This window comes from Bombina bombina, chromosome 6, assembly GCF_027579735.1.
Source record: "Bombina bombina isolate aBomBom1 chromosome 6, aBomBom1.pri, whole genome shotgun sequence".
In the NCBI taxonomy this organism is placed as follows: Eukaryota; Metazoa; Chordata; class Amphibia; order Anura; family Bombinatoridae; genus Bombina; species Bombina bombina.
In genome coordinates, this window is record NC_069504.1 from 175,438,574 (window position 1) to 175,582,752 (window position 144,179).

Genomic DNA, 144,179 nt, shown 5'->3' on the forward strand with positions numbered 1-144,179 from the left:
AAGCTCTATGTTAGGCTCTTAGTCATTGTCTTTTATTGTGTATACTGGGATTGGCAGTCCCTGATGAATCGGTGCCCCAAGTGGATGGGTACTGTCTCCATTGATTAGCATTTAAAAACTTTTAGCAGTAAATGCGATTGCGTTTGCACAATCGTATTTATTTTCAACTTGTAATATGAACACACATTACCGCTCAATGCTACCCATAAAAAATATGGGGAGCAAAAATTACCATGAGTTCACGCAAACAAATTTGCGGTAATTTTAACAGTGTGCCACTTGTAATATGGATTTGAGAGGAAAAAAACACAACAATCTCACAATTACATTTACATTCCTCGCGCTAACAATAGTGCTTCACTTGTAATCTGGCCCATAGTTGTTGGAAAGCAATAACTATAACCAGAACACATAGGAAACACACTTACAACAGTGATATGTAAATTATTGTCAGTTATTTGTATAGCGCCTCAAAATCCTGTAAATGTCTGTAAGTGTAAAATATCACGTCTATTTGATTATGGAAAGTCCCACCGGATAGAACAAAAGGTGTCTCTAGGGGCTGACTGCAGATGTTCTTGATGCGTATTTGGAATTTCTCACCTATACCTCAGCCCAGCATGCAGAATAATCTGTTGCCCTCCTGAAAAATCTCAACTTATGGAGGCCCATTTATCAAGTTCCATACAGAGCTTGTGGACCCGTGTTTCTGGAGAGTCTAAAGACCGCTGCTCCATAACCCTGTCCGCCTGCTCTGATGAGGCGGACAGCAATCGCCACAATTCAACCCGATCGAGTACGACCAGGTTGATTGATACATCCCTGCTGGCGGCCGATTGGCTGCGAGTCTGCAGGGGGCGGCGTTGCACCAGCAGCTCTTGTGAGCTGCTGGTGCAATGCTGAATACAGAGAGCGTATTGCTCTCCGCATTCAGCGAGGTCTTGCGGACCTGATCTGCACTGTTGGATCAGGTCCGCAAATAGGCCTCAGAGATGTAGCTCGCTATTTAAAAGCGGACAAATTCATTTTCTTTTTCTTTTTCTTTAATTTATCTTTAACAGTTTTCAAGTTTTCTTATGTGTCTGTTAGATTTGACTGCTTTAGGGCTAGATTACAAGTGGCGCGCTAACTGTAGCGAGCGTGAAAGCAATATCGGGTGTTTTCACATTTTTGTGCATGACAGAAATAACGTGCATATTATGAGTTGAAAGTAAATGCGTTCGCTTGAGCACAATCAAATTTAACATTCGTTGGGTTGCAATGACTTCAGTGCTCTGGTTAACTGTTATGCAAGACAAAAAAGCTGCACAAAACACATCAAAATACATTTAACAGTACAGTTGCACTCATATTATTACGGTCTAAAAAAAATATTTAAAAATAATGCATTAAAAAGTTATAAGGGCTGAAAGATATGAGGTCTTAGCTGTTGGAAAAAAAGAAGGCAGACAAAAGGCTTTAACATAGAGATACATATACAGTATATACATTTCTAAATATGAATATGCGTGTATATATAGGTTAATATGTGTGTACATATGTATTTAATTATTTTTATGTTTATTTATGTATTTATAGACATATACACATATAAATATAGACATGTAAAAATGTACATTGAAGTCCTTTTAGCCAAGTAGCTGAAAACAGGAAAAATCATATTAATGCAATATTCATATTTAATAAAGTGTTTAACTGTTTATCTGATAGATTACAAGTGTTGGGGTACGGCTATACAGCTGAAAAATTGGCCATTGTGCATGGAATGGCCTGTAACGCATATTACGAGTCGCGGCGGTATAGCCGCAAGCATTTTAGCCTGTAACACAACATCCATTATGCACTCAAAAAAATTAGTGTTACAGGTTGTGTGGTCCAGCTAAAATGCTTATGTTATAACCTATACCGACATGATCCATTCCACGATCACAAAACTCATAACTAAATGTTACAAAGTACACTAACACCCAGAAATTACCTATTAACCCCTAAACCGCCGCCCTCCCGCATCGCAAAAACTATATTAAACTTATTAACCCCTAATCTTTAACCCACATTGCGACTATTAAATAAACCTATTAACCCCTAATCTGCCGCCCCCGACATTGCCAACACTAAATAAACATATTAACCCCTAAACTGCCGGCCCCCCACATCACCATAATCTGCCAGTACTTAAGATGGTGGTGACAATTATGAGATGGGGGAGGGAAGAGAGCTATTTGAGAGGGGTCAGGGAGGGATAAGGTGGTGGGATGTGTCAGGTGGGAAGCTGATCTCTACACTAAAGCTAAAATTAACCCTACAAGCTACCTAATTAACCCATTCACTGCTGGGCATAATACAAGTGGGGTGCACAGCGGAAGTTAGCAGCCTTCTAATTACCAAAAATCAATGCCAAAGCTATATATGTCTGCTATTTCTGAACAAAGCGGGTCCCAGAGAAGCATTTACAACCATTTGTGCCATAATTGCACAATCTGTTTTTAAATAATTTCAGTGCAAAACCTAAAGTTAGTGAAAAGGTTAACGATTTTTTTTTTATTTGATCACATTTGGCGGTGAAATGGTGGCATGAAATATACCAAAATGGACCTAGATCAATATTTTGGGTTGTCTACTATGAAAAAAATATATACATGTGAAGGGTTATTCAGGGATTCCTGACAGATATCAATGTTACAATGAAACTATTGCTAATTTTGAAAAAAAAAAATGGTTTGGAAATAGCAAAGTACTACTTGTACTTATTGCCCTATAACTAGTTAAATAAGCAAAGAACGTAAACATTGGGTATTTCTAAACTCAGGACAAAATTTAGAAACTATTTAGCATGGGTGTTTTTTGGTGGTCGTAGATGTGTAACAGATTTTGGGGGTCATAGTCAATTTTTTCATTATTTTTTATATTTTTTTATAGTAAATTATTATATGTGATAAAAATAATGGTATCTTTAGAAATTCCATTTAATGGTGAGAAAAACTGTATATAATGTGTGTGAGTATAGTAAATGAATAAGAGGAAAATTACAACTAAACACAAACACCACAGAAATGCAAAAATAGCCTTAGTTCATAATGGTAAGAAAATTTAAAAATGGTCTGGTCACCAAGGGGTTTATACCTTAGACTTGATTTATGTGGTCAATCATAGGCCACATGTTGTAGTCATAATGGGTCCCATGAGAAAGGAATAATATATAATGGTATTTGTGCCCTACTAATTTAGGACAAACACATATATTATAGCTTTCTGGATGTGTCCCAGAAGTATAATTAGAATAAGATCATGGCAGTCAGTGCCAGTAAGTTATAAGAAAAAATGCAATTTATTAACAATAGTGAACCACAAAAGAAAAACATAAGAATATGCAATTAGCAACAATAAGGTCAAAATGTTTGCTCCCGCTCACACGCTAACTTCACAAGAAGTAATCTTTTTGTGTGCGTCAGGTAGCGCTTGTATTACAAGTCAATAAAAGCAAAAACAGTGGGAAAAATATATCTATACATACATATATATATATATATAGGAATATCAATTTATAAATACTTAGAAGATATTCCCCATGAGAAGAATATAGTGAAATATTTACAGTACTTACACAGTTAAATACGTTATTAAATATGAATATTGCATAAATATGCCTTTACATGTTTTCATATACTGTTGACTGCAAAGGGCTCCAATACTTCTATATGTGTCTATATATGTACACATATGTATTTATATGTGTATATATGTCTGTGAATACATATGTACATACATACACAAACACACACACACATATATATATATATATATATATATATATATACTGTATATATATACTGTATTTATATACATATACATATTTAGACATGCCCTTTGCATGCCTTTTTTTTTTTTGTAACACCTGAGACCTCATATGTTTGAGCCTTAATAACTTTTTTGTGCAATATTTTTTTTTAAATAATATTTATTAGATAGTGTAACCTTACTTTTAAATGTATTTTTGATGTGTTTTGTGCAACAGTTAACCAGAGAATTGAGGTTTTGATATCCTGACCCATGTTAATTTAAATCATGCTCAAGCGATCGTACTTTTTTAACTTGTAATATGAGTACTACATTCGATGCACGCAAATAGCCGCAATAAAACCGATATCGATTGTGTGAAATTCTTAGTGTGCCACTCGTAATCTGGCCCTAAGTCAGTTGTGCAGTGTTGTCACCAAGGAGGGGTGGCAGAGGGGCACTCTACCCCCTACATAATCGCTGGACTCCCTGTGTGCCTCCCAACTGTAATAGGACTCAGTTGAAAAATTTGTGCAGAGGAATTGTGTTGCTGGTAATGTTGGTATCACATGTGGGTAGCCTGAACACAACAACTCATTGTTAAAATTTACTATTTTAGTAACACTGATTATCACCTGTCGTATATTCAGTTATATATTTTTCATTATATTTTATTAGGTTAGGCTAACTGAAAGAGGATGTGGTTAGGTTTGTACCACCTCTGTGACAGTTTGAAGATGGTATGGCCAACAGTGAAGTTTGTGCTGTGAGGAAGGAATTGACTCATTCAGGCTGTGCTGAAGGATCTCCCCTTAATTATTCCACCAGAACCACAAGTTATCAGGTATATTTTTTATCCATAGCTTAGTACTTTATTACTTATTAAAGTTGCCTTTTGCACTTTCACCCTAATTAAATAATGACATTGTTTCACTTAGAAACAAAAACAAGTCTAGCTTACTATAGGACATATAGTACCACTGAATTTCAGGGCACAAACCTGATGTAACTTTTCTTTTTTTACATTATTCACTTATATCTCCAATATATTTAAAAGTGCAAGAAACACAATTTTCTTCTTTCAGGATTCAGACAAAGCATACAATTTTAAACAACTTACCCATTGACTTCTATCTTGTAATTTGCTTTGTGCACATATATAACCTTTCTCATTTGCTCACCTGATCTGTAGAGTTAGTAGAGTTGCCAACCCTTCCGTATTTCCCAGATTCTCCCTTATTTTCATTATTATTTTCCCTTTCTCCAGGATCCCATTTTATGCCCCTCTTTGGTCCTAAATCTCTGTACATGCTGTGAGTTCAGGGCATAGAGTGACAGGTAGGAGGCCAGGGACGCAAACATATATGTATATAAAATTATGCAACTGTGCACTGGTATTACAAATTAGCCTCAATGTGTATGCAACCTTGTGTTCGTATTGCATGGAAGCAGTGAGCTCACAAAAGCGCGCTTCCATAGGCCCTAATGGAATCCTTGTTCTCATACCGTGAGACACAGCATGAGAACCTAGTGCAGTAGGGGGTAAGTCGCACAGCGATGGGAAGCAAATGTTAAATATATACACATATTAACACACACATATATATATATATATATATATATATATATATATATATATATATATGTATATAAGCATATACTTATATATTTACAGGGAACATACAGTTCCCCATAGACCACAATGTAAAGGCACTTTCAGTGCCATTTTTTTTCTAATACCTCACACCCCCATATTTTAACCCCTAAAAACCGCTTTGTACAGTTGTTTTTTATTTAAAAAAAAAATGCAAACATTTTTTATAAATAAAAAACTACGAGATTTTTAAATTTGGGGGATATTTAGAAAAATTAACCAGAGATCTGGGTAATTTTCTGAGCGCTAATTGCTACCAGACACCAAGATTACAAGTTGTGCGCTAAACCCAGTGCGTAAATAACGCTAAATGATTGATTATATATTTCCTACCTGTTTTATGTTAAAATTAATATTGTTTTTGTATTTTTTGTACCCTATTGTATCAATGCAGGACATACTTAAAAACGAGAGAAATCTCAATGTATCCTTCCTGGTAAAATATATTATAAATAAATAAATATTTAGCGGTATCGCACTTTCCATTCAAGTTACAGAAAAACCTTCTTGTGCTGTGCGTTACGGTGCATTAAGCTCTATACCGCACAAAAGCCAAGGCCTGACTTGACGTGCTTGTGCACATTTTCCCCATAGACATTAATGGAGAGAAAGTGTTAGAAAAAAACTATCACCTGCGATTGCGGAATGGCGGTCGCTATAACGCAATCCTAATTGATGTCTATAAAAACAAGAAGGTTATGTAAAAACCTAACACCCTAGTCTAAATACCCCTAATCCACCGCCCCCGACATCGTCAACATTAATTACAATTATTAACCCCTATTCCGCAGTCCACCAGCATCGCTAACACCTAAAGTTATTAACACCTAAACCGCCGACCCCCCCACATTGCCAACACTACAAAAAACCTATTAAGACCTAAACCGCTGACCCCCTCACATCGCAATGACAAAACTAAACCTATTAACCCCTAAACTGCCAACACCCCACATCGCAACACACTAAATTAAACTTTTAACCCCTAAACCTAACACCCACTTTAAATAAAAGCTACAATATCACTAACTTTAAATAAAAATAACTTACCTGTGAAATTAAAAAAAACTTAGCTTAAACAATAAATAAACCTAATATAACTATTTTTAAAAAATAAAATAAACGGAAAATAAAAAACCTAATTTAGAAAATTAAAAAAAACTAACATTACAAAAAACACACTAAAATTATGAAAAATAAAAAAAAATCTAAGATTACCAAAAATAATAAACAAAATTATCCAAAATAATACAAATTAAACCTAATCTAATATCCTTATTAAAATAAAAAAGCCACCCCAAAATAAACCCCCTAATCTAACAATAAACTACCAATAGCCCTTAAAATGGCCTTTTGTAGGGCTTTTGCCCTGAAGCAATCAACTCTTTTACATAAAAAATTACAAAGTACCCCCTAACAGTAAAACCCACCACCCAACCAGCCCCCCAAAATAAAAAACCCAAGTCGAAAAAAAAACAAGCTAACCATTGACCCTAAAGGGGCATTTGTATGCCCCTTTGTATGAATATGAACCAATCAGCTCTTTTGGTGTCCATAAAATAATTAAAAAAGCCCTAATCTATTTAAACCTCCCCCCCCCCCAAAGAAACCTAACACTAATCCCAAAAAATGTACTCACAGTTCCTGAAGTCCGGACATCCATCTTTATCCAGGCGGAGACAAGTCTTTATCCAGGCGGCGACATCTTCATCCATCACGGGACCGTCTTCTATCATCTTCCTGAAGGTGCGGAGCATTCTTCCCTGATGCGCGGATCCAGAGCGGTGGTCCTCTTCAGCGGTGGTGGTCTTCAGCGGCGTGGATGCTGCTTTTCATGCGATCTCCGCTGCACACTGAAGATTGAATGCAAGGTACCCCTTTTATATTTGGGGTACCTTGCATTCCTATTAACTGAAATATTCAAATCAGCCAATAGGATGAGAGTTGCTTAAATCCTATTGGCTTATTTGAACAGTCAAGTTTATTGTAACTTTATGAACAGGTAAGTTTTATTGTAACTTTAATTAAAGTTAGGAGTGTTAGGTTTAGATGTTAACAGTTTATTTTAGTGTGTTGCGATGTGAGTGGCGATGGTTTAGGGGTTAATAGGTTTAGATTAGTATTTGTGATGTAGGGGCCTGCGGTTTAGGGGTTAATATGTTTATTGTAGTGTTGGAGATGTGGGGGGTTGGTGGTTTAGGGGTTAATACTTTAATTTAGTGTTGGCGATGTGGGTGGGTGGCGGATTAGGGGTTAATAGGTTTATTATAGTATTTGCAATGTGGGGGTGGTGGTTTAGGGGTTAATAGGTAGTTTATGGGTGTTAGTTTACTTTGGAACATTTATGTTATGAGTTTTGGGAAATATTTTTGTTTCCCAAAATCCATAACTACAGGTCTTTGATCGCGGAATGGATCATGGCGATATATCTATCTATCTATTGGGTACTTATAGAGCACAAACTAATCACCAGTAAGGGTCTCAAGGCAAAAGGGAAAGAAGATAGGAAGAAGGGGGGAGGGGATGGGTGTTCAGTCGAAGTGCCAGGATTTGAGGTTCTTTCTGAACTTTGTAAGGGAGGTGGTATGTCTGAGGTGCAGCGGGATGGTGTTCCATGTCTTTGCTGCCATGTGGGAGAAGGATCTTCTGCCGCTTTGGATTTGCTGATGCAGGGGATGACTGCGAGTGCTTGGTCGGCCGTTCGGAGTTTACATTATAACACTAGCATAATAGCCTGGCCGAACAACTTGTAATACGGGTGACCTGAAAATTCTACACTTAAAAGCCATTTTTTGAGTGCAGAATGGAGAGTTGGGGTATATGCTAAAACGCTAGCGGTATAGCCGTACCACAAAAGTTGTAATTTTGCCCAATGTTATTAATATTTCTCATTCCAATGTTCTTTACATACAGTACAATGTTATTTTTATTTAAATATATATATATATATATATATATATATATACCAATAAATCTATTTCTATATATATATATATATATATATATATGTATATTTTATATTAACATTATTACATATATATAGAAATATATATTCAATAATAGAAATTACATTTTTTACTATGTGAAAAAAATAGGAATGTTAAATATGCGTGACAGGCATCAGGGTTCACACTTTAGGTCTAACGCTCAGTCGGGAAAGCACACATGAAAAAACCCAAAGCGTGTTACGCATATTTAACATTCTATTCACAAAGGCCTAGATTTAGAGTTTGGCATTAGCCGTGAAAACCAGCGTTAGAGGCTCCTAACGCTGGTTTTAGGCTACCGCCGGTATTTGGAGTCACTCAAAATAGGGTCTAACGCTCACTTTCCAGCCGCGAATTTTCCATACCGCAGATCCCCTTACGTAAATTGCGTATCCTATCTTTTCAATGGGATTTTTCTAACTCCGGTATTTAGAGTCGTCTCTGAAGTGAGCGTTAGACATCTAATGACAAAACTCCTGCCGCAGGAAAAAAGTCAGTAGTTAAGAGCTTTCTGGGCTAACGCCGGTTTCTAAAGATCTTAACTACTGTACTCTAAAGTACACTAAAACCCATAAACTACCTATGTACCCCTAAACCGAGGTCCCCCCACATCGCCGACACTCTAAAAAAATTTTTTAACCCCTAATCTGCCGACCGCCACCTACGTTATCCTTATGTACCCCTAATCTGCTGCCCCTAACACCGCCGACCCCTATATTATATTTATTAACCCCTAATCTGCCCCCCACAACGTCCCCTCCACCTGCCTACACTTATTAACTCCTAATCTGCCGACCGGACCTGAGCGCTACTATAATAAAGTTATTAACCCCTAATCCGCCTCACTAACCCTATCATAAATAGAATTAACCCCTAATCTGCCCTCCCTAACATCGCCGACACCTAACTTAAATTATTAACCCCTAATCTGCCGACCGAATCTCGCCGCTATTCTAATAAATGTATTAACCCCTAAAGCTAAGTCTAACCCTAATACTAACACCCCCCTAAGTTAAATATAATTTAAATCTAACGAAATTAATTAACTCTTATTAAATAAATTATTCCTATTTAAAGCTAAATACTTACCTGTAAAATAAATCCTAATATAGCTACAATATAAATTATAATTATATTATAGCTATTTTAGGATTAATATTTATTTTACAGGTAACTTTGTATTTATTTTAACCAGGTACAATAGCTATTAAATAGTTAAGAACTATTTAATAGCTAAAATAGTTAAAATAATTACAAATTTACCTGTAAAAGAAATCCTAACCTAAGTAACAAATAAACCTAACACTAGACTATCAATAAATTAATTAAATAAACTACCTACAATTACCTACAATTAACCTAACACTACACTATCAATAAATTAATTAAATACAATTGCTACAAAGAAATACAATTAAATAAACTAGCTAAAGTACAAAAAATAAAAAAGAACTAAGTTACAAAAAATAAAAAATTATTTACAAACATAAGAAAAATATTACAACAATTTTAAACTAATTACACCTACTCTAAGCCCCCTAATGAAATAACAAAGCCCCCCAAAATAAAAAAAATGCCCTACCCTATTCTAAATTACTAAAGTTCAAAGCTCTTTTACCTTACCAGCCCTGAACAGGGCCCTTTGCGGGGCATGCCCCAAGAAATTCATCTCTTTTGCCTGTAAAAAAAAATACAATACCCCCCCCCAACATTACAACCCACCACCCACATACCCCTAATCTAACCCAAACCCCCCTTAAATAAACCTAACACTAAGCCCCTGAAGATCATCCTACCTTGTCTTCACCATACCAGGTTCACCGATCGGTCCAGAAGAGCTCCTCCGATGTCCTGATCCAAGCCCAAGCGGGGGGCTGAAGAGGTCCATGATCCGGCTGAAGTCTTCATCCAAGCGGGCCAGAAGAGGTCTTCCATCCGATTGAAGTCTTCATCCAAGCGGCATCCATCCGGAGCGAAGCGGCAGCATCCTGAAGACCTCCACCGCGGAACATCCATCCTGGCCGATGACTGAACGACGAATGACGGTTCCTTTAAATGACGTCATCCAAGATGGCGTCCCTCGAATTCCGATTGGCTGATAGGATTCTATCAGCCAATCGGAATTAAGGTAGGAATATTCTGATTGGCTGATGGAATCAGCCAATCAGAATCAAGTTCAATCTGATTGGCTGATCCGATCAGCCAATCAGATTGAGCTCGCATTCTATTGGCTGTTCCGATCAGCCAATAGAATGCAAGCTCAATCTGATTGGCTGATTGGATCAGCCAATCGGATTGAACTTGATTCTGATTGGCTGATTCCATCAGCCAATCAGAATATTCCTACCTTAATTCCGATTGGCTGATAGAATCCTATCAGCCAATCGGAATTCGAGGGACGCCATCTTGGATGACGTCATTTAAAGGAACCGTCATTCGTCGTTCAGTCGTCGGCCAGGATGGATGTTCCGCGGTGGAGGTCTTCAGGATGCTGCCGCTTCGCTCCGGATGGATGCCGCTTGGATGAAGACTTCAATCGGATGGAAGACCTCTTCTGGCCCGCTTGGATGAAGACTTCAGCCGGATCATGGACCTCTTCAGCCCCCCGCTTGGGCTTGGATCAGGACATCGGAGGAGCTCTTCTGGACCGATCGGTGAACCTGGTATGGTGAAGACAAGGTAGGATGATCTTCAGGGGCTTAGTGTTAGGTTTATTTAAGGGGGGTTTGGGTTAGATTAGGGGTATGTGGGTGGTGGGATGTAATGTTGGGGGGGTATTGTATGTTTTTTTTTACAGGCAAAAGAGCTGAATTTCTTGGGGCATGCCCCGCAAAGGGCCCTGTTCAGGGCTGGTAAGGTAAAAGAGCTTTGAACTTTAGTAATTTAGAATAGGGTAGGGCATTTTTTTTATTTTGGGGGGCTTTGTTATTTTATTAGGGGGCTTAGAGTAGGTGTAATTAGTTTAAAATTGTTGTAATATTTTTCTTATGTTTGTAAATAATTTTTTATTTTTTGTAACTTAGTTCTTTTTTATTTTTTGTACTTTAGCTAGTTTATTTAATTGTATTTCTTTGTAGCAATTGTATTTAATTAATTTATTGATAGTGTAGTGTTAGGTTAATTGTAGGTAATTGTAGGTAGTTTATTTAATTAATTTATTGATAGTCTAGTGTTAGGTTTATTTGTAATTTCGGTTAGGATTTCTTTTACAGGTAAATTTGTAATTATTTTAACTATTTTAGCTATTAAATAGTTCTTAACTATTTAATAGCTATTGTACCTGGTTAAAATAAATACAAAGTTACCTGTAAAATAAATATAAATCCTAAAATAGCTATAATATAATTATAATTTATATTGTAGCTATATTAGGATTTATTTTACAGGTAAGTATTTAGCTTTAAATTGGAATAATTTATTTAATAAGAGTTAATTAATTTCGTTAGATTTAAATTATATTTAACTTAGGGGGGTGTTAGTATTAGGGTTAGACTTAGCTTTAGGGGTTAATACATTTATTAGAATAGCGGCGAGATTCGGTCGGCAGATTAGGGGTTAATAATTGAAGTTAGGTGTCGGCGATGTTAGGGAGGGCAGATTAGGGGTTAATACTATTTATGATAGGGTTAGTGAGGCAGATTAGGGGTTAATAACTTTATTATAGTAGCGCTCAGGTCCGGTCGGCAGATTAGGGGTTAATAAGTGTAGGCAGGTGGAGGCGACGTTGTGGGGGGCAGATTAGGGGTTAATAAATATAATATAGGGGTCGGCGGTGTTAGGGGCAGCAGATTAGGGGTACATAGGGATAATGTAAGTAGCGGCGGTTTACGGAGCGGAAGATTAGGGGTTAATAAGTGTAAGGTTAGGGGTTTTTAGACTCGGGGTACATGTTAGAGTGTTAAGTGCAGACGTAGGAAGGGTTACCGCAAAGCAAACAATGGGGCTGCGTTAGGAGCTGAACGCGGCTTTTTTGCAGGTGTTTGGTTTTTTTTCAGCTCAAACAGCCCCATTGTTGCCTATGGGGGAATCGTGCACGAGCACGTTTTTGAGGCTGGCCGCGTCCGTAAGCAACTCTGGTATCGAGAGTTGAAGCTGCGTTAAAAATGCTCTACGCTCCTTTTTTGGAGCCTAACGCATCCTTTATGTGGACTCTCGATACCAGAGTTATTTTTATGGTGCGGCCAGAAAAAAGCCGGCGTTAGTTTTTTGGGTCGTTACCGACAAAACTCCAAATCTAGGCCATAGAAAGTTAGAAACATATTTTCTAACTTGTAATCTAGCCCCATGTATGTCAAGCTTAGTGTTAACATACCCTGTTTCACAAATATAGAATCTAGAGTTTGATTATACCTGTCGATGCTGTTTTTCTTTTTACAGTTTTGCATATTTTTTATTATACTCAAATTATCTGATGCAAGGTTTTTCGTCACCTCTCCTGTACTTCAAGGACAAAGCAAAGGCTGCAAATCAGGAATCACAGACTCATTTTCGGGTACAGATGTGATAAGTTGCTATACTTTGTATTTCACTTAGAATTCACAAGTCTACCTTGCAAATGTGGAAGGTAAGCCCTAATGCTCAGGTAGCTTTTACAGTGTCTCAAGAGGTTCCTATTTTCCTTATGACTATCTCAGAGGTACTTTGTTTCCTTCCTCTATAACATTTATTAATCCTTTTACTTTGCCTTCTTTGGTTTCAAAGGTCACAACAGCACACACCTGGGGCAGGACACGTGTGGGAGTTCTTGAGGGATGCAAGGAGTTTGGTTTCATACGGAGGCAAGGTTACCACTTAACATTCTGGAACTCCAAGCATTTCTTAGAGCTCCTCAGACCATGCTCCTTTTTCAGCCAAGAGCCATCTTCATTTCTGATCAGACATTATTTCAGCGGTTGCTTTAATCAACTGTCAAGGGAAGAATCACATCTCCCTCATCATGCAAGAAGTGTCTCTTTTCCTGTTCTGAATATGAATCAACTTCAAATTCAAGGATGGAACAATTGGAAACCAGACTACTTTAATCTGTTCAGTCAAGAGAATGGGTCCTTAATCAAGACATATTCGACCATTTTATTCTAAATTGGGTTCTACCATGGATAGATCTAATGGTGTAGTAGCTGAATCACAGCTTCAAGCATATTGTGCCAGATATAGAGACTTCAGTTTTTTTTATGATAGATGTCTTAATTTGTCTCTTAATATTTCATTTAGTATTCCTGTTTTCCCAATTCGTTCTTCTTTCAAGAGTCATTGCAAAAATCAAACAGGATTCAGATTCAGTAATTATCAAAGCTCTGGTTTGGGCTGCAGAACTTGGTATGTGAACCTAATTCAGATGGCTTCTCTTCCTACTTAGACCCTACCCCTATGGAAGGATGTTCTGTCTCAAGGACCTCAGTTTCATCCAGATCTCAATTTGCTAAATTTGACAGTGTGAAGGTTAAATGCTTAGACCTCAAGAACAGGGGTTTCTCTGACTCAGATATCTATACTTTGCTTCATGCAAGTTAGCTGGTTAAGCATCTCAAAGCTTACTTTATTTGGTGTTCTTCTTTTGAGTTTTTTTTTTTTAAATCCTTTAAAATTCCCATCATACTTAAGTTCCTTCATGATGGACTAAATAAGCGTCTATTGGCTAGTTCTCTAAAGGGTCAGATACCTGCATTAAAGGGACAGTCTACAATATAATTTTTTTTTTAAAAATACCCAATTAAGGTAGAAAAAATCCTATTGACTGATGCAATCAGCCAATAGAATTGAAGTTCAATCCTATTGGCTGATCCAATCAGCCAATAGGATTGAGCTTGCATTATATTGGCTGTTCCAATCAGCCAATAGAATGCAAGATCAATCCTATTGGCTGATTGGATCAGCCAATAGGATTTTTTCTACCTTAATTTTGATAAGCTGATAGAATTCTATCAGCCAATTGGAATCTAAGGGACGCTATCTTGGATGACGTCAATTAAAGGAACCTTCATTCATCAGGTAGTCGTCAGCAGAAGAGGATGCTCTGCGTCGGATGTCTTGAAGATGGACCCGCTCCACGCCGGAAGGATGAAGATAGAAGATGCAGTCTGGATGAAGATTTCTGCCATCTGGAGGACCACTTCTGCCCACCTTGGGTGAAGACTTCTGCCCGTCTGGAGGACCACTTCGCCCGGCTTGGATGAAGTCGTCTCCCAGTAAGTCGATCTTCAGGGGGTTAGTGTTAGGTTTTTTTTAAGGGTGTATTGGGTGGGTTTTATTTTTAGGTTAGGGCTTTGGGCCTGCAAAAGAGCTAACTGCCCTTTTAAGGGCAATGCCCATCCAAATGCCCTTTTCAGGGCAATGGGGAGCTTAGGTTTTTTAGATAGTATTTTATTTGGGGGGGTTGGTTGTGTGGGTGGTGGGTTTTACTGTTGGAATTCTAGCGTATTTGCGGTTGACGGCTTGATAAATAGGCCCCCTAGTCTAAACTTTGGGCCAGATTACAACTGGTGTGCTATCATTAGAGCAAGAAGCATAAAGGTGATCGTGAGATTGTGGTGTTCTTTACTCACAAACCCCTATTACAAGGGACATGCTGTTAAAATGATTGCAAAGGGAATAAGGAGAGAGAGGAGGGAGGATAGAGTAAAGCTTTGTTGTGCACTACAAAATCACTTTGGTACATTTTTTTCTTTTTTGTGGGTTAATGGATAAATTTTTCACGCAGGTGAAAAAAAATTCACCCATAATGCCTGCTAAACTTAAGGATAAAAAACATAAGGTAGCGAACTTAAGTTCAGACTCTATTGTAGAAACTATGGTTAACTCCCTTGATACTTAATCATTGGTAACTCAACTGAGTCAGGTGTTTACCCCCCAATTTGAATCTATAAAAAAAGATCTTTCAAGTATTGTTTCCAGGCTAGATTCTCTTTCAGGAGACGTCAAACAATTTGCATCTAGGATGTCAGAGGCAGAGACGAGGATCTCTGACTTAGAGGATCAGGTTAATATACAAGAGAGTACATTCTCTAGTCAGGAATCCAAAATACATAACTTACAAGTCCGGTTAGAGGAATTAGAAGATCGATCTAGGCGTAACAATATTCGCCTAGTTGGTCTTCCTGAAATATCTGAGTATGATAATCTATTAAATTTTACATCTATACTTCTACCACAAATGCTAGGGTTCCCCCCTCACCAACTTCTACTTTCAATTGAGAGAGTCCACAGAGTAGGCCCAAGGAAAACTAATGAGGATGGAACAACTAGAAGTAGGATTTGTATTTTTAAGCTCCTCAAATTCCAAGAAAAGATTGAGATGCTTAAATTGTATAAGAAATTTGATATCTTTACTATAACAAATAAAAAAATCCTGTTATTTTAAGACTTTTCAAATGAGACAAACATGAAAAGAAAGAGCATGGCGCCATACTGTACACAAATGATAAATAAGGGAATAAATGCACGCATGTTATACCTAGTGATGTTGCGAATATTTCGCCGGCGAATAGTTCCCGGCAAACATAACATGTTCGCATTCGCTGCGGCGGGCGAACATATGCGATTCGCAATGATTTCGTCATCTTTGAGTAAACGTTGACCCTGTATCTCACAGTCTGCAGACACATTCCAGACAATCAGCAGCAGACCCTCCCTCCAAAACCCTCCCAGCTCCAGGACAGCAGCCATTTTAGATTCATTCGGAAGCTGCATTGTTAGTGAGAGGAGGGATAGTGTAGCTGCTGGTGATTTAATAGGGAAATTGATAGCTAGGCCAGTGTATTCAGTGTCCGCTACAGTCCTGAAGGACTCATCTGATCTCTGCTGTAAGGACAGCACCCCAAAAAGCCCTTTTTAGGGCTAGAACATAATTTTTGTATTATTATTTTTTTTTCCCTGTGTAATCTAATTGCAGTTGCCTGCCTGCCAAGCCACTTGCCCAGTGCCACCACTCATATCTGGTGTAACAGTAGTGTAAATTTAAAAAAAAAAAAACTTTTTTGACTGTGAAACATCAGCCTGCTAGTGTAATCTAATTGCAGTTGCCTGCCTGCCAGTGTGTGTGCCAGGCCCACTTGCCCAGTGCCACCACTCATATCTGGTGTAACAGTAGTGTAAATTTAAACAAAAAAACTTTTTTGACTGTGAAACATCAGTCTGCTTGTGTAATCTAATTGCAGTTGCCTGCCTGCTAGCATGTGTGCCAGGCCCACTTGCCCAGTGCCACCACTCATATCTGCTGTAACAGTAGTGTAAATTTAAAAAAAAAAAAAACTTTTTTGACTGGGAAACATCAGTCTGCTAGTGTAATCTAATTGCAGTTGCCTGCCTGCCAGCGTGTCTGTCAGGCCCACTTGCCCAGTGCCACCACTCATATATGGTGTAACAGTAGTGTAAATTTAAAAAAAAAAAAACTTTTTTGACTGTAAAACATGTCTGCTTGTGTAATCTAATTGCAGTTGCCTGCCTGTCAGAGTGTGTGTGCGAGGCCCACTTGCCCAGTGCCACCACTCATATCTGGTGTAACAGTAGTGTAAATTTAAAAAAAAAAAACTTTTTTGACTGTGAAACATCAGTCTGCTAGTGTAATCTAATTGAAGTTGCCTGCCTGCCAGCGTGTGTGCCAGGCTCACAGCGTATACTGTGCCCACTTGCCCAGTGCCACCACTCATATCTGGTGTAACAGTAGTGTAAATTTAAAAAAAAAACTTTTTTGACTGTGAAACAGTCTGCTTGTGTAATCTAATTGCAGTTGCCTGCCTGCCAGTGTGTGTGCCAGGCTCACAGCGTATACTGTGCCCACTTGCCCAGTGCCACCACTCATATCTTGTTTAATTGTAGTGTAAGTGTACATTTAAAAAAACAAAAAACTTTTTGGACTGTGAAACATCAGTCTGCTTTTTTGCGTCAGGCTCACAGCGTATACTGTGCCCACTTGCCCAGTGGCACCACTAATATCTTGTTTAATAGTAGTGTAAGTGTACATTTAAAAAAAAAAAAAAAACTTTTTGGACTGTGAAACATCAGTCTGCTTTTTTGGGTCAGGCTCACAGCGTATACTGTGCCCACTTGCCCAGTGGCACCACTCATATCTTGTTTAATAGTAGGGTAAGTGTACATTTAAAAAAATAAAAACTTTTTGGACTGTGAAACATCAGTCTGCTTTTTTGTGTCAGGCTCACAGCGTATACTGTGCCCACTTGCCCAGTGGCACCACTCATATCTTGTTTAATAGTAGTGTAAGTGTTCATTTAAAAAAAAATGACAGGCAGAGGCAGGCCACCCCGCAGGTGCCGTCGTGGTCGTGGTGCTGTGATTCCCTTTGGCCCTAGAATAATGCCCAGTGTTCAGAGGCCACGTACCATGAACTCGAAAAGTTCTGAGGACATAGTTGACTTTTTAACACAGGACATCCAATCTTCTATAGCTTCCGCTCCAAACCTTGAAGCACCATCCTCCTTCAGCTTATCTTCGGACAGCACCTCTCAAGTTACCACTCGCTCGCCTGCCGCCACCACCAACACTAGCACAACAGCCGCTTCACTTGATCTGTCAGAGGAGTTATTTACACATCAGTTGGAAGAAATGATTGATGCACAACCATTATTGCCAGAGGATGTAGATAACAGGGATATGTCTCAGTCAGGCAGCATTACACACATGGACGTACGGTGTGATGATGATGTTGTACCCGCTGCAGGAGTTTGGTCTGTCACTGTGAAGCGGGCGTAACCCTTACACTACCTGATCAATACAACATCATACCTGATGTTTTAAAGCACGTTATTCCAAACAATTTAGGAATGTTAGGTGATTTATGCCTTTTATGGATTAAAACCAGACTCTGCATCAACTATGTAATTTTCCATGGGAGTTTTGCCATGGATCCCCCTCCGGCACGCCACAGTCCAGGTGTTAATCCCCTTGAAACAAATTTCCCATCACTATTGTGGCCAGAAAGAGTCCCTGTGGGTTTTAAAATTCGCCTGCCCATTGAAGTCAATGGGAGTTCGCCCGGTTCACCGGTTTGCGAACTTTTGAGGGAGTTCGCGTACCTAAATTTTGAGGTTCGCGGCATCACTAGTTATATCCAGCTAGAATTATAGTGGAAAAGGATGGTAATAGATCAGCTTTGAATACTGATGATGAGGCAAAATAGATATTTGTCTGAAAATTTTTAACTGAGTCAGAATATGTCTTTTCTTTAAATATTCAAAATATTTTGAGCGCAGATGAGCGATATGGGTTCCTTAGGGGAAAAGCAATGCAAAATTGTGTGTATAGACCTTAGGACACTTGTGCCTATTATAATCAAGGTTGTTGAATACCATGTTCGCATATTGTTTGTATATATGGTTTTTTTTGTGTTTGTTTGTTTGTTTTTTTCGGTCGGCCCCCTCTCCTCTCTCTCCCTTTATCTCTCCAGTTTAGGAGTTGTCCCCACGTTCAAATGTTAGCCTAAACCCATTTCGATGTCAATCAATAAGTGGAAACTAAATATCTTGCCCTGGAACATTGTTGGAGTTACTTCACCAAAAAAACGTAAACTAATAATCAAAAAATTAGGTGAACAGGACCCGAGTTTGGTCTTTTTACAGGAAACAGACCTAAAAGCTTCAAAAATTCCCAAATTGAGATCTAGATGGGTGGGTGAGATATTAGGGACCCCGTGTTGTGGTAGGAAGTCAGGTGTTGCAATACTACTTAATAAAAATCTATCTTATAAAATAATACATGTTGAATTAGACCCTGATGCTAGATATATTATTTTACCAATAAAAATTAATTAAATACATTTTGTTTTTTGTAATATATACGCACCGAATATGTTTTGCAAATCTTTTTGGGAGAGATTAAAAGTTAAATTGTTCCCTTTCCTTTCAGATAATCTCATTAGGTGGAGATTTCAATTTGTCCCTATGCCCAGAATTAGAAAGATTCTCAAAGAAAAATCTAAAAGTTCACAAGCTCAAAATAATTGATATTTGGAGGATGCATAAGCCAGATAGTCGCTCTTTTACTTGTGAGTCAAAAACTTATCGAACATTCTCTAGAATTGACTTTTTACTAGTGGCAGAATCACTATCTCTTCAGAGAATAGCATCCAAAATAAGCGATATTGCAATTTCGGATCATGCGATTGTTTCATTGTCTCTCCATATTTTTCCTAGATCGCAAGAAAATAAGCAAGTCATTATATTTCCCAGATTTATGTATAAAAACATCAGGTTTGTACGATGGTTCAAACAAAGATGGAAAGACTACTGCACACATAATATATCTTATCTTAATAAAATAGAGACATTTTGGGAGGCATCTAAAACAGTCTTAAGGGGAGAGATAAAAGCATATATGTGCAAGAAGAAAAAGAAAGATAAGCTTAGAGAGATGCAACTTGCGAATCAAATTAAAAACACCTATAGAAAATACATTAATGATACAAGTCAGGCAAATTGGGAATACTATTTCAGGGCAAGGCAGGAAAGAGACATATTTTTAAAACAGAAATCCAATGAAGAGGAGAAGAAGTTAAGTTTGCATTTTAGAGGCCACTACGGGAGTTATGCTAAATATCTGGCTAAATTAGTTAAAAATAGAAAAAAGAATAACTATATATTAGCTATTAAAGAGGGAGGTCAAAGATAAACAGACCCCTCAGATATAAGTAAAATCTTCCACTCATATTATCAGAACTTTTTATTCAGACGTGCAATAATAAGGTTAATCAAAAAAAAATGTGGGCACAAATTAAGACACCGTCAGTCTCTGTAGAGCTTCTTAATATGCTCAATGCCCCAATTACTGGAGACCAGATTGGAAAAGCTATAGAAAAGGCTACATTGAATAAGGCAGTAGGCCCTGACTGACTACCTGCAGAATATTTTAAAATTCTTGCTGATGAAGTGAAACCAACTCTTGAAAAACTTTTTAATAGCTATTTCTCAGCAGGCAATTTATCTTCTGCCTATTTCTCAGCCACTAACATTTCACCACTAATCCTTAAAAAAGATAAAAATCCAGAAGATGTGGTATCATATAGACCTATATCAGTCCTTAATATAGATTATAAACTTTTAACCTCCATTATTGCAGCTAGATTTATGAGATGTCTGGAAAATCTTATTCACAGTGATCAGACAGGTTTCATGGCCTCTAGGACCTTATCAAAAAATATGAGGAAAATTATAAAATTTTTGGATTATATGTGGAATAGAGAAAGAAATAAGAGAAACCTATTCAAACATGACACAGCACTTTTAACGCTTGATGCCGAAAAGGCTTTTGATTCCATAGAATGAGAATATTTACTAACAACCTTAGAGAGGTTTGGATTTAAAAACCAATTTGTTCATTTCATACGTAACCTTTATAATAGCCCAATTTCCTTCCTTTTGGTTAATGGGACTTTAACATTGTGTATAATACTAAAAAAAAGGTACAAGAAAGGGTTGTCCCTTGTCACCATTACTTTTTAATTTAGCGTTAGAACCCCTGGCCATATGGCTAAGAGACAAACAAGAAGGAATTACCTTAGGTGAGCATACTATTAAAATACTGTTACATGCAGATGATCTGTTAATTTGTTTATATAATACAGTTCAAGTTATACCAACAATTTTTGAGTGTTTAAATATTTTTGGCTCTTTTGCGGGTTATAAGGTAAACTATAACAAAAGCGAATTGATGTGGAAAGATAAATTCAGACATAGGCCTCTAGTTTTCAAGCTCCGTAATTTGCTTGCATTCGCCGGCCCAATACTCCCGCCTAAGCTCGCCTCACATCGCCACCGGGGACCTGAATACACTCGCAAAAATTATTAAAAAAGCTGTCCAAAAGCCGAGCACCAAGTAGGGGGCGATGAGCAGCGGACTGTGATAGTTATCACACATCGATCTTGCTGCTCTTCGGCTTTTCTACAGCTTTATTAATAACCCTGTTACTAAGCACTCACACTATACTATACTGTTCTACCCCTATACCGGCGTCCCCGGAGCCCCCCGCAACTAAATAAAGTTATTAACCCCTAAACCACCGCTCCTAGACCCTGCCGCAACTATAATAAATATATTAACCCCTAAACCGCCGCTCCCAGGCCCCGCCGCAACTATAATAAATGTATTAACCCCTAAACCACCGCTTATATACCTATTAACCCCTTTCCTGCCCCCCTATACCGCCGCCACCCATAATACATTTATTAACCCCTATCCTGTGGATCCCGGACCTCGCCGCAACTAAATAAATTGTTTAACCCCTAAACCGCCGCTCCCAGACCCCGCCGCCACCTATATTAAACTTATTAACCCCTAATCTGCCCCCCTACACCGTCGCCACCTATATTAAATTAATTAACCCCTATCCTGCCCCCCTATACCGCCGCAACCTATAATAAAATTATTAACCCCTAAACCTTAGTATAACCCTAACACGCCCCTAACTTAAATATTAATTAAATAAATTTAAAAAAAAATTACTATTATTAACTAAATTAATCCTATTTAAAACTAAATACTTACCTTTAAAATAAACCCTAATATAGCTACAATCTAACTAATAATTATATTGTAGCTATTTTAGGATTTATTTTTATTTTACAGGCAAATTTCAATTTACTTTAACTAGGTACAATAGCTATTAAATAGTTATTAACTATTTAATAGCTACCTAGTTAAAATAAATACAAATTTACCTGTAAAATAAAAACTAACCTAATTTACAATTACACCTAACACTACACTATCATTAACTAAATTATTCCTATTTAAAACTAAATACTTACCTGTAAAATAAACCCTAATATAGCTACAATGTAATTAATAATTACATTGTAGCTATTTTAGGATTTTAATTTATTTTACAGGTAACTTTGTATTTATTTTAACTAGGTAGAATAGTTATTAAATAGTTATTAACTATTTAATAACTACCTAGCTAAAAGAAATACAAATGTAATACTTTAGTTTTGTATATGCTGGTTCCATCACAACACGGAAAGATATATGCAAAAACAATACATAAGGTACATAAGATGCGACCTTCTCTCAAGCCGCTTGTGCGAGAGAGCGTCATCAAAAGTCTTTTAGTGTCCATGTCGTCATAGAGTACAGCATTATTTTCTATTTTTGAAACAAATAAAACTAAAAAAAAAAAAAACATTAACATAATATAACAATTCTCAAAACGTGGAGCAGGAGACATCCTCTTGTTGAGCCCTCCACTCCAGGGAAGGGGTAACAGGCGAGGGAGGGGAGGGCAGGGGTGGGGGACCCTCACCCCAGCACAGGCAACACATGAGAGGTGTGGAAGTTTTGCAAGGTCTGCGTAGGGTCAGATTACTGGGCTAGAAGTGGGGTGGAGGTGATACGATCATACAGTGGGCATGGAAGGGGCTGGACACCAGTTGCCACGAAGATTTTATTCCATCATAAATAGGGAGTTATGGAAAGGATATAGAATCCTATCTCTTACTTGTGGAGATAAACAAAGAAGGTAGGGTTCCCATTTATGAATAAAAGCTTTGATTCTCCTCTCCAGATCTCCCTGTACATCTGCCTGCTCTAAAAGTACCTGTCTATGTATAGTGTGTAATAATTTCTGAAAGGGAGGAGCTCTATCGGACACCCAATATTGCAGAATTAACTTCCTGGTAAGGAGTATCACAGAATAAAGGAATTTCTGGCGCCCTGGTGCAACCTCAAAATCATGCACAAAAATAATGTTGGATGGAGTGAAGTCAACCCTCTCAGTCAACACCTTCTGGAGCCAATACTTTAGTTTGCCCCACAATTTAGTGAGTCTGGGGCAATCCCAGGTGAGGTGTATAAGGTCTGGGGAGTCAAAGGAGCATTTAGGGCATTTATCTACTGCCTGCGGGACCATTTTAGCTCTTATTTTTGGAAGAATATATGCCTGGTGAAGTAGTTTGGTGTGGGCTTCTCTCGAGTATGCAGAGAGAGTGGCCATACGAACTTTTGAGAAACTTTCTGTCAAGTCTGGTAGGGTAATTGAGATGTTTCTTGTCTCCTGCCATTTGTTATATATTGTCTGTAGGGTCGGTTGCTCTAGGTATGCTGCTAATTCATTATAAATGTTGGTGATGGAGTGTGAGCCCTGTTGTGCAGAACGGAACAGTTTATCTATGACGGAGTTTGTGTTTGTAAGTTGGTTAGATGTGATGAGAGATTGAACATAGTGTTAGGTGGGATACCGTAGGTTTCCTTTAAACTTTGAAACGAGTGGACCTGGAGTGTGAAATTGTTTAGCACTTGTGTAATGGAAGTCAGTCCCAAGGTTTGCCAAACGTGGAAGGCTCTGGTAGTGTAGCCCGGGATAAACTCAGGGTTTCCTTGCAAAGGTAAATATTTAGACACCCTCTGGTTTATTTTCCAAAATCTACACATCTTGTTCCATGCCCTTAATGGGTCGTGAAACAGTATGCTTTGAGAGATGTGGGAGGGAAGGGACGCCAGCTTAGCGTGTGGCAGATAAGCCACATTGAGAGGTGCGATAATGTCAAATTCTACAGCAGGGGTAAGGTAGTCAGATCTGGTGAGCCACCCCATAACCAACTTGGCTAGCGTTGCCCAGTTATATCACAGGATGTTCGGGAATTGGAGGCCTCCCGCATCTAGTGACATTGACAGTTTGGATTTGCTAATCCTATTTTTCTTCTGGTTCCAAACAAAGGAAGCAAAAGCAGAAGAGATGGTTTGTGTATCCCTGTTATGGAGTAATAAAGGAAGCATCTGCAATGGATATAGGATTTTTGGCAGAATAATCATTTTGAGTAGGTGGATTCTACCCTCTCCAACTTCTAATAAGATCTTGTGATTTAGCTATGGCTTTGGGGATGTTAAGGTGGTATATACGTGTGGGATCTACATGCAAGTGTATGCCTAAATATTTAAACGAGCCAGATGTGATATGTAGGTTTGTGTCTTTAAGCAAGGTGTTTTTGCTATTTTGAAGCCATGTCACCTCTGATTTATCGACGTTTATCTTGTAGCCGGTAAATCTGCCGAATTGTGACATAATTTCTAGTACTCTAGGTATATTAAGGGCTGGGTTACCTATATAGAGCAACAAGTCATCAGCAAAGAGAGCTAAATGTAGAAGTTGTGTGTGGACCTGTAGGCCAGGACAGTGCTGCCTTATGTAGCAAGCAAAAGGTTTGATGGCTAGGTCGAAGAGGAGTGGGGACAGCGGGCAGCCTTGCCTAGTTCCTCTTCTTAGTGGGAAGGAAGGGGATAGATTGTTGTTTACTATAATGGACGCCGATTGCGCATTATATAGTCTTTGTATTATTTAAAAAAACTGACCCTGAACACCAAATTTCGTCAGAGCGGTGTATAGGTGATCCCATTCTACTCTGTCAAACGCTTTCTCAGCGTCTACCGCGAGAAAGCAAGCATCCGGCAACGGGGTACCAGCTGGGAACCTCTGGGCACGGTGGTAGTGGTCAATAACTGCAAGGGTTTTCCTCAAGTTGACTACTGAGGAGCGATGCTTAGCAAACCCTGTTTGATCTGGGTGGACCAGGTGGGGTAAGACCTCTGCCAATCGATCAGCCAATATCTTGGTTAGCAATTTATAGTCTCCATTTAATAAGGAGATCGGCCTGTAGGAGGAGGGTATAGTAGGGTCCCTATCAGGCTTGGGGATAACGCAAATATTTGCATCTGAGAACCTGGAGTCGGGGGTTGATGCCCCTGAGAGATAGTCAGAGAATAGTGTCGCCAACATAAGGGATATCTCAGGAGATAGAATTTTGTAGTATTCCGCGGGGAGACCGTCAGGTCCCGCCGCTTTACCAAGTTTAATGCGTTTAATAGTGTTCGTTATTTCCTGTTGCTGGATGGGGGCGTTTAGGGTGGACAGCTGGTCGGGCGTTAGGGTAGGAACAGTTATATTGCTCCAAAACGAGCGTTTGTCTGGTTTTGAGATCTCTTGCTTGCTATATAGGTTGGTGTAAAAGGAGACAAACTCCTGCATAATTGCAGGGGTGTCCGTACAGAGCCCCCCTTCTGTAGCCAACGCTGGAATATAGGATTTGGGTGTAACCACTTTGACCATATTGGCCATGGTTTTACCAGCCTTATTCCCATACCTATAGAATTTTCCTTGCCTGTGTACCGCATATGTGTTATCCACCATCTGAATGTGCGTGTCCCTCTCCTGTTTGAGATCATAATAGTGCTGTCTAGTGTGGCGCGTGGGATGAGACAGGTAAGAGTTGTACGCTTCTGTGAGGTTTGTTAGCATCTGATCAGTCATCTTTTTGGCCTTAAGTCTGTGGTGTGTCGTATAGGCCGTAATTCTCCCTCTCAAGACAGCTTTTGATGTGTGCCAAAAGAGGTCTGGGTTATTTTGGTGTTGCGCATTATCCGTACTATAGTCTATCCAATAAGAGCGCAGTTGCTGACGGAAATCGGCGTTATTGTAAAGGTAAGAAGGAAATCTCCATGTCTTCGGTAAGCTGTGTGGGGGGGCAAAGTCTAGTAGCAGCCTAATGGGTGCGTGATCTGAGATAGTGACAGGGTATATCGTAGTATGGGGAATATGTGGTGTGAGAGCAGGATCTGTCAGGAAATAGTCAATCCTAGACATTGTGTGATGCGTTTTAGATATGCAAGTATAGTCTTTTTCTGTAGGGTTACGTAGCCTCCATAAGTCCACCAGTCCTAAGTCTTCCCTAAGCCTCCTAGTGATTTTTGCTTCAGTTTTTTGTCTGCGAGATGTGGTACATAGGATCGGGAGGGCTGGGGGTTCTACAAATCTGTCAATCGGTACGAGTTGTGTCATGTTAAAGTCCCCCCCCATGATAATTGGAAGCCCACTCCTCTTTGCTAGCTTAAGTTTTAGCTGGTGCCAGAACTGGGGTGAAAGTGCATTTGGGCCATAGACGTTACAGAGAAGGTACGTCTTGGTTGCTATACACAGGTTAGTAAGTATGTAGCGGCCTTTGGTGTCTAGGTATGTGTCACTGAAAGTTAAACTAAGTCCATTCCTGACCAAGATAGCCACCCCTCTCTTCCTTCCTTCCGTGGGTGTGTTTATGACCTGCCCCACCCATCTAATCTTGAGTTTAGCATGCTCTTCCTGGGTTAATCGAGTCTCTTGTAAAAGAGCTATATCAGTATGTATTGAGTTTAAGAAATGTAATATTTTGCTGCGTTTAGCGGGAGAGGTGATTCCTCCAACATTCCATGAAACTATGTTACACCGTAATGCCATAAAATAGGTGAGGAAAGATAAATTTGCCTGGCCATGTTTTGGTTTCCTAAAAAGGGGACTGTTGGTTTGGAAACATGTGTTTGTTCTGTATAATGGGGGGTCAATTTAGCAATATTCATAGTAGCCTGTGCCAAGGTGCGGTACTCACAGTTAGGAGCAGGAGGAAGAGGCCCAAGGATCAGTCTACATAGCCGCCAATTCTCAGGCTGTCGCTGGGGTAGAGGTTCCCTGGAGTGGAGGTGTAGTTGCTGCTGAGGGTATAAAAACACTGGCATTAGCAGAGCATATGGTAACATCTTCAAAAAAAAAACCACACAAACAGTACATTCCAATGGTGCCCATCAGCATAATGTTCCTATGGGAGTGGTAAACTGTAGTAAGTATGTTTTGAGGTACTTAGTTGTAACGGTGTAGAGATGTATGACTATCCAGTGCAACCAGGTATCTAGTGGTATATGTGGTGATGGGGGTAATCTGGGACATAAAGGTTTGAGCGTGTGTGTCAAGATAGTCGGGTAACTTCTGTTGTTCCCTGATGGGTATGAGTTACTGAAGGGGGGCAGTTTAAGGCTTCCAAAAGGGTAACCCAAAAAGGTGGAGAATAGTAAAGGTAAGAAGTAGCAGGTGTGTTCGGTCAGGTGAGTCAAACCCCAAATGCCTATGGGAATGTGTCCCACCCTCCCCAGTGCCCTGAGTAACCTCCCGGTAATGCGGATATAGAAGAAGTTGTGCATCTATTGTCCCTATAGTCAGGCATGCGGAAAATTGGAGCACCTCAACATCAAGGGAATACAGGCAGGGAGGGGGTATTATTGCGTGGCATGTGGCCCTAGCGGTCAAGTTAAGATCTAGAAGGACCTGTACAGATGTAATGGACAATATATGTGTGTCTAGCTGTACCAATGTGTGTCCACTATTGCAGGTGCACAGAGGGAAGTCTTTTCCTGGCGTAGGTGCCAGTGAGCGAAAAGACAAGTGCGGTCCTTTCTCTGAACCCAAAACAATAACATATATTTGTAAAGACAGCAAAATACAAAGAACAGTAATTCTTGCCATACCACACAGTGGTACAGCACAACATTCAATATAGCCGGCTGCAATAATAAAGGGCAAAAGAAAAAACTTTCCATAACTTATAACTTTGGTCACCCAGCACAAAAGACTAAAGATGACAAGAGTCCTCTTCAGCTCCAATGCTAGATGGGATAAACAGTAGGTCAGGGACCAATGGAGCCGATCAGCTTTCAAGGGGTCTGTATCCATGGTTTCTCCAGGACAGACAAGTTCCCCATATCTCCGTCTCTCCATGAGGAGACCAAAGAAGAAGGGGGAAAAGGAAAGAAGCATAGTGTTCGACTCTCTGTCGTCAACGTGGTGCATCTTGGCTATCTTTGTCTAGATATAGTTGTAGTTCCTGCGGAGTACGAAAATATTTAGGCCCAGCAGGTGTCTGCAACCTCAGCCTTGCCGGGTATAGCAACATGGCTTGTTTTCCTTCTTTATGCAAGCGGGAGCAGAGTGGAGCAAAATCCCTACGCAACTTAGTCACCTCAGCAGAGAAGTCCTGGAAATTAGCAACCGTTTCCCTTCAAAAACTAGATCCCCAGAGTGGGCTCGGTATGCTCTCAGCAGGGCAAGTTTTTCTTGGTAATTAAGGCATTTGAAAATTATTTGCCTCGGATGGGAGTTGAGGGTCTCCAGGCCTTTATCTGGCCTTTATCAGGCCTTTATCTGGGCCTAGACGGTGCGCCCGTTCAACATCTAGGGGCAAGTGGTCTGCATTCATCTTTAGCAGTTTAGGGAGAGTTAAAGCAGTGAATTCCAATAGCTCTTTGTTCTTTATTGTTTCCGGGACCCCCACCACCCTAAGGTTGTTTCTTCGGCTGCGGTTTTCAAGGTCGTCAACCTTCTCTTGAAGTGCCTGGTTTTGGCGTTGAAGTTGTCTTACTGCGGTAGAAGTGGATGTTTGTCTGTCTTCCACATCCGATATGCGTTGTTCAGCATGAGTGAGTCTGGTGGAAAATTGGCGTACTTCACTAGTGAGAGTATCGACCCCCGCCTGGAGGGATTCCATTTTAGGTAGGAAGAATGATTTAAGTTCTTGAAGTAGGGCAGCCGAATCTGTGGTGATCCCTTGAGAGGACCTAGGGGAAGGTTGGGGTTCCATGGGTTGATCTGTTGCCTGTTTTTTCTTTTCCGAATACTTGCCCCTAGAGGCCATTTTCCCTGTCGACGATTGAGGAACAGGTGTAAAATATTGGTCAAGCTTCATACAAAATCTTCACTAGTCCCTTTCAGTGTTGTTGGTAATTATTTGTCTCCCAGACTGCGGAGTAGGACTTAATGTGGTGTTACAGCTATTTGGGTCGCCTGGATGACAGTGTCTGTGGGCAGAAGAGTAGAGCCAGATATCAAAAGATGTAAGACTTCTAGTGTGCAGGACCTCTTGTTTTCCCTTTTTTTTTTTTACTACTTTTGTTCCCTGCCTTTTCCTCTGAGAGTGTGCAGTTAGTACATCCGTGTTCTAACTGAATAGTAAAGATGAGCCAGATGTTGTAACCCTTAGTGTCCCTTAGGTGGCAGTGTAAGACAAGGTTTCAAGAGTTGTAAGAACAGCACCAAACACATAAAGTTTTCACATAAAGTTTTCACCATGCATTCCTTTTCTTTCTAGAGATATTTCAATGAATGAATGTCCAATTTAAACAAGGGCTGATGTAGGAGCCCTTCACACTTCTTAGTCCGTTGGGGTTTAGGTGTACAGTCACCTCCAACAAGGTTGATGCGTGTGGGGAACGTGCTGGCAGCAAATATAGGCTTTTTTTAGGAGCTTAGTATGCGGAGCTCTGTATGTGTGCTGCCAGTCCGTTACTCCGCCCACCGGAAGTCCAAAAGAAATACAAATTTACCTGTAAAATAAATCCTAACCTAAGTTACAATTAAACCTAACAGTACACTATCATTAAATTAATTAACTACAAATACCTACAATTAAATACAATTAAATAAACTACAGTACAGTACAAAAAATAAAAAAACTAAGTTACAAAAAAAAAATATTACAAGATTTTTAAGCTAATTACACATAATCTAAGCCCCCAAATAAAATAACAAAGCCCCTTAAAATAAAAAAAATGCCCTACCCTATTCTAAATTACAAAAGTTAACTCTATTACCAGCCCTTAAAAGGGCCTTTTGCAGGGCATGCCCCAAAGTAATCAGCTCTTTTGCCTGTAAAAAAAAAATACAACCCCCCAACATTAAAACCCACCACCCACATACCCCTACTCTAACCCACCCAAACCCCCCTTAAAAAAACCTAACACTAACCCCCTAAAGATCTCCCTACCTTGAGTCGTCTTCAGCTAGCCGGCCACCGATGGAACAGAAGAGGACATCCGGAGCGGCCGACGTCATCATCCAAGGGGCGCTGAAGAGGTCTTCCTTCCGATAGAAGTCTTCATCCATGCGGCGTCTTCAATCTTCATCCATCCGGAGCGGAGCCTTCTTCAAACGAGCCGACGCAGAGCCATCCTCTTCCAATGATGCCTACCCGATGAATGGATATTCCTTTAAGTGATGTCATCCAAGATGGAGTCCCTCGAATTCCGATTGGCTGATAGGATTCTATCAGCCAATCGGAATTAAGGTAGGAAAAATCTGATTGGCTGATGCAATCAGTCAATCAGATTGAAGTTCAATCCGATTGGCTGATCCAATCAGCCAATCAGATTGAGCTCCCATTCTATTAGCTGTTCCTACCTTTATTCCGATTGGCTGATAGAATCCTATCAGTCAATCGGAATTCAAGGGACGCCATCTTGGATGACGTCACTTAAAGGAATATCCATTCGTCAGGTAGTTGTCGTTGGAAGAGGGTGGCTCCACGTCGGCTCATTTGAAGAAGGCTCCGCTCCACTCCGGATGGATGAAGATTGAAGACGCCGCATGGATGAAGACTTCTATTGGATGGAAGACCTCTTCAGCACCCCTTGGATGATGACTTCGGCAGCTCCGGATGTCCTCTTCTGTTCCATCGGTGGCCGGCTGGCTGAAGACGACTCAAGGTAGAGAGATCTTCAGGGGGTTAGTGTTAGGTTTTTTTAAGGGGGGTTTGGGTGAGTTAGAGTAGGGGTATGTGGGTGGTGGGTTTTAATGTTGGGGGGGGAGTTGTATTTGTTTTTAAAGGCAAAAGAGCTGATTACTTTGGGGCATGCCCCGCAAAAAGCCCTTTTAAGCTGGTAATTGAGCTGTTGACTTTTGTAATTTACAATAGGGTAGGGCATTTTTTTATTTTGGGGAGCTTTGTTATTTTATTAGGGGACTTAGATTAGGTGTAATTAGCTTAAAATCTTGTAATATTCTTTTATTTTTTGTAACTTAGTTTTTTTAATTTTTTGTAACTTATTTTTTTTATTTTTTTGTGCTTTAGTTAGTTTATTTAATTGTATTTAATTGTAGGTATTTGTAGTTAATTAATTTCATTTATTTAATGATAGTGTACTGTTAGGTTTAATTGTAACTTATGTTAGGATTTATTTTACAGGTAATTTTGTATTTATTTTAATTAGGTAGTTATTAAATAGTTAATAACTATTTAATAACTATTCTACCTAGTTAAAATAAATACAAAGTTACTGCATTCTATTGGCTGATTGGATCAGCCAATAGGATGAAAGCTCAATCCTATTGGCTAATTGCAACAGCCAATAGGATTTTTCAACCTTAATTCCGATTGGCTAATATAATTCTATCAGCCAATCGGAATCTAAGGGACGCCATCTTGGATGACATCATTTAAAGGAACCTTCATTCGTCGGTAGTCGTCAGAAGGAAGAGGATGCTCCGCGTCGGATGTCTTGAAGATGGAGCCGCTTCACGCTGGATGGATGAAGATAGAAGATGCCATCTGGGTGAAGACTTCTGCAGGCTTGGATTTAGACTTCGGTCCCTTCATTGAGGACTTCTCCCGGCTTCTTGGAGGATGGATGTCGGATCTTCAAAACTGTAAGTAAATCTTCTGGGGTTAGTGTTAGGATTTTTTTAAGGGTTTATTGGGTGGGTTTTAGTTTTAGATTAGGACTTGGGCCTGCAATAGACCTAAATGCCCTTTTAAGGGCAATGCCCATCCAAATGCCCTTTTCAGGGCAATGGGGAGCTTAGGTTTTTTTTAGATTATCTTTTTATTTGGGGGGTTTGGTTTTGTGGGTGGTGGGATTTACTGTTGGGAGGTTATTTGTATTTATTTTACAGGTAAAAGAGCTGATCACTTTGGGGCAATGCCCCGCAAAAGGCCTTTTTAAGGGCTATTTGTAGTTTATTGTAGGCTAGGGTTTTTTTATTTTGGGGGGCTTTTTTATTTTCATAGGGCCCTTAGATTAGGTGTAATTAGTTTAAAGCTTTGATAATTTCTTTTTTATTTTTTGTAACTTAGGGGCCTAGTTATCAAGCCGTCAACCTCAAATACGCTGGAATTCCGCATCGTATTTGTGGCGAGGCTGATACGCCTTAGTTATCAAAGGCTCGAGACCGGCAAAAGTAGAATTTTGTGACGTAAGCATCGATCCGCCGGACTCAGTCCGACACAGATCGATTCTTACGTCACTCAAGATGTTCCGCACACAAGTGCGGCACATTCTCACTACTTTTGCTAGTTATCAAAAAACTAGCAGGTACGCTCGGCACTTTTACGACCCTGGAGGCGGCGGATCCCATAGGAATCAATGGGAGTCTGACCATAGCGAAAGTACAAGTTCGCTGCTGACAGACATCCCATTGATTTCTATGGGAGCTGTCTACACCTAACACCCTAACATTTACCCCGAGTCTAAACACCACTAATCTGTCCCCCCCTACACCGCCGCAACTAAATAAAGTTATTACCCCCTAAACCGCCGCTCCCAGAGCCCACCGCAAGCTACTCTATACATATTAACCCCTAAACCGCCGCTCCCGGAGCCCACCGCAACTATAATAAATGTATTAACCCCTAATCTGCCCCCCCTACACCGTCGCCACCTATAATAAATTTATTAACCCCTATCCTGCCCCCCCTACACCGTCGCCACCTATAATAAATTTATTAACCCCTAATCTGCCCCCCCCTACACCGTCGCCACCTATAATAAATTTATTAACCCCTAATCTGCCCCCCCTACACCGTCGCCACCTATAATAAATTTATTAACCCCTATCCTGCCCCCCACTACGCCGCCGCCACTGTAATAAAATTATTAACCCCTAAACCTAAGTCTAACCCTAACCCTAACGCCCCCCTAACTTAAATATTAATTAAATAAATCTAAATAAATTAACTCTTATTAACTAAATGAATCCTGTTTAAAACTAAATACTTACCTTTAAAATAAACCCTAATATAGCTACAATATAAATAATAATTATATTCTAGCTATCTTAGGATTTATATTTATTTTACAGGTACCTTTCAATTTATTTTAACTAGGTACAATAGCTATTAAATAGTTATTAACTATTTAATAGCTTACCTAGCTAAAATAAAGAGAAATGTACCTGTAAAATAAATCCTAACTTAAGTTACAATTAAACCTAATACTACACTATCATTAAATTAATTAAATAAACTACCTACAAATAACTACAATTAAATACAATTACATAAACTAACTAAAGTACAAAAAATAAAAAAAGCTAAGTTACAAAAAATAAAAAAAAAAGTTACAAACATGTTAAAAATATTACAACAATTTTAAGGTACTTACACCTAATCTAAGCCCCCTAATAAAATAACAAACCCCCCAAAATAAAAAAATACCCTACCCTATTCTAAATTAAATAAATTTCAAAGCTCTTTTACCTTACCAGCCCTTAAAAGGGCCATTTGTGGGGGCATGCCCCAAAGAAAACAGCTCTTTTGCCTGTAAAAGAAAAATACAACCCCCCCAACATTAAAACCCACCACCCACATACCCCTAATCTAACCCAAACCCCCCTTACAAAAACCTAACACTAATCCCCTGAAGATCATCCTACCTTTAGTTGTCTTCACTCAGCCGAGCCACCGATGGAACTGAAGAGGACATCCGGAGCGGAAGAAGTTAATCCTCCAAGCGGCGCTGAAGAAATCTTCCATCCGATGAAGTCATCATCCAGGCGGCGCTGAAGAAAAGTCTTCGATCCGGCCGATGTCATCTTCAAAGAGGCGCTGAAGAGGTCTTCTATCCGGGCGAAGTCATCTTCCAAGCCGGGTCTTGAATCTTCCTTCCCCCGACGCGGAACCACCTTCTTCACCGACGGACTACGACGAATGATGGCTCCTTTAAGGGACGTCATCCAAGATGGCGTCCCCTCAATTCCGATTAGCTGATAGGATTCTATCAGCCAATCGGAATTAAGGTAGGAAAATTCTGATTGGCGGATGGAATCAGCCAATCAGATTCAAGTTCAATCCGATTGGCTGATCCAATAAGCCAATCAGATTGAGCTCGCATTCTATTGGCTGATCGGAACAGCCAATAGAATGCGAGCTCAATCTGATTGGCTGATTCCATCAGCCAATCAGATTTTTCCTACCTTAATTCCGTGTGGCTGATAGAATCCTATCAGCCAATCGGAATTGAGGGGACGCCATCTTGGATGACGTCCCTTAAAGGAGCCGTCATTCGTCATAGTCCGTCGGTGAAGAAGGTGGTTCCGCGTCGGCGGAAGGAAGATTCAAGACCCAGCTTGGAAGATGACTTCGCCCGGATAGAAGACCTCTTCAGCGCCTCTTTGAAGATGACATGGGCCGGATCGAAGACTTTTCTTCAGCGCCGCCTGGATGATGACTTCATCGGATGGAAGATTTCTTCAGCGCCGCTTGGAGGATTCACTTCTTCCGCTCCGGATGTCCTCTTCAGTTCCATCTGTGGCTCGGCTGAGTGAAGACAACTAAAGGTAGGATGATCTTCAGGGGATTAGTGTTAGGTTTTTGTAAGGGGGTTTGGGTTAGATTAGGGGTATGTGGGTGGTGGGTTTTAATGTTGGGGGGGGTTGTATTTTTCTTTTACAGGCAAAAGAGCTGTTTTCTTTGGGGCATGCCCCCACAAATGGCCCTTTTAAGGGCTGGTAAGGTAAAAGAGCTTTGAAATTTATTTAATTTAGAATAGGGTAGGGCATTTTTTTATTTTGGGGGGGTTTGTTATTTTATTAGGGGGCTTAGATTAGGTGTAAGTAGCTTAAAATTGTTGTAATATTTTTAACATGTTTGTAACTTATTTTTTTATTTTTTGTAACTTAGCTTTTTTTATTTTTTGTACTTTAGTTAGTTTATGTAATTGTATTTAATTGTAGTTATTTGTAGGTAGTTTATTTAATTAATTTAATGATAGTGTAGTATTAGGTTTAATTGTAACTTAGGTTAGGATTTATTTTACAGGTAATTTTGTATTTCTTTTAGCTAGGTAGTTATTAAATAGTTAATAACTATTTAATAACTATTCTAACTAGCTAAAATAAATACAAAGTTACCTGTAAAATAAATATAAATCCTAAGATAGCTACAATATAATTATTAATTATATTGTAGCTATCTTAGGGTTTATTTTACAGGTAAGTATTTATTTTTAAATAGGAATAATTTATTAAAGTATAGTGTAGTGTTAGGTGTAATTATAACTTAGGTTAGGATTTATTTTACAGGTAAATTTCTCTTTATTTTAGCTAGGTAGCTATTAAATAGTTAATAACTATTTAATAGCTATTGTACCTGGTTAAAATAAATTGAAAGGTACCTGTAAAATAAAAATAAATCCTAAGATAGCTAGAATATAATTATTATTTATATTGTAGCTCTATTAGGGTTTATTTTAAAGGTAAGTATTCAGTTTTAAATAGGATTCATTTAGTTAATAAGAGTTAATTTATTTAGATTTATTTAATTAATATTTAAGTTAGGGGGGCGTTAGGGTTAGGGTTAGACTTAGGTTTAGGGGTTAATCATTTTATTACAGTGGCGGCGGTGTAGTGGGGGGCAGGATAGGGGTTAATAAATTTATTATAGGTGGCGATGGTGTAGGGGGGGCAGGATAGGGGTTAATAGGTTTAATATAGGTTGCGGCGGGTTCAGGGAGCGGCGGTTTAGGGGTTAAACTATTTATTTAGTTGCAGAGAGGTGCGGGATCAGCAGGATAGGGGTTAATAATTTTATAATAGAGGGCGACGGTGTAGGGGGGGCAGGATAGGGGTTACTAGGTATACTGTAGGTGGCAGCGGTGTCCGGGAGCGGCGGTTTAGGGGTTAATACATTTATAAGAGTTGCGGCAGGGTCTAGGAGCGGCGGTTTAGGGTTTAATACATTTATAAGAGTTGCGGCGGGGTCTAGGAGCGGCGGTTTAGGGGTTAATACATTTATAAGAGTTGCGGCGGGGTCTAGGAGCAGCAGTTTAGGGGTTAGTAACTTTATTGAGTTGCGGGAGGCTCCGGGGGCGCCAGTATAGGGGGTAGAACAGTGTAGTTTAGTGTGAGTGCTTAGTGACAGGCTAGCAATAAAGCTGGGAAAAAGCCGAAGGGCAGCGAGATCGGATGAGTGATAACTCTCACAGTCCGCTGCTCATCACCTCGCGGATTTTTGACAGCTTTATTTGATAACTTAGGCGTATTTTTTCAGGTCCGCGGCGGCGATGTGAGGCGAGCTTAGGTGGGCGTATTGGGCCGGCGAAGCCAGAAAAGTAGACGGCTTGATAACTACCCCCCTTAGTGTTTATTTTTTGTGTAACTTAGTGTTTGTTATTTTTTGTAACTTAGTTAGTTTTTTGTAACTTTGTAATTTTTTAGGGTAGATTTAAATTATTTGAGTAGGGTTAGGTGTTTAAATATATAATATAGTTAATTTAATTTGTAGTTTAATGTAATTTTAGTATAAAAGTTAGGTTAGATTAATTATTATTTTAATATAGTTTAATGTAATTTTAGTTTAAAAGTTAGGTTAGATTAATTATTAGTTTAATATAGTTTAATGTAATTTTATTATAATAGAATAGGTTAATAAATAGTTTAATATAGTTTAATTTAAATCTAAAGGTAAGTTTAAATTTATTATAAGATAGGAATGAGTTAATATTTAATATAAAGTTAGCGGGTTGTTAGGTTTAGGAGTTAATAGTTTCATTTAGTTTATGGCGATGTGGGGGGCTGGCAGTTTAGGGATTAATACATTTATTTAGTTGCGGTGGGCTCCAGGAGTGGCGGGAAAGGGGTTAATAACATAATGTAGGTGGCGGCGATGTCAGGGCGGCAGATTAGGGGTTAATAAGTATAATGTAGATGGCAGCGGTTTAGGGGGTGGCAGATTAGGGGTTAATAAGTATAATGTAGGTGGTGGCAGTGTAGGGGGTGGCAGATTTGGGGTGTTTAGACTCGGGGTACATGTTAGGGTGTTAGGTGTAAACGTAACTTTTATTCTCCCATAGGAATCAATGAGATATCGGGCAGCAGTGAACATAAGCTTTCGCTGCTTTCAGATACGCTGGGCCGGAATAGTGGTGAGCGTACCTGGTAGTTATTTGATAAGTAGCAAAAGTAGTCAGATAGTGCCGAATTTGCATTCGGAACATCTGTAGTGACGTAAGTATCGATCTGTGTCGGACTGAGACCGGCGGATCGTATGTTACGTCACAAAATTCTACTTTTGCCAGTCTGTAGCCTTTGATAAATAAGGCGAATCAGGCTTGCCACAATTACGCTGCGGAATTCCAGCATATTTGCGGTTGACATCTTGATAAATAGGCCCCTATATGTCCTTATTCATTCTATACATACATAATTTCCTCTCCACCTTATAAACCCTCAGTGAACACACCCACCTGAATACAATTATCAATCACATCTAGCATCTGTAGAAATCCGTATACGTTTTTCAATATAGCGAGTGTTCACTGATTACATATTACATTATCAAAACTAACACACATATATTGGAGAAATCATCACATATCAAATATCAAGACCAATTTATAAAATGACTAATTTATAAAAAAAAATACTGAAAGGTCATAATCCTTATACTTTCCCATTGGTATTAGAGAATTAAAATGGAAAATCCAAAAGGATTCACTCTGTTTAAGATATTGCTCTCTATCATCCCCCATCTAAAAGGAGAAACATGTTCTATTATCTGGAACCTTAGTTGGCTGACTCCATGTTTTGCTTGCATAAAATGAGTAGCTACTGGGGATTTTACATTTTTTCTTCTAATACTAGACTTGTGCTCGGTTATCCTATCCCTCTCCCTACGGGTCATCTCTCCAATGTAAATAAGCCCACATGGGCATTTAATCAGATGAATAGCGTAATTGGTATTACATGTAAAAAAATATTTTATCCAAAATTTATGACCTGTCTGAGGATGTACAAAAACTGGTCCCTTTATCATACTGTTACAATTTCAGCAACCCAAGCAGGGATAACAGCCCACATTTTTTCAGACGTATAGTGCTACCTATTCTGCTTGGCTGAGCCAATGTCAAGTGTAACCAAAGTATCTCTCAAATTGATCTCTCTTTTGTAGGCGGGCATAGGAAAATTCTGAAACTCCAATATATTGGAATTACAGCTCAACATATTGGAAAATTCAATTAATTATACATAGAGACAAAAACTAGCCTCTCATTTTTCTTCTCTTTTAGTCTTGTTTTTTTGTGGGGTTCAAGCAAAGTTTCTCTTGGAATGTCTAGATTATTTTTTTATCTCTTTTTCAATTAATTCTCCACTATGTCCCCTTTCCAAAAATGGATTACCCATCTCCCTGAGTCTTTCTTTGCTTTTTTTGTCATCTGAAACTATGCGGCGTACCAGCATAAGCTGATTCTTGGGTAGGGAATTCTTAAGGTCTGAGGATGGGCACTATTGGCCAATAACAAATCATTCCTATCTGTGCACTTTTTGTAAAGATCCACTTTAATTCTTCCATTTTCGTTGACCACCAAAGTATCCAAAAAGTATCCAAAAAGGCCAAACTTTCCTCATGATGGACCAAACTAAATTTAATCTTGAATGTAGCACCATTTAATGAATCTACAAATTGCAATAGAGACTTCCTTAGGGTACTGCATGTGGATAAAGCCAGTAATTGCTATGAAAAATCAGTAAAAAAAACAGGTTGCATATGAACTGCACTTCACAACATTAGCAGAGTACTATTGTGTACTATTGTGTCAAAAGAATCCCAAGGGGGTTGAGAATGGGTGCAAGGCCAACATTAATGTTAACAAATACAGAATATTGTCGAAAATTTGAGCTAATATTAAATAAGTGCTTATTCAACCTCATTGTGCTTACTATTAACTATCTGTAGAAGGAACTGGATCTACATTGATCTGAAATAAGCCGGTTGTAGTCTGAATTAAAAGCAGCGCTTTCAATTGATGAGATGGATAAGTATATGCCATCTGTTAATACCCAAAATGCAGAATTATGTAAAGTGTTGAAAGAACACAAAAGGTCCAAATTTATCCTTGATGAGGAAGACTACTCATCGGGCCGGGTATACCACTGGAAGTTTGACCTACAGAATAGGTCAGGAGGTAGTACTTCTGGACCAAGATGGTGGTGACATCAAAAGCCGAAAAAGGATAACGCTCCTTCCAACACTTCAAGTGACTCGGCAGGGGACTCGGATGGAATAGCGGCAAAAGACACCCCCTCGGAGGAAGGAAGCACAGACACAGATGGAGGAGCAACAATACACAATACACGGCAGGAGGGAGGCATGACTAGCTGAAAGAAGTAAGAAACATAACTACAGCAAGCGAGGTGAGAGTGTCTGAGAAAGAGATAAAGGGTGATGTGGTGATTAGCATCTCTAATCACAACTAAAGGTTTTGGGTAAGGGTTTGTCATTCTGCCCTCAAAACAAATGTGACCTTTTTAAACTAGATCAAAAACTGCATTGTTTCTTTAAAAATTAAATTGAAGGGGGGCGGAGCTTGGCCACACAGGGAGATGGCCGACTAGATTCATAGCTCCTAGGCCCCACTACCTAGAATAAATAAATGTAGACCATCAAAACTACAAATATAGCCTACTTAAAACGTTAAAGATACGGCCAAAACAAAACAACAAAAGCTGTTGAAGGAGGGACCTGAAAAACATCAATTACCCCCTAGAAGTGTACTGACACGCTGAAGCACCGGAGCGACGCATGGCGGTATAGAGAGCAGCTGAGGAGAACATCTGTGACCAGAGAGAAGTGGCGCGTACTTACGCCGTTAACGCTATGAGACCAGCCATCAACCCGCCAAGACTCACCGGGCACATCATATGAAAGGGGACATGAGTAAGAGTGGCAACACTCGAAACGTCGCATTTTATGTCTGTAACTTAAACAGAAAATAAAGAATATTTGATACAATAGTGCTGTGGACAAGACTATTTATATCATTGATATTGGGGGACCCTGGCAGAGCCCCTGTCTTCATGAGCATTATTCTCTGGTTTTTTGCTGTACTACACTATTTGCATTGATATGAAAGGGGAGAGAGAGCGGAGCGGAACACAAAGAGTGAGAGGCCGCAAGTACTAGCCCTAATTGATCAGCGCCAACGCGCGCAACAGTTCTCGGCTCATACATAGAGAGGGGGGAAAAATAAAAAAAATAAAAAGAATAAAAGACTCAGCTCTGCAACAAACACGGCAGGGAGATACTGAGCAACAAATTATATATAAAAGGCATACCAAGGGAACATTAGATATCAAAAGGTATACACTGTGAACATAAGCAGCAAAAGTTAAATAAAAACAAAAACACAGACTGTGAATGTGAACAGGCCCTTGGTTAACTGACTGGAAAGATAGACAGCACTAAAGACAGAAGGCACAGACTGTACATAAAAATAAAAGCTGGCAACTAATAAAAAGCTAAAGCCAGTAAGCAGAGGGTTAAGTGGCCCTAAGAGAGATTAAAAGAACAGGAAGAACACACAATAGATATAATACCCCCAAAAATAGAAAATAGAGCTAAGTACTGCATACAAACAACAAAACAAACAATAGGCAGAGCCTGATACATTATAATCACATATGAGGGACATGCCAGGGCGCAGAATCAACAGGCCTGACTCACACGGCAAGAATAAGCCAATTCAGCAATATTTAAAGTTACAGGAACCAGCCAGTACCACACAGAAAATGGACACTGCAAAAAGCTCAGAGCAACCAGAAAAGCACCTACCCCAAGCCACATCAAATGCCCCCCACCTGCTGACTAAAGATGACATTAACTCATTATGTACAAAATAAGATATCAAAGAGATAATGGGTGAAGTAAAATCATGGTTTGGAGAGCTGAAAAAAGATATAACAAAAGTGAACAACAGAGTCTCAGCGCTAGAAGAATTCCACAATACTACAAGCAACGATGTTCATCATATATCAAAACTGGTATATGACCAACAAGAAACAATTCATCACTTACTGGATAAAGTAGAGGATTTGGACAATAGGGGCAGGCGCAACAACTTGCGCATACGCGGCATTCCTGAATCAGTACTACCATCTGCTATAGAGGGGTGCCTGCAAGATCTGTTTCGCACAATAAAAGGAGAAAATAGCGCACAAGACGTAAAAATTGAAAGAGCGCATAGAGCATTAAGAGCAAAACCACCGCCCAAGGCACCGCCTAGGGACATAATCCTAAAACTGCAAAATTACAAAGATAAAGAAGATATACTTCGCCATGCAAGACAGAAGCAGAAGCAGAAGATAATGCACGCCGGAAACCCCATTCAGGTCTTTGCAGACCTGAGTCCTACAACGCTACAAAAGAGGAGAGAGCTGCAGTTCATCACATCAGTCCTGAGGGAACAAAACATACCATACAGGTGGGGCTTCCCAGTCAGCATAATAGCCACGAGAGGAGGCACTACTGCAGTATTCAAGAATTTAGACGACCTGTCACACTTCAGCGAGACCCTAAAGATTAAAATCCCAGACCCAGAAGAGGGTCAACATACCATAGGATTACCACGAGCACTAAGGAACACCCAGGAAACCCCACAAGGGGGTGTCGCAAGCGCATGCACTGATAAAGACTCTTGAGACGCAGTCAACAAAGATATTTGACTCCTTCAACAGAGAGGCTATATTGACTGGACAGAACATTAAGCAGAAATAACAGGTCGTATGTTAAGATTGTATAACTCAAAGACATTATAGTATACAGGGAGTGCAGAATTATTAGGCAAGTTGTATTTTTGAGGATTAATTTTATTATTGAACAACAACCATGTTCTCAATGAACCCAAAAAACTCATTAATATCAAAGCTGAATAGTTTTGGAAGTAGTTTTTAGTTTGTTTTTAGTTATAGCTATTTTAGGGGGATATCTGTGTGTGCAGGTGACTATTATTGTGCATAATTATTAGGCAACTTAACAAAAAACAAATATATACCCATTTCAATTATTTATTTTTACCAGTGAAACCAATATAACATCTCAACATTCACAAATATACATTTTCTGACATTCAAAAACAAAACAAAAACAAATCAGTGACCAATATAGCCACCTTTCTTTGCAAGGACACTCAAAAGCATGCCATCCATGGATTCTGTCAGTGTTTTGATCTGTTCACCATCAACATTGCGTGCAGCAGCAACCACAGCCTCCCAGACACTGTTCAGAGAGGTGTACTGTTTTCCCTCCTTGTAAATCTCACATTTGATGATGGACCACAGGTTCTCAATGGGGTTCAGATCAGGTGAACAAGGAGGCCATGTCATTAGATTTTCTTCTTTTATACCCTTTCTTGCCAGCCACGCTGTGGAGTACTTGGACGCGTGTGATGGAGCATTGTCCTGCATGAAAATCATGTTTTTCTTGAAGGATACAGACTTCTTCCTGTACCACTGCTTGAAGAAGGTGTCTTCCAGAAACTGGCAGTAGGACTGGGAGTTGAGCTTGACTCCATCCTCAACCCGAAAAGGCCCCACAAGCTCATCTTTGATGATACCAGCCCAAACCAGTACTCCACCTCCACCTTGCTGGCGTTTGAGTTGGACTGGAGCTCTCTGCCGTTTACCAATCCAGCCACGGGCCCATCCATCTGTCCCATCAAGACTCACTCTCATTTCATCAGTCCATAAAACCTTAGAAAAATCAGTCTTGAGATATTTCTTGGCCCAGTCTTGACGTTTCAGCTTGTGTGCTTGTTGATGTCATTAGACCACACCCCTTCTCATTACAGAGATGCACATCACCTAATATGCTTAATTGGTAGTAGGCTTTCGAGCCTATACAGCTTGGAGTAAGACAACATGCATAAAGAGGATGATGTGGTCAAAATACTCATTTGCCTAATAATTCTACACTCCCTGTAAGTATGGTAGTGGGGATACTACCCTTTGAATAGAATTAATTGTTACAATAGTTAAAACTAACAACTATTAGTTAGTTGACTTATAGTAATAGTAAGTAGTACTACTAAAAGCTGTTTAGACATTAAAAATACTTGTTTTCTACAGATTGTTATTTGTTAGAACATATATTTGTTTGCATGAAACTTTACCGCTTCTTACATTTGTATATTAACATTTTGATTGCAGTTATACAACTAGCTAGTATTGTCGCTTTGGGCAGAAACACGCTCCATCAATACCACCGACATAAGGGGGACACCACCACAATGGCAACTAATACACACAACCTAATTTTTACCACAGTTAACGTCAGGGGACTGAACAGCCCAGAAAAATGGTCAATAGTCTTCAGAGACTTGTATAAAACAATGAGCGACGTTATATATATTCAGGAGACGCATTTTAGAAAGGGCCGGGAACCGAAGAGATTGTCACAAGTTCAGAACTGCATACCTAGCTTCAGGAAACACTAAAAAGGGAGGGGTGGGAATCCTCTTCAAAAACTCACTTCAGTTCCAAGCTACACACATAGAGAGAGACAGGGGAGGGAGATACCTAATCATAGTAGGCCTACTTTTCAATAAACCAGTGACATTTGTCAATGTGTACTTACCAAATAAAGACCAACATCATGCATTTAAAACTGTTTTCCGTACACTACTGGTACAAGCTAAGGGCACCATGTTCATAGGAGGGGACTTTAATCTGCCACTGGACCCCAAAATAGATACATCTACGGGTACCACCAGCACCTCCAAAAGAGTGATTAGAGCTGTGAACAACAACATACAACACTTAAGACTCCACGATGTGTGGAGAACACTCAATCCTGCCTTAAAGGATTACACATTCTTTTCTCACCCGCATAGCACATACTCGAGAATAGATTACATTCTCACAGACCAAATAGGACTAACTATGGTCACAGACACCAAAATTTTACAGATTACGTGGTCAGATCATGCACCAGTGCAGTGTGAGGTAGAATGGCCGGACATCCCACATAGACCGTACATTTGGAGGCTAGACGAATATATGCTAGAAAACCCTATAAATAAAGAGACAGTGGGCACAGCTATACGCAACTATTTCAGAGAAAATAATACTGAAGGAATTGACCCAGCCAACCTATGGGAAGCGCATAAATGCGTGATACGGGGGGAATTGTTAGAACTTAAGGCTAGGGACAAATGAGATAAAAGGCAATATCTAAACTCCACGTTAGCAAAACTGGGCTATTGGGAGAAAAAGCATAAGCTGGACCCTAGGGATACCTCCACCCTGACCTCGCTAACAAAAATCAGACAATCACTTACAAAATATCTTACAAAAGAGCTTCAGATCAAATCGGCTCTTCTGAAACAGAAGTATTTGGAGACGCAGGATAAACCAGGAACGTCACTAGCCAGAGCCCTAAAGAGGAAGCAGTTAAACACACATATACATATCATGTCAGACAAACAGGGACAGATTTGCAAAGACAGTAAGAGCATAGCTGAGGTGTTCCGGCAGTATTACGCAACACTATAGAACATATAAGACAAGGCAGAGCCTCAGGATATAGAGACATATTTAGCCGAGCTTGACCTCTCTACAATAGACAAAGAGGAAGCAGACAGATTAGACCTTCCCATTTCTATAGATGAAATATTAAAAGCCATACAGACAATGCCGAGCGGGAAAAGCCCAGGTCCAGATGGTCTTAGTATGAAGTACTACAAGAAATATGCAGATCAACTAGCGATACCCTTGGCAAACTTATATAACTCACTCACACATAAAACAGGCTTCACTGTAAACATGCTAGAGGCCCACATAACGGTTCTACCGAAACCGGGAAAGGACCCAGATAGACCAGAACACTTTCGCCCGATATCACTACTGAATTCAGACATCAAAATATTCGCTAAAATACTAGCCACTAGAATAAACAAATACCTGCCTAAATTGATCAACACAGACCAAGTAGGATTTGTACCGGGTAGAGAGGCACGGGATAATACCTTAAAAGCCCTGCAGATCATTTCATATGTGAAAGCAAATAATATCCCGATGGCCATAGTCTCCACAGATGCCGAAAAGACATTCGATAGGGTAAATTGGCAATTTTTAAAAGCAATCCTACAGAAAATGAAATTCGGCTCCAAATTTATAACTCAAATCTTCTCATTATACTCACAACCCACAGCCAAAATAAAAGTAAACGGTATCCTATCAGATAAGTTTCGCATAGGGAACGGCACAAGGCAGGGATGTCCGCTTTCCCCATTGCTCTTTGCCCTAACTATTGAAGCTCTGGCGCAAAAAGATAAGAAAACATATGCAGATAGGTGGGGTCACAGTGGGAGGTGTGGAATACAAATTAGCATTATACGCAGATGATGTCCTGCTTATGTTGACAGATGTAGAAAATTCCTTACCAAGAGCACTAGAACGTTTTCGGGAATTCGGGCAGGTGTCCAATTTTCTAGTAAATACAGCTAAATCAGAAATAATGAATGTGTCATGTAATGAGGAAACATTAAGTCAGTTGGCCCACGAATGCCCCTTAAAGAGACAAAAAGTAAAATTAAAATATCTGGGTATATACTTAGCGGTAGACACAAAAACAGTTTTTCAAGCAAATTACAAAAAGTTTGTGGAAGAATTATCAGCAGATTTATCCAGGTGGAAGAATAAATCAATTTCGTGGATAGGCCGAATCAATGTAATCAAAATGAATGCTCTCCCCAGGATACTGTACTTACTACAGACAACACCCATACACCTCCTGCCTACATACATGTGTAAGATACAGTCGCTAATGGAACAATTCATATGGCAGGGTATAAGACCACGGATAGCGAAACAAACAATGTACTTACCAAGAGACAGGGGAGGCCTAGGGGTCCCTAACATACAGACATACAAGATAGCTATAGCTCTACACAGGCTAATGGACTGGAGTACAAATAATTTACACAAACAGTGGGTACAAATGGACAGACACATATTACATTTAAACAATGCAGGGTTGGCAGCCTGGACTCCCCAGAAACAAAGGCCAGAGATGATTCAAAAATATCCTATTATGACGGAATTTTTTGCGACATGGGACAGACTAATTGCCACCTCTACAAACATATCCGGGATGCATTCCCCGATGCTTCCTATATGTAACAACAAAACTTTACCTTGGAGTCACAAAGACACATACACAGAGACAGGCATACACATTAAACATAAGGTCATAGCAATGTTATATCAAAACAACAGGATGAGGCCATTGGAAGACATCATGGAAAAAAATCCAGAAACAGGTCTGAACTGGTACTCTTACAAACAACTGAGACACTTTGTCGACACACACCCATGCAGACAACAACTAATTAGACATCTCACACCATATGAGAGTTTGTGCTGCCAGAATAATACACCTAGGCACGCAATATCTATACTATATAAACAACTGTTGGTGGCGGACGACTCCCAATTACCAACCTACACGAAGGCGAGGGAGTCAGAGTTAGGCATTAGCATCACACTAAAAGACTGGCGTAAAGCCTTTCTAACAACCAAAAAGTCATCCATATCTACGAGGGTACTTGAATCAAACTACAAATTTCTAACAAGATGGTACCTAACCCCCAGCAGACTAAATAAGATTTATAAGACAACAAGTAAAATGTGCTGGAGGGGATGCGGTGAGGTAGGGACTCCCACACATATATGCTGGAAATGTGATAGGTTAGATACATTCTGGGTAGAGATAATTAAACAAATGACGGATATAGTAGGGAAACAGATCCCCAATGACCCGTTGATTCTCTTTTACATGGCACTTCCCAAACTGACTGATACTGTAACAAAATCATTGTTGATACTACTTATTAATAGTGCTAAAATATTGATTCCAAGGCACTGGAAATCGGCTACAGTGCCCACGGAAGCAGAATGGAGAGCCCAGGTAGAACACTAATTAACAATGGAAAGATACCACCATCTCAAAGTGGGCACAGTGGATACACATGAACTAATGGTGACGAAATGGAAACAACATGTCCATATTGTTAAGTGAGGGTAGGAATGTAGTAGCCTTTTGAAACATGAAATATTTACATTGATGCCATTGTTAAACCCAAATAGGGGACATAAGAGAGGTCAACGGGGAATTATTAGGAGCTTGACAAAACGATGATTGATTAATGTCAACATCCCCTAAGGTTTCTTGGAATGCCTAAGGCCAAGTAAAGACTTTGTGGAACTAATAATAGCTAGAACCAGATTATACGTTGAATGATTGTATGATGATGTTGTATCACAATGTACGCATTCAAAATTTATTGTCAAAACCTTTTTTTTGTTTCAATAAAGCTTTATTTTGAAAAAAAAAAAAAAGAAATTAAATTGAAATCTTTCTTTTCCCTTAGGAGTGATGAAAATAATGTGTTGGTATGTAATCAATCACAAGAAATGTCTTATACTGGTGGCTTATTAAACGTACATTGCAATTGAAAGTAAAGAAAAAGTTTATTATGATAACTTTTATGTCTCTAGTTTACTTTGACATTTACAAATTATGTTAAATAGATACTAACACAGGAGTTAATTTTAGGCAGAAAGTTTCCAATTTCTCCAGGGAGGAAAGGGATAATTTGTCAAAAATTAAAAACAATAAACAGATTGTGATAAAATCGTCCGATAATGGCGGAGACACAGTAGTTCAGAGCAAGAAATATTATGTTTCTGAGATTAATTGCCAACTTTCTGATAGAGATATTTACCAGTTTATTATGTGTAATCCTGTTTTTGATATACAAAAAGAGATCAGTTCCTGTATTAACATAGCAGTTAAGAAAGCTATCATTGGGTTGGAAGAAAAAGATTTTTTGAATAATGAATATCCAAGAACACCAGTTATATACATTGCCTAAGGTGCATAAAAACCTTCAAGAAACCCCTGGCTGCCCAATTGTAGCGGGTGTTGACTGTGTGTTCTTGAATATTTCAGTATATCTAGACTGTATACTCAGGAGATTTGTGTTGGAGTCCCAATCATATATCAAAGATACAGGGGATTTTTTAAATAAGAAATTTCTGTTCCTGTGGATAAATATATTTTGTTCAGTTTGGATGTCTCCAGTCTCTACACCTCCATCAGTCATGATAGGGGTGTGGGGGCTGTAAACAAGATAATTTCTAACTCTATTCTATATAATGGTGATGAAAGAGAATTTATATACAGATTATCAGATATAATATTGCGGTGCAATTATTTTTTATTTCAGGACCAATTCTTCCTGCAGAGACAGGGTATGGCTATGGACTCCAATGTCGCCCCGACATATGCCAATATCTTTATAAATATATATGTGAAGAAAAAATAAATGGTGTATGATAAGGAATTACTCAAGCGATATGGCGCCACATGGTACCGCTATATCGATGACGTGTTCGTCATATGGATGGGTGACAATGGGAGCCTATTGCAATTTGTAGATTCATTAAATGGGGCTACATTCAAGATTTAATTTAGTTTGGTCCATAGTGAGAAAAGTTTGGCCTTTTTGGATACTTTGATGGTCAAAGAAAATGGAAGAATTAAAGTGGATCTTTACAAAAAGAGCACTGATAGGAATGATTTGTTATTGGCCAATAGTGCCCATCCTCAGTCCTTGAAGGATTCCCTACCCAAGAGTCAGATTATGCAGGTACGCCGCATAGTGTCAGATGCAGGTAAAGACTCAGGTAGATGGGTAATCTCTTTTTGGAGAGGGGATATAGTGGAGAATTAATTGAAAAAGAGATAAAAAAACACTCTAGACATTCCAAGAGTAAATTTTCTTAAACCCAACAAAAAAACAAGACTAAAGGAGAAGAAAAATGAGATTCTAGTTTTTGTCTCTAGGTATAATGAATTAAGTTTTCAAATTCAAAAGATTATTCATAGACATTGGTATATATTAAAGAACTGTAATCCCAATATATTGGAGTTTCAGAATTTTCCCAATGCCGCCTACAAAAGAGGGATCAATTTAGGAGATACTTTGGTTAAAGCTGACATTGGCTCAGCCAAGCAGAATAGTCAGAGCTTTATATCTGAAAAAAATGTGGGCTTTTATCCCTGCTTGGGTTGCTCAAATTGTAACAGTATGATAAAGGGACCAGTTTTTTAAATCCTCAGACAGGTCATAAATTTTGGATAAAAGATTTTTTTACATGTAATACTGATTACACTATTTATCTGCTTAAATGCTTGCTTATTTACATTGGAGGGATGACCCGTAGGGTGAGGTTTAGGATAAATGAGCACAAGTCTATTGATAGAAGAAAAAATGTAAAAGTAGCTACACATTTTATGCAAGCAAAACATGGAGTCATCCAATGAAGGTTCCAGATAATAGGACATGTTTCTCCTTTTAGACTGGGGGTTGATATAGAGCAATATCTTAAACAGAAATAATCCTTTTGGATTTTCCATTTAAATTCTCTAATACCAATGGGAATGAATAAGGATTATGACCCGTCAGTATTTTTATAAATTAGTCATTTTATAAATTGGTCTTAATATTTGATATGTGATGATTTCTGTAATCAGCGAACACTCACTTTATTGAAAAATGTATACAAATTTCTACAGGTGCTAGATGTGATTGATAATTGTATTCAGGTGGTTGTGTTCACTGAGGGTTTATAAGATAGAGAGGAAATGATGTATGTATAGCATGTATAAGGACATATAGTCTGAAACGTTGCTGTTGTCTTGCTTGCTGATGCTGTAATAAATTGTTAATTATTTACTGGATTGGAGTGCTGCTGTTATTTGGTATTTTTAAATCATTAGCATACATATTAATTGAAGACTCAGATGATCAATTCCTTTTTTTCCTGAGATATTGGCCTAAGGGGATAGCATTAATCTGATGTGTCGGGTGGTGACTATAGGCTTCCAATAAAGTATTGGCAGAGGTACTTTTCATAAAGGTTTCAGTGAAGCTTATTGTGAAGCTAAAATTCCATTCATTACAATTTCAGTGCTACATGAATTTATGCAGGCTTTCAGGTGTACCTTCACATAATAGAAACACATCATCAATGAAACAAATCCATAGTGCTATTGCATTCACAAATTAATCAGCTGCATCCAAAATATTATCATTTTCCCATTTGCCAAGATAAAGACAGGCATACGTTGGGGCACAGCAGGCATCCATAGCTGCGCCAACCAACTGTCTGTAATATTTAGAATCAAATTTAAAATAGTTTCTGTGTAGAACAAAGTGCAGGAGATCTACCACAAACTTAGCTTGGTTGTCAAATGTTGGTCCGGTCTGACTGACAATTTCTTTAATAGTCTCTATACCTTTACTGTGATTGATGGAGGAGTATAGTGCCTCCACATCAATTGAGACTAAAATTGTCTCTGGTGTAAGCATTATACCGTTCAATTTCTTCAAAACATCAGTAGTGTCTTTAATGTATGAGGGTAATGAGGTCAAGTATGGTCTAAGACACCAATCCAAATATTTAGTTATACCCTCATTTAAACCCCCATCCCAGAGACTATTGGTGTACTTGGAGGTGGGATCTTGTTTTTATGCATTTTCGGGCTTGTATAGAAGGTAGGAATAACCTGAAATTTAACCTGCATAAATGCTAGTTCATTTTTATTAATGATACCATTTGCCAAGGCCTCAGAAATAATTGTATATAGTTCATCTTTGAACTCTAAAGTGGGATTGCATCTTAGTTTTTTATATTGATCTTGGTTCATTATTTGCTGCATACATTCTGCTTTGTAGTCAGATGGCTTAATGACAATTTCTTGGTCTGTAATTAAGTCACTGAGTGCCTTGCATTGGTCCTTAGTTAAATTAATCCTCACTTTATTATCTATAGTCAAAGCTTGTAGATCTTTCTCCACAAATTTGACAAATGTCATTACACATGGGGGCATAGATAGGGCAGGCATATAAAAGGATTTTGGTTTAAGATTACTAATGCCAATATGGCTACTATTTTCCTCCACTTCACATTTCTCCTCAGACAGGGTTTCTAAATTGTGTAGGATGATCTTATCATGCATATCTATTGTATCATCTGCTGGTTTACCTGCATTAAATTTTCTCAAAACTACTTTTCTGGCAAAGAGGTGCAGGTCCTTGGTTAGACTAAACTTGTCCAATGAATTAATAGGGCAAAAAGTTAAGCCCTTTGATAGAACTTCAGTATGTGCTTCCGTAAGTACTTTATTGGACAAGTTTATTACCACAAGGCCATCAGTCATTTGTTTGTTGTATGTTATTTCTGTTGTTTGTTGCCCTGTTGACTTCTCAAGGCATAACTTATTTCTGTTTGACCAGATTTCCCTATGTTTTTGCCCTCCCCTCTTTCTCTCTTTTTGTCCTGTGTTTACCCCTTTTTCTTCCTCTAGTTCTTCTTGGTAATCTACCTGTCTCTGTCTCTGAGCCAGATCTCTCCGATTCAGATGTGCTAGCCTTTTGACCTGCATATTCATACACTACACCTTCCTTGTAGTCCAACAAATCTCTTGGAAATTTCCTTCTCTTCCTTGATTTGATTTCATTCTGTAACTTCCTAAGTTCTATCCTAATTTTCTCAGATAATTTATTTAAGTCCTCACTACTTTGCCATTTATTAAAATTGGTGTTAAATGCCCCCACATCTGTATCAATTTTATCCTGTTTACACTCATTTTCTTTGATGATTAATTTCATTAATTTAATAGAGCATTCAGATAGACATTTTTCCCATTCCTCTTTGAAATCAGTAGTGATTGGTTGGTTTAAATATAAACCAGGATTTTTACGTAATCTCAGACCCCTAGGGATCATATTGTTATCAATATATCTTTGAAGGCTGCTGATTTCCCATCTTATTTTAAGTTGTTTAATTAGATTAGTCTTATGCATTTTATAGTACTGAAAATATTTTTTCCTAACTCAATAACTGTGTCTCTAGAAGGTTCCAAAGCAATCATCTATGCTAAGTCATATTTCCATTCATTGTCATTTGTTGTAGCCATTGTCTAATCGCTGCAAATGTGTAAGAGGGAGATATATCAGACTCTTAATTAAATCCAGATACAGCATGGTAAATTAAAGGGTAGTAAAACCCAGAAAACTATTGTGCTACTCTTTATACCAGCTATTACTGGAATGTATATTGGCTATGGACAAGGTCCCACATTGAAGAATATATTAATGGATACCAAGGTGCACGGAGGTGTAAAAAAAAATGATAATTAATCAAAAAGAGAAACTAGTACACCTTATCCAGCAACCCCATATTAAGCCTTAATAAAAAAATAGTAAGAGTCTAAGGGGCCGAATTATCATTGTGCGATCGGACGTGATCAGATATTGCGGATCATCTACGCTGCACATCGTTAAATGGCAACAGCGTATGCTGTCAGCATTTATCGATGTGCAGCGGAGATGATCCACAATATCTGATCATGTCCGATCGCACAATGATAATTCGGCCCCTTAGACTCTTACTTGGTGCAATGCTGCCCCCTGCAGATTCTTGGACAATCGGGGTGTCAATCAATCCGATCGTATTCAATCGTGTTGATTTCTGGCAATGTCTGTCTGCCGCATCAGAGTAAGCGGACAGGTTATGGAGAAACATGGAGCATCAAGCTCCATACGGAGCTTGATAAATATGCCCCTTAATATCAACCCCATACTAAAACCAGTTCATGCATTTACAGATAATTTAATGAGCACAAAAACAAAAAATTAATCAAATGAATGAAAAAATAATAACATAAAGGTACCAATGTACACAAGAAGGCGTTAAATCAGGGATCACTGTTACATATGAACACAACCGGTTGGTAGACTGAGATAGAAGCAGCACACTTAATAAGTATCATATATTGTATCCAAAAGATATATATATATATATATATATATATATATATATATATATATATATATATATATATATATATATATAAACTTCAGAGAGTGTGCACTCCAGAATAAAAGTAAACATCAGCCTTAGGTTTCTACAACAATTATTAATATATCTCCAGAAAAAGCGCACTCCAAAGGTCTTTTGAAACATACAATTGTGACTTTTATTAGCGTTAAAGTTTTCGGGTAAACCAACCCATCCTCAGAAAAACAGTGAATAAAATACACTTACCCACCACCAAACATATAACCATCTGTGAACGCTGCAAGACGCTACATTCTCCCCAGTAGATCTGCCCCCAACATGAGCATAACCATCCGGGCCAGCGTGTTTCAATTCACAGAAGCAGAAGCTGAGCTAATCAGAATTGATAAACTCACTTCAAGTTCCACTACGGATAAAGTATCATATGTCTATACTCATCTGCTTAGATTGAAGCAAAAAGAAAAAGATCTGGTCCTTCATGGTACATATTTATCCGAATACCATCGTAAGGGATACAACCCAAGGGGCTTTAGGATAAGAAATGTACCGACCATTGGGAGGAATAATCCTACATTCTGTGAGCGCTGGTGCTGCATTGAAAACAAATGCTCCCTGGACCTGGTACTTTTAGTAATCCAAGAGGTAGGAAGATTACTCACACAACTAAGAATAGAAATTATGGCATATGAGCAGCCCAATCTGCCAAACGAGGGCAGACACCAGTGAAAACTGGCTTTGCAAACTGCAGGTCACAAAATATTAATCAGACTTGATTGACTTTAAGAACAAGAAGTTAGAGGCTGTAATTGGTGACTACAGAGACAAACGAGTTTACTTGTGGCAATTATCCGCACATGAGAGGCAGAGACAACATCAATTCCAGAAACAATCAGTACATACCCCACAATCTCACAATGCCAGTATTAACACCTTCACGAGATTAACTCTTGATGAAATTAATAGATCTACTAGCTCCCATGCAACCGATACTTTCAACAATTTTTCATCAGAAGAATGGTCTGCTCTAAAGTATCTAGCTAAGAATACAACATATGTTTTTCACGAAGCAGACAAGGGAGGAGCAGTGGTCCTGTTGAATTATGTGGATTACAAAAATGAAATTATGTCTGAACTGATAATAACACGTACAGGACAATACAATCTTCAAACAACAAATTGATCGTTATTCACTTATTATCCGTGAAGAGGGCTTTCTTGATAAAGATACTCTAACCTTCTTGATAGTTACACATCCTCGGATTCCAGTATTTTACGCATTACCTAAAATGCACAAGAGCCTTATACACCCTCCTGGCAGAACGATTGTTTCTGCCATCAGATCTTTACAACAACCTATAGCAACATATATAGATACATTCCAGAATATTCCCGTCGTACTTGAGAGATTTTACAACTCTCCTTGAACAACTAGCAGGTATAGAGGGAATTGGAGAAGAAACTCTTCTCTTCACTTTGGACGTGACGAGTCTACAGGGAGTGCAGAATTATTAGGCAAGTTGTATTTTTGAGGATTAATTTTTATTATTGAACAACAACCATGTTCTCAATGAACCCAAAAAACTCATTAATATCAAAGCTGAATAGTTTTGGAAGTAGTTTTTAGTTTGCTTTTAGTTATAGCTATTTTAGGGGGATATCTGTGTGTGCAGGTGACTATTACTGTGCATAATTATTAGGCAACTTAAAAAAAAACAAATATATACCCATTTCAATTATTTATTTTTACCAGTGAAACCAATATAACATCTCAACATTCACAAATATACATTTCTGACATTCAAAAACAAAACAAAAACAAATAAGTGACCAATATAGCCACCTTTCTTTGCAAGGACACGCAAAAGCCTGCCATCCATGGATTCTGTCAGTGTTTTGATCTGTTCACCATCAACATTGCGTGCAGCAGCAACCACAGCCTCCCAGACACTGTTCAGAGAGGTGTACTGTTTTCCCTCCTTGTAAATCTCACATTTGATGATGGACCACAGGTTCTCAATGGGGTTCAGATCAGGTGAACAAGGAGGCCATGTCATTAGATTTTCTTCTTTTATACCCTTTCTTGCCAGCCACGCTGTGGAGTACTTGGACGCGTGTGATGGAGCATTGTCCTGCATGAAAATCATGTTTTTCTTGAAGGATGCAGACTTCTTCCTGTACCACTGCTTGAAGAAGGTGTCTTTCAGAAACTGGCAGTAGGACTGGGAGTTGAGCTTGACTCCATCCTCAACCCGAAAAGGCCCCACAAGCTCATCTTTGATGATACCAGCCCAAACCAGTACTCCACCTCCACCTTGCTGGCGTTTGAGTTGGACTGGAGCTCTCTGCCCTTTACCAATCCAGCCACGGGCCCATCCATCTGGCCCATCAAGACTCACTCTCATTTCATCAGTCCATAAAACCTTAGAAAAATCAGTCTTGAGATATTTCTTGGCCCAGTCTTGACGTTTCAGCTTGTGTGTCTTGTTCAGTGGTGGTCGTCTTTCAGCCTTTCTTACCTTGGCCATGTCTCTGAGTATTGCACACCTTGTGCTTTTGGGCACTCCAGTGATGTTGCAGCTCTGAAATATGGCCAAACTGGTGGCAAGTGGCATCTTGGCAGCTGCACGCTTGACTTTTCTCAGTTCATGGGCAGTTATTTTGCACCTTGGTTTTTCCACACGCTTCTTGCGACCCTGTTGACTATTTTGAATGAAACGCTTGATTGTTCGATGATCACGCTTCAGAAGCTTTGCAATTTTAAGAGTGCTGCATCCCTCTGCAAGATATCTCACTATTTTTGACTTTTCTGAGCCTGTCCTTCTTTTGACCCATTTTGCCAAAGGAAAGGAAGTTGCCTAATAATTATGCACACCTGATATAGGGTGTTGATGTCATTAGACCACACCCCTTCTCATTACAGAGATGCACATCACCTAATATGCTTAATTGGTACGGGATTTTCTAGTGAAAACGGACCCAGTACAATGCTACAGAAGGACTACCTGGATGAACACTAAGAAACCGGGGGACTTTCGCTGCTTAGGTTGTGTGACTTGTGGAGGGCTTATCACAGGCACCTCATTCACACATCCCCATAAGAGAAAAATCTTTAAACATCGATATCGACTCACCTGTACCACCACATATATTATATATCTTCTACATTGCATTTGTGAACCGTATTATGTAGGGAAGACCTCTGATGACCTACGGACATGGTTGGCCAACCATCGCTCCGCGATCCATATGGCTTTAAAGAAGGGAACTTCAGAACAATCTGTGGCACAACACTTCCTGGACTTACAACATAAAATAACGGATCTGAAATGCACCATTATCTATCACGTTCCACCGATGAATAGAGTGGATGACCGCAACAAAGTGCTGCTACAAAGAGAAGCAAAGTGGACATTCTACTTGGATATGCTAGTACCCAGGGGTTTAAATACCCACCTTGACTGTCAGGTATTCTTATAACCTCCAGTTTTATGAGATCCATGATCCATTTGTCCACTTATTAATATGATATATATATATATATATATATACAGTATATATATATATATATACAGTATATATATATATATATATATATATATATATATAGCCATAGCTTATTAATTTAATATCTTAGTATAGAAAAGATTGGTCATTTACTTTTTAGCAAGTGCTATGCCTTTAACATGGCAATTTTGGGTTAAATATATTCTAGGGGCTATTTATCATACTTCTAATATTGAAGCGTAGCCTTGACCTATGTTTTAATTAGTATGCCATGTTTTCTTATCTAGATATTTGTAATGTGACAAGTATATTATGGTTGAAATCAGCAGCGACTCATCATGGTTTTTTTTTGGCAACATATGTTATCCGTCTATGAGCGTATTTGTATTTATGTTACCATGGTAACCACAGAGATACATATGTAGCCACTGTGATACATCTTTTGAGTTGCCACTAGTTTCTATTATTTCCTATGTCTGATTGTCTAATCCTTATATTATTACAGGAATTCCTGCTCAGTTTGTTATGCTATTTAAGTTTTGTTACCACAGTTTGGTTTGGTTTCACACTAGTTTTATTGTATGCAGACTCATGCTGCCCCGGATGGTTACGCTCACATTGGGGGTGGAACTACTGGGGAGAACATAGTGTTTTGCAGCTTTCACAGATGGTTATATGTTTGATGGTGGGTAAGTGTATTTTATTCACTGTTTGTCTGAGGACGGGTTGGTTTACCCGAAAACGTTCAGGCTAATAAAAGGGAGAATTGTATGTTTCAAAAGACCTTTGGAGTGCGCTTTTTCTGGAGATATACTGTATGTATATATATATATATATATATATATATATATATATATATATATATAAATATATACATATACAGTATATACATATATATATATATACAGGGAGTGCAGAATTATTAGGCAAGTTGTATTTTTGAGGATTAATTTTATTATTGAACAACAACCATGTTCTCAATGAACCCAAAAAACTCATTAATATCAAAGCTGAATAGTTTTGGAAGTAGTTTTTAGTTTGTTTTTAGTTATAGCTATTTTAGGGGGATATCTGTGTGTGCAGGTGATTATTACTGTGCATAATTATTAGGCAACTTAACAAAAAACAAATATATACCCATTTCAATTATTTATTTTTACCAGTGAAACCAATATAACATCTCAACATTCACAAATATACATTTCTGACATTCAAAAACAAAACAAAAACAAATCAGTGACCAATATAGCCACCTTTCTTTGCAAGGACACTCAAAAACCTGCCATCCATGGATTCTGTCAGTGTTTTGATCTGTTCACCATCAACATTGCGTGCAGCAGCAACCACAGCCTCCCAGACACTGTTCAGAGAGGTGTACTGTTTTCCCTCCTTGTAAATCTCACATTTGATGATGGACCACAGGTTCTCAATGGGTTCAGATCAGGTGAACAAGGAGGCCATGTCATTAGATTTTCTTCTTTTATACCCTTTCTTGTCAGCCACGCTGTGGAGTACTTGGACGCGTGTGATGGAGCATTGTCCTGCATGAAAATCATGTTTTTCTTGAAGGATGCAGACTTCTTCCTGTACCACTGCTTGAAGAAGGTGTCTTCCAGAAACTGGCAGTAGGACTGGGAGTTGAGCTTGACTCCATCCTCAACCCGAAAAGGCCCCACAAGCTCATCTTTGATGATACCAGCCCAAACCAGTACTCCACCTCCACCTTGCTGGCGTCTGAGTTGGATTGGAGCTCTCTGCCGTTTACCAATCCAGCCACGGGCCCATCCATCTGGCCCATCAAGACTCACTCTCATTTCATCAGTCCATAAAACCTTAGAAAAATCAGTCTTGAGATATTTCTTGGCCCAGTCTTGACGTTTCAGCTTGTGTGTCTTGTTCAGTGGTGGTCGTCTTTCAATCTTTCTTACCTTGGCCATGTCTCTGAGTATTGCACACCTTGTGCTTTTGGGCACTCCAGTGATGTTGCAGCTCTGAAATATGGCCAAACTGGTGGCAAGTGGCATCTTGGCAGCTGCACGCTTGACTTTTCTCAGTTCATGGGCAGTTATTTTGCGCCTTGGTTTTTCCACACGCTTCTTGCGACCCTGTTGACTATTTTGAATGAAACGCTTGATTGTTCGATGATCACGCTTCAGAAGCTTTGCAATTTTAAGAGTGCTGCATCCCTCTGCAAGATATCTCACTATTTTTGACTTTTCTGAGCCTGTCAAGTCCTTCTTTTGACCCATTTTGCCAAAGGAAAGGAAGTTGCCTAATAATTATGCACACCTGATATAGGGTGTTGATGTCATTAGACCACACCCCTTCTCATTACAGAGATGCACATCACCTAATATGCTTAATTGGTAGTAGGCTTTCGAGCCTATACAGCTTGGAGTAAGACAACATGCATAAAGAGGATGATGTGGTCAAAATACTCATTTGCCTAATAACTCTGCACTCCCTGTATATATATATATATATATATATATATATATATATATATATATATATATAAACAAGAAGATTGGAGTATGGGCGCAAGTCAAACCTCAACTAAACACTGAAAATTAATCAGTAAAAATTCATAAAATATAACAGTTTATATAAATACCAATAAATACTTATATTAAAATTGATATTGCAATAATGTCCAATATTTGATGTTTAATGTCCAAAGTATATCAAGATAAAAGTTCCCAAGTGATAGAAGTTTCTTAACAAAGCTATACTTCAGGTAAGTTGGTGTGCCCACAGAGATCGGTAATTATAAATGAATTGTCTACTAACAAAAAATGACCTCAATCAGAATTAGGTAAGTGCCGCACAGTTTGTTAAGTAGTTGGTTCTCTAGTCATAGGCTCCTTCCATATGTATGTATATCCACTTTTATTCAAATCCCATGGAGAAAAGATTTCCTTTCGTGTAAATTTTCTTAAATCAGGGACAATCCCAAGCGTTGTAAATGTTCAAGAGAAAAATAAAACAAAACAAAAAATAGTACAGTATTGTTTTTATAAAGCACACTTCATATTTTATTTAATAAAGTTCAATTCACAAACTTTATATTTTACTATATAAAATACAATTAGCAAACAATACTATTAAAACTAGCTTACAAAAATATATATCTAATAATATGTGAGTTATCTATACCGATTGTTAAAATGTGTGATCACATAGCTAGCAGGCTAACAAACTAACAAAGAAATACTCTCTACATAAACAAAGGCTACAGTCCACAGTCAATTATTGTAAACCACACATCCAGGGGATGAAAAACTAACATAGGAAATATAATCAATGTAATTCTTAACTCGTTTCAAAGGACACTTACGGCTTACACCTGCCTTCTTCGTCAGAGGATAGAACGCAGCTTTTGTGGCCCGCCCCTACCTGGCTTGCTATTCTACTAGTTGGTCTCTGTGACGTATAAGGGGTGTGTATATATTATCCTATCCATTCTAAGGGGAGTCTAATTTCAGTATTCTCTAATCTTGTACAAGAGGAGTTCACAGAACTGTGTTTTAAATACAAAATTAAAAAAGATAAGATAAGATCGGTCAAAGAGAAGGCCATTATTAAGAAGTTGGAAGAGGACCCTAAGATAATTATTCGGAAAGCGGATAAAGGAGGGGGAATTGTGACTCAGCATAGATGTGATTATCTACAGGAAGCTCACAATATACTACATGATGAGAAATACTACAGAAAACTCCCTAGAGACCCAACATTGGCATTTTTACAAGAATATAAGCATTTGATTGATGATGCCAAGGAAGAAAAAATTCTAAATGAGAATGAATGTGCCTTTCTAAAAAATGATACCCCAGGGGTTGCAATTTTTTACCACCTTCCTAAGGTACACAAAAAACTTAAAAAAAAAAAAACACCTGGAAGACCGATAGTTTCAGGTATTAACTCATTAACCTCCAAACTCTCTGAATATATTGATTTTTTTCTCCAACCATTGCTACCTAAGTTGAAATCTTATTTAAGAGACACACCAGATACCATACAGAAACTCTCAAAAATTTAATAGAGTTCAGAAACTATCTGGGTAACACTGGATGTGAGTCGGGGTTGAAGCAGTTAAATACTGGTTAGAAGATATTACAGACCTACCAGAAAACACATAAAGATTTCTTTTGAGATCAATTATTTTTATCCTGGAGAAAAATTATTTTCTATTTGTAGATCGTTTTTATCTACAACTCCACAGAACAGCGATGGGGACTTGCTTCGCCCCAAGTTTTGCTAACTTGTACATGGGTTTATGGGAAGAATCCTCAATTTGGAACAACAACTCATTCTTACCATACATAAAAAAGTGGGCTAGATATATAGATGACATAATCATGGTATGGGAAGGTCCTGAGGAAATTCTAGACAGGTTCATACAAAACCTAGATTTAAATGAGTTCAATTTGTCCTTCACTGAAAAAATAAATAAAAATCAAATAGAGTTTCTAGATATTATACTCTTTCAAGAGAATAATAACATTCAAACAAAGCTGTATTAAAAAAGAAACTGACAGCAATGGATACCTACATGCAACCAGTAATCACAACAACAGTTGGATTCATAACATCCCATGTGGACAATTCCAAAGAATAAAAAGAAATTGTTCAAGAATGGAGGACTTTGAAGTAGAATCAGAAATTCTAAAAGAAAAATTCTTTGAAAGAGGATATCGAAGAGAGGAGCTGGATAGGGCTTGTGATAAAGCAAGAGAATTAGAAAGACAATCACTACTAAATACTAACAACAAAAAAGTCTCCAAAGGAGAATCTAGTACTATTAATTTTATCACAACCTACAATGAAGGCGTCAAAGAAATTAAAACAATCATGAAAAAACATTGGCATCTATTATTGAAGATTGAAGTGTTAAAGAAAGTTATCCCAAGAGAACCTAAAATTATTTTCAGAAAAAATATGAATTCTAAGAAAAACAAAAGAATCAAACTGGCTAAATAAAGCCTCTATAGGCTTTTTTAAATTTAATTGCCTTAATTGAGTTGCTTGCGCCTATCATTTTAATGGCTCCAAGTCTACAAAAGAAATAAAATCTAATACTAATGGGAAAATCTGCAAAATTAATGTGGCTTGTAACTGCAAAACTGATAATGTGGTTTATTTACTAGAGTGTATATGTGATTTACAATACATAGGATGCACTACAAGAACCTTCAAGAAACGTCTATCTGAACATCTGACCAACATAAAAGAGGGTCTGAAAACACATACTGTCTCTGAACATTTTAGAGTTACACGTAACAAGGATTCCACAGGTCTTAAAGCCTCAATTTTAGAATATATTCCAATAAAAGAACGAAGAGGCAATAAGGAACTATTCCTAAGACGGGAAGGGAGACGTATTGGATTCATTCTCTCCATACACAAGTACCCTATGGTCTGAACAAAGACATAGACCTTGCTGCTTTTCTAAAAGATTAATGAGATAGCCATTTTTATTGTAGATCAATCGAAATAGTATATTTAAAGTAGAAATTATAATGACCAGAATAGGGAAATATTAATAATATAAATATTACTATCATCCCTAGCAGTTTTTTTTAAAAAAAAATAGTTTTTTTGGTTATAAGTAAAGATACAAATGTGTATATTGGTATTAAATTATTTAATATTGTATCTGTATATTAAATAATAATATTATAAGTTTTTAAAAGGTTTTAAAAGGTGTATTGTAGTTTTTTAGGCTATATATTTGCACATATATATATATATATATATATACCCCCTTTTTTATACCCCCTTTTTTATATACCGAAGATAGTAGAGATATTTTATTATGTGAATTGTAAAATCAAGCACTATTGTTAATTTTCACTCCAATTTTTCCTTTAGCTTAACTTCGGGTTTTCTACAAAAGTTTTTTTTTTTAATATATATATGTTTTGTACATTCGTTCATTTAAGTTTGAAACAGTATATAACTATATATTGCATACCCATATCTGTTTATTGATAATTGTAATAGCCAATGCGGATATAAGCAGTAGATTGCCAATATTATTTAGCCACATACTATTGGTAATGTGGTAGGGAAAACAAAATTGTAAAGTCTCATGAATTACTTGCTAATCGGACCTCTAAGAACGATCGACATTAGACCAATGAGGTGGTGTTCCTTTTTCACGTAACACCCCCCCACACTAAAAGTAAAGTAAGTGATGAAAACTAAGTATAAAGGGGAGGTTTAATATATACACACCCATTATGCGTCACAGAGACCAACTAGTAGAATAGCAAGCCAGGTAGGGACGGGCCGCACCGCCCACAATATGGCTACATAAAAGATCCGCTGTGAAAGCGTTCTATCCTCTGACGAAGAAGGCAGGTGTAAGCTGTAAGTGTCCTTTGAAACGCGTTAGGAATTACATTGATTATATTTTCTATGTTAGTTTTTCATCCCCTGGATGTGTGGTTTACAATAAATGACTGTGGACTGTAGCCTTATGTAGAGAGCATTTCTTTGTTAGTGATCACACATTAGCTAGCAGGCTAGAGGTTTAGATACCTCGCATATTATTAGAGATATGTTTTTGTAAGCTAGTTTTAATAGTATTGTTTGCTAATTGTATTTTATATAATAAAATATAAAGTTTGTGAATTGAAATTTATTAAATAAAATATGAAGTGTGCTTTATAAAAACAATACTGTACTGTTTTTTGTTTTGTTTTATTTTTCTCTTGAACATTTACAACGCTTGGGATTGTCCCTGATTTGAGAAAATTTACACGAAAGGGTATCTTTTCTCCATGGGATTTGAATAAAAGTGGATATACATACATATGGAAGGAGCCTATGACTAGAGAACCAACTACTTACCTCATTCTGATTGAGGTCGTTTTTTGTAAGTAGACAATTCATTCATTATTACCGATCTCTGTGGGCACACCAACTTACCTGAAGTATAGCTTTATTAAGAAACTTCTATCACTTGGGAACTTTTATCTTGATATACTTTGGACATTAAACATCAAATATTGGACATTATTGCAATATCAATCAAGTATTTATTGGTATTTATATACACTGTTATATTTTATGAAGTTTTAGCAATTTTTTTTGAGGCTTTGCGAGACAAGTCACATACAATGATATCCTTATAACAGTAAGGACATGTGTGTCGTTATGCAACAGTAAGAAAAAGTTCAGAAACGAAGGTAAACGCACAACAGTATATAACAGCAAGCTGGCTTCTGAAACCTCTATTTTATGAATACAATAGATAATTGGCTGACTACTTGAGAGGCCCCTTATAGGCCAATTGGTCATAAAAATTGAAATCATATGGTAGCCAGATTGATAGCCATTTTTGGGTTACATAGCATCTTAATAACAAGCACCACTCAAAGGTGGCTAGCATTTAATTAATAGCTCTGAAGTTAAAGCGTGGGGGGAGGGGGAAAGTCAACGGGTAAGAACTGCTCTTAGTATAGGGAATAATGGGGGGGCGGAGTTTTCTATGATAAGTCAAAGAAATCAGGGAGGTGGTAAAAGTTAAATGGTAAGCATAAAGGAGTATTTATATAATTATATCCAGTTGCAGGTGTCTATAGAAGGATAGAAAAGAGTATTAATTGTTTTACTTAGAATTAATAAAAAAAATAATAAAAAAAAAAAAACAACATAGTCTAGATACTTTAGTTTGGGCCAGGAGTGAAAAAGTCTCACTAAGTACAGAACCTTAAGTGTAGTTTGGGTCAGACGGGCAAATGTCTCATTTAACACAGAACCTTAAGCGCAGAAAGCAGACATAACAATGGTAATAAAGTATTAAAATAAAACTTGACTGTCTTCAGGTGAGCCTAGAATTTATAATCTATACAGTATAAACACATAGGAACAGAAAAAAGGGTTGTATAAATCAGTCCTAAATTTAAAATGTAAGCTGTGTGAGAAGAAATGACTGGACACAGTTGACTAAACAGAGCTGTGGCATACAAGTAAATGTCACAAGATATAAGTATCGTACATTGAGATGAACCTGTCTCAATTGAAAAGCCACACAAACTGTCCCTATCTGGCCGTAAAGAGCATAACAGAAACAAACCCGTATAATGCACATCACCTAAAGGTCTAGTATCTAAAAAAAAAAAAAAAAAAATTAGAGGGTAGATATGTTATGAACAGTGTTATATTAAATAATATAGAACCACCCCTGATATAGACAATAGATATGTGATTAATATCAGGTCAGTTAAAAAGAATAGTATCCCTTACAGAATATGTATAGTGGTACCTTATAACATTATTAGTATATGAGCGTAAACATGAGGTGTCTAAGTGATAATTGCGTCATAGCAGGGTATGATAAATCTATATGTTCAACTCACTAACAAATGTGGGATGAGGTAGGGAAGTATATTATTAGGCTGAACAAGTTTATAAGGTTAGTATTGTTATTCTGCCTAGGTACTAGGAAGTATATATGGAAAGACAAAGTACATCAAACAGGTCAATATATTCTAGTTCTATGAAGTAAACCCCTGGTGAATCTAATATAGGCTATTGTAGTGATGCTAAAATTTCCCATTCATCCAGGATGGTGACAGTGCCTATTAGGAAGTGATAGCAAACACATATAGGGAACCAGTTTGCACTGTAAATGAGCTTCTAAGCCATTAAACACTGTATAAGCAGCAGCCAACACATCCACTTCCGTCAGTAAAGAGGGCTAAGTGCAGGAAAGCATAGATTGAAAACAATTACAGCCAGCTAAAAGGTCTGTGCAGATACCATAGCTCCCCTGCATGTGGTTTAGTAAATGAATATCTGAATACTCAAATAATACATAGTAGAAGTGCTGAACAGGGTGTTCTAATGACAAGACTATTACTATGGCAGCGTTATCTCTGGACCAATTAAGTAGACTAACGAATAGGGCTAGAACCTCTATTTGCTTTGTGATGGGAGCCAATCTATATCTTATGCTAAACACAGAGTGGCAAGAGAGCTTCCTAAAAATAGAAATATGGACAAAAAACGGCAGCAATATAAACCCCTGCTGTACAATATATATACTCTGATAACGCATCCCAAACTATAAGCTACCGCTATGGGTCTAATAAATTACATTATTTCTAGATTACCACGACAAGACACTATGGGACTGTGATATATTGTCCAACACACTTTAAGAAAGCATTAAAAGAATAGCTGCATGAACTGGAGATATCGGTATATGGCTCAGTTATATCATATGTGGTGAGAAGTCGTACCAGTCATTTGTCTAATGCCAGAAATTAGGCTCAGGCATATATTCAAGTTCTGTCCTATGCAACACCAAGTCTGTACAGAACAATGCTTATGTATTTTAGGCATGAGGTCTCCCCATTTGTGAAAGCACGGTCAAGAGCCTGCGCCATATCTGTGCTAGTTGGCCACAACAATGAAGAAAAGTCAGACCGCCAAACGCAATCTTGTGCAAGAGACAGTAGGGTAAGCTGGAAATCCCCATCGTAGTAAGTAGACACCTTTTCTCTGATAAAAGCCAAAAGAAAGCGAGACATCTCTGTTGTTGTAAGGGACGGCTTGGGGTCCAGTGGCTGCCACAGCTCCTCCCTCTTTGAGATCCATTCCGGTGCTTCTGCAGTACTCACCGCGGCTGTTGTATGATCAGCTAACAGCAGGCCATATTGGTCTTGCGATGGGTAATCTAGATCTTCATTGCCAATGTGACATAGTGGCAATTGGCATTGTGTTATCAAGGGGTCTTCTAATGGTTAACTTCTTTCCATGTGTCTCCGGACTCGTCACCATCATGAGCACTTTTGGTCATTCCTCGCATTGCTGCTGTCAGTGTATCTGTAAAATCAGTAAAGCAGCTGGTGATCTGCCGATCCAGACCTTGTAATAGGGCGTAAAGTAACTCCTGAGACTCCTCCATTTTGAGAGCAGTTTCAGGCTCACGTCTGTAGACTAGTAGTAGTGGAGGTAGGTTCTAGTATCTCGCCACTCACAGTACAACAGCTCCCTCCAATAGGGGTTACTAAACATGGAGTTAGTAACAAAAATTGTCTCAGGCAGAGTGTCCTTCCATTATAGATCAGTTGGTAGATATCTACATAGGAATTTAGCTTATTCATTTTCCGTAAATAGTTACTTTATTTAGGCATGGCCCAGGAGCTCAGGAGACACATGTCTGATCACCTCAGCTGTTGGCTCCGCCCCCCAATTTTTAGCAATTTTTAATGATTTATATTATATTGATGTACTGATTCATTTTCAGTGTTTAGTTGAGGTTTGAACAATCTTCTTGTTCATATTATTGTTATTAAAAGACTTTGTTTTTCTTGTTTTGGGGGCCCCCAGAATTAACTAGTCAGGTTATATGGGCAGCATCTCTTATCTCAACAACTAATTTCTTTCGTCTTGCATTATCTACTAAGTGCTGTTATATTTCATTCTTTGTACACATACATATATATATATATATATATATATATATATATATATACAGTATATATATATATATATATATATATATATATATATATATATATATATATATATATATATATATATATATCAATGTTAAATCCCTTTGACTGCCTTTTTTTCCAAAACCAGAGGAATTTTAATTAGATAATGTTATTATGAGTGTAACTATACTTTGTTATGTATTTTGATGTGCTTTGTGCAACTTTTTTATTTCATGAAACAGTTAACCAGAGCTCTGAAGTCGCTGTAATCATTCTAGCATAAATCGTGATTGCGCTCAAACGATCGCGTTTACTTTCAATTTTTAATACCAGTGGTAAGTCAGATGAGCGTAAACACCCTCAATAAACCCCTTATCGCTTGCGTGCAAACGTTTGCGCTACACTCGTATTCGGACTCTTATTTTGTATGCATATATTGTGCAAAACAGTGATTAATTGTTATATGCATGATCAGTAACTTTTAAATATATTTATATGGTTAAGAAACAACATTTTATTTAAATGTAATGAATAATTTTGTCGAATTAATTACTTTTAATTTATATGAAGAGTTATATAATTCACTGTGCAATATTAATACAGGAATTACAAAGCAAACAAATTATTCTTATTTCAGATAAAATGTTTGTGTAACACAAGAATTTACTTAAGAGGGTTTAAAATATGTATTTCTGTCAAGCATGAAATTAGACGAAATATGAAAACATATCTGTACCCCCTTTTTATAAAAAAAGAAGAAAACAAGAAAGGATAAAAAAAATTGAAAACATAAATCATCACCATATGTCATAGATAGACAATTTGTGTATGTTTTTCTCTGTGGAATATGTCCTTTCTTACTGCAAATATAAGCTGTAGAAGTTTTCAATTATTTATTTGCTTTACAAGGTGTGTTGTATAACTAGTAGCCATGCCAGGTGTACTCAGCTGGTAATCATAAAAATACAATGGTGGCTGGATGAACCCATATGAAGGCATTTTGAAATAAGGTTCCAATAGATTTCAAGACAGCTACCTTACTCATTACCTCAGACTCTTCCAGACTCAATGTGATGCGCTCTTACAGCTCATTTCATTGAGAAAATTATGCTCCCACAATCTCTACCTATAGGAATTGGAATTTTACCTGCTCATACTCATTCTTACCCAATAATAATGTTTTTTTTTTTCCAGGATGCCTTTGATAAAATCATTCATTATACAATCCCCTGACTATTTATTACTCACAATATCTGCCCATGGCTTCCATGTAGTGATGTCGCGAATATGCGATGTTCGATCCGCCCCCTATTCGTCATCATTGAATAAACTTTGACCCTTTACCTCACAGTCAGCAGACACATTACAGCCAATCAGCGGCAGACACTCCCTCCCAGACCCTCTCACCTCCTGGACAGCATCCATTTTAGATTGATTTGAAAGCTGCATTCTTTGTGAGAGGAGGGACAGTGTAGCTGCTGCTGATTTAATAGGGAAATCGATAGCTAGGCTAGTGTATTCAGTGTCCACTACAGTCCTGAAGGACTCATCTGATCTCTGCTGTAAGGACAGCACCCCAAAAAGCCCTTTTTAGGGCTAGAACATCAGTCTGCTTTTTTTTTTTTTTTTCCTGTGTAATCTAATTGCAGTTGCCTGCCTGCCAGCGTGTGTGTCAGGCTCACAGCGTATACTGTGCCCACTTGCCCAGTGCCACCACTCATATCTGGTGTAACAGTAGTGTACATTTAAAAAAAAAAAAAACAACACTTTTTTGACTGTGAAATAATAGCAGACAGCTGCCAGTACCCAAAATGGCCACCAATAAGGCAGATGGGGAGGGTTAGAGAGCTGTTTTGGGGGGGATCAGGGAGGTTGGGGGCTAAGGGGGGGAAGATACACCACAGCATATGTAAATATGCTAAAAAAAAATAAAAATGTAAAAACCTTTTATTTTAGTACTGGCAGACTTTCTGCGAGTACTTAAGATGGCGGGGACAATTGTGGGGTGGGGGAGGGAAGGGAGCTGTTTGGGAGGGATCAGGGGGTCTGATGTGTCAGGTGGGAGGCTGATCTCTACACTAAAGCTAAAATGAACCCTGCAAGCTCCCTACAAACTACCTAATAAACCCCTTCACTGCTAACCATAATACACGTGTGATGCGCAGCAGCATTTAGCGGCCTTCTAATTACCAGAAAGCAACGCCAAAGTCATATATGTCTGCTATTTCTGAACAAAGGGGATCCCAGAGAAGCATTTACAACCATTTGTGCCATAATTGCACAAGCTGTTTGTAAATGATTTCAGTGAGAAACCTAAAATTGTGAAAAATTTAAAGTTTTTTTTTAATTTGATCGCATTTGGCGGTGAAATGATGGCATGAAATATACCAAAATGGGCCTAGATCAATACTTTGGGTTGTCTACTACACTACACTTAAGCTAAAATTAACTCTACAAGCTCCCTACATGCTCCCTAATTAACCCCTTCACTGCTGGGCATAAAACATGTGTGGTGCGCAGTGGCATTTAGCAGCCTTCTAATTACCAAAAAGCAACGCCAAAGCCATATAAGTCTGCTATTTCTGAACAAAGGGGATCCCAGAGAAGCATTTACAACCATTTATGCCATAATTGCATAAGTTGTTTGTAAATAATTTCTGTGAGAAACCTAAAGTTTGTGAAAAAGTGAACAATTTTTTTTTATTTGATCGCATATGGCGGTGAAATGGTGGCATGAAATATACCAAAATGGGCCTAGATCAATACTTTGGGATGTCTTATAAAAAAAAATATATACATGTCAAGGGATATTCAGGTATTCCTGACAGATATCAGGGTTCCAATGTAACTAGCGCTCATTTTGAAAAAAAAGTGGTTTTGAAATAGCAAAGTGCTTCTTGTATTTATTTCCCTATAACGTGCAAAAAAAGCAAAGAACATGTTAACATTGGGCATTTCTAAACTCAGGACAAAATTTAGAAACTATTTAGCATGGTTGTTTTTTTCGTGGTTGTAGATGTGTAACAGATTTTGAGGATCAAAGTTAGAAAAAGTGTGTTTTTTTCCATTTTTTCCTCATATTTTATAATATTTTTAATAATAAGTTATAAGATATGATTAAAATAATGGTATCTTTAGAAATTCCATTTAGTGGCGAGAAAAACGGTATATAATATGTGTGGGTACAGTAAATGAGTAAGAGGAAAATTACAGCTAAACACAAACACCGCAGAAATGTAAAAATGTCCTTTGTCCTTAAGAGGCTAAAAAAAAACCTAGAAATTTGACTGTGAAATAATAGCAGTCAGTGGAGGGGGGCGGGATCATGGGCGGGGATGTCCGGGGGCGTGCACGGACGAGCGGGCGTGCACGGGAGGGCGGAGGCAGGCACGTGCACGGGGAGGGAGCGGGTGGGAACCGCTACACTACAGAAAAGTTGGTGTAAATTTTTTTTAAAAAAAGGAATAAAAATTTAAAAAAAAAAGATCAGGCAGGTGGTGGGGGTTGGTCTGTGGGGGGGGGTCTAGCTACACTACAGAAAAAAAAAAATAAAAACAGAAAAAACTACTTTTATTTGCAAACTAGGTACTGGCAGACAGCTGCCAGTACCCAAGATGGCCACCAATTATGCAGATGGAGAGGGTTAGAGAGCTGTTTTGGGGGGATCAGGGAGGTTGGGGGCTAAGGGGGGATGCTACACCACAGCATATGTAAATATGCTAAAAAAAATTACAAAAATTTAAAAACCTTTTATTTTAGTACTGGCAAAATTTCTGCCAGTACTTAAGATGGCGGGGACAATTGTGGGGTGGGGGAGGGAAGGGAGCTGTTTGGGAGGGATCAGGGGGTCTGATGTGTCAGGTGGGAGGCTGATCCCTACACTAAAGCTAAAATTAACCCTGCAAGCTCCCTACAAACTACCTAAATAACCTCTTCACTGCTAGCCATAATACACGTGTGATGCGCAGCAGCATTTAGCGGCCTTCTAATTACCAGAAAGCAACGCCAAAGTCATAGATGTCTGCTATTTCTGAACAAAGGGGATCCCAGAGAAGCATTTACAACCATTTGTGCCATAATTGCACAAGCTGTTTGTAAATAATTTCAGTGAGAAACCTAAAATTGCGAAAAAATTTAAGTTTTTTTTAAATTTGATAGCATTTAGCGGTGAAATGGTGGCATGAAATATACCAAAATGGGCCTAGATCAATACTTTGGGTTGTCTACTACACTACACTTAAGCTAAAATTAACTCTACAAGCTCCCTACATGCTCCCTAATTAACCCCTTCACTGCTGGGCATAAAACACGTGTGGTGCGCAGTGGCATTTAGCAGCCTTCTAATTACCAAAAAGCAACGCCAAAGCCATATAAGTCTGCTATTTCTGAACAAAGGGGATCCCAGAGAAGCATTTCCACCATTTATGCCATAATTGCAGAAGTTGTTTGTAAATAATTTCGGTGAGAAACCTAAAGTTTGTGAAAAAGTGAACAATTTTTTTTTATTTGATTGCATTTGACGGTGAAATGGTGGCATGAAATATACCAAAATGGGCCTAGATCAATACTTTGGGATGTCTTCTAAAAAAAAAATATATACATGTCAAGGGATATTCAGGTATTCCTGACAGATATCAGGGTTCCAATGTAACTAGTGCTTATTTTGAAAAAAAGTGGTTTTGAAATAGCAAAGTGCTTCTTGTATTTATTTCCCTATAACTTGCAAAAAAAGAACATGTTAACATTGGGTATTTCTAAACTCAGGACAAAATTTAGAAACTATTTAGCATGGTTGTTTTTTGGTGGTTGTAGACGTGTAACAGATTTTTCAGGGCCTGCCAGGGCACAGTGTCACACCAGTGCAACTCATATCACAGTAGTGTACATTAAAATAAAAAAATAAAAATTTGACTGTAATAGATTGAATAGCAGTTAGTTGTCTGCAAGCGTGTGTGTCAGGCCTACAGCGTCTACTCTGCCAACTTCTGCCAGTGCACAGTGCCACTCATATCTGTTGTCACAGTAGCTTGCATGCATAGTACCACTAATCGAAAAAAAAATGACAGGCAGAGGCAGGCCACCCCGCAGGTGCCGTCGTGGTGCTGTGATTCCCTTTGGCCCTAGAATAATGCCCAGTGTTCAGAGGCCACGTACCCTGAACTTGAAAAGTTCTGAGTACGTAGTTGACAGGGCTAACACAGGACACCCAATCTTCTACAGCTTACGCTCGGAACCTTGACGCACCATCCTCCTCCAGCTTAGCTTCGGGCACCTCTCAAGTTACCACTCGCCCGCCTGCCGCCACCACCAACACTAGCACCACAGCCGCTTCACTTGATCGGTCAGAGGAGTTATTTACACATCAGTTGGAAGAAATGAGTGATGCGCAACCATTATTGCCAGAGGATGTAGATAACAGGGATATGTCTCAGTCAGGCAGCATTACACACATGGACGTACGATGTGATGATGATGATGTTGTACCCGCTGCAGGAGTTTGGTCTGTCACTGTGAAGTGGGCGTAACCCTTACACTACCTGATCGATACAACATCATACCTGATGTTTCAAAGCACATTATTCCAAACAATTTAGGAATGTTAGGTGATTTATGCCCTTTATGGATTAAAACCAGACTCTGCATCAACTATGTAATTTTCCATGGGAGTTTTGCCATGGATGCCCCTCCGGCATGCCACAGTCCAGGTGTTAGTCCCCTTGAAACAACTTTTCCATCACTATTGTTACCAGAAAGAGTCCCTGTGGGTTTTAAAATTCGCCTGCCCATTGAAGTCTATGGCGGTTCGCCCGGTTCGCCAACTTTTGCGGAAGTTCGCGTTCGCCGTTCGCGAAGCCAAATTTTTATGTTCACGACATCACTACTTCCATGGCAGTAGGAGCCTGAGCTTCTTCTTTATCAGTATTATAACTAATGTTCTGATTTGTTTTTTCATGATGTGTTTATCATGTCCCTACAGATTGTAATAGACAAGATTTATGTTTTAGAGTATTAGAACGCCTCCTTTTGCTTCAGTGACATTTTCATGAGACTGAAAATGGGAACAACGTGACATCTTAGACAAAGACTTGGGTGGTGATTTGTTGAATTGCTGAGCTCCAGAGGGACAAACATTTGCAGTAAAGAGATTTCCATTTTTTATTCATAACAGCCCTTTCAGCTGCTCAATATCTTTGTATTTATAGTTATTTAAGGAAACAAAGAAAATATGTTTTTTTTTTACAACAAATCTTGTAAAGGACCACCTCATACATGTTCCCTAAATTAGATAATTAACTCATTCCAACATTTTAGTATCCCTTTAAGAAGCACGTTTGAATGGCCTACATTTAACTACATCCTTTTCAGTTTGCTAATAATTATAGTCTGTAGCTTTTGGTATATTTTGATAATATATAAGTATTTACTAAATGAAACGTGTAAGAGATTTAAAATGTACTGATACATTTGCTTCCTTTTTATTTTTTTTTATTATATTTGGACATTTCCCTATGTACCTGAGACACTCTTTTAGATATATGTTTTCTCTTTTCCTCTTTTTTGCATAACCACAACAATCAAGGTCATCACAGCAAGATCAGTTTTTATATGTCTTATATTGGGTTCTAGGAGTTAATAAGTTGCATCTATTCAGGGACAGATTACTTGGCTTTCTAACATTAGCTGGGGCACTATAATTGCAATATAACATTGCAAGTAAACTTGTAGCACCGAGCGCAATCTAAATTTGCGCTCCTTGGTTTAGCGCGACTGAAGACCTTGTGTAAATGGTTAGGGCTATAAATAAATGTGCATCAAACACAACATAAATGCATTAAAATATAAACTATATAATAAAAATATTCATATATAATAACCAAGAGCAGTACGCATGGGATTTCATAAACATCACACCCCATACCGAGATTCAGCAAACCTACGCTGCGGTGACAGTGTTAAACAGGGCGACTCGAACTGGAAATCGCTTCTTAAAGACTGACAGAGCAGGCAGAACATACTGGCGCAACTCCTTAACATCTGCAAGGTATCCTTGGAATACCACTCTCTATATATGGCCACTGCATATCTCCCTAAAGCACAAGAGAGCTGCAATAAGTTTGAAACTTGAGCGCAATTTTACACCAGGATACTACGGCAGAACAATTCCCTTCCCTATGAACTTGCCTCATGACATTCCCAGGATTATTCTGCAACACCAGTAACAGGGACATAGGGTAAAATGTCAGCAGTGCTTGAGAGATGTCCTATCTATTAACACACCTTTTCTTTTTGTTGTACCAGATCCATTTAGTCTATCTATATATATATACACACACACCTATATACATGGGCATCCGGAGGTGGGACTAGAGGAGACAATTGCCCCCCCCCCCCCCTGTAATTCTCTTCTTTATATACAAATACAAGCAAGCTGGGCAGTTGTAAAAAGCTGAACTCGTTGGAAGGACGCGCAGGAAAACACTAGCACAAACACAGAGCGGAATTACTATAACAGTAATGTAATAGCCTCCACAACAAAGAGTTTAAAGGTAAAAACAATTCCTCTCTTAGCAATGCACAGTAGGTGCTATAAAGATTAATTTAATCCATCTGAAGAGAAGTATTTTCATGCACTGTTTCAGCATGCAGATCAGGGCCCCAATATTCAAAACATTGATCAACTAAAAACTGCCTGTTCTGCCTGTTTAGGTTCTCCAGGCTCGAAGTCCGTCGGTCTGCCTATATATTGAAAAAAGTGGGCTGAACCTTGTTTTGCAAATGAGTCGCAATATGTTTTCAACAGGAAATAATAGGGATAGCGGTTTCAGCAAAAGTCCGCCGACATTGTCACATGTCGGCATTATCAGCTGTGGGGGGAGTACTTAAAGTATTCCTACACAGCACAGACAGTGCTTTCAATGAAACATATAGATTCAAATAATGCATACCTAACCTTACTATTAAACCTACACTACCTGCCTCACACTAGAAAATCTCGTCACTGAAAAGGTAGCAAGACAAATATGACGTTTTCTATTGGCTGATTTGAATTTGAATTTGAAATTCAGCCAATAGAAATAGAAGGGCACCCATATATAAGGGAGAACCTCACATTCAATCTTCAGTGTGCTTCGGTGGCAGCATGAAGATGACATCAGGTGGAAGAAAAGAAGACGGATCGGGTGGAAAATGGAAAAAGAAACATCAGATGGAAGAGGACACCCCCAGAGAAGCAATGCCATGGAAGAAGACATAAGAGGAGCTCCACCGGAGCGGCCCACCTAAGGAGCCAAGTTGATGAGTATTAACTTTGGGGGTTTAAAATTAAGATTTTTTAAAAAAAATTTAGTTTAGGGTTTGCAAAAGAGCTTTGTTCACTTATACCCTTTTCAGGACATGTTTTTGGATATTTTTTAGTATATGCTTTTTATTTTTTTCATAGCAAAAGAGCTAAATCACTTATGCCCTTTTTAGGACATGTTTTAACTTATTTTTTAGAATAGGTATTTTAGATAAGGAATAAGATAGGATTTTTATGTTTTAAATTTTTGGGAGGGGGTCGATTATTTTGGTTATAGGGTATTTTGGATGCAAAAGAGATGATTACTTCAACTAGGGCACTGTCACACAAAAGCCCTTTCAGGGCAAATTTAGAGTAGCTTTTAGTGTTACAATAGGTTTTTTAAGGGGACTTTGGTTTTAGGACAGGCTTATTGTTTTTTTATTTTGGTAATTTTTTTTAAAGCTTTGCTAATGGTAGTCTTTTTTAATTAGTGTAACTTAGGGAGTCTAGGTTAGGGTTCTTGGGAGGTAGCTTTTAGCGGGTTAAGTAGTTTAGCAGTAGTTTGTAGTTAGGTGTTGGCGGTTAGGGAGTTAAGAACTGTAGGGATAGTTTGCAGTGGAGTATTGGTGTTTAGGTGGTTATATAGTGTAGGGGTAGTTTGCGGTGGGGTATTGGTGGTTAGGGGTTAAGTAGTGCACGGGTAGTTTGCGGTTTGGTATTAGCGGTTAGGAGGTCAAGTAGTGTAGGGATAGTTTTCTGTTGGGTATTGGCTTTTAGGGGGTTAAGTGTAAGTGTAGGGCATTTATTGTGGTGGGGGTTATGTCAGTTTAGGGGTTAGTAGCTATGTTTATTAGGTTTGTTGATATAGTTAAAAGGGGTCTTTTACTTTACATCTCCAGTATTGCCACCCATTGAGATGTATAGTAAAACTTCTCTCTGCCAGGTCAGTAGCTTGGAATATTTTGCTGGCTTGATTGACATCACAGTGGATTCCTTTTGAAAATGTTGCCACATCACGGCACTTTCAATCAAAAGGGTCCTATTCACATTGGAGATGAAGCATAGCGGCTTAGGTTGGCCCTCAAGCCAAATTGCAGTTAAATATGTGACTACTTAAGAGTTAGGTGGAAGTAATAACAATCTCAGACAAAATAATAAGTAGTGTACTTGCAGGGTGATGTATTAGTTACTATATTATTAGTATCATCGTTCATAAAGCACCAACATATTACGCAGTAGTGATGTCCTGAACTGTTCGCCCGCGAACGGTTCACAGCGAACATAGGTTGTTCGCGTTTGCGTTTGTGGGCGAACACATGGCGATGTTCGATCCGCCCCTATGTTTCATCATTGTGGAAACTTTGACCCTTTATGTCACAGCCGCCTGACACATTAGAGCCAATCAACATCAGACACTCCCTCACAGACACTCCCAGCTACTCGGAATCCGCCATTTTAGACTCATAACGACCTTGCTTTTTTAATGAGAGGACGTGTTGTGTTTTTGCTCCTGACATTGATAGGAAAAACATAGCTAGGCTAGTGTATTTACAGTCCAGAAGGACTCCACTCATCTCTGCTGCAAGCACAGCACCCCAAAAAGCCCTTTTTAGGGCTATATTTCGTGCCGTTTTTTTTTTTTTTTTTTTTTATTAGCATTTGCCTGGCTTTCAGCTGTGTGTTTAAGGCTCACAGCATATGCTGTGACTACTGCCACCACTGATATCTCCCTAACAACATTAGTTTAAATTTAACTAACCCAAAAATATAATTATTTTTCTAGTGTAATTTTTTTTCATTTTCTATCAGGCCAGTGTCACACAGCATATACTCTGGTTCATTTCTCTGTGCCAGCCAGCAGCCAGCAGTGTTAATATCCATTTATAACATTATTTTTAATTTAAAAAAAAAACACAAAAAAATATTTTTCTAGTGTAATCTAATTACATTTACTATCATGCCTGTGTCTGTCAGGCTCACTCAGCATTAATATACCTCTTTTTTTTCAGTCTTTTGGTTAATTGGTCTGTGCCAGGCAGCCACCCAACACTCATATCTATTTTTCTTTCACCTTAATTTTAATATATAAAAAAAAAAAGTTTAAATTTGTTTGCTAGTGTAATCAAATCTAATTTTCTATCTGGCCTATGTGTTTTGCTGACATAGAGAGCCTACTGTGTTTACTTGCTGCCCTCCCTAGTCTATGAGCCACGACTTATATGTGTTTAACCTTTTTTTAATTTCCCCCCCAAAAAAAATTATTTCAATCATTTTTCTAGTGTAATCTAATAGTATTTTCTATCAGGCGTGTGTGTATCCGACATACATAGCCTACTGTTTTTAATAGCTGCCCTTCCAAGGCTATCAGCCACGACTCATATGTATGTGCTTAACCTTTTTCTTAAAATTTCCAAAAAAAAGTCTTTAAATCATTATGCTAGTGTAATCTAATTGTATTTTCTATCAGGCCTGTGTCTAACTGTCTATCTGACTTACACAGCATACTGTTGTTATAATTGCTGCCCTACGTAGCAGCCAGCCAGTGCGACCACTCATAGTGTCATATGTGCATTGCACTTCTTAACATAATTTTAATATTAAAATCTAAAATTTTAAAATATTTTGCTAGTGTAATGTAACTTAATTTTCTATCAGTCCTGTGTTTTTGTCACTTACACAGCATACTGTGTTAAATTACTGCCCTACCTACCATCCACGACTCATATCTGCCAGCCTGTCTGCCAGGCCCAAGTAGCCAATTAGTGGCACCAATCACAATTCTTGTAACAGTAATAAAAAAAAAAAAACATAATTTTTTGGACTGCAAATATTCAGTCTCCTAGGGCCATTGAATTTCATTTACCTCCTGCCTGCCACTGCCAGCCTTTTGTGCCAGGCCGTCTAGCCAACTATTTACACCAATCATAATTGTTGTCACAGTCAGACAGTATAGTTATTAATTTAAATAAAAACATTTTTTAGTGTTGATCTTAACCCTCAGTTTGCTCGTGCCTTTGAATTGCACTTTTCTACAGCCTTCCAAGCCTGTGTGCCAGGCCTACTTAAAAAATATTTACACCAATCATATTTGTTGTGACAGTATTCTAATAATTAAAAATTAAAATTTTTGGTAATAGTTGCTGTGATTTGAATCGTCAGTTTGCTGGTGCCATTGAAACGCACTTTCCTCCTGCCTTGCAGCCTGCTGTGAGCCAGGCCCCCACCTAGCCAATTGTTGTCAGCAATCATATTTCTGTTAACAGTATTGCAAAAATTGTCAATCATCACTGTTTAGACTGTCAGTAATCAGTCTCCTAGTGTCCTTGAATTGCATCTCCCTCCTGCCTGCCATCCTTTTGTGCCAGGCCGTCTTGCCAACTATTTACACCAATCCTAATTTTTTGTCACAGTATAGTTACTAATTATAATCAAAAAAATCTTTATTTTTTGATGATCTTAATCCTCAGTTTGCTCGTGCCTTTGAATTGCACTTTTCTACAGCCTTCCAAGCCTGTGTGCCAGGCCTACTTAAAAAATATTTACACCAATCATATTTGTTGTGACAGTATTCTAATAATTAAAAATTAAAATTTTTGGTAATAGTTGCTGTGATTTGAATCGTCAGTTTGCTGGTGCCATTGTAACGCACTTTCCTCCTGCCTTGCAGCCTGCTGTGAGCCAGGCCCCCACCTAGCCAATTGTTGTCAGCAATCATATTTCTGTTAACAGTATTGCAAAAATTGTCAATCATCACTGTTTAGACTGTCAGTAATCAGTCTCCTAGTGTCCTTGAATTGCATCTCCCTCCTGCCTGCCATCCTTTTGTGCCAGGCCGTCTTGCCAACAATTTACACCAATCCTAATTTTTTGTCACAGTATAGTTACTAATTAAAATTAAAAAAATCTTTATTGTTGATGATCTTAACCATCAGTTTGCTCGTGCCTTTGAATTGCACTTTTCTACAGCCTTCCAAGCCTGTGTGCCAGGCCTACTTAAAAAATATTTACACCAATCATATTTGTTGTGACAGTATTCTAATAATTAAAAATTAAAAAAAATTTTAATAGTTGCTGTGATTTGAATCATCAGTTTGCTGGTGCCAATGAAACGCACTTTCCTCCTGCCTTGCAGCCTGCTGTGAGCCAGGCCCCCACCTAGCCAATTGTTGCCAGCAATCATATTTCTGTTAACAGTATTGCAAAAATTGTCAATCATCACTGTTTAGACTGTCAGTAATCAGTCTCCTAGTGTCCTTGAATTGCATCTCCCTCCTGCCTGCCATCCTTTTGTGCCAGGCCGTCTTGCCAACTATTTACACCAATCCTAATTTTTTGTCACAGTATAGTTACTAATTAAAATTAAAAAAATCTTTATTGTTGATGATCTTAACCCTCAGTTTGCTCGTGCCTTTGAATTGCACTTTTCTACAGCCTTCCAAGCCTGTGTGCCAGGCCTACTTAAAAAATATTTACACCAATCATATTTGTTGTGACAGTATTCTAATAATTAAAAATTAAAATTTTTGTTAATAGTTGCTGTGATTTGAATCGTCAGTTTGCTGGTGCCAATGAAACGCACTTTCCTCCTGCCTTGCAGCCTGCTGTGAGCCAGGTCCCCACCTAGCCAATTGTTGCCAGAAATCATATTTCTGTTAACAGTATTGCAAAAATTGTCAATCATCACTGTTTAGACTGTCATTAATCAGTCTCCTAGTGTCCTTGAATTGCATCTCCCTCCTGCCTGCCATCCTTTTGTGCCAGGCCGTCTTGCCAACTATTTACACCAATCCAAATTTTTTGTCACAGTATAGTTACTAATTATAATTAAAAAAATCTTTATTGTTGATGATCTTAACCCTCAGTTTGCTCGTGCCTTTGAATTCAGTTTTCTACAGCCTTCCAAGCCTGTGTGCCAGGCCTACTTAAAAAATATTTACACCAATCATATTTGTTGTGACAGTATTCTAATAATTAAAAATTAAAATTTTTGGTAATAGTTGCTGTGATTTGAATCGTCAGTTTGCTGGTGCCATTGAAACGCACTTTCCTCCTGCCTTGCAGCCTGCTGTGAGCCAGGCCCCCACCTAGCCAATTGTTGTCAGCAATCATATTTCTGCTAACAGTATTGCAAAAATTGTCAATCATCACTGTTTAGACTGTCATTAATCAGTCTCCTAGTGTCCTTGAATTGCATCTCCCTCCTGCCTGCCATCCTTTTGTGCCAGGCCGTCTTGCCAACTATTTACACCAATCCTAATTGTTGTCACAGTATAGTTACTAATTTAAATAAAAAAAATCTTGATGGTTGATCTTAATCCTCATTTTGCTTGTGCCATTGAATTGCACTTTTCTACTGCCTGCCAGCCTGTGTGCCAGGCCCAACTATCCAATTAGTGCTAGCAATCATATTTCTTTTAACAGTATTGCAAAATTTGTCAATCAACACTGTTTTGACTGTCAATCTGCAGTCTACTAGTGCCCTTGAATTGCATTTTCCTCCTGCCTGCCTGCCTGTGTGCCAGTCCCAACTAGCCAATTAGTGCCACCACTCATATTTATTGTAACAGGATTGGAATTTTTGTTAATCATAACTGTTTTGACTATGATTCTTCAGTCTCCTAGTGCCATTGAATTGCAGTTTCCTTTCTCCCAGCGTGTGTGCCAGACAGGCTCATTTGCCAAATAGTGCCAAACAATCATATTTGTTGCCACAGTACTAGTAATATTTCAAAAAATTAACAATTTGTGATTTTTAAAACATCTGTCTTTTTTGTTGTTGTCAGTCTCACAGCGTATACTGTGCCCACTTTCACAGTGCCACCACTCAATTGGTGTAATAGTATTGTTAGAGTCCATTTAAAAAAAAATGACAGGCAGAGGCAGGCCACCCCGCAGGTTCCGTGGTCATGGTCGTGGTGCTGTGATTCCTTTAGACCCTACAAATATGCACATTGTTCAGACACCGGGTGCCAGGGGGGATGCAAAAACTTCTGAGGAGGACCTAGTTGAATGGCTAACACAGGAAACCCAATCTTCTTCAGCTTCCGCTGCTAGTCCTCCTAACCTTGACGCACCATCTTTGTCCAGCTGTGCTTTGGGCAGGTCTCAAGTGACCAGTGACACTCTGCCACCTGTCACCACCACCAACACTAGCACCACAGCCGCTTCACTTGATCTGTCACAGGAATTATTGACACATCATTTTGAAGAAATGAGTGATGCGCAACCATCATTGACAGAGGATGTAGATAATAGTGATCAGTCTCAGTCAGGCAGCATTACCAACATGGAGGTACGGTGATGTTGTACCCGCTGCTGCTTCCTTTCTTGATGTTTCAGATACAAGTGAAGCGGTTGATGATGATGTGTCGGTGGATGTCACGTGGGTGCCTGCTAGAAGAGAAGAAGAAGAGGGGGAAAGTTCAGATGGGAAGACAGAGAGGAGGAGGAGGAGGAGGAGATGATTTGGAAGCACGGGGAGGTCATCTCAAGGAGCTAGTGGCACAGTCAGACAGCATGCATCGTCACCAGGGGTCAGCCAGACAGCCCGCCGAAGCCCATCAACGCATGCTGTTGCCACCACCAGAATGCCGTCATCGCAGAGCTCAGCAGTGTGGCATTTTTTTTGTGTGTCTGCCTCTGACAACAGTGATGCCATTTGCAACCTGTGCCAAAAGAAACTGAGTCGTGGGAAGTCCAACAGCCACCTAGGTACAACTGCTTTGCGAAGGCACATGGTCTCCCATCACAAAGGCCGATGGGAAGAACACATGAGTAGAAGCAGCACACAAAGTGAAAGCCGCCCTCCTCCTCCTGCTCCAGCATCTTCAGCCACGTCAACCAGTGCTGTCCTCCTTGCCCCCTCTCAACCATCCTCCACTCAGTCTCTCTTACGTAGCAGTTCCTGGTCATCTGCCCAAAGTCAGGTGTCTGTCAAGGACATGTTTGAGCGTAAGAAGCCAATTTCTCAAAGTCACCCCCTTGCCCGGCGTCTAACAGCTGGCTTGTCTGAACTCTTAGCCCGCCAGCTTTTACCATATAAGCTGGTGGAGTCTGATGCTTTCAAAAAATTTGTATCTATTGGGACACCGCAGTGGAAGGTACCTGGCAGAAATTTCTTTTCACAAAAGGCAATCCCAAACCTGTACTCTGTTGTGAGAAAGGAAGTTATGGCATGTCTGGCACACAGCGTTGGGGCAAGGGTCCATATGACCACGGATAGCTGGTCTGCAAAGCATGGTCAGGGCAGGTATATCACCTACACTGCGCATTGGGTAAACCTGCTGACTTCTGACAAGCATGGAATGCGTGGCTCTGCAGAAGAGTTGGTGACATCGCCACTACTTGCAGGCAGGCCTGCTGCTACCTCCTCTACTCCTCCTACTCCATCCTCTTCCATAACCTCTTCCTCGGCTGAGTCCTCTTCAACTTCTGCGTCTTGCTCCACATCTATGGCACCCCCCCAGCTCCCAAGGTACTATGCTACATCCCGGGTACGGCAGTGTCACGCCGTCTTGGGGTTGACTTGCCTGAAAGCGGAGAGTCACACCGCACCAGCACTCCTGACCGCCCTGAACGCACAGGTGGATCAGTGGCTGACTCCGCACCAACTGGAGATTTGCAAGGTTGTTTGTGACAATGGAAGTAATTTGGTGGCGGCATTGAAATTGGGCAAGTTGACACATGTGCCGTGCATGGCACATGTGTGTAATCTGATTGTACAACGATTTGTCCATAAGTACCCAGGCTTACAGGACGTCCTGAAGCAGGCCAGGAAGGGGTGTGGCCATTTCAGGCATTCCTACACGGCCATGGCGCACTTGTCTGATATCCAGCGTCGAAACAACCTGCCAGTGAGGCGCTTGATTTGCGATAGCCCGACACGGTGGAATTCAACACTCCTAATGTTTGACCGCCTGCTCCAACAAGAAAAAGCTGTTAATGAGTATTTGTATGACCGGGGTGCTAGGACAGCCTCTGGGGAGCTGGGGATATTTTTGCCAAATTACTGGATGCTCATGCGCAATGCCTGTAGGCTCATGCGTCCTTTTGAGGAGGTGACAAACCTTGTCAGTCGCACCGAAGGCACCATCAGTGACATCATACCATTTGTTTTCTTCCTGGAGCGTGCCCTGTGAAGAGTGCTGGATCAGGCAGTAGATGAGCGTGAAGAGGAAGAGTTGTGGTGTCCATCACCTCCACAAACAGCCGAATCAGCATTGCTTGCTGGACCTGCGGCAATGCAGGAAGAGGATTGTGAGGAAGAGGAGTCAGAGGAGGAATGTGGCTTTGGGGAGGATGAGGAGGAGGAAGACCGAGCACAACAGTCACCCCAGGGTGCTAGTTGTTGTCACCTCTCTGGTACCCGTGGTGTTGTACGTGGCTGGGGGGAAGAAGATACCATCAGTGAGATCAGTGAGGAGGAGGAACGCGACATGATTAGCTCAGCATCCAACCTTGTTCAAATGGGTTCTTTCATGCTGTCGTGCCTGTTGAGGGACCCTCGTATAAAAAAGCTGAAGGAGAACGACCTGTACTGGGTGTCCACGCTCCTCGACCCCCGGTATAAGCATAAAGTGCCTGAAATGTTACCAAATTCCCGCAAGTCGGAAAGGATGGATCATTTTCATAATAAATTAAAAACTATGCTTTATACAGCGTATAAGGGTGATGTCACAGCACCACGGGAATGTAACAGGGGAAGAGATGAAATTAATCCTCCTCCTCCCACGACCACGGCGGCAAGGACCGGGCGCTTTCCTGACGTCTTGTTGATGGAGGAAATGCGTACCTTTTTAACTCCCATGCACCATCAGAGCCTTTCGGGATCCAGCCTTAGAGAAAGACTAAACCGACAGGTAGCAGACTACCTAGCTTTAACTGCGGATCTCGACACTCTCAGGAGCGATGGACCCCTTGACTACTGGGTGTGCAGGCTGGACTTGTGGCCTGAGCTATCCCAATTTGCAATGGAACTTCTGGCCTGCCCCGCTTCAAGTGTCCTGTCCGAAAGGACTTTTAGTGCAGCAGGAGGTTTTGTCACTGAGAAGAGAAGTCGCCTATGTCAAAAAAGCCTTGACTATCTCACTTTTATAAAAATGAATGAGGGCTGGATCCCGAAGGGACTGACATTGGGCGATACATTTGAATAAAAAACTACTGATGATGATATGAGCTGCCTTGGGCAACAACTGGTACACAGGCTGGCCATTTTTTTTGGTTATAAAGACGGAGGACTTGCTTGACTTATCCGCCAACAACTAGTGTTCAAGCCACAAGCTTTTAGGGCACTTTATAAATGTTTTACAAACATCAATTTTTCTGGCCGCTGCTACAGCAGTTGCTCCAACAATACCCCAATGTTTCAGTCATTTGTACATTCCTAATTTTTCTGGCCTCTGCTGCATCTCTGTGGGTACAAAACTCAAATAAAAAAAATAAGGCACATAACACTAGTGATTAAACTGTTACGAATTGTACAACTTTACACACCACTCATATCCGGTGGACCATTCAATTGAACGCAAAATGCAACAAATTTGAAAGAGTAGGACCGACCAAGCATCTTTATCCGTCTCTTGGTTGATCTAAATTATCTCCGTGTTCCATCTATGACATACCTGTACTCTATTGTGCAAAAGGGTGGCATATGTTTTGTTTCATGCTGTTGTGCCTGTTGCGGGTTGTGGCCCATGATATAAAAAGGCTGAAGGAGAACGACCTGTAGTAATGGTTGCCCCATCCAGTTTTTATAAAAATGTTCCTGGTTCCTCTCAATTATCTTTGGGTTTCTAAAATGGATGCCATACCTGTACTCGCTTGTACAAAAGGATGGCATATGTGGTGGTGTTTCCTGCAGTTGTTTCTGTTGAGGGTGCTGGACCCTCTATATAAAAAAGCTGAAGGTGAACGACCTGGAGTGGGAGTCCAAGCATGGTTTTTGGTGCTATTTCACTTTTACAAACAATTATCTGTGGGTTTCACAAATCAATGCCGTACCAGTACTCTATTGTTCCAAAGTATGCCATATGTTCTCTTTCCTGCTGGTATTTTGTTTGAGGGTCCTGGACACTCTTATAAAAAGGCCTAAGGTGAAAGAGGTGTACTCGGTGTCCACTCATTTTTATTTTCTATTTCTCATTTGACCTAAATTATCTCTGGTTTTGTAAAATCAATGCCGTACCTGAACTCTATTGTTCAAAAGGATGCCATACGTCCTCTTTCCTGCTGGTGTTTTTTTTGAGTGTCCAGGACCATCTTATAAAAAGGCTTAAGGAGAAAGAGGTGTACTGGTTGGCCACTCATTTTTATTTTTCTATTTAACAATTGACAAAAATGATTTCTGGGTTTGTAAAATCAATGCTGTACCTGTACTCTATTGTTCAAAAGGATGCCATACGTCCTCTTTCCTGCTGGTGTTTTTTTTGAGGGTCCAGGACCCTCTTATAAAAGGCCTAAGGAGAAAGAGGTGTACTGGCTGTCCATCGAATCATTTTTTTTATTCAAATTTACATTTTAAATTTTTTTTTATGGGTTTCTAAAATCTATGCCTTTCCTGTACTCTATTGTTCAAAAGTATGCCATATGTCCTCTTTCCTGCTGGTTTTTTGTTTGAGGGTCCTGGACCCTCTTATAAAAAGGCATTATGGATAAAGAATTGTACCTGGTGTCCATCCAATCTTTTTTTTTAATTCAAATTCACGGTTGCAACAAATTATCCCCGGGTTTCTAAAATCAATGCCTTTCCTATAATCTTTTTTTCACAAAGGATGCCATATGTCCTCTTTCCTACTGCTGGTTTTGTTGAGTGTCCTGGAGCCTCTGCTAAAAAGGCCGAAGGATAAAAAAGTGTACTGGGTGTCTATTCAATGTTTTTTTTAGATTTAACAGTTGTAACTTATTTTTTCTGTCTTTCAAAAATCAATGCCTTTCCTGTAATCTATTTTTCAAAAGGATGCCATATGTCCTCTTTCATGCTGTTCTTTCTGTTGAGGCTCCGGGACACTCTTTTAAAAAGGCCTAAGGATAAAGAAGTGTACTGGGTGTCCAATCAATGTTTTTTTTCTATTTCCCGGGTCATATAACTTATCTCTGTGTTTCTAACATCAATGCCTTTCCTGTAATCTAATTTTCAAAAGTATGCCATATGTCCTCTTTCCTGCTGGTGTTTTTTTTGAGGGTCCAGGACCCTCTTATAAAAAGGCCTAAGGAGAAAGTGGTGTACTGGGTGTCCATCGAATCATTTTTTTGATTCAAATTTACATTTGCAAAAAATTATCTATGGGTTTCTAAAATCAATGCCTTTCCTGTACTCTTACTGTATTGTTCAAAAGTATGCCATATGTCCTCTTTCCTGCTGGTGTTTTTTTTGAGGGTCCAGGACCCTCTTATAAAAAGGCCTAAGGAGAAAGTGGTGTACTGGGTGTCCATCGAATCATTTTTTTGATTCAAATTTACATTTGCAAAAAATTATCTATGGGTTTCTAAAATCAATGCCTTTCCTGTACTCTTACTGTATTGTTCAAAAGTATGCCATATGTCCTCTTTCCTGCTGGTTTTTTGTTTGAGGGTCCTGGACCCTCTTATAAAAAGGCATTATGGATAAAGAATTGTACCTGGTGTCCATCCAATCTTTTTTTTTAATTCAAATTCACGGTTGCAACAAATTATCCCCGGGTTTCTAAAATCAATGCCTTTCCTAAAATCTTTTTTTCACAAAGGATGCCATATGTCCTCTTTCCTACTGCTGGTTTTGTTGATTGTCCTGGAGCCTCTGCTCAAAAGGCCGAAGGATAAAGAAGTGTACTGGGTGTCTATTCAATGTTTTTTTAGATTTCCCGTTTGTAACAATTTTTTTCCGTCTTTCTAAAATCAATGCCTTTCCTGTAATCTATTATTCAAAAGGATGCCATATGTCCTCTTTCATGCTGTTCTTTCTGTTGAGGCTCCGGGACACTCTTCTAAAAAGGCCTAAGGATAAATAAGTGTACTGGGTGTATAATCTATGTTTTTTTAGATTTCACGGTTGCAACTAATGATCTCTGTGTTTCTAAAATCAATGCCTTTCCTGTAATCTAATTTTCTAAAGTATGCCATATGTCCTCTTTCATGCTGCTGGTTTTGTGGAGGGTCCTGGAGCCTCTGCTAAAAAGGCCTAAGGATAAATAAGTGTACTTGGTGTATAATCAAAGTTTTTTGTGATTTCACGGTTGCAACTAATGATCTCTGTGTTTCTAAAATCAATGCCTTTCCTGTAATCTAATTTTCTAAAGGATGCCATATGTCCTCTTTCATGCTGCTGGTTTTGTGGAGGGTCCTGGAGCCTCTGCTAAAAAGGCCTAAGGATAAATAAGTGTACTTGGTGTATAATCGAAGTTTTTTGTGATTTCACGGTTGCAACTAATGATCTCTGTGTTTCTAAAATCAATGCCTTTCCTGTAATCTAATTTTCTAAAGGATGTCATATGTCCTCTTTCATGCTGCTGGTTTTGTGGAGGGTCCTGGAGCCTCTGCTAAAAAGGCCTAAGGATAAATAAGTGTACTTGGTGTATAATCAAAGTTTTTTGTGATTTCAGGGTTGCAACTAATGATCTCTGTGTTTCTAAAATCAATGCCTTTCCTATAATCATTTTTTTCAAAAGGATGCCATATGTCCTCTTTCCTGCTGCTGGTTTTGTCGAGGGTCCTGGAGCCTCTGCTGCGCATAATAAAGAAAAAAAAATTAATTTAACTTGACTTAATAACTGAAGCATGACTTCAGGAGTCAGGTGTGGTCGTAGGTAGTGGTTGTTGTTAGCAGATTATTTTTATTGCAAATTGCAATTGCCACAGCGTGCATAAAATGTGCGTCACTAGTCCAAATTTTAATTTTTTTTTTTTCATTCAGGATTAGTTTGGGGTACGGCGCAATATTGGAAACGCAAAAAACAGGTCTCCGTACCCGTTGATATAAGGGGTGACTACTACTGCTTTTACCAGGCTCCTCTTGGATAGCCCCAGAAAGTGTGACTATGAATCCCAAAAAGAAAATTAAATTAAGGTTGAAAACTAACTCCAAAGTAACTTGTAAGACCTGGAGCTCCTCAAACACACGTCCTACCTTAACAGCTATAGGCTCCCCAACCCACAAATCTTAACTTTTTCATGCCAATTGATATTGCCACAGCTGGAACAACAGTAAATAACATGTGCGTCACCACAGTCTCCGAAGCTGTTGACGGATGTATACAAAAACACTGATAAAGTATTCCTTTAGGAGCGCAAAGAGATGGCTACCGGAACACCAGGAACTTCACAAGAGTGGCTGTATTGTGTTTCTGGTGATGTTTGAGACATCTGGGTAGTGTACAGGGAGGGCAAAAATCGTCTCCATCTCTGTGCACCAAAGGACATGACGTCCTTGTCATCCATAAGCACATGAAATTGCTGGCATTTTTGTTGCTTCAAGAAGTTCATTTTTTTGTGGTGCTAGATAGTACTGAATTAAATAAACTTTGGTTTCCTACCATACTCAAGACAATCTTGTATTTCAAAATTCGTACTTGCTGTGGGAAACAGTGGCCTGTCCATACCAGGAAGATGATTTAGACAGAAGTAACGAGCTCTGCTTGCAGGTGAAACATGTTTATCGTCAATCATCAAAGGGGTTGCGTGCAGAATATGGCTGATGGCCCCTTATTCACATGTTTGTCCAGAGCCACAACATTTGCAAACAGCCAGAAGAAAGGTCGTTTCTCACCAGCCTAAGTTCATTTAACAAATGCTAATATTCAAAAAAATAGACAAACAGTGCCTTAAATAACACATTTGCGATATGGATTCACCAGAGCAAGGTCATTGCAAGTACTAAGTTCCCACGATAACAAAATTAAAATGCCACAACTATGCAATCTTCACTTTCAGATTATTATTGCCACACTCCATTGTACTCTATGCCCAGCTCCCTGCTCTTGTTTTTGTTGAGGGTCCTGGAGCCTCTGCTGAAAAGGCCTATGGATAATAAAGTGTACTGGGTGTCTGTTCAATTTTTTTTTTGATTACCCGGTTGCAAGTAATTATCTCAGTGTTTCTAAAATCAATGCCTTTCCTGTAATCTATAATTCAAAAAGATTGACATATGTCCTCTTTCATGCTGTTGTTTTGGTTCGGCTCCGGGACCCTCGTATTAACAAGGCCTGAGGATAAATAAGTGTAACCGGTGTCTAATGAATGTTTTTTTCTATTACACGGGTCATATAAATGATCTGTGGGTTTCTAAAATCAATGCCTTTCCTGTAATCTTTTATTCAAAAGGATGACATATCTCCTCTTTCATGCTGTTGTTTCGGTTGAGCCTCTGGGACCCTCGTATTAAAAAGGCCTGAGCATAAATAAGTGTCACGGCTGTCTAATCAATGTTTTTTTCTAATTTCACGGTTGCAAATAATGATCTGTGGCTTTCTAAAATCAATGCCTTTCCTGTAATCTTTTATTCAAAAGTATGACATATCTCCTCTTTCATGCTGTTGTTTTGGTTGAGCCTCCGGGACCCTCGTATTAAAAAGGCCTGAGCATAAATAAGTGTCACGACTGTCTAATCAATGTTTTTTTCTAATTTCACGGTTGCAAATAATGATCTGTGGCTTTCTAAAATCAATGCCTTGCCTGTAATCTTTTATTCAAAAGGATGACATATCTCTTCTTTCATGCTGTTGTTTCGGTTGAGCCTCCGGACCCTCGTATTAAAAAGGCCTGAGCATAAATAAGTGTCACGGCAGTCTAATCAATGTTTTTGTGTAATTTCATGGTTGCAAATAATGATCTGTGGCTTTCTAAAATCAATGCGTTTCCTGTAATCTTTTATTCAAAAGTATGACATATCTCCTCTTTCATGCTGTTGTTTCGGTTGAGGCTCCGGGACCCTCGTATTAAAAAGACCTGAGCATAAATAAGTGTCACGGCTGTCTAATCAATGTTTTTGTGTAATTTCATGGTTGCAAAAAATGATCTGTGGCTTTCTAAAATCAATGCCTTTCCTGTAATCTTTTATTCAAAAGTATGACATATCTCCTCTTTCATGCTGTTGTTTCGGTTGAGGCTCCGGGACACTCGTATTAAAAAGGCCTGAGCATAAATAAGTGTGACGGCTGTGCAATCAATTTTTTTTCCAAATTCACGGTTGAAAATAATGATCTGTGGGTTTCTAAAATCAATGCCTTTCCTGTAATCTTTTATTCAAAAGGATGACATATCTCCTCTTTCATGCTGTTGTTTCGGTTGAGGCTCCGGGACCCTCGTATTAAAAAGGCCTGAGCATAAATAAGTGTGACGGCTGTCTAATCAATGTTTTTGTCTAATTTCACGGTTGCAAATAATGATCTGTGGCTTTCTAAAATCAATGCCTTTCCTGTAATCTTTTATTCAAAAGGATGACATATCTCCTCTTTCATGCTGTTGTTTCGGTTGAGGCTCCGGGACCCTCGTATTAAAAAGGCCTGAGCATAAATAAGTGTCACGGCTGTCTAATCAATTTTTTTTTCTAAATTCACGGTTGCAAATAATGATCTGTGGGTTTCTAAAATCAATGCCTTTCCTGTAATCTTTTATTCAAAAGGATGACATATCTCCTCTTTCATGCTGTTGTTTCGGTTGAGGCTCCGGGACCCTCGTATTAAAAAGGCCTGAGCATAAATAAGTGTCACGGCTGTCTAATCAATGTTTTTGTCTAATTTCACGGTTGCAAATAATGATCTGTGGCTTTCTAAAATCAATGCCTTTCCTGTAATCTTTTATTCAAAAGGATGACATATCTCCTCTTTCATGCTGTTGTTTCGGTTGAGGCTCCGGGACCCTCGTATTAAAAAGGCCTGAGCATAAATAAGTGTCACGGCTGTCTAATCAATGTTTTTTTCTAATTTCACAGTTGCAAATAATGATCTATGGCTTTCTAAAATCAATGCCTTTCCTGTAAACTTTTATTCAAAAGTATGACATATCTCCTCTTTCATGCTGTTGTTTCGGTTGAGGCTCCGGGACCCTCGTATTAAAAAGGCCTGATCATAAATAAGTGTGACGGGTGTGTAATCAATTTTTTTTTCTAAATTCACGGTTGCAAATAATGATCTGTGGCTTTCTAAAATCAATGCCTTTCCTGTAATCTTTTATTCAAAAGGATGACATATCTCCTCTTTCATGCTGTTGTTTCGGTTGAGGCTCCGGGACCCTCAGATTAAAAAGGCCTGAGCATAAATAAGTGTCACGGCTGTCTAATCAATTTTTTTTTCTAAATTCACGGTTGCAAATAATGATCTGTGGCTTTCTAAAATCAATGCCTTGCCTGTAATCTTTTATTCAAAAGGATGACATATCTCTTCTTTCATGCTGTTGTTTCGGTTGAGCCTCCGGACCCTCGTATTAAAAAGGCCTGAGCATAAATAAGTGTCACGGCAGTCTAATCAATGTTTTTGTGTAATTTCATGGTTGCAAATAATGATCTGTGGCTTTCTAAAATCAATGCCTTTCCTGTAATCTTTTATTCAAAAGTATGACATATCTCCTCTTTCATGCTGTTGTTTCGGTTGAGCCTCCGGGACCCTCGTATTAAAAAGACCTGAGCATAAATAAGTGTCACGGCTGTCTAATCAATGTTTTTGTGTAATTTCATGGTTTCAAAAAATGATCTGTGGCTTTCTAAAATCAATGCCTTTCCTGTAATCTTTTATTCAAAAGTATGACATATCTCCTCTTTCATGCTGTTGTTTCGGTTGAGGCTCCGGGACACTCGTATTAAAAAGGCCTGAGCATAAATAAGTGTGACGGCTGTCTAATCAATGTTTTTGTCTAATTTCACGGTTGCAAATAATGATCTGTGGCTTTCTAAAATCAATGCCTTTCCTGTAATCTTTTATTCAAAAGGATGACATATCTCCTCTTTCATGCTGTTGTTTCGGTTGAGGCTCCGGGACCCTCGTATTAAAAAGGCCTGAGCATAAATAAGTGTCACGGCTGTCTAATCAATTTTTTTTTCTAAATTCACGGTTGCAAATAATGATCTGTGGGTTTCTAAAATCAATGCCTTTCCTGTAATCTTTTATTCAAAAGGATGACATATCTCCTCTTTCATGCTGTTGTTTCGGTTGAGGCTCCGGGACCCTCGTATTAAAAAGGCCTGAGCATAAATAAGTGTCACGGCTGTCTAATCAATGTTTTTGTCTAATTTCACGGTTGCAAATAATGATCTGTGGCTTTCTAAAATCAATGCCTTTCCTGTAATCTTTTATTCAAAAGGATGACATATCTCCTCTTTCATGCTGTTGTTTCGGTTGAGGCTCCGGGACCCTCGTATTAAAAAGGCCTGAGCATAAATAAGTGTCACGGCTGTCTAATCAATTTTTTTTTCTAAATTCACGGTTGCAAATAATGATCTGTGGGTTTCTAAAATCAATGCCTTTCCTGTAATCTTTTATTCAAAAGGATGACATATCTCCTCTTTCATGCTGTTGTTTCGGTTGAGGCTCCGGGACCCTCGTATTAAAAAGGCCTGAGCATAAATAAGTGTGACGGGTGTGTAATCAATTTTTTTTTCTAAATTCACGGTTGCAAATAATGATCTGTTGGTTTCTAAAATCAATGCCTTTCCAGTAATCTTTTATTCAAAAGGATGACATATTTCCTCTTTCATGCTGTTGTTTCGGTTGAGGCTCCGGGACCCTCGTATTAAAAAGGCCTGAGCATAAATAAGTGTCACGGCTGTGTAATCAATTTTTTTTTCTAAATTCACGGTTGCAAATAATGATCTGTGGGTTTCTAAAATCAATGCCTTTCCTGTAATCTTTTATTCAAAAGGATGACATATCTCCTCTTTCATGCTGTTGTTTCGGTTGAGGCTCCAGGACCCTCGTATTAAAAAGGCCTGAGCATAAATAAGTGTGAAGGGTGTGTAATCAATTTTTTTTTCTAAATTCACGGTTGCAAATAATGATCTGTGGGTTTCTAAAATCAATGCCTTTCCTGTAATCTTTTATTCAAAAGGATGATATATCTCCTCTTTCATGCTGTTGTTTCGGTTGAGGCTCCGGGACCCTCGTATTAAAAAGGCCTGAGCATAAATAAGTGTCACGGCTGTGTAATCAATTTTTTTTTCTAAATTCACGGTTGCAAATAATAATCTGTGGGTTTCTAAAATCAATGCCTTTACTGTAATGTTTTATTCAAAAGGATGACAGTACTACCAAAATACAGTCAATGAAGGGCCTTAGGAAGACTGAGCCAAGGTTGGATTGTAGTATTTGGTTAGGCTAATCATGATGGCCATGTAGACCACCACCACCGAGAGTCCTGGAAGTAACAGGGATGATGAGATGAAAGAGCTAAGAATAGTAGAACTTGAAACAACAGAGTTAGCCATGGGTGTTAGTGCAAAACCGCTTGGCTTTTTTTTGGCTTTGGGTGTGGCTATTCCTGCAGGCCATATAGAGCTGACAACATTCGGTGTCGTATCAGCTATTAAACTAATAAGAACAGTACTACCAAAATACAGCCAATGAAGGGCCTTAGGAAGACTGGGCCAAGGTTGGATTGTAGTATTTGGTTAGGCTAATCATGATGGCCATGTAGACCACCACCGAGAGTCCTGGAAGTAACAGGGATGATGAGATGAAAGAGCTAAGAATAGTAGAACTTGAAACAACAGAGTTAGCCATGGGTGTTAGTGCAAAACCGCTTGGCTTTTTTTTGGCTTTGGGTGCGGCTATTCATGCAGGCCATATTGAGCTGACAACATTCGGTGTCGTATCAGCTATTAAACTAATAAGAACAGTACTACCAAAATACAGCCAATGAAGGGCCTTAGGAAGACTGAGCCAAGGTTGGATTGTAGTATTTGGTTAGGCTAATCATGATGGCCATGTAGACCACCATAGTAATAAGAACAGTACTAGCAAAATACAGCCAATGAAGGGCCTTAGGAAGACTGAGCCAAGGTTGGATTGTAGTATTTGGTTAGGCTAATCATGATGGCCATGTAGACCACCACCACCGAGAGTCCTGGAAGTAACAGGGATGATGAGATGAAAGCGCTAAGAATAGTACTACTTGAAACAACAGAGTTAGCCATGGGTGTTAATCCAAGACCGCTTGGATTTATTTTTGTATTGGGTGCAGCTATTCCTGCAGGCCATATAGAGCTTACAACATTCGGTGTTGTATCAGCTATAAAAATAATAAGAACTGTACTATCAAAATACAGACAATGAAGGGCCTATGAAGACTGAGCAAAGGTTGGATTGTAGTATTTTGTTCGGCTAATCATGATGGCCATGTAGACCGCCCGTAACAGGGACGAAAGTGCTAAGAATAGTACTAATTGAAACAACAGAGTTAGCCATGGGTGTTAGTCTAAGACCACTCGGCTTTTTTTTGGGTTTGGGTGCAGCTAATCATGAAGGACAGATAGACCTGCCACCATTTGGTGTTGTAACAGGTATGAAAATGCAAAGAACAGTACTACATAACACAACCTACTTACCATGGGTCCCAGAACATATGTTTGGTTGTTATATTTTGTAAGGGTAATCATGCAGGCCATATAGACCTCCACCGATAGGGTGAGTATGAGTAACAGCTATTAAAATGCGAAGGACATTACTAATTAACACAACATAGTTACCATGGGTCGCAGACCAAGAGCAGATGTCTTATTATATTTTGTATGGGTAATCATCCAGGCCGTATAGACCTCACCAAATAGGGGGAGTTACAGAGATTAAAGTGCTAAGAATGGTAGTACTTAAAACACAACCTCGTTAAAATAGGTAGCAGACCACATGTTTTATTATTATAATTTTTCAGGGTAATCTGGAAGGCCATATAGAACTCCCACGATAGGGGGGGGGGGGAACAGGGATTAAAGTGCTAAGAAAAGTACTAATTGACACAAGCTAGTTGGGTCCAAGAACGCATGTTTGATTATTAGAATTTATTAGGGTAATTATATATCTAACAAATATATCTATTTCTCTTCTATCGATTCTATCTAACTATCAATCTATGTATATCTATCTATCCTATCTATCACTATCAATCTATCTTCTGTCCGGGATGTTTTGAGACAGCCACTTTGGGAATGTTAGTTGATTTAGACCCATTATGGCTTAAAAGCAGACTCTGCATCAACTATGTAATTTTCCATGGGAGTTTTGCCAGGGATCCCCCTCCAGCATGCAACAGTCCAGGTGTTAGGACCCTTGAAACAACTTTTCCATCACTATTGTGGCCAGAAAGAGTCCTTGTAGGTTTTAAAGTTCGCCTGCCTATTGAATTCAATGGCGGTTTGCGCGTTCGTGAACAATACCGGAAGTACGAGTCCGCGGTTCGCGAACCGAAATTTTTAGGTTCGCGACATCACTATAATACGCAGCACTGTTTTTATGCATTACAATAATAGAGGGCATTTACATAAATCTTAAGTATACAGTTATGGAGTACAATAAGCAGAAGGTATTTACATAAACCGTAAGGGTAGATGGCCCTGCCCTAAGTCACTGTAAGCTGTAAACCTTATTTACATAAAGTAATGCATAGGAAAGGTGGACTCATGAGCTTTCATTCTAAAGGAAGTGCATGGGGAAGTTGAGAGAAACATGAGTAATAGAGAAATCTTAAAGTAAGTTGTATGCAAAAAAAGATAAGCCTCTAGCTGCTGCTTCAATGAGATATCAGCTCCTTCCCATCTTAATCCTCCAAGCATTTAACCCTTTGACATTCAGACAGGGCTGCAGTAAAGTTAAGTATTGCACTTGCTTCTCTCATTAGCAGCTTATAGGTCGATTTACAATTTTCCTATGCAAAAGTACATTATACAATAGAGGAGACCGAGACTCCTGACAGATGCATTTCAGGTGCTTGCACGCTTGGTCACTGCTCTCCGGGGTCCCAGTCTCTCTCTGTGATAATATCAGTTCAATTAAAGAAACAGTGTAACAATTACTTCAATACATACTATATATATATATATATATATATATATATATATATATATATATATATATATACATACTAGTCCTAAAGCACGTGTACACGGGCCAATTTTTTAAGTACCACGGTACCAACCCTTGCTTCCTCTCACGCCCTACTCTCTTTTGCGCTCTCTCTCCCCCTCCCTTTTGTGCTCTCTCTCTCCCCTCTCTTTTGAGCTCTCTCTCTCCCCCCTATTTTGCGTTATCTTTCTCCCCTCTTTTGCTCTCTCTCTCCCCTCTTGTGCTCTCTCTCTCCCCCTCTTTTGCTCTCTCTCTCCCCCCTCTTTTGCTCTCTCTCCCCTCTTTTGCTCGCACTTTCTCTCCCCCCCCCTTTTCTGTGCTCTCTCTCTCCCCTCTCTTTTGCTCTCTCTCCCCTCTCTTTTGCTCTCTCTCCCCCTCTCTTTTTCGCTCTCTCCCCCCTCTCTTTTGCGCTCTCTCCCCCTCTCTTTTGCGCTCTCTCCCCCTCTCTTTTGCGCTCTTCCCCCTCTCTTTTGCACTCTCTCCCCCTCTTTTTTGTGCTCTCTCTCTCTCTTTTGCGCTCTCTCTCTATCCCCCTTTTGGGCTCTCTCTCCCCCTTCTCTTTTGCGCTCTCTCTCCTCCCTCTTTTGCACTCTCTCTCTCTCCCCTCTCTTTTGAGCTCTCTCTCTTTCCCCTCTCTTTAGAGCTCTCTTTCTCCCCCCTCTCTTTTCAACTCTCTCTCTCCCTCTCTTTTGCTTTCTCTCCCCCCTCTTTTGCTCTCTCTCCCCATTCTTTTGCGCTCTCTCTCCCCCCTCTCTTTTGCTCTCTCTCCCCTCTCTTTTGCTTTCTCTCCCCCTCTCTTTTTCGCTCTCTCCCCCTTTCTTTTGCGCTCTCTCCCCCTCCCTTTTGCGCTCTCTCCCCCTCTCTTTTGCACTCTCTCCCCCTCTCCTTTGAGCTCTCTCTCTCCCCTCTCTTTTAAACTCTCTCTCTCTCCCCCTCTCTTTTGAGCTCTCTCTCGCCCTCTCTTTTGCTCTTTCTTCCCCCTCTTTTGCTCTTTCTCCCCCCTCTTTTGCACTCTCTCCCCCCTCTTTTGCACTCTCTCTCCCCTCTCTTTTGCTCTCTCTCCCCCTCTCTTTTGCGCTCTCTCCCCCTCTCTTTTGCGCTCTCTCCCCTCTCTTTTGTGCTTTCTCCCCCTCTCATTTGTGCTCTCTCCCCCCTATCTTTTGTGCTCTCTCCCCCTCTCTTTTGCGCTCTCTCCCCCTCTCTTTTGCGCTCTCTCTCTCCCTCTTTTGCACTCTCTCTCCGCCTTCTCTTTTGCACTCTCCCCCCTCTTTTGCGCTCTCTCTCCCCCCTCTTTTTTGAGCTCTCTCCCCCTCTCTTTTGCTCTCTCTCCCCCTCTCTTTTGCTCTCTCTCCCCCTCTCTTTTGCGCTCTCTCCCCCCTCTCTTTTGAGCTCTCTCCCCTCTCTTTTGCGCTCTCTCCCCCTCTTTTGCGCTCTTCCCCCTCTCTTTTGCACTCTCTCCCCCTATTTTGCTCTCTCTCTCCCCCCTCTTTTGCTCTCTCTCCCTTCTTTTGCTCGCACTTTCTCTCTCCCCCCTTTTTCTGTGCTCTCTCTCTCCCCTCTCTTTTGCTCTCTCTCCCCCTCTCTTTTGCTCTCTCTCCCCCTCTCTTTTTTGCTCTCTCCCCCCTCTCTTTTGTGCTCTCTCCCCCTCTCTTTTGCGCTCTCTCCCCCTCTCTTTTGCGCTCTGTCTCTCCCTCTTTTGTGCTCTCTCTCCCCCTTCTCTTTTGCACTCTCCCCCCTCTTTTGCGCTCTCTCTCCCCCCTCTTTTTTGAGCTCTCTCTCTCCCCCTCTCTTTTGCTCTCTCTCCCCCTCTCTTTTGCGCTCTCTCCCCCCTCTCTTTTGAGCTCTCTCTCTCCCCCCTCTCTTTTGAGCTCTCTCCCCCCTCTCTTTTGAGCTCTCTCTCCCTCTCTTTTGCGCTCTCTCTCCCTCTCCTTTGCGCTCTCTCTCCCGCTCTTTTGCGTTATCTCTCTCTCCCTCCTCTCTTTTGATCTCTCTCTACCCCTCTTTTGTGCTCTCTCTCTCCCCCTCTTTTGCGCTCTCTCTCTCCCCCTCTTTTGCGCTCTCTCTTCCCCTCTCTTTTGCTCTCTCTCTCCCCCTCTCTTTTGCTCTCTCTCTACCCTTTTTTTGCTCTTTTTCTCTCCCCGCTCTTATTGCTCTCTCTCCCCCCTCTTTAGCTCTCTCTCTCCCTCCTCTTGTTTGCTCTCTCTCCCCTCTTTTGCTATCTCTCTCTTCCCCCCCACTAATGCTCGCTTTCTCTCTTTCCTTTCTCTCTTTTGGTCTTTTCCACCTCTTTTGGTCTCTCCCATCGGCCACACCCTTCACGCGCGCTCCCATGAGGCCATGCCCCTTGTCACGCCCGTCGCTCACACCCCATCATCACGCCCGGCCGTGCTCCAATCAAGACACACCAGGTCACGCCCCCATCACGGCACGCCCGGCCACGCCACACCAGGCAGCTTCCGCTGTGTGCACTCCTCTGCTGTTCAAGGCCAGGTATGTTTGTCCTCTGCAGTCTCTACTGCGCATGACTGCATCTGACTAACATACCTGGCCTTTTATTATATAGGATATATATATATATATATATATATATATATTTATATTATTTTTTTATTTATAAAATATTTTACCAGGAAGGATACATTGCGATTTCTCTCATTTTCAAGTATGTCCTGGGTCCACAAAACATTGCATTGATACAATAGGGTACAATAAAATACAAAAACAATATTAATACACAATATATCCAAAATTTAACATAAAACAGGTAGGAAATATATAATCAACCATGACAGGTGCATTCTGTTTTGAGATATGTAGAGAGGGATCTATTAAAGGATTTTAGGCTTGGGGAAGGTTTGAAAGTGTGCGGGAGGTTGTTCCATAATTGTGGTGCTCTGTAGGAAAAGGAGGATTGAGCTGCATTCTTTTTGTATTGAGGCAAACTAAATAATGTGCTGGTACTGGATCGGAGGTTATAGGAGGTGGGAATAGCCGGTGAGAGCATTCTGCTCAGGTAGGGTGGGAGCTTCCCAGAAAAGCTCTTAAACACAAGGCTGGAAAGATGGAGGGTGCGTCTGGATTCCAGCGACAGCCAGTTTAGTTCTTTTAGCATGTCACAATGGTGGGTCCTGTAGTTACATTGTAGCACAAAGTGGCAGAACGATATATATATATATATATATATATATATATCCCTAAAGATACAGAGAAAATGAGAAACAGAGTTATGTAAAACCTTCATTTGATATATTAACTAAATGTATTACAATATCATTTAAAAGAATAATACTAAACTACCTACGCTACACTATAAGTATTGAAAGCATAGATATCAATAGAAAGGGTATAGGAAATTCACTTTTAAATATTATTTATACAAAAAGATTTACATCAGAATGGGTATTTCATTCATTGGGAGTACTAGTTTACAAATGGAAGATCCAATATATTTCCCTTTGACTCAATTTACTTTCCCTATCTCTTCCTCTTCTAGGTAAAAAAAAAACATGATCTATTCCTTGAATCTTAAGTAATCTAACATCTGACCCACAATACTTACGGAAACGCCTATGGGTGTATTAGATTCAGAATCTTAATATATCTAGCATGTTCCAATGATTCTTCTCATTATAATTTTTTAGTCCTACCTACTTACTGTCTGGAACAACCTAAACAAGTTAACTAATAAACAATGTGGGTGGAATTGCAATACATAAAATAGTTAATGTTGAAAGTTTGAGACTTAACAGTCAGCTAGATTACCAGTTTTGCACTATACCGGGTGTGTAAAATAAAAAAAATAAGATTAAACTATAAATTAACCTAACATAACTATTATAATAAAATTTTTTAAAAAAACTACCAATTAAAAAAAGAAAAGAACAGAGGCAGGGCGCATCCCCTCTAAGTGTAATATGTTTTAAACAGGCACAAATTTATTAAAATATACAATTTCAAACTCACACATTCAAACCTCAAACATGTGAGGTATGTTGAGGCACTGGGAGAACAACTTTCTGAGTCTCTCAAGGCAAATCTGTAGCAATGTATTTGATACAGCTCACTCGGTCTGGAGGTTATAGATGTTAGTTCCTCACTAATGATGTCCAGTAACAGAGACTCCTACGGTCCCAAAATTGTCCCCAGAAGGGATTAAAAGTGTTCAAAAAACACACCAACAGTTAATTGTTCTGTTCAAAGTTTATATAAATACAGTTACCACCACGCTCAGTCTTCTGAACAGCTGAGGCGCAAGAAAAAAGCCGGCTTGCTTGCGGTTGCGATAGCTGAAACGGCTGACGTGGTGACGTGATGCGGTGGGCGTGGTGGTAACTGTATTTATATAAACTTTGAACAGAACAATTAACTGTTGGTGTGTTTTTTTAACACTTTTAATCCCTTCTGGGGACAATTTTGGGACCGTAGGAGTCTCTGTTACTGGACATCATTAGTGAGGAACTAACATCTATAACCTCCAGACCGAGTGAGCTGTATCAAATACATTGCTACAGATTTGCCTTGAGAGACTCAGAAAGTTGTTCTCCCAGTGCCTCAACATACCTCACATGTTTGAGGTTTGAATGTGTGAGTTTGAAATTGTATATTTTAATAAATTTGTGCCTGTTTAAAACATATTACACTTAGAGGGGATGCGCCCTGCCTCTGTTCTTTTCTTTATCTTTTAGTGGATCCGGTTCCAGAAACCGTGTATTATGGTGGCAGCAACCTCTACTATGTAAATTGAATCTTTGGAAACATCATTTGAACGCAATTTAAACATCATATATCCTTTTTTATGTGGGGCGCTTTTTAGTGTGTTGAATTAAAAAACATAAATTACAAATTTAAAAAAAAACTAATACTATGAAAAAAAAAATCTAACATTACAAAAAAAAAATAAACATTAACATTAGAAAAAATAAAAACTCTAAGATTACAAAAATAATAAAGAAATTATCAAAAATAAAAACAATTAATCTAATAGCCCTATAAAAATAAAAAAGCCCCCCAAAATAAAAACACCCCCTAACCTACAATAAACTACCAATAGCCCTTAAAGGGGCCTTTTGTAGGGCATTGCCCTAAGTTAAACAGCTCTTTTACCTAGAAAAAAGAAAAAAATAGTCTCCCCAACAGTAAAACTCCCCACCCAACCATTCCCCAAAATAAAATACCTAAGTCTAAATGAAAGCTAAACTACCCATTGCCCCTAAAGGGGCATTTGTTTGGGCATTGCCCTTAAAAGGTCATTTAGCTCTTTTACAGTGTCTCCATCCCTAATCTAAAAAAAAAAACCCACATTAAAAAAAAAAAAAAAAAAACTAACACTAACCCCATAAAATCTACTCACGGTTCCTGAAGTCCAGGCATCCATTTCCATCCAGGAGGCGAGAAGTCTTCATCCAGGCAGCATCATCATCCATCGCGGGGGCGACTTCTATCTTCATCCCGGTAGCACGGAGCGGAGCTATCCAGTGCCAGCAATGACATCCTGCGTGAAGTGTCCTCTTCATACGATCACCACCGTACATTGAAGTTGAATGCAAGGTACCCATTTAAAAATGGCGTAGCTTGCATTCCTATCAGCCAATAGGATGAGAGCTACTGAAATCCTATTGGCTGATTTGAACAGCCAACAGGATTTCAGTAGCTCTCATCCTATTGGCTGTTCAAATCAGTCAATAGGATTTCAGTAGCTATTATCCTATTGGCTGATTTGAATAATGAAATCAGCCAATAGGAATGCAAGGTACGCCATTTTTAAACGGGTACCTTGCATTCAACTTCAGTATACGACAGTGATCGTATGAAGAGGACGCTTCATGCAGGATGTCATCGCCGGTCCTGGATAAATCCACTCTGCACTGCCAGGATGAAGATAGAAGATGCCCCGTGATGGATGAAGACTTTTCGCCGCCTGGATGGAGATGGATGTCCGGACTTCAGGAACCATGAGTAGATTTTATGGGGTTAGTGTTATTTTTTTTATTTTTTTTGGGGTGGGTAAATTTTTTAAGATTAGTTATGGGCACTGTAAAAGAGCTGAATGGCCTTTTAAGGTCAGTAAAAGAGCTGAATGCCCTTTTAAGGGCAGTAAAAGAACTGAATGCCCTTTTAAGCGCAATGCCCATACAAATGCACCTTTAGGGACAATGGGTATCTTAGGATTTTTTTAGACTTAGGTTTTGTATTTTGGCCAATAGGATGAGAGCTACTGAAATCCTATTGGCTGTTCAAATCCACAACCCTAGCATACTAACAACTCCAAAACAAATGAATAACACTCTCACTTTGACAGTAACAATCTCTAGGACACACTTCTGAAACCACTAAACGACGCATTCTCTGAAAATCCCTTGTCAGCAAACACTTATGCCAACTCATCCAACTAATATCTTTCCGTCTATTCATAAAATGCTTATTACACACATTTTTCCACACCCACACAAGTTCCTTCTCATTCAAACCCCCAATCAATTCAAGACCTTCCTTCTTCTCCAACATTTTCAACACCATTCTATTTTCCCACCTTATCTCCCTACTAATATTCTCCAAACCATCGCCTAGATTACGAGTCTTGTGTTAGCCTTAAAAAGCAGCATTGAGAGGTCCCAACGCTGCTTTTTAATGCCCGCTGGTATTATGAGTCTGGCAGGTACAGGTGTACCGCTCACTTTTCTTCTGCGACTCGAGCTTACCGCAAATCCCCTTACGTCAATTGTGTATCCTATCTTTTTAATGGGATTTGCCTAACGCCGGTATTACAAGTCTTGAAAGAAGTGAGCGGTAGACCCTCTCCTGTCAAGACTCCTACCACATTTAAAAGTCAGTAGTTAAAGGGACACTGTACCCAAATTTTTTCTTTTGTGATTCAGATAGAGCATGACATTTTAAGCAACCTTCTAATGTACTCCTATTATCAAATTTTCTTCATTCTCTTGGTATCTTTATTTGAACTGCAAGAATGTAAGTTTAGATGCCGGCCCATTTTTGGTGAACAACCTGGGTTGTCCTTTCTGATTGGTGGATAAATTCATCCACCAATAAAAAGTGCAGTCCAGAGTACTGAAACAAACAAAAAACTTAGATGCCTTCTTTTTCAAATAAAGATAGCAAGAGAACAAAGAAAATTTGCTAATAGGAGTAAATTAGAAAGTTGCTTAAAATTGCATGCTCTATCTGAATCACAAAATAAAAAATTTGGGTTCAGTGTCCCTTTAAGAGTTTTATGGGCTAACGCCGTAACATAAAACTCTTAACTAAAGTGCTACAAAGTACACTAACACCCATAAACTACCTATTTACCCCTAAACCGAGGCATCCCCGCACATCTCAAAAATTAAATAAAGTTTTTAACCCCTAATCTGCCGACCGGACATCGCCGCCACTTTAATAAATATATTAACCCCTAAAACACCGCACTCCCGCCTCATAAACACTAGTTAAATTTTATTAACCCCTAATCTGCCGTCCCTAACAGTGCCGACACCTATCTACATTTATTAACTCCTTATCTGCCGCACCCAATGTCGCCGCTACAATATTAAATTTATTGACCCCTAAACCTTAGTCTAACCCTAAGTCTACCCCCCAACTTAAATATAATTTAAATAAAATAAAATAAAATTACTACAATTAAATAAATTAATCCTATTTAAAACTAAATACTTACCTATAAAATAAACCCTAAGATAGCTACAATATAGCTAATAGTTACATTTGTAGCTATTTTAGGATTTATATTTATTTTACAGGCAACTTTGTATTTATTTTAACTAGGTACAATAGTTATTAAATAGTTATTAACTATTTAATAACTACCTAGTTAAAATAAGTACAAATTTACCTGTAAATTAATTTACTAAATTACCTACAATTAAATACAATTAAATTAAATGAACTAAAGTACAAAAAAAACAAACACTAAATTACAGAAAATAAAAAAATAATTACAATTTTTTAAAACTAATTGCACCTAATCTAATCCCCCTATTAAAATAAAAAATCCCCCCAAAATAAAATCAAAGTAATCAGCTCTTTTACCTGTAAAAAAAAAAAAACAATACCCCCCCAACATTAAAAACCCACCACCCACACACCCAACCCTACTCTAAAACCCACCCAATCCCCCCTTAAAAAAAACCTAACACTACCCCCTTGAAGATCACCCTACCTTGAGATGTCTTTACCCAGCTGGGCACAAGTGGACCTCCAGAGGGGCAGAAGAGGATTGGGTGGGTTTTAGAGTCGGGTTGGGTGTGTGGGTGGTGGGTTTTAATGTTGGGGGGTATTGTATTTTTTTACAGGTAAAAGAGCTGATTACTTTGGGGCAATGCCCCACAAAAGGCCCTTTAAGCGCTATTTGTAATTTATTATAGGGTAGGGCTTTTTTATTTTGGGGGGCTTTTTTATTTTATTAGGGGGATTAGATTAGGTGTAATTAGTTTAAAAAAATGTAATTATTTTTTTATTTTCTGTAATTTAGTGTTTGTTTTTTTTGTACTTTAGTTTATTTAATTTAATTGTAGTTAGTTTATGTAATTAATTTAATGATATTGTAGTGTTAGGCGTAATTGTAATTTAGGTTAGGATTTATTTTACAGGTAAATTTGTAGTTATTTTAACTAGGTAGCTATTAAATAGTTAATAACTATTTAATAACTATTGTACTTAGGTAAAATAAATACAAAGTTGCCTGTAAAATAAATATAAATCCTAAGCTAGCTACAATGTAACTATTAGTTATATTGTAGCTAGCTTAGGGTTTATTTTATAGGAAAGTATTTAGTTTTAAATAGGAATAATTTATTTAATTGTAGTTATTTTATTTAGATTTATTTAAATTATATTTAGGGTGTTAGGGTTAGGGTTAGACTTAGGTTTAGGGGTTATTAACTTTATTATAGTGGCGGCGACGTTGGCGTCGGCAGATTAGGGGTTAATAAGTGTAGTTAGGTTGCAGCGACATTGGGGGGGCCGATTAGGGGTTAATAAATATAATGTAAGGTTCAGAGATGTTAGGGGCAGCAGATTAGGGGTTAATAAATAAAATGTAGGTTGCGGCGATGTTGGGGGCAGCAGATTAGGGGTTCATAAGTATAATGTAGGTTACAGCGGTGTCCGGAGCGGCAGAGTAGGGGTTAATAATTATAATGTAGGTGGCAACGATGTTGGGGACGGCAGATTAGGGGTTAATAAGTGTAAGATTAGGGGTGTTTAGACTCGGGGGTTCATGTTAGGGTGTTAGGTGTAGACATAAAATTCCTTTCCCCATAGGAATCAATGGGGCTGCGTTAGGAGCTGAGCGCTACTTTTTTGCAGGGCTCAGCCCCATTGTTTCCTATGGGGAAATTGTGCATGAGCATGTTTTGCCAGTTTACCGCTACCGTAAGCAACACTGGTATTGAGGTGAGATGTGGAGCTAAATTTTGCTCTACGCTCACCTTTTTGCGGCTAACACTGGGTTTAAAAAAACCTGTAATACCAGCGTTGTCTTAAGGGAGCGTTAAAAAAAAAAAGCGTGTTAGCAACGCACCCCTGTTACCGCTAAACACGTAATCTAGGTGCATATTTTTTAATCCAACATTCATCCCTTACATAAAACCACGGAACAGCAAAACATACCGGTTTCTTTCTATCAATCTCAAACAAACAATATAGTCTTAAAACATTTCTACAAGCATACTTTACCATACAACCAGCCATGCTATCCTTACCATTTAGAACCACACACCTACTAACACATTTCCCAGCCAAGAATCTCTCCACATTTGAAAAACCCTTACCACCAACATTCTTACTCCATATCAGAACTCCAGAAAAAAGAAAACAAAACTCTCAAAATTCTCCTGAAATTTTTTTCAGGAGGTGGAAAAACTAAAGGTAAATATAACATAATAGGGATCAAAACCAATTTAATAACAAACATTTTTCCTTTCAAAGATAAACTCCTTAAAGACCAAGGGACCGATTTAACAAGGACCGAATGGCCCCTAATCCCCCTGTTTCTGCGTGAGCCTTGAGGCTTGCCGGAAAAAGCAGTTAAGAAGCTGTGGTCTTAAACGTATACGATTGGGTTGATTGACACCCCCTGCTAGTGGCCACAAATCTGCAGAGGGGCGGAATTGCACAAGCAATTACATACAAAGCTCTCACCACGCCGCTCCCCTCTACCTATCCTCTCTAATAAACAAGTATACTCCAGCCCATCTACTAAGATCCAACAATGACCTGCTCCTTGCATCTGCGATTATCACCTCTTCCCATGCTAGACTGCAGGACTTCTGTCGTGCAGCACCTACCCTCTGGAACACTCTCCCTCTTGCTGTCAGGCTTTGCCCTAATCTTTCTTCCTTCAAATGTTCCCTGAAAACTTTTCTGTTCAGAGAAGCCTACCACCCAACTAAATAATAAATTAATTTAACTTAGCTAACAACATTTCCCTCATCTAACTCTGCATTAACATCTTTCTCAATCTTGCAGTCCTCACCTCCTGTTTCTCAACCTACTACCCTTCTAGATTGTAAGTTCCCACGGGAATAGGGCCCTCAATTTCTCCTGTATGTGTTTGTAATTTTTGTCCTGTCTCCTACAAGTTTTTTATCATTGTTTTATCTAAATGAATTGTATCTATGGACAGTGCTGCGGAATATGTTAGCGCTTCATAAATAAAGTATAATAATAATAATAATGTAATCGGCCTCCAATTCCTCAAATCTCTCTTGTCTCCCTTTTTAAATAACAAAACAATCAAACCTTTCCTTATGGAAACAGGCAAAACATTAATTCTCAAAACAAAACTTACAAACATCCAACATATCCACCCCAATCAAATTCCAAAATTAGGTATAAAATTCAACAGGCAAACCATAATAACCCGGTACCTTCCCATTCTTATCGAAAAAACTAACAAAACCAGTCTTTCCTTCAAAAGATTTCTTAAAAAAGTATATACTACAAGACTCATTCTTTTCCATTTTCTCCAATCTTGCCATAAAAACTATTTTCTTTCCTTTTTCATGCATACATGTTTTAATTATCTTTTTTGCTTCAGCAATTTCCTCATGCACATCAATACCACAATTTCTCAATTCATACAAATACAACAACCTCAGATACCATTTATCATACAACTCCCTTTCTATTCTAGCTTTCTCACAGCCTTTCTAAATAAAAAACCTCTTTATCTCCACCTTTAAACATTCCCACCACATAAGCAAATTACTAAAATCACCCTTTCTTTTACGCCACCTTTCATACATCCAAAAAATTGATGCTTAATCTTCTCATCTTCTAACAAACTCACATTCATTTTCCAAATACCCTTACCATACTTCATCTTCAATCACAATACACCTTACACATCAAAAGGGCATGATCCGTAAAGGACATCCGCTTTAAAGAAAAATCAACAACACCTATAAATTTAGATAAAAAACAAAAATCAATTTGAGATTTAATCTCACCATTAACACTAAAGAAAGTAAAACCCTCCCCAGAAAATGAAATAGACCCAAAGGCATCCTTCAAACAAAAAAATTTAAGCAGATCAACTAAAAAAATCTCTGTCCTATCCACCCTACAATCACTCCCACCCTCTCTGTCTCCATTCTTAATAAGACAATTAAAATCCCTAACCACAAAAGTAGGATCTCGACCTGGCAGAAAAAAACTTTAAGGTTTCAAAATTATGCAAACGCTCTACTCTATTTGGAGAAGAATATACATTAAACAAATGAAAAACAGTCTCACAAAAACTAAAACTAACCAAAAGAACCCAACCTGGGACAATATAAACTACATTAAGGATAGAAAAACAAAACCCCTTAAACAACCCCCCCCCCCCATTCCTGTCAGAACAACAAGGCCATACTTTAGGACCATATTCACAGTCAGCACATTTAGGATGTTCAGAGAGACCACATTCCTGCAAACAAAAAATATTAGCAGAACATACAGATAATAACTTAAAAATTGCAGCTCTCCTCTATATTGTTTTCATACACCTGACATTAATTGAAGAAATTGTCAGAAACATCACAAGAATAAATTAAAGAAAAACAAAAAAGAATTAACATCAGGACTTCTTCTTTCCTTTTTTCTTAGGACTTGAAGGAGATCATTTCAATCTGCCTCTTTGACGTTCCAACCTCCTAGGCTCCCCCTAACTAGCCTCATAACCAGTAAGTTCAGCAAGTTGTTTCACATCTCCTTTATCTAGATAACCAACAGAAGAGGCATCAGAAAAGTCACCAATACACTAGCTTGAGTCAGAGGGAACGTATTTAGTAGAGACAGTAGGACATTCTGAAATTAAAGAGTCAGCATCACTTGCAGTATCAAGATCTACACTCTTAACTATTGGAAGATCCAAATCAGGACTCTCCCATCCATCAAAATCTGTACTTTTTTACGCTTGGAGGTAGATTTCTTTTCTGCAGTATCCATATCCTCCTCAGAACCAGAGGACACAACAGCACACCAATCAATGGTCTTCCCTTCACCAAGAACAACATCAGGAGCAGGATAATCAGATAACTCAGTGAAGGAAAAATCCTCTGTCTCAGGAACAGCAACAGTATCCTCCATAGAGGTGGGCAACAGGGCTTCCAGAACATCAGAAGCAGTTAACACATTCAATGTAGCAAGGTCTTCTTCCTGAAGATTAGTTTTGGCTTGTTCCACCTTATCAGCCACAGGAACCACCACAGGATCATCAGACACCTCTCCGACAGGGGCCCTAACTGCAGACTTCATACACAAAAGAGGTAATATAGACTCCAATACCTCATCAGACACTTTTTCCTCATTCACAGATGGCTTAACCGTAACAAAATACTTTTTTTTTTGCAACATCAGCATAGGAAGTCTTCACTCCAAAATTCCCCTGTGACATCATCAAAGGACATATCCTCTACAGATGACTTGAAGAACCACAGAGGTCACAGGTCTGGCGTTTACTACAGTGGACAAAAGGATGATCCTCCTCGCCGCAATTTCGGAACCTGGACAATTCTCAGCAATATGACCATTGCAAAAAATGGCAAAAAAGTAGCATGTCATCATGGTATAGGAAACCTCTATTTCCACCAACGGCAAAAGTCTGTGGATGGTGTTTCTTTCCACCAATACCTAATTCATCTGTCACAAACCGCACTTGCTACCTCCTTGAACATCATCAAAGTAGCGACAAAGAAACAGGCGACTTTTCACATCAGCGACCCACAGATTGAACATATGTACTGTCACTGTGATTTTTCTCTCCCTCTGCACACAGGCAGCAAATCTTATGCCAGTCATGTCTGGAGCAGCAGCCATATCAATAGTCCATTGATAGCAGGTCTTAAAATGATGCTCATCGATGAAAGCCACATCAAAAATACCAATTGAAGAAAAAGACTGGACACAGTGCAAACTTGCCCTTGGCATCTTCAAAACACCCTCTAAAACAACCTGCTGGATATGAGTAAAACCAATCATCTCGGAAGTCCTCAACAATCAACACCCAAAGTGCATGGGGAACTTTAGGCACATTAGTGGCTGTAATTGCCCTATCGCCACAAAGACAAGGGGATGGCCCTTCTATTCAGTTGCCCTAAGCCTAAGGACTAACCTCCCCCAATAGCAGCAGTATCCCAAGCCCAAAAAGGGAAAGTACCCCAGGTCGAAGGGGCAGGTCTCCAGGCAGTAAATCTTTTAGCCAAGACCAAGCACAGAAAACTGCACTTGACCGCTGCCAAAAGCCAGAGAAGCAACCTCAGGTGATCGTTTCGGTCTTCTGTGGGCCTCGTCAGTAAGGTTCAGTCATATTCCTCTAAGCACACTGGACAAGGAGTCCACGTCTGGTTTTCCCAATCACTCATACGGAGACAACCCCAGGGTCATAATACAAATGCATACAAATAGAGAAGCACTCTACCAGGAATGAACAACAATTCAATAGCTTGTTCTATGGCAAGTTAGGAGCAGTCTCTTTTAGCCCAGTTGTGCTTTTCACAGAGGAAAACTTTCCTAAAGTATATCAGTCTGATCCTGCTGAGTAAGGTCAGTCGAGCCCCGAAATACCAGGAAATTCTTCTCTGAACAATCCCAACAAAAAAGAAAAATAAACAATGTATATTGTGATGTGTTCAAGCACATATCTTTTCAGGGAAATGTAATGTCTTTTTAAAACAAGTGCTAAGAACCTTTTCATGGGCAAATATAATATGTATTTTTGTATTCTGAACTATGTCTACACTTTTTTAAAAACCTTTCTATCAATAAATGCTTTGGTCTTGTTTTAAAGATGACATTCACTTAGTTCTTGCTTTAATGAAACCTTTACTTTTACTTTTCAATTTATTTATTTTTTGCCAACACCAGTGTATTTTATATTAAAATTACCTACATTAACTTCCATTGTGATGGGACTATAGACTTCACAGTGGAACGGGACATTACCTTTCATCAAAGCTTGCACTTTGTTAAAAAATTATGAATGAATTATGCACTTCTAATATTTAGTCGTTCTGAAACCAATACGTTTTGCCACTGACATAGGAGAAACTGCTAATTATTCAATTCCCTATACAATAGATCTTAGGCTGTAAAGCATATAGCATATTTCAAACTTCAGCTCTTTGATGATGGCATTTCATTATAGTTTAGAAAACTGCTCCAAAATATATCCTATGGATGAAAGAGATATTGAAATGCTTTGCAGTAATCACATTTGCACGCTAAATGCTGACTATAGTATTTTCATAATGCATTTCCACATGATGTATAAGTTTGCAGTGCACTCTTCATTTTAAGGTAATTTTACTTTATTCTTATTATGTTTACTAGCTTTAGTTGATAAAATGATTACATTTTCTAATGCATTTGAAATAAACTATAAGACTATGCAACTATAGATTATCTGCACTACAAAGCAAATCAATGAGGTCTTAAGGTCCATGCTGCATTTTAATGTGTCGGTTATATTTTTTTTACAACAGAACAGCACTATTTGTAAAGGTCACAGGATTCTAGAAGTGTAATTGCAAACATAAATGTTAATTTAATTTGTTATGAAATAACATTAATCCTTTAAGTGCTGAACCATTTCAAATACCGGAGCTAAAGTCATATTTATTCATATGCATTTGATAATACTTTATCTATCTATCTATCTATCTATCTATCTATCTATCTATCTATCTTCTATCTCTTTAGTAAATCTGTCTATGTTTCTATCTAGCTATCTATTTATCTATCTATCTATGTAGTATATATATCTGTCTGTCTATCTTTATCTATCTCTATCTATCTATCTATCTATTTATCTATCTATCTATCTATCTATCTATCTATCTATCTATCTACACACATACCAATATCAGTGGTCATCCCATAGATATTGAGGAATGTGGTCTAATTTAGGGGAAGGCACAAGGGGCATAGAAACTTGCTGGGCTGCAAAGTGTGCTCCATTTAAAGGCAATATCATGTGTGGAATTCACTGAGCCTCGCTTTACCTATCTTTTGCAGCATTTTATTAGTGGGTGTTCCTTTTATCAACATATACAAGCCCCAGTATATGATATCTTTCAAATTAAATGAGAATGTGCTAGCAAAGCAGTAAAGCAATAATTACAGTCAAAACACTTATGCCTAGATTACGAGTGGTGCGCTAACTGTAGCGCAAGAGAGATATGTTTTTTTTTAGGCTCCCTAGATCATCTTCATCCTCTCTAGTCTCACCGGTCCTTATGTTATTAAATAGTATACACTTGCAAAATGGGTTACCGAATTATTTGTAAATATAAAATATTCCTGTTTGTTTTATAAGGGTAAAGTAGGCTCGCTGGTTAAAACAAGATGCATCTCGGATACTTTGCAGATGCTAACAGTGGGCTAGCTGTGAGAATTCTGTGTTATTCTAGAGGGGTTTTTCTCTTAATGTAGAATTCATAGAGACTCTATTGTCCTGCAGTTTAGTCTAGCTATTTCAGAGCTGATGTGGTTTTCTGTCTTTTATTTTTCTTTTGTTTCTCATTTACATTTCAAACATTTCTTTTGTGAATATGTTCAGAGTGGACTGTGGATTTTTTTTTCTTTTCTTTTATTTGTTTAGTAAGGTTTTTTAAAAACATTTTTTATGATGTTCCTTCACAGTGGAGCTCATTTTATGCATTGATATGTTAACAGATGCCAGGCAGATGCACCTCCTTTCAGGGCCGGACTGGGAAATCAGACCAGCCCTGGAAATGTGTACAGACCAGACCAGCCCTGCCCCCTCCAGCCAACCCCCGACCCTCCAGTCCCACCCCTTAACATACTCATATATAAAATTATTACTTACAAAATGTATATTGTTTTAGGTGATGTACCACACACCCAGTGGTGCTCACTGTATCACTGCTATCCCAGAACATCAGTCAGGGCTGCACCCCTGAGACCTATTCCTACTTCTCTTCTGGGGAGCCAGCACATTCAAAGATTTCTAGGTTTCGTAATTAATACAATGACACAATATTTGTATTGCACTAAATTTGCAAAATAAATAAATATCAGCCAAACCAATTTAAATACAAAACTATTTGATCACGTTAAACCATTCTGTTGTGACAGGCACCCACACATCTTGCCATCAGAATGGGTCCTTCATTAAAAGCACACTATAGTGGCAATTGTTTTTTCCCTTAATGTTGTTTTGCAGTATTTACAATGTATTTCCTTTGGGAATTGGTACTTTGGGTTTGTTTTTTTATCTGAAATAGCTGCTTTTGCTTGTTGAACACCTGACATAATTAACATTTCAATACATAAGTATTCATTGTTTTGAATATAATAGAGAGCAAGATAAGGAGACTCTTCCTGCAAACTCAGACCATTTGAATGGTAATACCCTTGAATATAATTGGCAATGGTTTCAGTGAGAAAAAAAACTTATTTAAAATACAAACATAAGCCTGAAGCTGTAATTTCACATATATTTAACACTCTGCAACAGGTATAACAAATAATTGGGATACAAAATATTTTTACAGCACAGGGTCTCTTCAACTTCTTTTCTTTAAATTGCCCACTACCTCTCAATAACCAAAGCTATTAGATAAAACACAAATTCTAAAGCAATTATTTAATCCCTCTATTATTTAAGTCTAACATCATCAAGTGCCTAATATAATTCTAGCTTTCTAGCCTTCTAGCTATGTATATACTACCCTACACAATTAGGAAGTCTGTCACAGATCATAACAATCTCAACCTCTATACTTGCAAATTATTATATCCTTGGTTAGCAATATTAACATGTACCACTGCCCAAGGAGCATAGTCACCTCATTCACCTAATGCCTAAAACAAGCTCCCTCTCGTTTAGTCAATGATTGATCAGGGCTCATGGACCATAGGCCACACACCACACACCACACAATGTTCAATGGATGTCCATGTATATCCATTTCAAACAATCATTCATCCTGCAGCTACCTGATCTATTAAACTGACCGGTGTTTGGAGTAAGAGCTTCAATCTGTCCAGCAGTTCAAAAATTTTTCCTACCGCACGTTCTTTCACTTCCTACATGTATGACGTGGTGCCTAGGCAACTTTGCATACCAGAGAGTCTGACCGATCTATCAGTAAGTCTCTGTGGTATTGGATGACTCGCATTCCTCCCTATGCAGCATGCGCTAGATCTGTCTTAGAGTTTGAAAATCGGATCATTTGCGATTGTGTTATGAATGGTTTGAGTGAGCTCTCCACACACTATGTGCAGCTGTCGGCACACCAGCTGCCGGCCCACCGGGATTTTTCCCGATATCCCGGCGGCCCAATCCGGCCCTGCCTCGTTTTACTGGGAAGGTAAGAATCCCATAAAATTCCATTTGTGAGGTTGCTGTGAGTTTTATTTAATATAGGCCAATGTTTTTTCACACAGAGAGGTAAGTGGAGACTAACACTATGTGGTACTTAGCACCAAAGACCCAATCAGTTAATAGCACTGAAATAAACCATAACAATTTTTTATCAACATGTTCCTATGAGCTACAAGAATTATTTAGTTCTTTGCAGATGTGTTGCACTTCCAAATACGTCAAAATTCAGAATAATTATTTATACCCAATTAGGACTCAACCAATGTACGTTTGCAAGAACGATGTTGATTAACAGTAACAATCAAAGAAAAAAACTGTTTGTCAAGAGGGGGCACCTCATATAGACAACTGTTCCATATGATACCTACAACAGGCAAACAAAATAGAGTCCATGAGGCCTATTTAACAAAGGTCTGTCAGACCTGATCCGACAGTGCGGATCAGGTCCAACAGACATCGCTGAATGCGGAGAGCAATACGCTCTCCGTATTCAGCATTGCACCAGCAGCTCTTGTGAGCTGCTGGTGCAATGCCACCCCCTGCAGACTCATGGCCGCCAGCAGGGGGGTGTCAATCAACTCAATCATACTCGGGTTGAATTGTGGCGATCTCTGTCCGCCTCATCAGAGCAGGCGGACAGGTTATGGAGCAGCGGTCTTAAGACTCACCAGAAACACGGGTCCTCAAGCTCCATTCGGAGCTTGATAAATGGGCCTCCATATATGTGATCAGATATTGTCCCCAGATGACCTTAAGCACACCATCAGCTCTTCTGAAAATCTTTCATAATCAGGCTTTACAAATAAATAAATCAATCAAACAGAAGGTGCCCCCTAGTACAGATCAGTTGTAAACTTTACAGGACCCAAAAGATATAATGATGAACATCTTTACAAATGGAATAGCACTCTGTTGTGCTAATAGACACAGGCTGGGAGTTTGCAGTGTTCTTGCTCATTGATTCACATGTGAGGGTAGAACACCCACAGCTACTCCAAATGATGAGGTTCCTCCAGCTCCAAAGTTAAAAACATATATTAATAATGATACTTCAACAAAGTATTCTCATTATAAAGTAGCAAACATGCTACACGTTTCTCAGCTTACAAGCTGTTTCATCAGGCGTATAATGCTATTAAAAAAAAACATTTGCCTAGATTACGAGTTTTGAGCGCTACAGGGAAATTAACAAACGCAACAAAAGTGGCATTATTTAATCCCCTATAGCGCTGCCATTACAAGTTGTAAAAAAACAGGCTTGTGCGGGTGTTATGGGGTTTTTAATCTCCCTACCACACCAAAAACAAGCACTGTTTTGACGTGCTTGTGCACACTTTCCCCACTGACATTAATAGGGAGAGCGAGTCAGAAAATAATATAACACCTGCAATAGCGGAAAGAAAAGCTCTGTAACGCAGCCCCATTGTTGTCTATGGGGGAAAAAACGATACGTTTAAACGTAACACCCTAACATAAACCCCACATCTAAACACCCCTAATCTGCTGCCCCTGACATCGCTGACGCCTACCTACAGTTATTAACCCCTAATCTGCTGCTCCCAATATCGTCGCCACTATACTAAAGTTATTAACCCCTATTCTGCCGCACCCCAACATCACCCACACTATAATAAATATATTAAACCCTATTCTGCCGCTCCCCGACATCGCCACAACTAAATAAAGCTATTAACTCCTAAACCTCTGGCCTCCCACATCACTACCACTAAATAAACCTATTTACCCCTAAACCGCCAGCCCCCCACATCGCAACAACCTAAATTAAACTATTAACCCATAAACCTAACCATAACGTAACCCTAACACCCCCTAACTTTAACATAATTAAAATATAGCTAAATTAAACTTACAATTATTAACTAAATAAAACCTATTTAAAACTAAATACTTACCTGTGAAATAAAACCTAAGCTAGCTACAATATAACTAATAGTTATATTGTAGCTAGCTTAGGTTTTATTTTTATTTCACAGGCAAGTTTGTATTTATTTTAATTAGGTAGAGTAGTTAGAAATAAAATCTAAGCTACCTTACACTAAAACCTAAAATTACAAAAAATAAAAAAAACCTACATCACAAAAAATAAAAAAAACTACCATTACAAAAAAAAAAAAAAAATGAAATTAACCAAAAAAAAAAAAAATTATTCATATTCTAATACCCTTTAAAAAAAAAAAAAAAAAAAACACCCCAAAATAAAAAAAGCTTAATCTAAAATAAACTACCAAGGGATGAAGATAGTTGAAGCGGAACTTCAAAAAACTGTAAGTGGATCGTCTTGGGGTTAGTGTTTTTTGAGTGGGTTTTATTTTTAGATTAGGGTTTGGGCAGTAAAAGAACTAAATGCCAATCCAAATGCCCTTTTCAGGGCAATGGGTAGCTTAGGTTTTTTTAGATTTAGGTTTTTTATTTTGGGGGGATGGTTGGGTGGTGGGTTTTACTGTTGGGGGGGTCTTTGTATTTTTTTTTACAGGTAAAAGAGCTGTTTAACTTAGGGCAATGTCCTACAAAAGACCCTTTTAAGGGCCATTGGTAGTTTATTGTAGGCTAGGTTTTTTTTTTATTTTGGGTGTTTTTTTTTATTTTGATAGGGCTATTAGATTAGGTGTAATTCTTTTTTATTTTTGATAATTTAGTTTGTTATTTTCCGTAATTTAGTGTTTGTTATTTTATGTAATTTAGCGTTTTTTTTGCAATTAGATAGAGTAATGTTAGGATTTTTTTAATGTGTAGTTTAGTTTATTTAATAGGTAGTTTAATTATTAGTTTAAACTTAGTTTTTTTAATTTGACAGGTAAGTTTTAATTTAATTTAAGGTAGGGAAATTGTAATTTTAATATAATGTTAGGGGGGCATTAGGTTTAAAGGTTACTAGTTTAAATTAGTTTATTGCGATGTGGGGGGCTTTCGGTTTAGGGATTAATAGTTTAATTTATTATATTTAGTTGTGGGAGCTTTTGGTTTAGGGGTTAATAGGTTTATTATAGCAGCGGCGGTGTAGGACTTAATAACTTTAGTATAGTGGGGCGATGTGGGCAGATGGCCGATTAGGGGTTAATAATATTTAAATAGTGTTTGCAATGTGGGAGGCTGGCGGTTTAGGGGTTAATAACTTTAGTATAGTGGTGACGATGTTGGGGAGCGGCGGAATAGGGGTTAATAAATTTTCTAAGTGGCGGCGATGTCGGGAGCAGCAGATTAGGGGTTAATAAGCTTGATATAGTATTTGCGATGTGGCAGGGCCTCGGTTTAGGGGTTAATAGGTAGTTTATGGGTGTTTAGTGTATTTTGTAGCAGTTTAGTTGCGAGTTTTATGTTACAGTTTTGTAGCGTAAAACTCATAACTACTGACTTAGATAGCGGAACAGATCTTGTCATTTTAGGCTGTAACGCTCGCTTTTTAGCCTCACAGCAAAACTCGTAATACCAGCACTATGGGAATCTCATGAAAAAAATGTCATTTTTACGAGTGCGGGACTGACATTGCATTACAGGCTAAAAGGCTTGCGGTACACCTATACCGACAAGACTCATAATGGCTGCGGTGCTGTTTTAACGCTTAACGCTGTAGAATAGCTGACTCCCCCCATAGGAGATCATACTAATCAATTCACAATGTGTTAGACAACATAATCAATGACAGATATACAATAAAATGTATTATTTAATATCATACTCATCAATAAACACATCACAGACTTAAAAATTGTAACATAAAAAGTCACATAATCATAATAAAAATGCTATATAAATTGTAGTGTAAAACCAAATAACAAACAATTGCTATAAAGGCTTTAACATATACATCAATTATGTGTAAACATCTTTCTCATTTCACAAATTAAACCAAAGTGCCACACAATTTGAAAAAAATTGTCATTAAAATCTTGCACTGAAAGAGAGTATAAAACATATTTCTTGCATGATTTTTTTTTTGTAAAATATTGATTACGTAGCTAATATTAGTAATCATTAATACTTTTTTTAACAATGCATTTTTAAAAAGGTAAACTTTCAAGCACGAAAGAAAAAATACAAGGGAGCCCCTTGGTACAATACAACATTTGTTCACAGGACTAACAACACAAATATGTGGAGTGTTACTCACAAGAGAGGAGAATTCATTATGAAAAACAGATTACGGATACTCACATAAATGAAGCACCAACAGATCAACAGTGCTAAACTGGCAGGCTGATGTGTTAAAAGCTCACCAGCTAGCTTACTCTGTACAATTTAAAGACGTCAATTCATCCAGATGGATAAAAGGTGTCAAAAAAGTCTAGATTAACTTTTTAAAATATAAATGTATTAAAAACGCTTTTAAAAACAAACACAAAAACGCGTTTCTCGATCATAACAGGATCGTTTCCTCAGGTTTAATGTTTGTATCTTTCTAGTTCCACAAATCAAGAGATACAAAGCATCAAAAAAATTGCTATCTGCCTTGAATGCACATGTGTGAATAAACTGTCACATGAGTTTTACTCACTCACTCATACATCAAATGTATAACATGTAGACACGTGTCATGAATGTGAACTTAAAGCACTAACTAAATTTGCCTCATTTCATGTTGTGTAAGTTATGGACTGGCCTCCACAAAGTCCAGACTTGAACATTATAGAGGCAATACTGGATCACCTGGACAGAGAAATAAATAAAAGGTAACCTAAAGCTAAAGAAGAACTCTGGGAAGTGCTGAAAGAAACCTGTTATAATATACCAGAAATTACCTCAGAAAAATTCGGGACAGTCTCCCAAAAGAGTTCAAGACGTGCTTAGTGCCAAGGGAGGTCACACTAAACACTGACTTTTGCCTGAAGAAGCTATTTTGTTCTGGAAATTGTGTTTTTTTTTATATTTTGTGTACATATTTCCTGCATTTTCTGTTTAATAAAGAGACCGAGAAATTAATATGGATGGTCATTAAAACTAAAACAACATATCTAATGGTGGTCTAAGACTTTTGCACAGTACTATATATATATATATATATATATATATATATATATACACATATATCACCAACATACACTGTCACATCTATATAATAATCACATATGTGTAAGTATACCTATAATCTGTGAAGTGCTATTTCAAATAAATTTAATTTTACATAATTCTAAAAAGAATATACCTCATTTATTTGGTATGTGAGCACTTAAATCTTGTTACATTGTTAAGACACAAGCAAAATAGCTTGGAAATAGTTAAAAACTGCTTAAGGCATTGAAGCCTAGTTGCATATGCATAACATGGAGTCTGTTGTAATTTGTGACAATTTGGATCACCTGTCTATTAGTTTGCGAACCAGCGAACCGGGCGAACCCCCATTGACTGGCCACAATAGTGGTGGGAAAGTTGTTTCAAGGGGACTAACACCTGGACTGTGGCGTGCCGGAGGGGGATCCATGGCAAAACTCCCATGGAAAATTACATAGTTGATTCAGAGTCTGGTTTTAATCCATAAAGGGCATAAATCACCTAACATTCCTAAATTGTTTGGAATAACGTGCTTTAAAACATCAGGTATGATGTTGTATCGATCAGGTAGTGTAAGGGTTATGCCCGCTTCACAGTGACAGACCAAACTCCCGCAGCGGGTACAACATCATCATCATCACACCGTACGTCCATGTGTGTAATGTTGCCTGACTGAGACATATCCCTGTTATCTACATCCTCTGGCAATAATGGTTGTGCATCACTCATTTCTTCCAACTGATGTGTAAATAACTCCTCTGACAGATCAAGTGAATCGGCTGTGGTGCTAGTGTTGGTGGTGGCGGCAGGCGGGCAAGTGGTAACTTGAGAGGTGCTGCCCGAAGATAAGCTGGAGGAGGATGGTGCATCAAGGTTCAGAGTGGAAGCTATAGAAGATTGGGTGTCCTGTGTTAAAAAGTCAACAATATCCTCAGAACTTTTCGAGTTCATGGTACATGGCCTCTGAACACTGGGTATTATTCTAGGGCCAAAGGGAATCACAGCACTACGACCACGACGGCACCTGTGGGGTGGCCTGCCTCTGCCTGTCATTTTTTTTTAAATGTACACTTACACTACTATTAAACAAGATATGAGTGGTGCCACTGGGCAAGTGGGCACAGTATACGCTGTGAGCCTGACACAAAAAAGCAGACTGATGTTTCACAGTCCAAAAAGTTTTTATTTTTTTAAATGTACACTTACACTACTATTAAACAAGATATGAGTGGTGGCACTGGGCAAGTGGGCACAGTATACGCTGTAAGCCTGACACAAAAAAGCAGATTGATGTTTCACAGTCCAAAAAGTTTTTATTTTTTTAAATGTACACTTACACTACTATTAAACAAGATATGAAAGGTGGCACTGGGCAAGTGGGCACAGTATACGCTGTGAGCCTGACACAAAAAAGCAGACTGATGTTTTACAGTCCAAAAAGTTTTTATTTTTTTAAATGTACACTTACACTACTATTAAACAAGATATGAGTGGTGGCACTGGGCAAGTGGGCACAGTATACGCTGTGAGCCTGACACAAAAATGCAGACTGATGTTTCACAGTCCAAAAAGTTTTTATTTTTTTAAATATACACTTACACTACTATTAAACAAGATATGAGTGGTGGCACTGGGCAAGTGGGCACAGTATACGCTGTGAGTCTGACACAGAAAAGCAGACTGATATTTCACAGTCCAAAAAGTTTTTATTTTTTTAAATGTACACTTACACTACTATTAAACAAGATATGAGTGGTGGCACTGGGCAAGTGGGCACAGTATACGCTGTGAGCCTGACACAAAAAAGCAGACTGATGTTTCACAGTCCAAAAAGATTTTTTTTTTTAAATGTACACTTACACTACTATTAAACAAGATATGAGTGGTGGCACTGGGCAAGTGGGCACAGTATACGCTGTGAGCCTGACACAAAAAAGCAGACTGATGTTTCACAGTCCAAAAAGTTTTTATTTTTTTAAATGTACACTTACACTACTATTAAACAAGATATGAGTGGTGGCACTGGGCAAGTGGGCACAGTATACGCTGTGAGCCTGACACAAAAAAGCAGACTGATGTTTCACAGTCCAAAAAGTTTTTATTTTTTTAAATGTACACTTACACTACTATTAAACAAGATATGAGTGGTGGCACTGGGCAAGTGGGCACAGTATACGCTGTGATCCTGACACAAAAAAGCAGACTGATGTTTCACAGTCCAAAAAGTTTTTTTTTTAAATGTACACTTACACTACTATTAAACAAGTTATGAGTGGTGGCACTGGGCAAGTGGGCACAGTATACACTGTGAGCCTGACACACACGCTGGCAGGCAGGCAGGCAACTGCAATTAGATTACACTAGCAGACTGATGTTTCTCAGTCCAAAAAGTTTTTTTTTTAAATTTACACTACTGTTTCACCAGATATGAATGGTGGCACTGGGTAAGTGGGCACAGTATACGCTGTGAGCCTGGCACACACGCTGGCAGGCAGGCAACTGCAATTAGATTACACTAGCAGACTGATGTTTCACAGTCAAACAAGTTTTTTTTTTTTTAAATTTACACTACTGTTACATCAGATATGAGTGGTGGCACTGGGTAAGTGGGCACAGCATACGCTGTGAGCCTGGCACACACGCTGGCAGGCAGGCAACTGCAATTAGATTACACTAGCAGACTGATGTTTCACAGTCAAATTTTTTTTTTTTTAAATTAACACTACTGTCACACCAGATATGAGTGGTGGCACTGGGCAAGTGGGCCTGGCACACATGTTGGCAGGCAGGCAACTGCAATTAGATTACACTAGCAGACTGATGTTTCACAGTCAAAAAAGTTTTTTTTTTTATAATTTACACTACTGTTACACCAGATATGAGTGGTGGCACTGGGCAAGTGGCTTGGCAGGCAGGCAACTGCAATTAGATTACACTAGCAGACTGATGTTTCACAGTCAAAAAAGTTTTTTTTTTTAAATTTACACTACTGCTACACCAGATATGAGTGGTGGCACTGGGCAAGTGGGCCTGGCACACATGCTGGCAGGCAGGCAACTGCAATTAGATTACACAAGCAGACTGATGTTTCACAGTCAAAAAAGTTTTTTTTTAAATATTTACACTATTGTTACAACTGATATGAGTGGTGGCACTAGTTGGCAAGTGGGCCTGGCACACACGCTGGCAGGCAGGCAACTGCAATTAGATTACACTAGCAGACTGATGTTTCACAGTCAAAAAAGTTTTTTTAAAATATTTACACTACTGTTACAACAGATATGAGTGGTGGCACTAGTTGGCAAGTGGGCCTGGCACACACCCTGGCAGGCAACTGCAATTAGATTACACTAGCAGACTGATGTTTCACAGTCAAAAAAGTTTTTTTTTATAATTTATACTACTGTTACACCAGATATGAGTGGTGGCACTGGGCAAGTGGCTTGGCAGGCAGTCAACTGCAATTAGATTACACAGAAAAAAAAAAAAAGCAGACTGATGTTCTAGCCCTAAAAACGGCTTTTTGGGGTGCTGTCCTTACAGCAGAGATCAGATGAGTCCTTCAGGACTGTAGTGGACACTGAATACACTAGCCTAGCTATCAATTTCCCTATTAAATCAGCAGCAGCTACACTGTCCCTCCTCTCACTAAGTATGCAGCTTCCAAATAAATCTAAAATGGATGCTGTCCAGGAGGCAGGAGGGTCTGGGAGGGAGTGTCTGCTGCTGATTGGCTGGAATGTGTCTTCTGACTGTGAGGTAGGGGGTCAAAGTATTACTCAATGATGACGAATAGGGGGCGGATCGAACATCGCATATGTTCGTCTGCCACGGCGAACGCGAACATGATATGTTCACCGGGAACTATTCGCCGGCAAACTATTCGCGACATCACTACTGTCTATTACTCTTGCATTATATTATAAATGTGTATGTATTTCCAAATTCAGCATAAATATCTTAGATTCTGCACAACTGATTAAAATTTTTTGAAATATGTAATAGAACTTACTGTATTTATCCTTTATACTAATTTTATTCTGTAGCTTTTTATGTATGCTTAGTGAAAATGTGCAATCTATCTAGATTTCCCCTTTTTTATTTGTTTGCCATTTTAAGAGCTGAGAGATCACTAAACAATTTGCTTTCTTGGATTAGTACTAAATGGTAATCTGATAAAACATTGTAAATATCTGGAAACCATTTAACACGGAACAACCATTAGAATTTAAACTAAGGCTTTCCTACTGTTCAGCCATAAAATGTATTGTCTTGCTGATTATTACTAATTATTGCTCCTTAAAGGGCCACTGTAAGTAAATATTTTCTATGCCTGTTACTAACTAACTACCCCAAATACGCTTTTTATCAATAGCATTTCATTAACATATCTCTACCGTATATCAGAAATCTTGTCTGCAAATTTAATTGTTTTCCAAACCCACTCCGTGGGTATCCTTTGCTCTGTACCAATCCGTTTACAATACCTAGGTTTCAAAATGGCGCTTTAAACACAAAGTTATTGGTTTAAGTATTTTGAACATGCAGTGCTGAAAATAGGGGGCAGGATAACGTGACATCATCGGCGAATAAAAGATATAACTTTTAGAACGTTATGAAACTTCGTTTTGGAGAAAATATAGGTCAGTAAGTTTTAATTAATGTTTATTAACTTTAATATGTTAGTTGTTTAGCTTAAAAATTATAACAGAAAGTAATCCTTTAAAGTATAATGCAATATAGTAAATAGTCCAAATAATATATATATTTTTTTCTCCTTTTTTATTATAATAAAGATTAAATATCTGCACCCCAAGCAAAATACTGTATTATTGGAAATGAACAAGCCTTTGGTTTTGTCATGTCAATTATAAAATTCATTTTAAAATTTAGCTAAGAATCATGCTCTTGGCTACTTTATCCACACTGCCAAATCTTGTTCAACTTTCTTCTTTGATTGCAAATCAAAAACACAGAGATCTAAAAAATGTGATTGATGATTTTGATAATGTGTTATAGAAGAGAAAGCACCATTATGTTAAAAATAGATTCATTGTCATAAAATACACAGTAACTGTGGAAATATTACTCTTCAACTTACAAATGTAAACCGTGGAATATAATATTCAAAATCTCTATAGGGAATATAAAACCAAAACTATATTATTTCATTATTTGGACAGTATTTTCATATCTAACTGACAAACTCTGCTATACTATCACTGATTTTTTAAAAAAAAAAAACTAGACCCAAGGCACATACAATAATATAGTTAAAATAACAATAAATAATACTGTCCAATCACTTGCAAACTTTCACAATCTTTTGTAGCGGATCATATCGGCCCGACATCGCTAAATGCAGAGAGTATACGCCATCACCATTTAACATTGCACAAGCATTTCTAGTGAAATGCTTGTGCAATGCTGCCCCCTGTACATTTGCAGCTGCTAGCAGCGGTTGTCAATCATCCCAATCATATCTGATTGGGATGATTGCTGTCTGCCCCCTCAGAGTTGGGGGATGAGTTAAAGAGCAGTGGTCTTACGACCGCTGCTTCTTAACTTTTGTTTTTGGTGAGCCTTAAGGCTTGCGCGGAAATAGCTGCATCCGTAGCATGATAAATATACCCCATAGGCTTCAATCACAATCTATCAGCAGCTTTTTTGGTTCTTTTTTGGGCCAAAAAGGCCTGATCACAATAGCACATTTTTGGCTGATTCTCACCCTCGCAAATGGGTTTTTGGATCCTTGATAAAAAGAACCAATAGTTTTTCAAGCCCAGCATTGACTCTTCAAATTTGACACCTCTAGACACTTAATTACTCTTCGAAAGGGCATTTTGGACAACATTAATGCTATTTTGCAGCTATTTGTAAACAGTCTTTTATCTTGCGCTAATGTTAAACAATCAAGAATGGCCGCATGAGACATTTTACAGGCTACTGGGACAGGAAAGAGATGCCTTGGATCAGTCCCTTATTTCACAAGAATGGTAAAGCTGACTAACATCGTTAGACAAAAAACAATATTTAAACCAATCTAATATTTTTTTTTTTTATAAATGCCTTGATGGATGGTTAGCATAAGAAGGTAATACAGATTTTAAAGAGGTAGAATATATATTTTATTATTGAAGATACTATTTATATGTTATTAACACGAACATCTGGTAAGTGTAATTTCATCTTGGATAGCCATTAGAACTTATGAGTTATACAGAAATTATGTTGAGCAAAATGGAATTTTAAGGTCCAAGATCATCATAGCAATAGATTCTAAATGATGTGTCAACCTTACCATTCTTAGAGCCAGGTTGATATGTGATGCAAAAATTAAATAAACAATTTGTTTACAGACAATACTCAAGTATAACTTACCTATGAAACAATCTAATTATGAATTTAGTAAACACCTTGAGATTTTGTATTTAAAATGTTTAGTTATGCTCATTGAAAAAAGTTTGCAATATACTTTCATTATTTATTTTGCCCTCTTTTCATGTAATTTAGCTCTGGATATTGTGGATTTTCTAATTCTCAAAACTACAAATGTACCCTGCTAACTTCTCAAGGCTAACTTTGTTACATATCTTTCCCTGATTGGCTTTAAATAATAACAACTACAAAACAATGCATTATACTAACATAGACAGCCCTAGTTATATAAGTATCACAATTTAGTTTCACCTGAGAAAGGGGAGGAGCCCTGAAACACATGTTTTTTAAGGTTTTTTTCCTCCCATTCTTCTCTTTAATTCAAAACACAGTTAAAGCAACACTGTACTGTCAAGAGTGTTGCCCCTTAAAGGGACAGTCTACTGCAAAAATGTATTGTTAAAAAAGATAGATAATCCTTTTATTACCCTTTCCCCAGTTTTGTACAAACAACATGGTGATATTAATATACTTTTTACCTCTGTGATCACCTTGTATCTAAGCCTCTGCAGACTGCAGCCTTATAGTGCTATTTACAGACTTGAATTTTTGCTAATTAGAGCTGACTCATGAATAACTCCACGGGAGTGAGAACACTGTTATCTATATAATATGGCACACATGGACTAGCAGTGTATTGCTGTGAAAAGCTATAAAAATGCATGAGATAAGAGGGAGACTGCAGGGGCTTAGAAACAGATAGAAATGTAGAGGTTTTAGAACCACCTGCTAATTGGATATTTTGTTTACATTTTAATATGTAATATTTGTGAAGATTAAAACACTTTAGACATAACACTTTCTTATACGATTACTTTTTATGCTGACATAATTACAGTAACCTTTCAAGTTACAACTCAACTACAATTTTCGTATTGCAGTTTGTCATCATTAACCCCTTAAGGACCAGCGACGTACCCTGTATGTCGCTGGTCTTTTTTTGAGACGTGATTGTTTTATAGCGTGGTCTTGCCACCAGCATTGAGACTGCTCTATTCCACAAAGCCTGCTGGAGGGATGGAATTAATAGCGTGTTCTTGCTAGACTTGTGCTATTATGTCCTGAAAAAACCCTTAACGACCAGTGACATACAGGGTACATTGTGGTCATTAAGGGGTTAAAAACATTTATATGCATGTTAAGCTTCAAAAGTGGTAATTTGCATTAAGTACATCATACAGATGGTCTGTAAAATTGAATACATTTGATAAGTCGAGGAATATAAGCAATATGGTTAACATTCTCAGTTTTTATGATTTCATCAGCATTTAACTTAAATGTATTCATCTATAAAATAGCATGTTCTAACATTCACAAACAAAGCTTTTCCCAACTGAAAAAGATGGTTTTGTGATAACACAATTGTTTAATTTATTTATATTATCTAATTTGCTTCATTCCTTTGTTATAATATTTTTTAAAAGCATACCTAGGTAGAGAAGCAATGCACTACTGGGTGCTGGCAGGTGATTGGTGGTTGAACATACCTGTCTCTTGTTATTGGCTTACTAGATTGATCAGCTAGCTCCCAGTAGTGCATCACTTCTCCTGAGCCTGCTAATCAACAAAGGATACCAAGAGAACAATGCAGATTTTATAACAGAAGTAAAATGGATAGCTGCTTTCAACTGCATGCTTTATCTGAATCATGAAAGAAAAAAAATGTGGGTTTCTAATAAAAAATAAATAAATAATTAAACACAACATTTTTCTTTTATGATTCAGATAGAGCATGTCATTTTAAACAACTTTTTAATTTACTTCTATTATCAAATTGTCTTATTTCTCTTGGCATCTTTTGTTGAAAATTAGGGACATAAGCTCAGGAGCTTGCCCATGTCTGAAGCACAATTTGTCAGCAGTTTTGCAAGAATGTTATCCATTTGCAAGAGCACAACTTCCTGCCATATAGTGGCATCACCAATGGAAGAGGGGGTGATGTGGATAAATGCCTATAATGTAAAGAAACATATTGGATTTATTTATTAAGGCTTTTTGATTATGGTACTATTTATAGTAAGGTTGCAATATATTTATTAGTTACAAATTGCAACAAGGAAGTGGCTGAGTTAAGCACTTTAAAGGTTGCATATATAACACACTATCAAACCAAGCCCTAATAAGGCGCCTGTGACCTGCAAAGCATGCTGGGGCGAAACACATGTCGGCAAAGCAGAGGACTAACTTTATGGCGTTTGGTGCCTAACCGTTATAAAAATTGGAGCATTGTATGTCATGAAAGCCTCGGTATTAAAGTGAAAGTAAAGTATACCGAATCGCTATGTGTGTCATGAAAATACATTAAAAAAAAAAAAAACAACTTTAACTCATCATTTTTTTAAAAACATCTTATAAATCATCATTTTGTACCTTTCAAGCTGTTAAACTTATTCCCCGTTCCTCCGCCTGCATGAATTTTTTTTTTTTTTTTGATGTGCGGTGACGAATACCGCTAGATCGAATTCATTGGTCCCCCAGTGGGGTCTCTAACCGGTCTATCTACGCCCCCGGGTTAAAGTGCACATGCGGCTATTGCAGAATTTCCTCTGTATGTGTTGATGCGCATTCATGATAGCGAAGTTACAAGCAGAGACGGTGCTATTGTGCATGTACAAAAAATATTCTGCACAAGAGTGAGCACAGCTTCATACGTATACAGCAGGTGGGACCGCTCTTACGTATTAGACTACAGAAGCAGGAAGTTAGCAGCGGCGTAGGAACATGACAAACGGTAGGAAAAATATAAGATAAATATTTTTCAATTGCACAGGATTATAAAGAAAAGTAAATAAGTGACTATATAGTTTTAGATTAGGTGAATGCATAGCAGCATTCACGTTTATTAAAATTTACTTTCACGTAAGCATTGAGCGCAGTCTTGCTTTTCTAGCTGGCTACACACTGTAATGCAAGACAAGTTATGCCTTTTATTCATGCAGCATTATACAGGTATATGCTGGGCTAACTTGTGCTGAGAACTCAGTAAGGAAGCAATCCAGAAGACATTGTTGCTAATCAGTGCAGCTAATACTAAATATCTTTACAGAAATGTTCTTCCTCAGACCCCAAAAGCCTGAGCCCACTAAGCTATAGGACGAGTCTTGTGAAGTGAGAGGTAATGAACTTTTTTTCTGTTTGCACTGGTAAACAGCCTGTAGTTTGCTTAAATTATGGCAAGATTACAAGTTAAGCGATCAAATCCATATTACAAATGGAGTGCTATCAAAATTACTGCGAATTAATTTCTGCGAAATTGTGGTAATTTACGCTTCCCATATTTTCTGTGGGGAGAGTAAAGTGCTAAGTAGCGCTTTTATTACAGGTTGAAAGTAAATGTGATCGTGCAAGCGCAATCGCATTTACCAATCAAACTTCTTACTTGATTGATTTATGGAATAAACTTCTTCAAGAGGTAGTAGCAACAAAGTGAAAAAGTTATGGAGATTAGGCGCTTAGGGCGCGATCCGATATAGATCGTAGTTTGCGGCGCAAGCGAGGGAACCCCCGCCGCCCGTAGTTTCAGATCGCAACTCGAGCTATCCCATATACAGCGTCGTCAGATGCTAAAGTGCCGTAAGTCTAACAAACCAGCGATGTCCAGAAATCTGCGTAAGTACAAATTTCGGGAGTCGCCAGTGACTTATGGCACTTTAGAAACTGCCGACGCCTACAAAACCTGACTAAGTTATGAAATCACCCATACTGTCTAACAGGCCTCCCAAACATAACCCGGCACGTCTAACCCTATATCCGCTATCCCCCCTCACTCTCCTAATAATAAAAAATGTATTAACCCCTAAACCGCCACTCCCGGACCCCGCCGCCACCTAATAAAGTTATTAACCCCTAAACCGCCGCTCCCGGACTCTGCCGCCACCTAATAAAGTTATTAACCCCTAAACCGCCGCTCCCGGACCCCGCCGCCACCTAATAAAGTTATTAACCCCTAAACCGCCACTCCTGGACCCCACCGCCACCTACATTAACTACCCCCTAATGTGAGTTCCTACCCCGCCGTCACCTACATTAACTACCCCCTAATGTGAGCCCCTATACCGCCGCCAGCTACATTAACTACCCCCTAATGTGAGCCCCTATACCGCCGCCAGTTACATTAACCACACCCTAATGTGAGCCCCTATACCGCGGCCAGCTACATTAACTACCCCCTAATGTGAGCCCCTATACCCCCGCCAGCTACATTAACTACCCCCTAATGTGAGCCCCTATACCGCCGCCAGCTACATTAACTACCCCCTAATGTGAGCTCCTACCCCACCGCCAGCTATATTTAAATTATTAACCCCTAATCTAATCCCCCTACCCTGCCGCCAGCTATATTAAATTATTAACCCCTAATTTAATCCCCCTACACTGCCGCCACCTATATTAAATTAATTAACCCCTAATTTAATCCCCCTATACCGCCGCCACCTATATTAAATTAATTAACCCCTTAAATACTAAACTATCCCTACCACTAAACCTAAGTCTAACCCTACAAATAGCCCTGAAAAGGGCTTTTTGCGTGGCATTACCCCAAAGTAAACAGCTCTATTGCCAGCCTTTAAAAGGGCTTTTTGCGGGGCTTTGCCAAAAAGTAATCAGCTCTTTTACCAGCCCTTAAAAGGGCTTTTGGCGGGGCATTGTCACAAAGTAAACAGCTCTTTTGCCTATAATCTAAATCCCCCTACACCGCCGCCACCTATAATAAATGTATTACCCCCTAATTTAATCCCCCTACACTGCCGCCACCTATATTAAATACATTAACCCCTAATCTAATCCCTCTACACCGCCGCCACCTATATTAACTATATTAACCCTAATCATATTAGGGTTAATATAGTTAATATCGTTATTTTATTATATATATATATATATATATATATATATAAACTATAATAACCCTAATTATATTAGGGTTAATATAGTTAATATTGTTATTATAGTATATATATATTAAGTATAATAACCCTATCTAACTCTAACACCCCTAACTAAATTCTTATTAAAATAAATCTAATTAATATTAATATTAATAATTAAAATATTCCTATTTAAATCTAAATACTTACCTATAAAATAAACCCTAAGATAGCTACAATGTTATTAATAATTACATTGTAGCTATTTTAGGGATTATATTTATTTTACAGGTAACTTGGTATTTATTTTAACTAGGTACAATAGCTATTAAATAGTTAATAACTATTTAATAGCTACCTAATTAAAATAATTACCAATTTATTTATTTTAATAAAAAAAAATCCCTACCCTAAACTAAATTACAAAAGTTAACAGCTCTATTACCAGCCCTTAAAAGGGCTTTTTGCGTGGCATGCCCCAAAGTAAACAGCTCTTTTGCCTGTAAAAAAAAACACAATACCACCCCCCAACATTACAACCCACCACCCACATACCCCTACTCTAAACCCACCCAAACCCCCCTTAAAAAAACCTAAAAAAAAACTAACACTAAGCCCCAGAAGATCTCCCTACCTTGAATCGTCTTCACCCAGCCGGGCCGAACTCTTCTTCCATCCGGCGATGTTTTCATCCAAGCGGCAAAGAAGAAGGCTTCCATCCGGCGATGTCTTCATTCAAGCGGCAAAGAAGAGGTCCTCCATTGTGGCAAAGTTTTCTTCCAAGCGGCATCTTCAATCTTCTTTCTTCAGCCCTCCGACGCGGAACATCCATCTGGTCTGACGACTGAACGACGAATGAAGAATCCTATCAGCCAATTGGAATTCGACGGACGCCATCTTGGATGACGTAATTTAAAGGAAACTTCATTCGTCGTTCAGTCGTCAGGCCAGATGGTTGTTCCGCGTCGGAGGGCTGAAGAAAGAAGATTGAAGATGCCGCTTGGAAGAAAACTTCGCCCCAATGGAGGTCCTCTTCTTTGCCGCTTGAATGAAGACATCGCCGGATGAAAGCCTTCTTCTTTGCCACTTGGATGAAGACATCGTTGGATGGAAGACTTCTTCTTTGCCGCTTGGATGAAGACATCGCCCGGATTGGATGAAGAGTTCGGCCCGGCTGGGTGAAGACGACTCAAGGTAGGGAGATCTTCTGGGGCTTAGTGTTAGGTTTTTTAAGGGGATTTTGGGTGGGTTTAGAGTAGGGGTATGTGTAATGTCTGAAAAAAGACAAAGTTTCAGTTGGACCACAGCTTCTGATAGATGACTATAAGAGGGTGTTGCTGAGCATGTAGCAGGAGATTACATAGATATTACCCCTTAGTAATATGTAAGATCCTAGCAGACACACATGAAGCAGTTTGATATATGATAAACAAGAAACAGCAGATATCGTTATAGCTGATGCAGCATTTGAATAAGGAATTCAGCAGTGTAACTACTTTGCTTAAAATCAGTTAATACTCTATCAAAAGTATAAAAATTACATGGATGCGCATAAAGATTAGAATTTGGCCAAAAACAGGTTAAGTTGAATAAGATATAAGTAACTTAACTAGTTGCATGTTACCGTTATAATACTGAAAGTTATAGAACTAAATGTATGCGTAATTTAGACAATTTAGGCAAAGTGAGTAAGAGCAAGGAAAGAACCCCTCCATTAAAGATACCTTAGACAGACTGAGGAGAGTAGGAGTCCGGTACACTGGTATCAGTGGTTTGTAAGCAGCAAGAGGTTGCTTGCTGCGGTGATGGCGGCAGTATCGGGTGTGTGACGTCACAGAGGCTGAAGTTCCAGTGTAGCGCAGCAGGTCTGTGAACAGGAATGCAGACTCATGCTGTGATTTGCGATGCAAGAGAGTTCAGTGCGGTTAGGAGATCAGGGTGGAGCTTGGGTCAGTTCAGTAAAACAATACCAAGCACTGATTAGATGTTGAGGCTGGTATTTAAAGGGATAATGTATGAGGTGTTAAAGGGACAGTGGTAGACATATAGTGGTAATTGAGTAGAAGTATGACAGTATGTGGGTGGTGGGTTGTAATGTTGGGGGGTGGTATTGTGGGGGGTTTTTACAGGCAAAAGAGCTGTTTACTTTGGGGCATGCCCCGCAAAAGGCCCTTTAAATGGCTGGTAATAGAGCTGTTAACTTTTGTAATTTAGTTTAGGGTAGGGACATTTTTTTATTTTGGGGGGCTTTGTTATTTTTTTAGGGGGCATAGAATAGGTGTAATTAGCTTAAAAGTCTTGTAATTTTTTTATTTTTTGTAATTTAGTGTTTGTTTTTTTTGTAATTTAGTTTAGTTTATTTAATTGTATTTTAGTTTAAATATTTGTAGTTTATTTAATTTATTGATAGTGTTGGTGTATTTGTAACTTAGGTTAGGATTTATTTTACAGGTAAATTGGTAATTATTTTAATTAGGTAGCTATTAAATAGTTATTAACTATTTAATAGCTATTGTACCTAGTTAAAATAAATACCAAGTTACCTGTAAAATACATATAAACCCTAAAATAGCTACAATGTAATTATTAATTACATTGTAGCTATCTTAGAGTTTATTTTATAGGTAAGTATTTAGATTTAAATAGGAATATTTTAATTAATAATATTAATATTAATTAGATTTATTTTAATAAGAATTTAGTTAGCGGTGTTAGAGTTAGATATAGTTATTATACTTAATATATATATAATATAATAACGATACCTATAATAAATGTATTACCCCCTAATCTAATCCCCCTACACTGCTGCCACCTATATTAAATAGATTAACCCCTAATCTAGTCCCCCTACACCGCTGCCACCTATATTAAATAGATTAACCCTAATTATATTAGGGTTAATATAGTTAATATAGTTATTATATTATATATATTAACTATATTAACCCTAAATATATTAGGGTTAATATAGTTAATATTGTTATTATATATATATATATATATATATATATATATATATATAATAACTATATAAACTATATTAACCCTAATATAATTAGGGTTAATATAGTTAATATATATAATATAATAACTATATTAAATATATTAACCCTAATATAATTAGTGTTAATATAGTTAATATAGCTGGCGGCGGTGTAGGGGGATTAAATTAGGGGTTAATCTATTTAATATAGGTGGCGGCGGTGTAGGGGATTAGATTAGGGGGTAATACATTTATTATAGGTGGCGGCGGTATAGGGGGATTTAGATTAGATGCAAAAGAGCTGATTACTTTGTGACAATACCCCGCAAAAAGCCCCTTTAAGGGCTGGTAAAAGAGCTGATTACTTTGGGGAAATCCCCCTGCAAAAAGCCCTTTTAAGGGCTGGCAATAGAGCTGTTACTTTTGGCCAATGTCACGCAAAAGGCCCTTTTAATGGTTGGTAATAGAGGTGATTACTTTAGGGGGATTAGATTAGGGGTTAATGTATTTAATATAGCTGGCGGTGGTATAGATGGATTAAATTAGGGTTAATAATTTTAATATAGCTGGCGGTGGTATAGGGGGATTAAATTAGGGGTTAATAATTTTAATATAGCTGGCGGCGGTATAGGGGGATTAAATTAGGGGTTAATAATTTTAGTATAGCTGGCGGCGGTGTAGGGGGATTAGATTAGGGGTTAATAATTTTAATATAGCTGGCGGCGGTGTAGGGGGATTAGATTAGGCGTTAATAATTTAATATAGCTGGCGGCGGTGTAGGGGGATTAGATTAGGGATTAATAATTTTAATATAGATCTTGATAAAGCCAGGGTTGCTGGTGAAACATGTTGATATCTGTGTGAACACCAAGAAAGAAAAAGCCTGTTTTTTTCCTGAGTACAGAAGTACTTAAGTGCAGGAGATTGAGGAACTACAAACACAAAAGCTAACTTGCGCAAGTTACAGAAACAAAAGGATTGTCTACAGTTTGGTGCTGTAATCAGAGCACTTTGCAAGGACCAGTGACAAGGTAACACAAAGGAAAATTACCTACCGGAACCCCTTGTCTGAGAGTCAAACTGAGGACACATAGGAACCGCTAGGAAGCCGTGAGTAATAACAGCTCACAAGGGAGGGTAAGAAAATCACCTCTAAACCCTGTTTGGAACATTCCTTTTCTACAAATTAAGCTCACTGAGGATACGAAGAGGTAACTGTGAAACCGTAATTCATCACAACAGAAATATAAGGATAAAGAACACAGCCCTCAGTAAATTATCTCCAATTACTTACAAATGCTTTGATGAACTTTTTAGATACGCAAAATTACAACCAATATAAGTAAACAGCCATTGTGGGGACACCATTTATAATCAGTCTTGCAATTAAATTGTTTTAACTAATTGTTAGTTTTTGCTACATTTTTGTAATTTTAAAGTTAATGAAATATAGATATAAAATATCAAATAGAGACAAATATTATTAATTGTGTTGAAATAAAAGAATACATTCTATCTAAAATCTTTGAACAAAGGATACAAAAGAGCAGATAAATCCTTTTATTGGTGTATGAAACAAATGTATATCTGAATTTTAGAAATTTTATGAATTGATCGATATAGTGTTGCAACACTTAGGGATTGTGATTTATTTTATCTTGGTATTATCATGTTTTTATTTTGAAAATAAGTTGTAGAAGAATTTTTCACTTATTCTGTCCAAGGTCCAGTTTTTTCTACATATTTAGCTAACGACTTCCATACACGGCTTTATCCCTTTCGCAGATTAAGCGCCTAATCTCCATAACTTTTTCACTTTATACACCTTTCTATCTGGGAAGTAGATAGTAGGAGAATAAGGCAAGGGATATTAACTCTTAAGCGCTAGTTTATTTAACCCCCTTTTTTTGCTAGTAGCAACAAACACTGTGGGGGACTTTAAAAATGCATGGGACAAGCATAAGGCTATCCTACAAACTAAATAAGTTTATACTGTTAGGTAATATCGGGCAGATATGCCGTCAATATCTATGTTTCTATGTTAAAAGTTTGTGTAAAGAGTTTGTCTAGGTGAAATAGTTACACTAAACACACTATTAACCAATAAAAAGCCATCCCCCACATCGCAAATTACTTAAATAAACTATTAACCCCTAAACTGCCATCACCCCCACATTACAAACTAGATGAACTATTAACCCCTAATCTGCCATCCCCCACATCGCAAACAACATAAATAAACTTTTAACCCCTAAACCGCCACCCCCACATCGAAAAGTACCTAACTATATTAAAATCCCCTAAACCACTATCCCCCCACATTGCAAACACTAAACTACACTATTAACCCCTAAACTGCCAGCCCTCCACATCGCAAGGTCAAAAACTAACATCTAAACCAACTAACCTAACACCCCCTTACTTAAAACAAGTTAAAATACCCAAATCTTGCAAAATATATCCCAACTACCTTAAAAAATCTTACCTGTAAAAATAAATTAAAACTAATCTTACCTTAAAAATAAACCTAACTTTACTTGGAAAACAAAATACCATTACTTAGGGAAAAACAACCTAACTTTACAAAAATTAAAAAAATCTAACATTACAGAAAATTAATAAAATCTAACATTACAGAAAATAATAAAATTAATTACCGAAAACAATAATATAATTAATCCTATTCTAATACCCCTTTAAAAAAAAAAACAAAAAAACCCTATTCTAAAAATCAACGACCAACAGTCCTTAAAAGGACCTTTTGTAGGGCATCACCCTAAAGCAATCAAGCTCTGTTTGGATTCAAACATCTGACACATCTACATAGTACCTTATTACTATATAATTTTTCTTTTAGGCTTTGGAATCTGGAATGCACCTAGACCACAAAATGCTATGTAAGAGCTATATGCCAAACTGCACCTATCAAAACTCTGCAACACACCGTCAAGTCTTTTACAGTGGGGGTCACCATACTTTTTTGTGAGTTGTAATTTAGCTCCTAATGGTTTTTGTTTCTTATGCATAGGTTGTACACTGTTTCTCTGCCTTGTATCACTCAAACTCATTGTAACTCAAGGGTTACTATTTTAGCTTTATGTGTAAACCAAGGCATTAAATGATGGGTTCTAACCAAACTTTAAAATAGTATCTTGGGACATAGGAGGTATTACCTCCCCAGCTAAAAGAGCAATGATTTTGACACGCTTGAAAGCTCTAAAAGTGGCAATAGTATTATTGCAAGAGAACCATCTTACTGAAGCTGAACATAAAAAGTTAGTTAGGGGATAGGTAGAAGATGTAATATGTATGCCAGAAACAGGTAGAAAAAGAGGCCTATCGGTAGAGGTGAAAGGTAAAATAATTTGATGTAAAACCTAACTATATTATTCTTAATTTGCAATTCTTGGGAACCCCATATTGCCTTTGTAATTTTTATGGCCCCAACCAAATGGAAAAAAAAGATTCAAGGTCACAATTTCAGTCTACATTGATGTCTGTGGCAGATGCCATGTTGATTGTAGGGGGAGACTTTAACATAGCTCAATACACTCCTAAGGATTGTTTTCAAGATCCAACTTTGATGTTAGTTTCAAAGGGACACAATAAGAGTTATCTGATAGACTCTAAGATAATTCAAACATTTAGACATCCAGGAAGATAGGGATTGCCCATGTTTATCAAAGTCATTATAAACGATTGATCCCTTTAGTAAATATCTTAATAAAAGATATTTTTTATTTTAAATTGAAATTGTGCTGTAGACAATCAATTGTTGTTCTATAATAGATATAGGGATCTCAAATATAGCTATTTCTGACTATGCCCCTATTTGTCTGCCAATTAGACACTGGTAGAGAGAACAACATTGATATGTATTGTCGATATCATAGATTTTTGACCCATATTTCAGCATTTAAATGCATATACAGTCCAATGATTTTTATTTAGAATCATTAGAAAAATCCTATGAAGTACATAGACAAGGTAAATTCTACCAATTTGCAGTGGTGTACTCTCGAAAGTCATATATCTTAGCCTTAAAAATTAATGAGCATACAAAACGCACAACAGCAGGAATAGCACAAGTGTTTGGAAATTACTACTGTATAAAAACAAGACATCAATATGAATAGGCAAGCAGAGTTTTGGAAGACTGTGTGCTTACCTCAGATAACTGAAGAACAGTTTGCTGCTATGAACATCACACGTGAGGTACTTCAGGTTACCTCTTTGGGCAAAGCAGCAGGGACAGATGGGTTACCCATAGAATATTATAAATTACTACACAATGAGATTGCACCTGTACTCGCAGATTTATTTTTACTAATTACTTATCCTTTGAAGACAAGCCAGCTGACATCTTCACAGATGCACATATTTATATATTTCCAAACCAGGCAGAGATCCAGAGCATTCAGGCTCCTATCACTCAATCTCATTGCTTAAAGGGTTACAGAACCCAACTTTTTTCTTCCATGATTCAGATAGAGTATGCAATTTTAAGTAACTTTCTAATTTACTCCTATTATCCATTTTTTTCTTTATTCTCTTGGTATCTTTATTTGAAAAATATCACTTCCATGTTTACTTCCATATAACATATCTCTAATCTAAATATGTATAGTTTAGAGGAGAGAATGGAAAGAGGTGACATGAAACTTTCAAATAAATAAAGGAACTTAAAGGGACACTAAACCCAAATTTTTTATTTCATGAATCAGATAGAGAATACAATTTTAAACAACTTTCCAATTTACTTCTATTATCTAATTTGCTTAATTTTTTAGATATCCTTTGTTGAAGAAAGAGCAATGCACATGGGATAGCCAATCACAGGAGGCATCTATGAGCAGCAACCAATCAGCAGCTACTGAGCCTATCTAGATATGCTTTTCAGCTAAGAATATCAAGAGAATGAAGCAAATTAGATAATAGAAGTAAATTAGAAAGTTGTTTAAAACTGCATGCTCTTTCTAAATCATGAAAGAAAAAATTTAGGTTTCATGTCCCTTTAATAATGTGGATGCTGTGTGTTGTGGAGTTTGATGGAAAATGAGAATAGATGTCCATCAGAAAGTTGTCTCTTTAAAGCAAAAACTAAATCAAGTATGTCCAAAGCACCTGCTATATACTATACTCTACTTCATGTGTTAGAGGAATCAGATATCCTCATTGGTCCTGATTCACTAAACAGATTTTTGGAGACAAAAATACAGCTTGAAACTTCTATACCTATATATAATCATATATATTTATTTTTTTACCTAAACACCATCAGATATATATAGAAATATGTATTTATGAATAAATAGAACATATTCTGCCATGTGAAGAACATTGGAATGTGGAATATTAATCTTTCATGTTGGGTTAGCGCACTTGAGAAAATGCAATCATGTTTGCACGCAAGTAGGCTGTATGTTTCTTTTTCCCACTTCATTGAAGTCTATGGGGTATATTTATCAATGTGTGAGCGACATGAAACGAAGTAATGTATCATGTCCGCTGCACATCGCTGCACATACGCTGTCGGCATTTATCATTGCACCAGCAGTTCTTGTGAACTGCTGGTGCAATGCCGCCTCCTGCAGATTCTCAGCCACTAGCAGGAGTTGTCAATCAACCTGATCATATTCGATCGGGTTGATTTCTGTCCTTCGCCTCAGAGCAGGCGGACAAGTTATGGAGCAGTGGTCTTTAGAAACAAGGGGCCTCAAGCTCCGTACGGAGCTTGATAAATATGCCCCTATCAGAGAATATATTAAAGCGATATTGTAACCATCATTTTGCAAGAGTCAGGTTAGCATGGGAGTGTACACTTTTTACTTTCAACTTGTAATATTCATGGTATCCTATGTGCACAAAAAGCCAAAGTCAAGTGCAGTTAGCATGCTAGTGTTAGTGAAAATTAGCGCTTCTCTCGTACTCTAGCCCTGTGGGGGATAACATTTCAGTTTGAATAAGTGTCATATTACAATAAATTAATCCTCCATAAAGTGGTGTTCTCTTTATGCATTATTTCCATCACCTTAATGCTATTGACAAAGCTCAGTCTTCCCTTAAGACCATTTGGTATTTTTTTCTTGTTATTTAAATTTCTTTACAAACACTTTAAAAACAGGCTGCTGCCTTAAAGGGATAGACAACCCCAAATGTTTCTTTCATGATTAAGACAAAGCAAACAATTTTAAAGAATCTTTCCAATTTACTTGTGATTTCATATGTGCTTCATTCTTTACTTAAGAAGATACATAGGCAGGTATTGTGTCTGGAGCACTACATTGTAGCAAACACTGCTGCTATTTATCTCCTGTACATGTATAACATTGTTAGAAGCATTCTTGAAAAACTGCCATATAGCGCACTAGACGTGCACTCTTCTAAGTCTACCTACCTGGTTTTAATAAAGGATGTTAAGAGAACAAAGTAAATTTCAAAATAGGATACCAGAGGGATTTTTTAACTTTTTAATTAACTTTACAATCTACCTGAGTCATAAAATGGATTTGATGCGCCTTAAGATTCTAATGATTTTTTTTCTGATTTTGTTTTTAAGTTAAGAACATAGGTAGATTATTTTAATTTCAAGAAGAAAAAAAAACCAAAATAGATAAATTAATTTAGAGTTGTAATACAACTTTTGCAAGAATCCAAATAAATACCTTATGACATTATAGACTTTTTGGAGCATCTGAGTTTTACAGTTCTGCTTCAGCAAAAATGTTTAAGGTCAGACAATGTTCTTAATAAAATTAACCTCATGCCACAGATGATCCACCAAGTAGTAATCTTTCTTAAATATAATACTATGTTTTGTTGCTTTTTATTTAGCTTTTTTTTTATGAATCTTCTAAAAGAAAAAGGGATCTGTTGATGTCCTAGTACTTTGGCAAATAAGGTACAGAGGGGATACAATAATCCACCTTACAACTTGGAAATCCCACTTCAGCCCTCACCAGCGAATCATGTCCGCCTGCCGCTTGATAATTCGGCCCTTAATGTGTCTGAAACCTCAAATGATGGACAAGCCCTATTCTAACATAATTGGTTGTGTTAGAGCAGGGGGCAAGTCTACATGAGCATCAGTTAATGCAAATTTAAATTCTGGCAATTGATGTTGCATTGAAAGGAACACTGACAAGTTCCCTGTCTTGGAACATGGTCCGCATGCACAATGATAAATGGGGGACTTAAAGTCAACTCCAGAGCAGCAACCTACTACAGGGTTATAGCTAAACACAGCCAATCACGATAGGAATAATTGCAATACTACCAATAACCATTGATAAACATTTTTACACAAAATATATATTCTCACTATGTGCCTGAGGATCAGAAATTCATTGCATGGGGGGATATCTATCAAGCCGTCCATTGTGTTGCATTTGCCAGCATCAATACGCTTGCCTAACATCACCTAACATTGCGGCCGCGTATCTCAATACGCTCTCCTTAGTTATGAAAAAAGCCAGCAAAAAGACGCGCACCAAGTATGGGGCGATGAGCATCAGACTGTTGTTAACTAGCAGTCATCGATCTCGCGTCTATTCGGCTTTTTCCAAACTTTATTTATACCCACCACTATACTAAAATGTTTAACCCCTATGCCACTGCTCCCCGACCCCGCCGCAACCTAAATACATTTATTAACCACTATCCCGCCGCTCCCCAGCCCTGCCTCAAGCTAAATAAAGTTATTAACCCCTATCCTGCCGCTCCCCGATCCCACGGCAACATAAATAATAGTTATTAACCCCTATCCCGCCACTCCCAGACCCCGCCACAACCTAAATAAATTTATTAACCCCTATCCCACCGCTCCCGACCCCACCGCAACCTAAATAAACATATTAACCCCTAAACCTCCCACATCACTACCACTAACTAAATCTATTGACCCCTAAACCATCAGCCCCCACATCGCCAAAAAAATAAATTAAGCTATTAACCCCTAAACCTAACAAACCGCTTACTTTAAAATAAATTACAACATCCCTATCTTCAAATAAATTTTAACTTACCTGTAGAATTAAAATAAACTATATTAAACTATTAATTAACCTACCCTAACTATTATACTACAATTAAATTAAACTACCAATTAAATTAAATAAATTACATATTAAAAAACCTAACCCTACTCAAATTAATTAAATATACAATTAAACATTATTAAAAGTACTAAATTACGGGAAAAAAAATAAACACTAAGTTACAAAAAAAACAAACAAACACTAAATTACAAAAAATAAAAAAAACACATTATCAAAAATAAAAAAGAATTACACCTAATCTAATAGCCCTATCAAAATAAAAAAAGCCCCCCAAAATAAAAAAGCCCTAGCTTACAATAAACTACCAATGGCCCTTAAAAGGGCCTTTTGTGGGGCTTTGCCACAAAGAAATCAGCTCTTTTACCTGTAAAAAAAAATAAATACAAACACCCCCAACAGTAAAACCCACCTTCCAACCCCCCTAAAATAACCTAAGCTCCCCATTGCCCTGAAAAGGGCATTTGTATGGGCATTGCCCTTAAAAGGGCATTTAGCTCTTTTACATGCCAAGACACTAATCTAAAAATAAAACCCACCCAAAAAAACCTTATATAAACACTAACCCCCGAAAATCCACTTACAGTTATTGAAGTCCCGCTTGAAGGACCCATCCAGCCGGCAAGAAGTCTTCATCCAGGCGGCCTTTTTGATCTTCATCCAGCCGGAGAAGTCCTCATCCAGGTGGCAAGAAGTCATCCAAGATGGCGTCCCTTGCATTCCTATTGGCCGAAAGATTTCAATCAGCCAATAGGATTAGAGCTGCTAAAATCCTATTGGCTGTTCCAATCAGCCAATAGGATGAGAGCTCAATCCTTCAATAACTGTAAGTGGATCTTCGGGGGTTAGTGTTAGGTTTATATAAGGGTTTTTTGGGTGGGTTTTATTTTTAGATTAGGGTCTGGGCATTTAAAAGATCTAAATGCCTTTTTAAGACAAATACCCTTTTCAGGGCAATAGGGATCTTAGGTTTTTTTATTTGGGGGGGTTGATTGGTTGGGTGGTGGGTTTTACTGTTGGAGGGTGTTTGTATTTTATTTTTACAGGTAAAAGAGCTGATTTCTTTGGGACAATGCCCTACAAAAGGCCCTAAGGGCCATTGGTAGCTTATTGTAGGCTAGGGTTTTTTATTTGGGGGGGGTGCTTTTTATTTTGATAGGGCTATTAGATTAGGTGTAATTGGTGTAATTCTTTTTATTTTTTAAATGTGTTTTTTTGTTTTTTTCGTAATTTAGTGTTTGTTTGTTTGTTTTTTGTAACTTAGTTTTTTTTTCTTTTGGTAATGTAGTACTTTTAAGGAGGTTTAATAGTATATTCAAATAATTTGAGTATGGTTTTTAATATGTAATTTAGTTAATTTAATTGGTAGTTTAATTTAATTGTAGTATAATAGTTAGGGTAGGTTAACTAATATTTTAAAATAGTTTAATTCTACAGGTAAGTTTAAATTTATTTGAAGATAGGGATGATGTAATTTTAATTTAAAGTTAGTGGGTTGTTAGGTTCAGGGGTTAATAGCTTAATTTAGTTTATGGTGATGTGGGGGGCTGACAGTTTAGGGGTTAATAGGTTTAGATAGTGGTGGTGATGTGGGAGGCCAGCGGTTGAGGGGTTAAAACGTTTATTTAGTGGCAGCGGTGTCGGGGAGTGGCAGAATAGAGGTTAATAACTTTATTTATGTTGCTGCGGGGTCGGTAGCAGCAGAATAGGGGTTAATACATTTTATTTAGGTTGCGGCGATGTCGGGGGTGGCAGATTAGGGGTGTTGAGACTCTGGGTTTATGTTAGGGTGTTGGGTGTAAGCGTCACTTGTTTTCTATCATATAAATCAATAGGATATCTAACAGTATCGAACATAAGCTTTCACTGTTTTCAGAATCCCATTGATTTCTATGGCATCTGCGGCCTCCAGGGTGAAAACCAGGTACGCTGGGCCAGAATAGCCGTGAGCGTACCTGTTAACTATTTAGTAAATGTTAAAAAGTGTCAGATAGAGCCGAATGTGTATTCGGAACATCTGTAATGACGTAAGCATCGATCTGCGTCGGATTGAGACCGGCAGATCGTATGTTACATCACAAATCTCAACATTTGCCAAGATCAAGCTCGCAACAATTACCCTGCAGAATTCCGGCGTATTTGCGGTTGAGGCTTTGATAAATATCCCCCATGGAGTGTAACGCAACATTTTAAAATATTTTTTTTTTAGCATTTTATTTTAATTTAGGCATCTCTTATTCACATCCTGAACCATTCCTTGCAAAATAAACAGTTAATAAGCTAAAATGTGTCTTTCTAAAACTCTTTGAGGGACCGCATAGATAGTCTCACCTGATCAGAGAGTTTTAGATCATCAGGCACTATGGCCTCAATTCTTAAAACCTTCCTGAAATGGAGAGAAATTATCAGCTTACTGAACTGAGAATTATCATTGTGTGAGGGGACGTGATCCAATATTGCCGATCATGTCCGCTGCAAATCGATAAATGCCGACATCATACGCTCTCGGCATTTATCATTGCACCAGCAGTTCTTGTGAACTGCTGGTGCAATACTGCCCCCTACAGATTTGCCGCTAGCAGGTGGTGTCAATCATCCCGATTGTATTCGATAGGGTTGATTTCTGGGGATTTCTGGTGTCTGTCCGCCGCCTCATAGCAGGCATACAGGTTATGGAGCAATGGTCTTTAGACCGCTGCTTCATAACTTCTGTTTCCGGGGAGCCTGGAGGCTTACCCGAAGCAAGGGGCATCAAGCTCCATACGAAGCTTGATAAATATGCCCCTATGTATTCAACTTCTACTAAGTAGATTTCAATTGTG